Source organism: Bufo gargarizans, chromosome 1 (assembly GCF_014858855.1).
Source record: "Bufo gargarizans isolate SCDJY-AF-19 chromosome 1, ASM1485885v1, whole genome shotgun sequence".
Lineage (NCBI taxonomy): Eukaryota > Metazoa > Chordata > Amphibia > Anura > Bufonidae > Bufo > Bufo gargarizans.
Window position 1 is genome coordinate 294,901,985 of NC_058080.1, and position 116,893 is coordinate 295,018,877.

The window sequence follows — 116,893 nt, forward strand, 5'->3', positions numbered from 1 at the left end:
TGTTCCAGGATCCAAATACCCTACGGGTCGTATTTATATCTTGTCCAGCCCTGAACAAGGGATGATTTGAAGGAAAGCTTACAAAAAGGTAATATTAGACCCTCGGTGTCACCCATGGGGGCAGGATTTTTCTTAGTTGAGAAAAAAGATGGGGGTTTTAAACCTTGTATTGATTACAGAGAGTTAAACAAAATTACTATTAAAAATCAGTACTCGTTGCCGTTAATTCCAGACCTATTTAATCAGGTTCTTGTGGCTCACTGGTTCACCAAGTTAGATCTCAGGGGAGCATACAATCTTATTCGAATTAATGAGGGGGGTGAGTGTAAAATGGCCTTTAACACTCCTGAGGGTCATTTCGAGTATTTGGTCATGCTGTTTGGTTTAAGTAACGCTCCAGCAGTTTTGCAGAATTTTGTTAATGATATTTTCAGTCAATTTATTGGTAAATTTATCATTGTTTATTTGGACGATATTCTGATTTATTCACCTGACTGGGATTCTGATATCTGAATCAAATATTTGCGAAGGGTAAAAAATTTGTTTTTGGTGTGCAGGAAATTAATTTTTGGGGATATATTCTCACACCCCAGTCCTTTAAGATGGATCCAGGGAAGGTACAGGCTATTCAGGAATAGATGAGGCCCTCCTCTCAAAGCACTGTAACGCTTTTTTGGCTTCTCTATTTTTGAAAATGTATTAAAAAATTTGGTTATTGCTAAACCTCTCACCGACTTAACCAGGAAGGGGGCAGATTTAGTGAATTGGTCACCAAAGGCCATAAAGGCTTTCAAAACACTCAAGAAATGTTTTGTTAAATCCCCAATATTGGTTCAACCTGATCAAGAGAGGCCTTTCATAGTCGAGGTTGATGCTTCCGAGGATGGAGTAGGAGCAGTACTCTCCCAGAGGTCATCAAACCTCACTAATCTGAGACCCTGTGCATTCTTTTCTCATAAGTTCTCTTCCACTGAGAGAAATTACGATATTGGGAACTGGGAGTTACTAGCTATTAAATGGGCCTTTGAGGAATGGCGCCATTTTTTGGAGGGGGCCCAACATTGTGTTACTGTTCTGACTGATTATAAGAATTTATTGTTTTTAGAATCTGCTAAATGTTTGAATCCCAGACAGGCGAGGTGGGCATTGTTCTTTACACTTTTTTTTACTTTCGTATTACTTTCAGGCCAGGAAGTAAAAATGTTAACGCAGATGCTCTATCCCGAAGTTTTTGTGCTTTTCAATCTCCTGATACTCCTCCAGAACCAATATTACCAGCAGGCATCATTGTGGCTTTGGTCTCCCCTGATCTGACAACCGAAATAACTGTGGGAACACATTTGGCTCTGGTACAATCCCTGCAGATAAATTGTTTGTCTATGGGCATTTACGTCTCCGACTGTTGGGTGAGTGCCATAATTCTGTGTTAAGTGGACATCCGGGTATCAATGCCAAAGACCTTGTATCCAGATTTTATTAGTGGCCCACTCTGGCTAGAGATGTCCACTAGTATGTGTCCTCATGTGAGGTGTGTGCCTGGTCCGGCGGGTGAGTTACGTCCACTACCCATCCCTAATAGACCTTGGTTCCCTATCTCCATGGACTTTATAAGCGATTTGCTGTTTTCAGAGGGTAAGTCGGTGGTATGGGTGGTGGTTGACAAATTTAGCGAGATGGTCCATTTTATCCCTCTGTCAAAGCTGCCCAATGCTAAGACTTTGGCCTCCATATTTGTAAAGCATGTGATACGCTTACATGGGATTCCTGAAAATGTAGTTTCGGATAGAGGTGTTCAATTCGTATCTAGATTTTGGAGGGCTTTTTGGCAGATATTTAAAATTTCTCTGTCTTTTTCTAAGGCATTTCATCCGGAAACCAACGGTCAAACTGAACATTTGAACCAGTCTCTGGAGCAGTATTTGAGGTGTTATGTCTCCGACAATCAACAGCTGTGAGTGAAACATCTGCCCCTGGCTGAGTTCGCCATTAACAACCAGGAGAACTCATCTACTGGTATATCACCTTTTTACTGTAATCTTGGTTTTCATCCGCAATTTAATTCTTGCTCGCCGTCCTCTTCGTAAATTCCAGAGGCTGATGTAATGGCTAGAGAACTGTGCACAGTCTGGGCCAAGGTTCAGTCGAACCTGAGAAATACCCAGGAGAGTCGTAAAACTAATGCTGATAAAAAAACACTCTTGAGGAGTGGATTTTGGGTTGGGAGATAGAGTGTGGTTATCCACCAAGAATTTGTCTCTGAAACTACCTTCGAATAAATTTGCACTGCGGTTTAGTGGTCCTTATGAGATTATTTGTATAATTAACCCTGTGTCTTTTAAGTTACGGTTACCTAATTCCTTTTGTATCCATAATGTTTTCCATAAAGCCTAACTCAAAAAATATGTGTCTCCTGCAGTCCCTACACAGGAATCTCCACCGCCAGTGGAAGTTGCCAGTCAACTGGAATTCGAAATTTCTAGAATTATTGATGTGAGAAAGGTCCGGAATTCGTTGCAATATTTGGTTCACTGGAATGGTTTTGGTCCTGAGGAGAGGTCTTGGGTACCAGCTAGTAAGATGCATGCTAAGAGGTTGGTGAAGAAATTCCATCTAGCTCATCCGGAGAAACCCGGTTCGGTGGCCCCTCGTGGAAGGGGGGTACTGTAACGAGGTGTCGGTGACGCGTGCTTTCTTCGCAGTGCTGCCGACGCCCTACACATGGAGAGGGAGCAAGGACGCAGCCTGCGTCCTCGTCTCCATGGCAGTAGGCGAGCAGCAGGAGAGCTGAGCGCCGATAATGATGATCGGTGCTCAGCTCTGTATTGTGACACGTGATGCTGGCCAGGTCATGTGACTCACCAGCCAGGGCTATTTAAACAGGCAGCCTGATGCCACAGGTTGCCTGTGATTGGTCTTCCTTCCTTCACTAGCGTACTCTGTATTGCGCCCTTGTGTGTTTTGACCTTGACTTTGAATCCTCCCTGGTATTTATGTTACTTCCTGGCTTCTGACCTCTGCTTTGTTTGTGACCTCGACCTTGCATCCTCCTTTTTTATATTTATGTGACCTCCTGGCTACTGACCTTGGCTCGTATTTACCTTTATTTATTTTTTACCCCCCTGTGCCTGTCACTTTGTTATTTTCTCCCGTATTGTATTATTACCTTTTAATGCCCTGGACGTACTCAGTTTAGGGACTCCCCTCTAGTTGTACCCCGTCGCCTAGGGCGGAACGTGCAAGTACGCAGGGACAGAGGTGTGGGTGGAGCTTAGGGCTGCGCACACTCCATCCCACCGTGACAACTGTCCTGTGGACATGCCTTTTTCCAGGTCTGTATACTCTGCAATATTGGGTTAGTCTGATTGTACCACAGTGTGGTTTTATCTGTATATATTTACCTCTTATATTCCGCAATACTTTACGTGACAACGGTTCTGCACCTCCATGTGGTTTTGGATATCGATACCAAGTATATGGTTTTTTAACTATATGTTATTAAATAAAAATATGTTTTCTTAACCACTTTCCTACCGCCGCATGAGTTTCTACGTCACGGCAGTAGGCCTGTATCTGTAACCTGATGTATTTTCTCGTCAGGTTACAGATGAAATGGTGGCGCCATCTAGTGGCGAAACTCATTGGGGCTGCGCTGTAAGCATAAAGCAGTGGCCTCAGTGAGAATCCCAAAAACCTAAAAAAGTTTGTAGAAGTCAGCAGGGTCCCTTTCTCTGCTGTCATTTTGTTGTTCAGAGAGAGAGGGAGAGAGAGAGACGCTGCTGAAAGCTACCTCAGGGCACAGCTGATACACTGTTCCTGCTGTAACAGCCATTTAACCCCTTCCTGCCCTCACTGTTAAAAGTGTTTTTTTCATAAAATTTTTTTTTATAAATAAATATATATATATATATATATATATATATTGTACAGGACACCGGGGGTGGGTCCTGGACGGGTGCTATACGGCACCACTGTTTGGACTATTGTCCATTTAAATAGAGGTAGAAGGTTCAGGGGGTCACCCAAAAGTGGGTGACAAGTTCCAGGCAGGCGCTAATTCAGAGAGGACTGGCTCGCAGTCTTCTCTATCTTAGTAAAGGAGTTTGGGGCCTGGAATTTTGGAGGCTCCAAAGTGTTATTTGGGTGGGATTAAGCCTCCACTCCTAAACCCTGGAAGCCAGCGCACAAGGGGTTAAGATCTCACAGACAACCACCCATTAAAGCAGGAAGTGATGCTGGAGGGTGTGGGTTGGGAGAGTGCACCTGTGAGGATAAGATGGAAGTCTGCTAGCTGCTCAGAGAGGACTTTTGAGTAGTTTGGAAGGGAAGCTGTGTCTGCAGGGAAGGTCTGAAGGACCTCTACTAAAAACGTATGTGCCTTTCTTTTGGTTGTTTTCTGAAGAAAGACTGTTTCCTAATTTATGCTGGAAACAAGCAGGACTTTTGTTGTGACGGTTTGGATGCTGAAGAAAACCTTTATTTTGTTTTGTTTGGTCACCAATAAAGACCCTTTGCTTTACTGACACGGTTTTTCGCACTTGTCTTGCGGAGCTTAAAGACCCCAAAGCTTACAACTGGTGGAGGATGCGGGCAAAGTGCATTTGCAGGCGCAAAAAAAACGTTTAAAACTGACATTTAAAGAGACAGTATACTTATGGCATGTCGTGGGTAAAGTCAGCCCAGGCGTTACAAACAGCAGACAAAGGCATGGAGGAGGTCGTTAAGGCTTTGGCACAAGCCACTGTGACCCAGCAGCAAGCCACTGTGGCCCAGCAGCAAGCGTCAGCAGAGTCAAACCGTCGCCATGAGGAAGCAATGGCTCAGCAGCAGCAGGCCCTGGCACAGGCTATAGCTGCGCAGCAGGAAAATACACGGCTGCTATCCGCCCAGTTTACGGCCCAGCAGGAGTCCACTCAAGCACAGGTGGCTGCCTTGCAGGAGGCCGTACAGCAGCTGGCTCAGAGATAAGCGCAAGCGGTCGTTGCCGTTAGCAACCCAGTGTCTGTTAGAGCCAGCCATTTTTTGCAGAAACTAACACCCAGCGATGACGTGGAAGCCTTTCTTACCACCTTTGAAAGGATAGCAGAGAGAGAAGCGTGGCCCCGGGACCAATGGGCCGGCATTATATCGCCTTTTCTCACTGGTGACCCGCAAAAGGCCTATTTTGACCTCCCAGCTGAGCACATCAAAAACTATGAACGTCTAAAAGCTGAAATCCTGGCCCGCCTGGGAGTGACCACAGCTGTCCGGGCTCAGAGGGTGCATCGCTGGCGGTACAAATCAGACCAACCACCCAGGTCCCAGATGCATGAACTAATTCAGTTAGTTAAAAAATGGCTGCAGCCAGAAAAGTTGTCAGGTCCACAAATGGTGGAACGAGTGGTGATGGACCGGTACCTACGGTCCCTACAAGATGACCTACAGCGCTGGGTAAGCCATGGAAACCCTACTAATGCTGACCAGCTGATCGAGCTGGTTGAACGGTATACCGTGGTGGAGGACCTGCTTGGGCCTGCCAAGCGTCGAGAACCCACGCCAAGGACACCCAGACCAGCCACCAACCTGAGGAGAGAAGCCTTGCCAGATGTTGGCGTCCGCAGGTTTACACCATCTGCCCTAGAACCACGGAGGTCGGTTCCTGTACCAAAGATGGGAGACATACAATGTTGGCGATGTCGGTCCTGGGGGCATACCCGGGCACAATGCCCACTGCAGGAGGAGCCTATGGAGTGCGGAACCGGTCGGAGAAGCTCCTTCTATGTGCGAAGTGTGTGTACCACTCATCTTGACCTGGCTGCAGAACGGTTTGAGTGTGAAGTGTGGGTGAACCACCTTCCTGCCAGGGCCCTCCTGGACTCCGGTAGCATGGTAACATTAGTACATGCCAGGGTACTTGGGAGGCTTAGACCAGTGACTAAAACTCTTCGGGTGGTATGCATTCATGGGGATACCAAGGAGTACCCCTTGGTTCCGGTGACTGTCTCTTATGGCCGTGCCTCAGTTACACAGGAGGTCGGGGTGGTAAACAGTTTAATTCATGACATCATAGTGGGGCGGGACTGTCCACTATTTCTGGAACTATGGAACAAGGTGCAAATGGCACCACCGGGGGAACTGGGGGCACTGGGCCTGGAAGGGACAAGGTCCGAGGGGTCCGGAGCTGAAATACACCCCTCTGATATAGAAATACCTACCATTGATAATGAAGTCACAGGGAATGCTGATGTGGAGGATAATGCCCCTGACCCAGGTCTTAAACCCGGGTTGATCTCTGAGAGGGGGGAGGTCTTCCCATTACAAGTCATGCTGGGGGAGGATGACGAGGAGCTCTCCCCAGTTGAGGAGGATGAAGGGGAAACATCCTCAAGGCCAGTACATCCAGATCTAGACGTGTCCAGAGGTGCATTTGGTACCGCCCAATTACGGGACCCTGCCTTGGTCAATGCTCGAGAGCAGGTTTCGGTTGTTGATGGGGTCCCACAAATGCCAGATGCAGATCAGAGGTTCCCTCACTTTGCGTTGAAGGGGGACTTACTGTATCGAGTGGCTGAGAGCCGAGGGGAAACTATAGAGCAGTTGCTGGTTCCCCAACCGTATAGGCGGATGCTCCTCGATCTAGCCCACAACGATGCACTGGGAGGACACCTGGGGGCGGAGAAAACAGAGGCCAGGATAAACGACCGGTTTTACTGGCCAGGGTTGAAGGCCGAGGTTAAAAGATACTGTGCGTCTTGTCCCATTTGCCAGTTAACCGCCCCAGCGCCACACTATAGAAACCCTCTGGTGCCCTTGCCGATTATCAAAGTCCCGTTTGAACGGATCGCTATGGATCTGGTGGGACCCCTGGTAAAGTCGGCACGGGGCCACCAATATATAGTGGTCATCCTAGACTACGCAACTAGGTATCCAGAAGCTGTCCCTTTGAGGAAAGCCTCCTCTAAGGCCATCGCCAGGGAGTTGTTTCAAATGTTCTCACGAACTGGGTTCCCCAAAGAGATCCTGACAGACCAGGGTACCCCTTTTATGTCAAAGGTAATGGCGGACTTATGCAAATTGTTCCAAATTAAGCAGTTGCGGACGTCGGTCTACCACCCACAGACCGATGGCCTAGTCGAAAGATTCAATAAAACCCTAAAATCCATGTTGAGAAGAGTAGTCCAGAAAGATGGGAAGGATTGGGATATGTTACTCCCTGCCCTGTTATTTGCTATCCGGGAGGTCCCACAAGCATCCACAGGTTTTTCGCCATTTGAATTAGTGTATGGACGAAGGCCCCGGGGGTTACTCGATCTGGTAAAAGAGACATGGGAAAGTGAGTCCTCACCACACAAAACGGTGGTAGAACATATCTCTCAAATGCGAGAAAGGGTGGCTAAGGTGATGCCACTGGTGAAGGAGCACATGCAGAAGGCCCAGGATGCCCAAAGAAGAGTGTATAACAGGTCGGCTAAAATTAGACAGTTCCAAGTAGGAGACCGGGTGGCTGTTCTAATACCCACGGTAGAGAGCAAATTCTTGGCCAAATGGCAGGGCCCATTTGAGGTAGTAGAGAAATTCGGTGAGGTGGACTACAAGGTACACCAGCCAGGGAAAAGAAAACCATACCAGATCTATCACATCAATTTGTTGAAACCCTGGAGAGACAGAGAACAAGTGTCAGCGGTAGTAGGGGTACAGTCAGGGGACCATGCAGGGATCGACTTGGTGCAGGTTGCTTCTACCCTGACTAGACCTCAAACCCAGCAAACAAAAGAGTTTCTACAAAAAAATAGAGATATGTTTTCAGAGTTGCCCGGTCGCACCAACGTCATCGAGCATGACATTGTGACCGAGCCCAAGGTAAAAGTCAGGTTAAAGCCTTACCGTATCCCAGAAGCTCATAGGGTGGCAGTGTCCGAAGAGGTTAGAAGAATGTTCGAGCTTGGAGTCATTGAGGAGTCGCAGAGCGAATGGTCAAGTCCAATTGTGTTGGTACCCAAGCCCAACGGCGCCCTCCGCTTCTGCAACGACTTCAGAAAGCTTAATGAAGTCTCCAAGTTCGACGCATATCCCATGCCACGAGTAGATGAGCTAATTGAAAGGTTGGGGCCTGCCAGGTACATTACCACGCTAGACCTCACAAAAGGGTACTGGCAGATTCCCCTGACTAAGGAAGCCAGGGAGAAGACGGCCTTCTCTACCCCAGAAGGCCACTTCCAATATAAGAGGATGCCATTTGGTCTACACTCAGCCCCGGCCACGTTCCAAAGGGCCATGGACAAAACTCTGCGTCCACACCAACGGTACGCTTCTGTCTACCTAGATGACATAGTCATCTTCAGCACTGATTGGGAGTCCCACCTTCCCCGGGTTCAGGCAGTCGTAGACTCCTTAAGAAGAGCAGGGTTCACCATCAACCCCGAGAAGTGTGCCATTGGGATGGAGGAAGTAAAATACCTAGGGTATATTGTGGGTAGAGGGCTGGTGAAGCCCCAAATGAGTAAGGTGGAGGCCATACAGGACTGGCCCCGTCCCCTAACCAAGAAGCAGGTCAGAGCGTTTTTGGGCATAGTTGGCTATTATAGGAGGTTTGTCCCCAACTTTGCCACTGTTGCTGCACCACTGACCGACCTGACCAGAGGCAGAAAGTCAGTGATGATAAAGTGGAACGCCGAGGCCGAGACGGCTTTTCAAATGCTTAAGACAGCTTTGTGCCAAGATCCGGTGCTTGTAGCTCCAGATTTTTCAAAAGATTTTGTAGTACAGACAGATGCTTCAAGCGAAGGGTTAGGAGCGGTCCTGTCTCAGGAAATCAATGGGGAGGAGCACCCTGTGGTCTTTCTTAGTAGGAAGCTGACGGCAGCTGAAAGAAACTATGCGGTGGTAGAGCGGGAGTGTCTGGCCATCAAGTGGGCTCTAGACTCCCTGCGATATTTCCTCCTGGGCAGAAAGTTCCGCTTGGTGTCAGACCATGCTCCGCTTACCTGGATGAGACAGAATAAACACACCAATGCCAGGGTAACAAGGTGGTTCCTTTCTCTCCAGGAGTTCAATTTCATGGTAGAGCACAGACCCGGGAGACAGCATCAGAATGCCGATGCCCTCTCCCGAGTCCATTGTATGGTGTCTACTGTTGCCTCCAACACCTCCGCGTTGAGGCAGAGGGGGGGGGATATGTACAGGACACCGGGGGTGGGTCCTGGACGGGTGCTATACGGCACCACTGTTTAGACTATGGTCCATTTAAATAGAGGTAGAAGGTTCAGGGGGTCACCCAAAAGTGGGTGACAAGTTCCAGGCAAGCGCTAATTCAGAGAGGACTGGCTCGCAGTCTTCTCTATCTTAGTAAAGGAGTTTGGGGCCTGGAATTTTGGAGGCTCCAAAGTGTTATTTAGGTGGGATGAAGCCTCCACTCCTAAACCCTGGAAGCCAGCGCACAAGGGGTTAAGATCTCACAGACAACCACCCATTAAAGCAGGAAGTGATGCTGGAGGGTGTGGGTTGGGAGAGTGCACCTGTGAGGATAAGATGGAAGTCTGCTAGCTGCTCAGAGAGGACTTTTGAGTAGTTTGGAAGGGAAGCTGTGTCTGCAGGGAAGGTCTGAAGGACCTCTACTAAAAACGTATGTGCCTTTCTTTTGGTTGTTTTCTGAAGAAAGACTGTTTCCTAATTTATGCTGGAAACAAGCAGGACTTTTGTTGTGACGGTTTGGATGCTGAAGAAAAGCTTTATTTTGTTTTGTTTGGTCACCAATAAAGACCCTTTGCTTTACTGACACGGTTTTTCGCACTTGTCTCGCGGAGATTAAAGACCCCAAAGCTTACAATATATATATATATATATATATTGCAAAAAAAATATAAGGTAGCACTCCGGTCTTCCAGTGAATAGGGGGATACTTTATTACACCCAACAACAATGCAGCATTTCAGCTCTCTCAATGGAGCCTTTGTCAAGCTTGACAAAGGCTCCATTGAGAGAGCTGAAATGCTGCATTGCTGTTGGGTGTAATAAAGTATCCACCTATTCACTGGAAGACCTGAGTACTACCTTATTTTTTTTCTGCTTTATAATCATCGTTCCACATCCTAGGAACAACTGGGAATTGCACCCGGCATTATAAAGTGCTGCTGTATTTTTTTTTTGTTATATATATATATATATATATATATATATACACACTGTATATATATATATATATATATATATATATATATAGTTTTAGCTCCAGTTAGTGTAGGCGTTCTTCTGTGTGCATGCGTAAAATAGTCAAACACACACGCATTTTGTCAAAGTGCATAATTATTAGTCTTAGCGTAATTAGTATAAATCTAAAATTGTTTTGCGTGTGAAAGTTATTTTATTGGTATCATTAGTGTATAGCCCTAAGTAAATCATATTACCATCTTTCCTTTTTTTGTTTATACATTCTTTTTTATTTTTTTCATAGTAATAATTAGAAAAGCGGAGTGTTTGGCGAACAGGGGGGTGAATCTGTGCATGAAACTACCAGCGCTGAGGTTCATAGTCAGCCTCAAACACGATCTGCCCAGTCTGACATATATCTGGTATGGTCCCCCTCAAATAATAGGCCAAACATTCCACCACTTTCAGCACAAGCCGGCATTAATGTGCAAACGTGAAAATGTTTTCCCACATGGTTTTTTAAAACTTTTTATTGCTGAGGAACTTTTAGAGGAAATTGTGCATCAGACAAATGTATATGCCCGGCAATATTTGGCAGAAAATCCAAATTTCTCTTATGCAAAATCCGAATTTTGGAGGCCAACTAATGTGCTAGAAATAAAAAAAATCCTTGCCCTAACAGTCAATATGGGAATCCCCAAAAAAGCTGAGCTGACATCCTACAGGTCTGCACTAAGAAACAGGGCCCAAAAATGTCCTCAGTGCATTCATGTTTCTGGGAAAAGGGATTTCCTCCACAGCCTTCTCACATTCAGGGATAAGATGTTTCACCCCCAGGGAGATAGCAGTAATGCAACAAAACGTAAGTGGGGGTTTTTTTGTTTAGTTTTTTTGGACAGGAGTGACATGGCTGCAGTATACATACTGGGTGAGGCCCAGGCTCCCTGCGGCAGCACCACCCATGTATATTCACATGTGTGAAGGCAAACAAATACCTACTGCCTGGATGTAGTGGTGCTGAAAAGAAAACCTTTGCTGAATCAATCACAGTGGAGTGGGTTTACTTTTCTCATTTTTCTTTTTCACAAGGTACAAAATGTGTTAAAAGGGGATACAATCTCCCTTTTTTTTCAAACAAAAAGTCTCTACAAACATGGACTAGGGAGTTTTATCACTAATTGCCAACAAATGAAGTTCCTGGTCATTGAGGGCACCTGTAAGATTTACAGTGCCGTCCTCCTGATATGAGATTCTAGCATGTATTTTTGCAAGCAAGTCTGTACCCAGGAGACAACAAGAGGTGTTATCGCTGACAGCAAACTGGCAAGCACTTCTCGGTTAAGGGCAAATCTAATATGGATGGGTTCTGTTAAAAAGGGGAGTGTACTACTTTCCCATCCACTTCTACCCATAGACTGGTATCCTTGGAGATTAAGTCAGGGAGGACATGTTTGCTGTGCACAACTGTCTCGGCTGCTCCAGTATCAATCCAAAACGGGACTACTTCTGTAGTGAGGGATATCATTGGGGCTGGAATTGAAGCTGCTAAAATGCTTAAAAGCACAGCCAACACTGGATTGCCTGTTTCCTAATCTTGGTCTACCTTTTCCCCCTCATCAGTCTTCGTGTCGTCCTCATGACAAAAACATGGGTGTCTGTGGGGACGTACCGTGATCCAGTCATGGTCATCACAGAATACAATCCTCTCGTCTGGTGTGAACGAGGAGTACCACACACAACACAACTCTCTCTCTCTTCTGGGTTCTGGGTCCCGCAGACTCTGCAGGTCCATCTCCCAGGACCATTATAGGGTGGCAAACTTACTTTTTCCTCACTTCAATGAGGTGTTTGGCATTAGGGCTGAGGCAATGCCTGAGGAACACTACCGGTGGTTGGCACCACTGAACCACCAAATCTGTTTGATGTTACTCTGCATTTTGGTTTACAGAATTAGCCAGCTTTCCCTAATGTGTAATTTAATAGACTGAAACACAGGACTTCTTATCTTTCATGGGGGTGTCTTGTAACTAGGGGATGGGCACAAGGGCTGTCGTTGTCTGTGACGTCCACCCTGTCCTCTAAGTCATCTAAGTTCACCCTTTGGTTGGACGGTGTGATCCTCCCTCTCTCCATCAGTATTGCCTTGACTGTTCATGAGAACAGATCTCTGTTAGCAGAACATTTAACATATAACACATAACTACAAACATCAAAATGAGCAGATCTGACAATACAGACATGAACACATGAAGGGCCCATAAGAAACATTTCATTGACTTCAATCAAAAAAAAAAAAGTTTAGAGCTCAATCAACACTTTTGGCCCCAATAAAACCACAGAATCTTCCAAGAAAAATAAAATAAAAATCCCCAATGCGCATATTATATAAAAACAAATATCGTACTCCATACACATTCACACTTTCATTTGTGCATGTCTTGCTGCAGCCATCATTCATTTTCACAAATAGCTCATAATCAGTATGGATTGCACACACAGCTCTTCTAAGCATCCATCAGTCTTCACACATACTCGGCTCAAATACAACTTAAAGCCACACCCACTCACATTCCACTGAATCATTTATGGCTTCCATCCAAGCCACACAGTTTTCTTTGTTTCATTGTAAAACTTGCAGCACTAATAAACACAGCTTTCCTGGAAACAGATAGACAAACCACTCTGAGAATTGCTGATGATCTTTGTTGCTGTTCTGCTGTTATTTCCAACGCCTTCTGGTCTTCACCCTGTGATTACTCAAAATCTTATAACAAGACCGCATACAATTTATAATCATACAAAAATTTTTGCTAAACCCACATAATTTTATATGCCACATGGTCTTAATTGGTGTTGCACATACAGTAAGGTCCATAAAAATTGGGACATCGACACAATTCTACAATTTTTGGCTCTATAAGCCACCACAATGGATTTGAAATGAAACGAACAAGATGTGCTTTAACTGCAGACTGTCAGATTTAATTTGAGGGTATTTACATCCAAATCAGGTGAACGGTGTAGGAATTACAACAGTTTGCATATGGGCCTCCCACTTGTTAGGAACCAAAAGTAATGGGACATGATAATAATCATAAATAAAACGTTCACTTTTTAATACTTGGTTGCAAATCCTTTGCAGTCAATTACAGCCTGAAGTCTGGAACGCATAGACATCACCAGACGCTGGGTTTCATCCCTGGTGATGCTCTGTCAGGCCTCTACTGCAACTGTCTTCAGTTCCTGCTTATTCTTGGGGCATTTTCTCTTCAGTTTTGTCTTCAGCAAGTAAAATGCATGCTCAATCGGATTCAGGTCAGGTGATTGACTTGGCCATTGCATAACATTCCATTCTTTACCTTAAAAAACTCTTTGGTTGCTTTTGCAGTATGCTTTGGGTCCATGTCCATCTGCACTGTGAAGCTTTGTACAATGAGTTCTGAAGCATTTGGCTGAATATGAGCAGATAATATTGCCCGAAACACTTCAGAATTCATCCTGCTGCTTTTGTCAGCAGTCACATCATCAATAAATACAAGAGAACCAGTTCCATTGGCAGCCATACATGCCCATGCCATGACACTACCACCACCATGCTTCACTGATGAGGTGGTATGCTTAGGATCATGAGCAGTTCCTTTCCTTCTCCATACTCTTCTCTTCCCATCACTCTGGTACAAGTTGATCTTGGTCTCATCTGTCCATAGGATGTTGTTTCAGAACTGTGAAGGCTTTTTTAAATGTCGTTTGGCAAACTCTAATCTGGCCTTCCTGTTTTTGAGGCACACCAATGGTTTACATCTTGTAATGAACCCTCTGTATTCACTCTGGTGAAGTCTTCGCTTGATTGTTGACTTTGACACACATACAGACGTGGACAAAATTGTTGGTACCCTTTGGTCAATGAAAGAAAAAGTCACAATGGTCACAGAAATAACTTTAATCTGACAAAAGTAATAATAAATTAAAATTCTATAAATGTTAACCAATGAAAGTCAGACATTGTTTTTCAACCATGCTTCAACAGAATTATGTAAAAAAATAAACTCATGAAACAGGCATGGACAAAAATGATGGTACCCCTAGAAAACACAGAACATAATGTGACCAAAGGGACATGTTAATTCAAGGTGTGTCCACTAATTAGCATCACAGGTGTCTACAACCTTGTAATCAGCCATTGGGCCTATATATATGGCTCCAGGTAATCACTGTGTTGTTTGGTGATATGGTGTGTACCACACTCGACATGGACCAGAGGAAGCAAAGGAAAGAGCTGTCTCAAGAGATCAGAAAGAAAATTATAGACAAGCATGTTAAAGGTAAAGGCTATAAGACCATCTCCAAGCAACTAGATGTTCCTGTGAGTACAGTTGCACATATTATTCATAAGTTTAAGATCCATGGGACTGTAGCCAACCTCCCTGGACGTGGCCGCAGGAGGAAAATTGATGACAAATCTAAGAGACGGATAATCCGAATGGTAACAAAAGAGCCTAGAAAGACTTCTAAAGAGATTCAAGGTGAACTTCATGCTCAAGGAACATCAGTGTCAGATCGCACCATCCGTCGTTGTTTGAGCCAAAGTGGACTACATGGGAGACGACCAAGGAGGACACCATTGTTGAAAACGAATCATAAAAAAGCAAGACTGGAATATGCCAAACTACATGTTGACAAGCCACAAAGCTTCTGGGAGAATGTCCTGTGGACAGATGAGACAAAAATCGAAGTTTTTGCCAAGGCACATCAGCTGTATGTTCACAGACGAAAAAATGAAGCATATCAAGAAAAGAACACTGTCCCTACTGTGAAACATGGAGGAGGCTCTGTTATGTTCTGGGGCTGCTTTGCTGCGTCTGGCACAGGGTGTCTTGAATCTGTGCAGGGTACAATGAAATCTCAAGACTATCAAGGAATTCTAGAGAGAAATGTACTAGCCAGTGTCAGAAAGCTTGGTCTCAGTCGCAGGTCATGGGTCTTGCAACAGGACAATGACCCAAAACACACCGCTAAAAACACCCAAGAATGGCTAAGAGGAAAAAATTGGACTATTCTAAAGTGGCCTTCTATGAGCCCTGACCTCAATCCTATTGAGCATCTTTGGAAGGAGCTGAAACATGCAGTCTGGAAAAGGCACCCTTCAAACCGGACACAACTGGAGCAGTTTGCTCATGAGGAGTGGGCCAAAATACCTGCTGAGAGGTGCAGATGTCTCATTGACAGTTACAGGAAGCGTTTGATTGCAGTGATTGCCTCAAAAGGTTGCGCAACAAAATATTAAGTTAGGGGTACCATCATTTTTGTCCATGCCTGTTTCATGAGTTTATTTTTTTACATAATTCTGTTGAAGCATGGTTGAAAAACAATGTCTGACTTTCATTGGTTAACATTTATAGAATTTTAATTTATTATTACTTTTGTCAGATTAAAGTTATTTCTGTGACCATTGTGACTTTTTCTTTCATTGACCAAAGGGTACCAACAATTTTGTCCACGTCTGTACACCTACCTCCTGGAGAGTGTTCTTAATCTGGCCAACTGTTGTGAAGGGTGTTTTTATTCACTAGGGAAAGAATTCTTCGGTCATCCACCACAGTTGTTTTCTCTGGTCTTCCAGGTCTTTTGGTGTTGCTGAGCTCACCGATGCGTTCCTTCTTTTTAAGAATGTTCCAAACAGTTGTTTTGGCCATGTCTAATGTTTTTGCTATCTCTCTGATGGGTTTGTTTAGTTTTTTTAGCCTAATGAAGGCTTGCTTCACTGATAGTGACAACTCTTTGGATCTCACCTTGAGAGTTGACAGCAACAGATTCCAAATGCAAATAGCACACTTGAAATAAACTCTGGACCTTTTATCTATTTATTGTAATTGGGATAATGAGGGAATAATACACTCCTGGCCATGGAACAGCTGAGAAGCCAATTGTCCCATTACTTATGGTTCCTTAACAAGTGGGAGACACATATGCAAAATGTTGTAATTCTTACACCGTTCACCTGATTTGGATGTAAATACCCTCAAATTAAAGCTGACAGTCTGCAGTTAAAGCACATCTTGTTCGTTTCATTTCAAATCCATTGTGGTGGTGTATAGAGCCATAAATGTTACAATTGTGTCGATGTCGCAATATTTATGGACCTGACTGTATATAATAATAATTTTAAATAAAGGCTGGAGGTCAGCTGCTTGGAAAAGAAGAAAGAAAATTATTAAGCAATCTTCACCTTTCTTCGTCTTGTAAAAGGTTATTACACACATTACATTACTTTACTCTGCACAGCATATTCCCTCCCCCTTTTTTTTTCAAATCTTAACTTGCATGCATATCAAGTATAAATAGCGTCCATATATTCTGATCCTAACCATCCAAACAGTTTAGTATGTCTTAGTGAGTATGTCGGACCGATCTGAATTAATCGCTTACCCGATACTCAGTGGCGTGCGTGTGGGCTGTCTCTATCTGGCGTACTCCTCGACGTACGTTTCGCTAATGCTTCATCAGGAGGATTTCCTTTCTAATGGCTTAGGAGGTCTTTTTAAGTGGTAGGTGGCCAATGGCTAGCAGTTCCTGCGTCATGTGATCCTATTCCTGATGATTCCTATAACGGCGCATCCCGCAGTCGTCAAATATGGGCACATCTGGGACTTCCGCCCTTCCATCAGCGCGATCCAGGTGAGGGCAGAATGCGTCTGACGTCACCCCGATCACGCCCGTCGGGACGGCGAAAGTCCTCCCATTCGCGACTCGCGATGCGCACTAGGATCATCAGGTTATCCATCTTCATAATACTATGTGTGGAGGTAATTTCTTGTCTGTTACTGATGGTGATCTTCCATCTCTCCTACATATCAATTTATAAATCATACGCAGATCAGTTTGTCACGCCACTGAATATAGTCATGCCGAAACCCAGATCGCTTCCTTATCACTGAAGAGTATTTCTCTATATTACACAGATACCATACTTATCTATACAGAAAAATATACATACATAGACTAAGTGAAGGGACGCAGATGTCCAATCAATATTATTACCAATATGGTATCTACTGTTTAAATGGATATGAGCAGGACATATATATGTGTACGCATAAAATGCATATACACACATACATGTCAATACATGGTGTATCCTTATTCTTGCACAAATCCATCCAGCATCTCGACCCATATACATATTGGCACATCCATATATGTCATGCCAGAGCCATCCATACATATGCGAGATGCCCATCATAAATCCAATCGATATCTTTATCTCGCGTGCATATAAATATATCCATCTATATGACGTCAAGTATATTTATCAAAGTGCCAAGTGCATATCTATCATTCATGTGAATATAAATACATATACATATAAAATCTCATATATTTAAACCTATTTCATTATCACAAATATAAAGTGCTGTGCATATCACTTACTATCAATATCTGATGTGAAATTAATATTTCTACCTAATTACTTTCAATCCAATGATTAAAACCTATACCTACTAGAGAAGGTGGGTGAATACATCCTCCCTCAATATAAATGGTGCCTATCAATCCAATAATTAGAACCTATTTCCACTGAAAAAAGTGGGTAAATATATCCTCCCTCAATATGTATTAGTGCCTATTTATCTGTACATTCTCTATAGTGTAAAAGGGTGAATGACATTCTCTCTAAACATAGACTAATGTCTATTTATCTGTGCACCCTCTATATATGTGACTGATGCCTCTCAGGGCATTATCACCACCCAAACCTCTATTGATCTATACTCACTCATATACGTAATGATGCTTGACAGAACTGAATTGGATATCAACCCCTGCATATTTCTCTGATATCCCGTTTAGCCGGTATAATAGTGATTTCATATATTGTATTAAAATGTCCTTTACTGATGAATACATTCATTGAATATTTGATTCTTCTTTTTTCCTTCTTGTTTTTTTCCCCCTCCACAGGTTTCTCGGACACAGGAATTCAGCCATCGATCACTCGACACTATCACGTAAGTTATACAATAATCAGACAAAACAGTATTAAAATGTTATAACTCTATTTTTTACCTTAAAATTCTATCTAAAACCCCCTACAGTTTACAAGAAGGAACTGAATCCCATGGTTTCATTAAGCCCTTTAGGTGCCATGGTGCCCAATCTAAAAATCCATTTGCTCTGAATTTGAGCTAATCTTTTACTTAGGTCTCCCCCCCCCCCCCCCCCCCCCCCGTATCCCCATGTGGATCTGGTCTACAGGGAGTGCAGAATTATTAGGCAAGTTGTATTTTTGAGGATTAATTTTATTATTGAACAACAACCATGTTCTCAATGAACCCAAAAAACTCATTAATATCAAAGCTGAATATTTTTGGAAGTAGTTTTTAGTTTGTTTTTTTAGGGGGATATCTGTGTGTGCAGGTGACTATTACTGTGCATAATTATTAGGCAACTTAACAAAAAACTAATATATACCCATTTCAATTATTTATTTTTACCAGTGAAACCAATATAACATCTCAACATTCACAAATATACATTTCTGACATTCAAAAAAAAAACAAAAAAAAATCAGTGACCAATATAGCCACCTTTCTTTGCAAGGACACTCAAAAGCCTGCCATCCATGGATTCTGTCAGTGTTTTGATCTGTTCACCTCCACGCTGTGGAGTACTTGGATGCGTGTGATGGAGCATTGTCCTGCATGAAAATCATGTTTTTCTTGAAGGATGCAGACTTCATCCTGTACCACTGCTTGAAGAAGGTGTCTTCCAGAAACTGGCAGTAGGACTGGGAGTTGAGCTTGACTCCATCCTCAACCCGAAAAGGCCCCACAAGCTCATCTTTGATGAGTCGGACTGGAGCTCTCTGCCCTTTACCAATCCAGCCACGGGCCCATCCATCTGGCCCATCAAGACTCACTCTCATTTCATCAGTCCATAAAACCTTAGAAAAATCAGTCTTGAGATATTTCTTGGCCCAGTCTTGACGTTTCAGCTTGTGTGTCTTGTTCAGTGGTGGTAGTCTTTCAGCCTTTCTTACCTTGGCCATGTCTCTGAGTATTGCACACCTTGTGCTTTTGGGCACTCCAGTGATGTTGCAGCTCTGAAATATGGCCAAACTGGTGGCAAGTGGCATCTTGGCAGCTGCACGCTTGACTTTTCTCAGTTCATGGGCAATTATTTTGCGCCTTGGTTTTTCCACACGCTTCTTGCGACCCTGTTGACTATTTTGAATGAAACGCTTGATTGTTCGATGATCACGCTTCAGAAGCTTTGCAATTTTAAGAGTGCTGCATCCCTCTGCAAGATATCTCACTATTTTTGACTTTTCTGAGCCTGTCAAGTCCTTCTTTTGACCCATTTTGCCAAAGGAAAGGAAGTTGCCTAATAATTATGCACACCTGATATAGGGTGTTGATGTCATTAGACCACACCCCTTCTCATTACAGAGATGCACATCACCTAATATGCTTAATTGGTAGTAGGCTTTCGAGCCTATACAGCTTGGAGTAAGACAACATGCATAAAGAGGATGATGTGGTCAAAATACTCATTTGCCTAATAATTCTGCACTCCCTGTATTCCTGTAAATTTCAGCAACTTTTCATTGCTCTGGTGAAATAATTTAAAGTGTCTAGGTATGGTTTTGAGGTTGTTTAAGTCTTCTTCCTCTTTACTTTTCTCTATGTCACGTATGTGTTCCCTAATTCGTACCCTTAGTTCCCTGGTCGTGAGACCTATGTAGATTTTGTCACAGGGGCATCTGGCGTGATATATGACGCCTTTTGAGGAACATGAGATGTATTCTTTGATTTTATACCTTTTATCGTGATTCAGACCAGTGAATTCCGTAGTTTTTATCATGTTTTTACATGCCTTGCATGACCCACAGGGGAAGGACCCTTTTATTTTTTCATTCCCATCGTTAGTAGTTCTGCTTATAAAGTGGCTGTGAACCAGTGCATCTTTAAAATTCTTTGCCCTTTTTGCTGTTACTAAGGGCTTTTCCGAGATGCATTTTTTTAGGACCACATCTGTTTGCAATATGTTCCAATGTCTTTCCAAGATTTCCTTTATCTGCCACCATTGACTATTAGATTCAGTTAAAAATCTGGTATTATGTGCAGTGTCTTTAATTTTGATCATATTCGGGCATAACAGTTGTTCTCGTTTCTTTTTCTTTATTTTACCAACTCCTCTCTTGATCTGTCTATTGCTGTATCCCCTGGCTTTGAATCTTTCTATCATTTCTTTACTTCGCTCTTTGTACTTACTCTCATCAGAGCAGATCCTCTTTATCCTTGCGAATTGTCCAACGGGTATCCCGTCTATGGTGGATTTTAAATGGGATGATTCAGCATGCAGTAACGCATTGACCGCAGTTTCTTTCCTATGGACGTCAGTTTCCAGTGTCCCATTCTCTTTTATTTGTATCTTTAGGTCCAAAAATGTGACCTCCTTACCCATCTGGTGCTCCAAATTAAGGTACCGTCAAGGAGTTAATATCCATGCGTGGCAGAAAGACTAGACGCTGACGCAAGCTGGTCAAAGACAATCTCTTAGTTTATTACAATGAGTAAAGCTGTTTTACATCTTCAGGGGGGGGGGGGGGCGTCCCCCTCTGAGGCTCATGCCATTATTTCATTGGCTAAGAAGGCAAAAGAGATAAGAAGAAAGGAGATAACACTTGGAGTCTGCGCAGTGTGCACTTACAAACTTTGGTATATGAGCTTAATGTAAACATCTGTGCACAGATGCCATCTTATAATGGAGTCTTACTAACATTAATACTGCTTACGTCATATATGACACTTCAAGGAGGTGTTTTTTTTTTTTATAGGCAATGAATATATGTGAATCATCTAGCTAAATAATTGGCTCAAACATTCTTCTACAGTCTATACATCATTCTGTGGGAGAAGTGAGGGGCCTATTGCAGCTTCAATCCCGCTCCATTCTCGCTTCAGTGTTGGACAAATAGACAGCTTGAAGCAAAGAAGGGGGGGAGGCAGTTGAGATAAGGAACAAACAGCTTAAGGCAACTACATAAGAAAATCAATCTAGTTACATGAAAGAAAGCTATTCACATATCTCTATTACCTGCCTGATCAGCACCTGGGGATTATTCCTTGCGCTTTTTTTTTTAAAAGAAGAAATTGTAGTTAGGGCTTTATATAAATATATATAGCCAGTGTTCACTTTTTTAACACTGTAGTGAATTTTTATACTACAGTCTTTGCATGCACGCGTGTGTGCTCATCAGTAGTGTGCTCATTGACATCTGCATATTTATGAGGTTTTCATTTTACATTTTTATTTGTGTGAAAAAAGACCTGCAGTTAGTGGTAGCTAGTTATATAAATTTGAGTTAGTGTCAGTTTAGAATTTTGCATGAACGCACCATTTTGCAGAGCACTGTAGTGAATTTTTATACTACAGTTTTTGCACACATGTACGATCTGTGTGGGTGTGCTGCAGAGCACCGTTTAGTAGTGTGCTCATTTACATCTGCACATTTTTGTGTTATTTTATTTTTTACATTTTGTTTGTGTAAAAAAAGAACTGCAGTTAGTAGTAGTTATATAAATTTCAGTTAGTGTCAGTTTAGAATTTTGCATGAACGCACCATCTGCGTACGTGCATTTTGCAAACACTGAACACCGATCAGTAGTATCCATTACTGTGTGCAGAAAATACTTTTTTGTGCAAAAATAATAATATTTTTGCAGAAGACATTTTTTTTTTTGCTAATTTTTTTTCTCCTTTTTTCCCCCCTCTAAATTTAATTTCAGATTTATTACAAGCCCCTTCACGTGTGAAAACACAACATACACACCTCTCACAATAAATAAAGGTTTACACATTTCACATGTCTAACCCCAATAAAAAAAAAATGGCCCATCCACCCCAATGACTATACTCAGCTGAAGAGGCATACGCCATGCTTGCCTCCGATACTGAGTCTTCTAGTGAGGGAGAAGAGTATGCCACTTTCCTCTACTCCTCTACCCCCTCATAATCATCATCATCTGCTGATGAGGGACCCTCTAGAAGGCGCCCCAGGGTAGCAGCAGAGGCAGCCCCCCAGAGTGAACCCTTATGAACCCCACCCCCTGACAATTATCAGCCCCAAATTCTGGATTTTGAGGGCAGGTCAGGAAAACAGATAGTGAGGGCTTCACTGAATTAGATGTTTTCAAAATCTTCTTATAAACCAATTTATACGCCCAACAATTCATTGATCAGAACCCTACATCGGCATATGCTAGACCCCTAGTTTGGATCCCAGTAAGTGCAGCAGAGATGATGAGGTTTTGTGGACTCATGCTGCATATGGGCGTTGTAAAGAAGCCAAACGTCAGCCAATATTGGAGTTTGGACATTTTCTAACAGAGTCCAATTTACTGTAACACCATGACCCGGAAACGATTTGAGTCAATTAGGAAATTCCTACACTACAATGACAATGCACAGTGCCCACCCCAAAACGACCCAACATTTGACTATCTGTTCAAGGTTAGGCCTGTCATTAACCACTTTAACACCAAGTTTGCTGAGGTGTACAACCAAGGTAAAAATTTCAGTGTAGATGAGTCCCTACTTTTCAAAGGGAGGATTAGATTCCATCATGCCCATGCAGCAGCCTAGCAGATCAGCGGACAAGAACAAGGTGGAGGCAAATTTCATATGAGACAATGTGGGGGGCAAATTATTTAATGGGGGGCCATGTGGCGGACAAATTACTTAATGGGGGCAGTGTGGGGGCAAATTACTTAATGGGGGCAGTGTGGGGGCAAATTACTTAATGGGGGGCAGTGTGGCGGACAAATTACTTAATGGGGCAGTTTGGGGGGCAAATTACTTAATGGGGCAGTGTGGCGGACAAATTACTTAATGGGGCAGTGTGGGGGCAAATTACTTAATGGGGGGCAGTGTGGCGTACAAATTACTTAATGGGGGTAGTGTGGGGGATAAATTACTTAATGGGGTAAATTACTTAATGGGGGCAAATTACATAATGGGGGCACTGTAGGGGGCAGTATTACTAATGAGAGGATTCTAGAAGGGAATTACTATTGGTGGGACTATGAGGAGCACTATTACTATAGGGGCACTAATATTTCTTTAGGATAGTATTTGTGGTATAGGGGCCGCGGCACAGCGAGCAGCAGAACACTGTGGGGACTCCAGGTTTGGAGATGATGATAGAAAAGTGAGGACACTAAGATGTCTGTGTGTCACACTCTGCAGAGATGAGGCGGCTGAGAGAAATGTCCGGACCGAATGGAGAAGATGATGAAAGAGAAGATCTACAGCAGAAGAGACGTCACCTGGAGGCTCTGGATGTGACAGGTATATGCGGCTTTATAGCAAATACAGCAAAATGCGGTGTGGGTGGGGGAGGCTCGATTTAGAGAACTGGGCCAGGGCTAATGCAAAGTGTTAATTTGCACTGTGAATATAAGCCCTTTACTGTGTTACCCCTTTACTGTGATGTCACTGCATATTAAAGGGGTACTCCGGGATAGGAAAATAAATCCCTTATCCAAAGGACAGGAGATAAGTGTCTGATCGGGGGGGTCTGGCCGATGGGATCCAACCCGATCTCCTGTATGGTACTCCGGATCTCCTTGTGCCCGGAGCAGTGGTCAACACAACTCCATGAATCTATGGGAGAGCCGCAGAAACAGCACTTGTGTATCTCCGAGTCTTCCATTGAGATACATGGAGGGGGAGTGTTGACCACACCACCGCTCCGTGCGGTGGTTGAATCAGCTTACTTCTTGAGGACTGAGCCGGGGCACTGTACGGGAGATCACGAGCATCCAACGATCTTCGTGGGGGCCTCATGTTCGAGTTTCACCTAAGTACTCACAAAGTCTAGAGCCGCCTCTGTTTAATTTTATCCATGACGTACCCTGTAGTTTTACCACCTTATATCTTTGATTTCGTCTGCATAGCTAACAGATCCACTTTTCACCAACCACTACATATTCATTTCTGTGAAACACCTGTTAGGTCAAAACTACCCTTTCCCCCACTTAAAATGGTTGTATGGGGGTGCTCTTTCCAAAATGGGGTCACTTCTTGGGGTTTTTAATTTCTGGGGAACTGGTACCTAAAATCCATGTCTGCTAATTCAGGCCTGCCAGCAAAATCCATATTTAGCTGTTTGCCTGCTATGCGCATAATACAGCAGGCTACAAGCACATATGGGATGTTTCCTAAATGGGGAGAAAATGGGGAACACATATTGGTGTGTATTTTCTCCTTTAACCCCTTGTGAAAGTGAAAAATTGGGGTCTGCTAGTAATTTTTTTTTTCACAAATGTGTGCTTTGAAATCCTTTAAAAGGAATTGCCATGTACAATAAACTACATTTTTCTGTTATGCAAATGAGCCTCCAAGGTGCCCACAGGGGCCTTCTTCTCTTCTCTTGAGCCCTGTAACACCCCCCTGCAGTGCCCAGCCTGCCTTAATTTCCAGCCCAAGCACGCCTCCTCATTAAGAAATATCCTCCCACAGCTGAGGTGGACGGCGCCGCCCCCTCCGCTACTCCATCTAATACATTCCAGATATGCCCCTTGCTTCTTCCTTTCGCCTGCCGGAAATCTCGCGCAGGCGCAGTACCGCCAACTGCCTGCGCGATCATAAAGCTCCTGTAGGCAACAGCCTCAACAGTGTCACTGGGCATGCGGCGAGCCCAGTGATGTAATCTGATCAATGTTGCCTGAGGGAGCCTTGAGAGGTAGTGCACAGGAGAGGAAGCTCTATCTGCAAACAGCAGCAGCTATTTGCCAGCAGCACCAAGTAGCCATCAGCCAGAAAATTCTTGTTTTACAGTCTAAGTGTAGGAAGAAATTATGTTATGGGGTATCAAAACCCCCCACCTCTGACACACAAGAGTAAAGAATTGTACAGTAAACACCACTACAATGTTCTCATGTATGCCCAGATGTTCCCCTCATCACATCATGTACCCCCAGATGTGTCCCCCTCACAGCATGTATGCCCTGATGTGCACCCCTCAAAAGCAGTACTCCCAAATGTGCCCCATCACAGCATTTACGTCCAGATCTGTCCCCCATCACAGCATGTACCCCCTGATGTGCCCCCCTCACAGCATGTACTCCATGATGTGCCCCCCTCAAAAGCAGTACCCCCTGATGTGCCCCCATCACAGCATGTACCCTCTGATGTGCCCCCTAACAGCATGTACGCCCAGATGTGCCCCTTCATAGCATGTACGCCCAGATGTGGACCTTTTTATACGGCTAGTGAAAAAAAATAGAACTAAAGAACACCGATTTTTGCTTTATACACAGAATACCAAAACTTTTTTTAACAGACAAAATTTATTATTTATTTTTTTGGATCTTAATAATTATTCATTAGAATAAAATACAATGAATTACGGTGAAACTAATAATATCAATGAAATTTTAAAAAATTTACTAAATATATTCACTAACATAATTATTATTTCCTCTAACTAGACATATGATTCTGTTACCATAACTGAACATGAGGAGGAGGTTCTTATAATCAGTTCTGGCAATGATTGTACTATTAATCTGGATAATCCGTACTATCTAGAGGCATGTTATCTGGATGATGAGATTGTCAATCTCGAGGTACTTCATGTTTTATTTAGTTTTTCTACAAAATCCTAGTACTTATTATGATCTGGGAAAAAAAATCTTGAAAGTAAATGCAAAGTCATAAATACTTTATTCAATTTTTTTTTTTGGTATTGTCTCATTGTCTTTTAGGATTTTTTCTAGTATCCTAAAAAAATGTAACATTTCTATTTCTTTTCTACAGACTCTGTTTGAAGGACAACTGTTTGATACAGTAAATGCAGGGCTGGACTGGCCTACTGGGAAAATTCCTGTTAGGTCAGTAGCCCTGACTGCCGCACGGCCGGCCGTGCCGACAGCGAAGAGGCTCCTTGGCCGGTGTAGCTACTAGCTGACTGCCGCACAGCCGGCCGTGCTAATCACAGAGAGCAGGTCGGGGCAGCACAGGGTCGCACAGTGTGCTGTATGACGTGATGTCACACGTCATCAGCGCTGCTGCGTGAGTGGCACAGCCGACGGAGCGTAGCCACGTACCTTTAGTTCAGGTGAGAGAGTGTCACAACCAGACAGCTGAGAAGCTCTGACAGAAGCCTTTCAGAACCTCCTCCTTGAGTTTTCTTTGTAGTAGTGTTCAGTTCCTCATCTCGTTAGCCTCTCTCAGCTGTCATGTAGTTGGACTGATTGCTTCCCTTTAAATTCCTCCCCATAATGCATTACTGGGCGGCTTATACTTCTTCCTGGAGTGTGTGTGCATGCTGATCCTATTTCCCAGTCTGCTACTAAGTTAAGTGCTGTACATTTATCTGTTATTTTCTGTTTGCTGGATCCCAGGTGACCCTGACTCCCTCCGTGTCTGGTGTAGGGAGCCGGTGGTCGTATCCCCTCACTATTGTAGGGTGTTCAGGGGTTATATAGTCGAGGTACGTGGATATGCAACCATCCACCTCTGGGATCCACTCAGCCCACTAGGCACAAGGTTAGCACAGATCCCACTGCCCCAGGAACTTACAGGAAGACTATATATCTGAGTATAAATTGAATATGTACTAAGTTGGAATAACCTAGGCCTCATCTGGATATCATTATAAATGTACAGCTAACAGCTGGTATAAATTATAAATCTTTAATGGACTAATGGACCATGCTGGTATAACCTGGGTACCTCCTGTATATAATGATATATGTACAGTTGGTATAACCTGGGTATCTCCTGTATATAATTATATATGTACAGCTGGTATAAGTTATACATCTTCTTGTATACAGTGATACTGATGTGGAGCATGCTGGTATAATCTGTGCATCTCCTGTATATAATTATATATGTACAGCTGGTAAAGGTTTTACATCTTCTTGTATACAGTGATACTGATATGGCACATGCTGGTATAACCTGTGCATCTCCTTTATATAATTATATATGTAGAGCCGGTATAAGTTATACACTGTATACAAGAATAGTATTCTGATCTATTAACCAAAGATGATGGATTACACCTCGAAGAGGGTGTCCTTTTGGCATCCATAGACGTGAAGGCGCTTTACAGCAACATTCCCCATGATTTGGGTCTATGTGCTGTGAACCATTTCCTAAAAAAGACATGAATCCAATATGCAGCACATAATCGCTTTGTCCTCAGACTCACGGAATTCGTTCTGTGACATAATTATTTTCTTTTTGATTCCAAGTTCTTCCACAAGCTCAGGGGCACGGCAATGGGGAGCGCCTGTGCCCCCACATATGCTAATTTGTTCCTGGGCTGGTGGGAGGACACAGTGGTATTCACCTAGGATAGTGTTGGACATCGAGGATAGTTTTCTGGGGCCGCTACATCGAGGACATCCTGATACTGTGGAGCGGCTCCAGAAAACTTTTTTCCCAATTTCTGGCAGAACTAAAAATCAATCAGATTGGTATGCATTTTACCTCTGAGGTCAGTGACCATAATCTGGCCTTTTTGGATTTGCACATCACCTTGAATGATAGCTTCCTTAATACTAAAACCTATAGGGAGCCTACTGGAACCAATAACTTGTTAAGATGGGAAAGTCATAACCCACTTAATCCCAAACACGGTATCCCGAAGGGACAGTACCTTCGAATCCGTAGAAACTGAACCACCAAAAATGACTTTTATAATCAGGCCAGAGATTTGAAAATGAGATTTAGTTAGAGAGGGTATCCAAACCAGACCTTACAAACAGCATTTAGGTCAGCTCTAAGTATTGATAGAGCAGACCTATTGTCCGGAAGAGTGACTAAACAAGACCACACTGAAGCTAGTCCAATGCTCCGAATAGTGGGAACCTTTGACAACTGTAATAGAGAGGTGAGAGATATTCTGCAAAAATACTGGGAAATGTTACTTATAGACCCTGATGTTAAGGATATTTTCCCATCATACCCGGCAATAACATACAGAAGAGGAAAATCCCTAGGGGATCGGTTTGTCCACAGCCATTATACAACATTGAAAAAAACAGGTACTTGGTTGGACAGAAAACCTATTGGCACCTTTAGATGTGGCTCCTGTATAGCTTGCCAATATATTTGTAAAACTAAGACTTTTACCAGTCACACGACCAAAAAAACATATACCATCAGAGATTTTGCAAACTGCAAAACAACAGGAGTGTATCTATGCACATGTACGTGGGCAAAACCAAAAGGGAGCTTAGAAGAAGAATAGGGGACCACCTAGGAGACATTAGACATAAAAGAGACACAACCATCTCTAGGCATATACAGAACTTTCATGAAGGAAATTAAAAATCATTGAGGTTCTGTGTAGTTGAGGTTGTCGCCCCTCACCACGAGGAGGGGATCTAGATAGAAAAATATTACAAAAAGAGGCAGAGTGGACTCACAGACTCAAAACGGTGAGCCCATTGGGCCTTAATGAGATGTTGTCTTTTGCATGCTTTATATGAAGCATCATTTAACTATATACCTCAGGCCAATATAAAGTGTATTGTATATGGACCTGTCAGAAATGAATGTATTAGACCAAGAAAGGTCGAACACTATTTACTAAGATATAGGTGAGGAAATCCATCTAAATAGGGTGTATCTTGATTCTTTGAAACTAATATAGTAACCTTATTTGCTTTTCACTCACCTTGTCCCCCCCCCCTAAAAGTCTCTGGACTCTAATGTAATATACCCTAGTTTAACGCTATTTACCCCTAATACCCTCAGTCTAATGCAGTTTATCTTTGTTACACAACAAATCAATTACCATTCTTTCATTATAAGGGACAATTATAAAATGTATCCTTTGTTTATACAAATGGATGGGAGTATTAAATTGTAGTTTATTCTGTTGAATCAGGTAATTGATAGCCTTTATAACTGGCATCCTACTATGGCAGCTGACAGAGAGAGAGTTTCTCTGCGCCTGCGGATCGATAAAGCACACTATCCGATTCATTTGCGCAGGCCTCAAGTCCTGGCGCTGGCGCAGTGATGCTTTAATGCGTCATACCATCTGGTAGAATACTGAGGACACTTGCGTTCCACCATAGGTACGAGCGCATGCGCCGACACACTCCACAGTTGCACTTCTGTGCGCACACAATGACGTATTTGCGTTCCACTGTGGATACTAGCGCATGCGCCTGACAATTATTTCCGGCACAGCCGCACCGAGGTGGAACGCACGCCATGGAAAAGCGTAAGTAAAACATGTGTAAAATCTTTTATCTGATTAAAACGGGTAAATTAGAGAGCAGGTTCCAGATACTTATCTGGACTGCATATATCCAGCCGGTACATAACTTGCAGCTATCAAGCTCAACAGCTATTAAGCCACAATTTTATCACCTTTTATCCCCTGATGAATCTGTCTTATATTCTGACAGAGGAAACGCGTTGGGAAAAGATGGTATATCTTGAAAATATAGGCATCACCTGGGAGTATCTATATAGGGCTAGTTACTGCTAGGGTCAGCCATAGATAAGTGGGGTCGCTCCCTTGGGGGTGATTCTGCCGAATCTAGGCAGGAGATTTCTCCGCTTTTAGGTAGGGCCAAACATACCTAGTAGAGACAATTCTCCCATCCCCTACCTACATTTCCTAAAAAGGGGTTACTGATATTTTGGAAATACCTCCACATCTAATACCTTTTGGACCCTATCTATAGCAGATGATCTAGCAATCAAGTTCCACAGACAAGGTGAAAAACCCAAATGGAATCACCGCCAAAGACGCCTCTATTTTCAAGACCCAGAGCCACCACATCAGCTTGAACATAATTTTCATCATAACCGTGAGTGGCTAAAAATACAGTGTCAAGAATTACATCTGTTGCATGTTCAATGTGGTTCCTTGTATCTATATAATTTTCCAGATAACCTATGCAGTCATTTATATGAATTATCATTTTGTGGGACATATTTTAGAAGGTAATTCCAGAGATTAAAACTGTATACAAGAAGATGTATAACTTATACCAGCTCTACATATATAATTATATACAGGAGATACCCAGGTTATACCAACATGGTCCATATCACTATATACAAGAAGATGTATAACTTATTCCAGCTGTACATATATAATTATATACAGCAGATACCCAGGTTATACCAACTGTACATATATCATTATATACAGGAGGTACCAGGTTATACCAGCATGGTCCATTAAATACTCTGTCCCTCCATATAGTACAGACCCCCCTATGTGCTGTCATATAGTACAGGCTCACACTTCTGCCGCCATATAGTACAAGCTCCCCCCTCTGTGCCACCAAATAGTACAGGCTCCCCCATCTGTGCTGTCATATAGTACAGACTCCCCTTCTCTGTGTCGCCATGTATGGACAAATAGTGGGCTCTATTACTGTGTGGGGCAATACACATTGGGAGTTTGTAAAGAGGTGGGGATGGTGTTGGAATAAGAAGCCTAAAATATTTGTCTTGCAGATTCTGCGGAGGCGAGTGGTGGCCAGAAAAAGAGACTGATTGATTCCAATCAAAGAAGACGTCACGTCTGATTCGCCCTGTGAGTCAATAAATATGCACTTTTAATCTCTTATGGTTTGCAGAATCTGTGTAGTGATAGTATTTTGCACTATATGGTCATATTGGTCTTTGTTTAGTGGATTTTATTTAGTTACAGTGTGGTGTTAGTATCCAGTCACTATGCAGGGGTAATTGTAGTGGTCCCAGTGCACCGGTATACCTTGTATAATGGTATTATTAGAAATAATAGGCAGTGTACAGGTTTTGGTCAGTAACAGGATGATGGTAATATGTATGGTGATAATATTTCTTCTTGTATACTGGTATTAGTGGTAACATTGGTCTCAGTATACAGGATTTGATCAGTAACAGTATAATGGTGATATGTAAGGTTGATATATATATGTTAAAATTTGTCTTAACATACAGTACAGACCAAAAGTTTGGACACACCTTCTCATTCAAAGAGTTTTCTTTGTTTTCATGACTATGAAAATTGTAGATTTACACTGAAGGCATCAAAACTATGAATTAACACATGTGGAATTATATACATAACAAAAAAGTGTGAAACAACTGAAAATATGACATATTCTAGGTTCTTCAAAGTAGCCACCTTTTGCTTTGATTACTGCTTTGCACACTCTTGGCATTCTCTTGATGAGCTTCAAGAGGTAGTCACCTGAAATGGTTTTCACTTCACAGGTATGCCCTGTCAGGTTTAATAAGTGGGATTTCTGGCCTTATAAATGGGGTTGGGACCATCAGTTGCGTTGTAGAGAAGTCAGGTGGATACACAGCTGATAGTCCTACTGAATAGACTGTTAGAATTTGTATTATGGCAAGTAAAAAGCAGCTAAGTAAAGAAAAACGAGTGGCCATCATTACTTTAAGAAATGAAGGTCAGTCAGTCCGAAAAATTGGGAAAACTTTGAAAGTGTTTCCAAGTGCAGTCACAAAAACCATCAAGCGCTACAAAGAAACTGGCTCACATGCGGACCGCCCCAGGAAAGGAAGACCAAGAGTCACCTCTGCTGTGGAGGATAAGTTCATCCGAGTCACCAGCCTCAGAAATCGCAGGTTAACAGCAGCTCAGATTAGAGACCAGGTCAATGCCACACAGAGTTCTAGCAGCAGACATATCTCTAGAATAACTGTTAAGAGGAGACTGTGTAAATCAGGCCTTCATGGTAGAATATCTGCTAGGAAACCACTGCTAAGGACAGGCAACAAGCAGAAGAGACTTGTTTGGGCTAAAGAACACAAGGAATGGACATTAGACCAGTGGAAATCTGTGCTTTGGTCTGATGAGTCCAAATTTGAGATCTTTGTTTCCAACCACCGTGTCTTTGTGCGACGCAGAAAAGGTGAACGGATGGACTCTACATGCCTGGTTCCCACCGTGAAGCATGGAGGAGGTGTGATGGTGTGGGGGTGCTTTGTTGGTGACACTGTTGGGGATTTATTCAAAATTGAAGGCATACTGAACCAGCATGGCTACCACAGCATCTTGCAGCGACATGCTATTCCATCTGGTTTGCGTTTAGTTGGACCATCATTTATTTTTCAACAGGACAATGACCCCAAACACACCTCCAGGCTGTGTAAGGGCTATTTGACCATGAAGGAGAGTGATGGGGTGCTGCGCCAGATGACCTGGCCTCCACAGTCACCGGACCTGAACCCAATCGAGATGGGTTGGCGTGAGCTGGACCGCAGAGTGAAGGCAAAAGGGCCAACAAGTGCTAAGCATCTCTGGGAACTCCTTCAAGACTGTTAGAAGACCATTTCAGGTGACTACCTCTTAAAGGGAATCTGTCACTAGCAATTTACCATTTTTTTTTTCATGAATCCATGTTTCACAGAGTACCTTTTTTCCACCTGTCTTGTTCTTTTGATTGTGAGTCTTGTCATTTCTTCAAAAAATCGATTCTTATGATATGTCAATGACACTGTAAGGAGCCCAGAGGGGCGTTATTCTTTCTCCACGGTGCCCAGGAACGCCCCTCTGAAGTGCCGTGCCCGGCTAAATTAGAATAGTAATAACGCTTCCAAGTTCATCTAAATTGCATCCCAGAGGCGCGGCTAAGTGCTCAACACCCCCCCCCAGCGCCGCGCTCTGCGGCAAACACCCCGATCCTCCTCTCGCCGGCATCCCAAATCCCGCGCAGGCGCAGTGCCGGCGATTGCCTGCGCTATGATAAGATGACTGACGGCACTGCGCCTGCGCGGGATTTGGGATGCTGGCGAGAGGAGGATCGGGGTGTTTGCCGCAGAGCGCGGCGCTGGGGGGGGGGGGCGGGGGGGGGGGTGTTGAGCACTTAGCCGCGCCTCTGGGAGGCAATTTAGATTAACTTGGAGGCGCGGCACTTCAGAGGGGCGTTCCTGGGCACCGTGGAGAAAGAATAACGCCCCTCTGGGCTCCTTACAGCGTCATTTACATATCATAAGAATCGATTTTTTGAAGAAATGACAAGACTCACAATCAAAAGAACAAGACAGGTGGAAAAAAGGTATTCTGTTAAACATGGATTCATGAAGAAAAAAATTGGTAAATTGCTAGTGACAGATTCCCTTTAAAGCTCATCAAGAGAATGCCAAGAGTGTGCAAAGCAGTAATCAAAGCAAAAGGTGGCTACTTTGAAGAACCTAGAATGACATATTTTCAGTTGTTTCACACTTTTTTGTTATGTATATAATTTCACATGTGTTAATTCATAGTTGTGATGCCTTCAGTGTGAATCTACAATTTTCATAGTCATGAAAATAAAGAAAACTCTTTGAATGAGAATGTGTGTCCAAACTTTTGGTCTGTTCTGTAAGTTAACACTTTTAGTGCTGTTGGAGGGGTTAATCAGACACTGAAGCATGTTTACTAGTGACTCGTGACTTTTTGTAGTCTTGGTAATACTCTACTTTACTCAGTATTCCCCAACTTGTTGCTCTCTGGCTTTTTTAAAACTACAACTCTCTTTTAGGGCATGATAGGAGTTGTAGTTTTGTGATGTATTGTCATATATCGAAAAGACATTTGTAAAGGGGTTAAGTTAATAAAGATAGCCACGACCTAGAGGGGCCCCAAGAAATAATTTTGCATGACCCTAGGATCAGCCGTGTTTGGCCACTCAAAGCCAAAAACTCCTGGGCCAGGCTGCAAGCCTATAAAATTCTTGTCGGTCGGCCTGGCCATACGTGCAGTCAGTCAGTATGAGTAGAAACCTGGCATTTGAATTGCCAGTCTTCTGTAAAATAAATATGTACAGGTTGTGCCCTGAGCTCAAAGGACACAGCTGTACCATACATAACAGAAGCCTGGTAAATCAAATACCAGGCTTTTACTACACAAGCTCTTAGCACTACAGCCTGCCAGGGAAGCCTGACATTTGATTTGCCAGACTTCCGTCATGTTGCAGACTTGAGGCTGTGCCTTTGATTCAAAACTTTGAGTCAAAGGCCACAACATCAAGTTTGTAACAGTACGGAAGCCTGGTAAATGAAATGTCAGGCTTCTCTACCCCCTAGTATGATGCTGAGTTCACACACTTTTGTTTTAGCAAGAATCTCTTTTTTAGGGATTGCCATATTGCTATAGATAAGACAGGCGAAGGAAAAAGGAAACAGAAAGGAGGTGCAGAAAAAGAACTTGAAAAAAAAAATAAACTTCTAGAACAAGATGCAAGCCAATGTCAAAAAGTTAGTAGCTTGTTTAAGATAGTGGCAAAATCACAGGATCTACCTGCATCTCCACATGAAGACAGTGATGCTAGATGTAGCACAGCAATGCATTGCACTATGCAAAGCAGTGTAAGTCAAGATATTAATACTGATGAAGGTGAATATATTCACTACTGTATTGGAGCTGCTATTGTGCTAGAAACTGATGAAGAACTTGAAGAATTAATTGCTAGAAAATCATTAGGAGGGGAAGAAATTCCAGAAGTAGTGGTCAGTAAGGAGAGTGCGCCTGACACAGTTGATGTCAAAATGTGGTTTATCAGACCAAAATCTGAAAATGTGGATACCTTCTTATCGTTTCATCCATGTCAACCAGATGTACTTCCTTTTACCTAAAAAAAGTTATATCAGAGGACAGAAGCGTTACTGGTTGACATATTCACGTGGATATGGTGCTTTTTTCTGCACGGTGTGTCTTGCTTTCAGTAGAAAGACAGACAGCAGTGCTTTTATTGATGGTTGCATTGATGAAAGGCACATGTATCAGAGAATTGAAGAGCACGAAAGAAGCAACCTCCACAATAATAGTGCTGAATCTTTATTATTGAGATCAAAGAATATGGACACATCCAGTCGTTTCTTTGAGAAACAAACCACAGCCAGAAAAGAGGAAGTAAAGTGAAAACGTGCCATCCTTGAAAGAGTGATTGAAACCATCAAGCTGATTGGGAAAAGAGGCCTAAGCTATCGTGCAACAACTGAAGCAGCATATACTTTAGATGATGAAAAGTTGGACCATGGAAATTTCTTAGAGATTTTGCTACTTCTAAGCAAGCTTGATCCCTTGCTAAAAAATCATCTTGATGTAGTCAACAAAAAAAGTAAAAAGCAAAAAAGTGCAACGAGTAGCAAAGGACGTGGCGGATTTTTTACACTCATTTCGAAAACTACAGTGGACAATATCATTAGTGTCATTTGAGCACTTTGAAAAAAAAAAAAAAAGGTATCGTCCAAGAGATCAGAGATGCTGGCATGTTCTCAATATAGCTGGATACAACACAGGACATAATTGTCTCAGACCAGTGTTCAATAATAATTCGATATGTCACAAATGTGGTCCATGAACGTCTGGTCGCTGTGGTGACTTGCACATCCACTACAGGGAAGGCTTTGTGTGAAATGGTCACAAATATATTGGAATCCTTGGATATTGATATTGCTAACTGTGTTGGGAACTCAACAGATGGAGCTTTTAATATGCAGGGCCAGTACAATGGGTTCAGCACATAGCTGAGTAAGAAAGCACCTGGCCAGATTCATGTGTGGTGCTATGCACATGTACTAAATCTGGTGATGATGGATGTCACAAAGATATCTGTTCAGGCAATATCATTGTTTGGCTTGTTAAATTCATGTGCTGTCTTTCTCCGCGAATCCTACCTCAGGATGAATGTATGGCGGGAAAAGTGTCATGAAGAACGATTTCGATCGCTTTCTGTGATAGGAGAAACAAGATGGTGGTCCAGAGATGCAGTACTTAAAAAAGTGTTTGGTTCATTTAATGATCCAAGTCAAGCCTTGTATATAGATTTGATCCAGACCATGATAGAGAGATCACATTCTGATCGGTTTAATGCGGACATAAGATACAAGGCTGGAACTTACTTGGACTCCCTTAAGAAATTCAACATAGTTGTAACCGCACAGCTGTACTTATTCATTTTCAAAAATACCACTCCACTATCCCTGTACCTGCAGACACAGGGTATGGATGTACTGCAGGCATACCGGATGGTGACAGAAACTGTATATATGTTAAAAGAACATGATCGTGATTTCAAAATGATTAAAGATGCTGCAAAGAAGTTTGGGCTAACAGGTTGGATACAACTGACTGCAAAGTTGAGATTGAGGAAGACTTTCCACCACTGCGAAGGATACAACGGAAGAAAAGAATGGCTGGTGAGCTTGCAGTAGATGAACCAATCTTGTTGGCGGATGATCAGTTCAGGGTGGAGGTGTACAATGTGACCATAGACATGATTATTAATAGTTTGCAGAGCCGATTTACTACACATGGTCAGCTGTTTGCAGATTTGGCATATTTGGATCCCAAGCATTTTGAAGACATTTTAGCACACCTTCCCAACAATGCACTCGAACGACTGAGCAGCCTTGTAATTAGATTTGACTCTATGGCAACTAATGAGAAATTGCAAAGTGAGCTTCTTGATTTTGCATCAAAGTGGCACTGATTAAAAATGTCTCTTGATGAAGAGTACACAGATGCCAACAATGAAGGTCAAGATGAAGACGCCATCCATTCTCATCTTATCTTTGAAACTGTGGAACAACTATACTCAAATGTTGGTGAGAAAAGTGGAAAGTGCAAGACTTGTAAGAGCTGTATAGCCTGCTGCTACAATGTGTTACTGCATTTCAACTTATACAGTCTAGCGTATTGTTCACTTTTTAATGCATACAAATTGACCTTGACACTTTCCTCTTCCCAAGTAGCATGTGAAAGGTCGTTTTCAAAACTTAAGTTTATCTTAAACTGGCTTCGAAATTCCCTCTCCCAGCCACATTTGGAGGCCTTTATGCGGATGTCCGTGGAAAAAGATACCTTGGTTGGACTAAACAATGACACCATCATTGATGTTTTGGCTTCAAAAAGTAGCTTGCTTCAAGGGATGTTGCTTACATAACACTACAAGCATGTCAATGGACTAGTTAATAGGGATGTACCAATGCCAGTTTTTAATGACCGAGTTTCCAGATACTTGGCAATACTGATCTCTAGATGCTGGAATCTGACTGATTCTAGCGCATAAAGGGCTTTGAAATTCCCTCTCACAGCCACATTTGGAGGCCTTTATGCAGATGTCTGTGGAAAAAGATACCTTGGTTGGACTAAACAATGACACCATCATTGATGTTTTGGCTTCAAAAAGTAGCTTGCGTCAAGGGGTGTTGCTTACATAACACTACAAGCATGTCAATAGACTAGTTAATAGGGATGTACCAATGCCAGTTTTTAATGACCGAGTTTCCAGATACTTAGCAATACTGATCTCTAGATGCTGGAATCTGACTGATTCTAGCGCATACAGGGCTTATACTAAATACCTATTTACTGAGAAATTTTGTAAAAACCATCTACATGCTGGAATCACTTAGATTTCCGCATGTACTGGCTGCCTGGGCATGATAGTAGCGATTGTTTAAAGCACTAACACTTTATATCATGCCCAGGCAGCCAGTACATGCGGAAATCTAAGCGATTCCAGCATGTATATGCTGTCTGAGGCTGATAGTGATAGGAGTTAATTTTTTATTTTTTTTTGTAATGTTTATATGTTTCTTTCTAAAAGGTGTTGGGTTGCTTACCATGATACTGGTACGTCTTAAAAAAGTTTTGTTCTTTTCTAAAAAGGGGATGTTATTATGACTTCTATAGTAAGTTTTTTTGGACATTTTGTACTGTTAAAGAATTAACAGCAACATATTTGCACTTTTTTTGTCAAAAACTTTATTGGAACTGTTAAACGATATAACTGTTTAGTATAACATTTTGCACTTTTTACCTCAAAAGGTTTATTTGCAGTTTTTGTTACACTATTCATCAACTACTAGTTTTGTGTGTGTTGAGCAACTAATATAAAGTAAGAGTTTTGAAACTGTGTCTTCCATTCTTTAAAGTAAAGTTCTTACCCAATTGGTTGGGATAATGGTCTACTGTAGTGTTTCCCTACCAGGATGCCTCCAGCTGTTGCAAAACTACATCTCCCAGCATGAACTGACAGCCAAACGCTGAGAGTTGTAGTTTTGAAACAGCTGGAGGCATCCTGGTTGGGAAAAGCTGGTCTACTGTGATAATATGAACAATGGGGGTTCTACAAAAGAGCAAAGTTCATATTCGTGTTTACACATGTGTTTTAAAATGAATACTTTCCCCTTTTATAAACAAGTAAATAATGACGCAATGCTGTGGGGCTGGTGTGCAACTTTTTCCAGGGCTTGTTTTTATCCCCAGTCCGGCCCTGAGTAAATGAAGAAGCAAGTGAGGTGGTTATAATACTCAAATCAAATCAGTCCTCTTCAAATAATTCAATAGTGAATACGATTACCCAAGACAGTGTCAATGAAGTTGAGGAGAACAGTGAGGTATAAATGTCTTTATATTGAGGTAAATATTAAAATGTATATGACAAATTAATATTTATGTAGTTTCTTTGTAAGTATTTTTCTATAAAGGTGTTTGTGAAGCCCATAGCCTTTGTGCTGCCAATTGTCAAATTCATGACCCTCCCTCCAGCCAGAGATGTGACTTGATCAGCATACACTTTCTAGAACACCAGTGTCTTTTTTTGTGGCACAAGGGTCTTTGGGCCAACTCAGCCTCCTGTGCCTGGTAGCAACTGCTACAGCTGCACCCCCTTATAGCTACGCCCCTGCTTCCGGCTCAGGAATTTGTTCGGTGACGTCACCGGGTCTGATGGGCCAGCTTGGGCGCTGCCCTAGTCGTTTTACAGGCTAGGGTAGAGCTAAAGCCCGCCCATCAGTTCCGGTGATGTCATCGTGCTCACTGCTGAGTTGAAGCCTTCTCTTGGCGTCCCTCGGGAAAGCCAGGTTTGTCACCGGAACTCCTGAAAATGCCTTTGTCCTGCGCAATTTAGTGCAGGGCAAAGGAGAGCATCTGAGCATGAACTACTAAGATGCTCAAATCAGGGGGGCTGCCTGTTTGAATATGGGGATATGTCCGTGTACAGCTCTGAACCCAGACAACCCCTTTAAATTAACATACAACTTATATAGATAAAAACACAAGACCTTTGTATGTAATTTAATATTCTGAATCCTCTGCATTATTCCTGAATTTATGTAATCAAATTTACTTCTAATTGAAATAAATGTATTCTAATAATTATATTTAATATACAGATTTCAACACTTCTTTCTGAATTACGGGAAAAATACAGTCCTCAATCTAACATGGAATGCTTCCCAGACAATCCAACTCCACAACAAAAAATGAAATATATATTGAGTTTGATGAAGAGCCGGTGGATAATCGTGTTGGCAGCACTAATTGGTGCACCGGTTCAATATGTCATATTATGCCAACATATGTGGAGTCTATGTTGCCAAGAGATGCAAAATGCAGAACCTTTTATATTGGACAATGCCTGTATAACGATTCATGAGTACTTTAATTTATACTGTCAAAGAGAAGACCTTATAAATATTAATCTACGTGCCGTTGGTCAAGTTAGGACCCCACCTTTGGATAGAGATCTCAACAGGTTAGTTTTAAATTGACAATAATATAAACTTCTCTTCTATGTATGCTGTGTATGTTTTGATTCATGTCTACTGCAGCCTTCCCTGAATATCATTTAACCGACGCCTGTTTTTGTCTGCTCAGTTTGGCTAGTCAAACATGTGTATGTTAATGTGCATTCCATGAATCATGCTGGTTTATGGGTGCCATGTAGACAACTAGAGGATGTTTGACTGTTGCACTAAAGACACTAGTATACTAAATAAATGGTACTTCATATGTATGTAGCATGATAATATTCTGAGCTAAATAAAAATAATTTTATTAGAAATTACTAATATTCTTTTTATATTCTAAAATGGGCTTTCTGACCTTTTAGACATATCATTAAAAGCTAAGTTTTACTACTGCCCTTTTTCAAAAAATTTTTGTATACTGCAGTAGTCTTGTAGGACTGAACCTTGTTCTCTGAGTAGAAACAGCTCCTGTGGTGGCTGTATTTGATTGTGTTTTCTTTTTATTTTCTATAGGCAATGGGGTAAGACAGCATACAGTTTTTTCACTACTTGGGTGCATGGTTACCTTGGTGTTGGAAATAGAAAACCCATACCCTCTTTGTGTAGTTAATCTGTACTTTTCTAGACCCAGAGGTCCAGTACATGGGTTATAAACAAAGTTCAGATTACCCTGCAGAGTTTATTGCATTTGAATAAAAACCTTAAAAAATATTTATAAAGAACATGTGTGTGTGTGTGTACCACCTTGCATTGTCACATACATTTTTTCAAACATGCATTTCAGTTGAATTTTGAGAACGGCAAGTTCCTAACACTGCCCTCGACTACTGTATACACTACAAGTGCAACATTGAAGTGCTAACTCTACTTCTTTTTAGGCACAAACTAATTCTGCTGCGATGCATCGTTAAAAAATAAGCCTTATTTATGTCTTTTATGTGACGTAGAAAAATCCATCTGGGCACCTTAATTGACCCATTTATAAACAAAAAAAGATTATTTCAAAAGTTAGGCTACTTTCACACTGGCGTTTCTGGGTCCGCCTGTGAGATCCGTTTCAAGGCTCTCACAAGCGGCCCCAAACGGATCAGTTTAGCCCCAATGCATTCTGAATGGATGCGGATCCATTCAGAATGCATCAGTTTGGCTCCGTTCCGCCTCCATTCCACTCTGGAGGCGGACACCAAAACGCTGCTTGCAGCGTTTTGGTGTCCGTCTGGCGGTGCGGAGCCGAACGGATCCGTCCTGACTTACAATGTAAGTCAGGGGGGACGGATCCATTTACATTGACACAATATTGGTGCAATTGTAAACTGATCCGTCCCCCATTGACTTTCAATGTAAAGTCAGGAGTCCCTATTAATATACCATCAGAGTTTTCTCCAATCCGATGGTATATTTTAACTTAAAGCATCCCCATCACCATGGGAACGCCTCTATGTTAGAATATACCATCGGATTTGAGTTAGATCGTGAAAACTCAGATCCGACAGTATATTCTAACACAGAGGCGTTCCCATAGTGATGGGGACGCTTCAAGTTAGAATATACTAAGAACTGTGTACATAACTGCCCCCTGCTGCCTGGCACCACCCGATCTCTTACAGGGGGCTGTGATCCGCACAATTAACCCCTCATGTGCCGCACCTGAGGGGTTAATTGTGCGGATCTCAGCCCCCTGATCGGGTGCTGCCAGGCAGCAGGGGCCAGACCCCCCTCCTTCCCCAGTATTAAAAGCATTGGTCGCCAGTGCGGCCCCCCCAGTATTAAAAGCATTGGTGGCAGTGGCTACAGGCTAACAACCCCCCTCCCCCCCATCATTGGTGGCAGCATTTCCGATCGGAGTCCCAGTTTAATCGCTGGGGCTCTGATCGGTTACCATGGCAGCCAGGACGCTACTGCAGTATTACTTAGCTTATACTTACCTGCGCTGTCTGTGGCCGGCCGGCGCTCCTCCTACTGGTAAGTGACAGGTCGTTCGTGCACAATATAAGAAAAAGCACTAGCCTATATCCGCTCCCATGGTCCCGGCCATCAGAAAGGCTGATGATTTTTCCTATAGTGTTTAAGCACGACCACATCAGTGCATTGCAGGGTCATCGCAACCATGGAAACAAGCAGTGTATAATGTGATGGAAAAATCTATCCTGCCAGCGAAGAAGGCAATATGGAGAATAGCAAAACATTAGTAAGTGCCTTCTATTAACTTCCTCTTCATGATAAATGCCACTTACAGAAGTGAGACAACGCTAAGTTTACATGTATTTATACATATATTATTACAGTTGTAAAAAATATTTAAGATTACTAAGTAGAAATTAAAATTGCTACCAAGAAAAATGGTTCTTTATTTATAATTTCAAAAAAGGGACCGAACAAAACACATTTTGACAAAGCATTTGGTATTCATTTACTGAAATGTTTCAGAGTGAATAATACTATTGTGGTCGTGGCAACCAAGAGAATGCACCCCGTCCCACCTGAGACTACCCTGCCCCTAAGCGGTTAGAGTTATGCCGCAACCGCGCCGTAGTAGGGACACCTGAAAGAGGTCAAAAGACATACTGAGTAGCAGGAGTAATTATTACAGCATAGATCACAAAACCAGACTTTGGAAAGCCATTGACATCTTAGTTTTGGGGTAAGGTATATAGTGGCTAAAAACACGAGGGGCGCCAACGACCCAACTTCTGGATGGCATGCGCTGGTACCTGATTCTTGTAGGCTGTGGATGCTGCACCTATACGAATAGATGTCCTGAGATCGTAGCTGGGTCGCCGCCCAAACTGGCAACTGAGGAGCGTATGTGAGACATGAACTGGTGAGAAGCGAGCGGTACCACCCCGAATGGCAATGGTGGACTATCTGGCCTGAACCTGCAGCTGATGAAGAACTCTGACAGGGCACCATCGATTAGACATAGGGAACTAGGACGTTGGGACTGGGGGACCTGTCTGCGAGGTCTTGGATGTCCTCAGCAGCAGCACGCAACCCTCGGGACCCTGGACCAACTGGCTGACTGTGAGAAACTTGCTACTATCCCCAGGCCTCAAGAAACCATAGAAGGCTAAATAAACAGCAGATTTAAGCACCAGGCTGGGCAAAACCCCGAAAAGTTCCTATCCAGAATGTCAGATAGGTTACGAAAAGCAGTCCAGTAACAGCTTGTCTGCGTACTTGGCCTCCTGGTCCACATCTGCTCAAACCCCTCAACGTAGCTTTGACAGCATGCACAGAGAACGCCGATGCCCGTTCAGGATGACTGACAGAGAGGAAATGCTGCACCCCCGACAAGTAGGACTTCACCGTGTTGTGGGACAGCTTGAGCTCCAAGTGGCAGTAGCCAATGAAGGCAAGGATGTATTCAACAAAACTGGACTCCCTTTGAGGCCATATTCCCTAAAACCTGCAAATGCCCTCCACCCAGTGCGATACGCCCTAGTTGTATACGGCGAAAGGGGCTTGGCTAGTAAGGAGTGGGCCGTCTCTAGGTGACCATTTAAACCAGTATTAGTGACTCGTGAAGGGGGACTGGTAGCGCCCATAACATCCGCCTATGGCGTGACCTGCGAAAAGGGAGAAATTAGCCCTCGATAAAGCTGCCACATTTTGAGAACCTGGCACATGCGTACTACTAACACAAAAATGATGTCGCAAGGAGAGTTGAACTAGACGTCTCAAGAGACATATGACATAAGACGACTTAGACAACCCATTGGTTAAGATATCTACCACCTCAGCGTTGTCGGTTACAAACAAAACAGTGCGATTTACCCAGCTGCTGCCCCAAACACGGGCGGCCACCACAATGGGGTACAGCTCGAAAAGTGATGAGGTTTGCAGGAAACCTGGGATTTGTCTCACCTCAGCAGGCCACTCGCCTGCGACCAAGTGGGTGCCAAAATAGCAGCAAAACCTGAGCTAGCAGGTCTCTTGGGGGAGACCGGGACACCTAACTGGGAAAACAGCTCAACAATCTCCCCAGCCCTAAGGGGGCTGTCCCTGGCCTCTAGATCAGCAGGAAGTAATGAATAACAAATTCAGAGCATACCTTATATTCTAAAACCCAATGGAGGCCTGAGCCAACTGATCAAAGAGCCACGGGCTGCTCCTAGAACAGAAAGTGAGTTTGGTGGAAAAGTAGTATCGGACCTTCCACTTATCAATAGAAGAATACCTCATGCCCACTTCCTCTGAAGGAATGAGGGAGTTAAGACTAGGGACGTGGTAACCATGTGGGGCTGACAGGTCGATGATAAGTCTCTCCTTCTTGCTAAACTTACCTGTGACCACCCCATCGGGACTAACTCTCCACCGCTGAAAGGGGGGCACTTCAAAAAGACCGATCAAAACCCTTCTCCAACTCGAACAGACACCCAGAAAGTAACACCCAGAGGGTGACCATGCACTTACTTGCTCAGAATACCTACAGACTGACAACCGCAAAACGGTAGTAACACAGCATGACCTGGACGTGAGACAGTGCATGAGACACAAACCAAGCTTCCTCCCCCCTCCCCGACGTTTACCCCTACTACCTTGCCGATAAGCCAAATTTCAGGATGTAACTTGAGACAAGGTTTGGACCTAGAAATAAAACAATTAAGGCATCAACACTGGATTGTGCACATGTCGTGAGGAAACCCTGCGAATGTGTAAAACGTAAATGATGGAACAAGAGCAGCATTTTTATTTATTTTTTTACAAATTAACCCTTTACAAATTAAAATTTACTTAACCTGGAAACCTAGGGAGGGTAAAATACCAGGGCAAGCCGCATCTACTAAGCCCCCGTACTGGCTTAACACTAATACCAGCAAACCTAGGCCCCTGACCTGCAGCCTCCGCTAGGATTGCTCACAGCGGACCAGGCCTGTAGACCGTGCGGTACTCTGTAACCCGCTATTCCCCGGAGACCTTGCTTCGCCAACTATGAATTCCCTTTTCTTTTTTTTTCTTTAAAACCCGTCTCTACTAAACCAGACCCAACACACCCGTCTAAGATCCCTGGTAATCACCTGCATGGATTCAATAACACCCTGTAGCTAAATAACCCCATGGGAAACCTTATGTACGGGCAGCAGAAGGAAGCCAGGGTCGTGCCAGACTTTGTTGAAGACAAGGAGCGGGGACATGCTGTCCCCTGTACTTTTACGCAATTGCCGCACGGGGAGCTCGCGCTGCTCCATGGCAGAATGCAAGACAGCATTATTATCTTTTTTTTTTTTTTTTTTTTTTTTTTAAATGAAATCAACCCTTTGCAAATTAAAATAAATCACTTGCATGGACTCATAACACCCTGTATCTAAATAACCCCCTGGGAAACCTTATGTACGGCTGGCAGAAGGAAGGCAGCCACCATCTATAACGTGCTCACCCTAACCAAGCTTAGTTCTCCCACCCCTGAAACCTGCCTAACTAACGGCATGGCGGCCCGTGCCAGACTTTATTAAAAACCAAGCTTGTGACTTCTCTCCTCCCCCCCCCCCCCTCTCGACATGTACCCCTTGTACCTTGCTGTTTTTTTTTCCTTTAAGTAATTTTTTTTTTTCGATTTTTCTTTTTTTTTTTCTTTTTTTTCTTTCTTTCTTTTTTCAAATTTTTTTTTTACTATTAACCCTTGCCAATAAGAATTGCCTAACCTGGGGGGAAAGCTACCACCGCAAGCTGCGCCTACTAAGCCCCTGTACTGGCTCGACACTGAGACGAGTGAACCTCGGCTCCTGACCAGCAATCCCAGCTAGGATTTACTACAGTGGACCAGGTCTGTAGACCGTGCAGTACTCTGTAACACACCCCTCCCCGGAGACCTAGTACTCACCTGTATGGACTAATTAATCCCCCGTGCCTAAATGACCCTCTTGGCAACCTTGTGTGCAGCCGGCAGAAGGAAGCTAGCCACCGGCTATGACCTGCTCCCCCTGAACGGCCTGGTTCTCTCATCTCTGATCCCTGCCTCACTAACGGCACGGCGGCCCATGCCAGACTTTAACGAAGATAAGGAGCGGGGCCACGGTGTCCCCTGTGTCCCTACATGATAACCGCGTGGGGAGCCGCGCAGCTCCCTGGCAGAGTGCACCAGTGCGGGGGAACCCCCATCAGCCAGGGGCCGACCCACCGCCGGCTGGACACCCGTACCGCGTGGGGAGCCGCGCAACTCCCTGGCACCATGAACCGGGCCAGGGGGAGCCCTTCATACACCGTGGCCCCCGCCCCCCATCAGCAAAATTCGTGTGCCGCGTGGGGAGCTCATGCTGCTCCCTGGCAGAGTGCACCAGTGCGGGGGTGACCCCCATCAGCCAGGGGCCAACCCACCGCCGGCTGGTCACTTCTGCCGCGTGGGGAGCAGTGCAGCTCCCTGGCATTATGAACCGGGGCAGGGGGAGCCCTACTTCCATCAGGGGCTCAGCCCCCCACCGGTTTTGAAGTCGATGCCGCGTGGGGAGCCACGAAGCTCCCTGGCAGAGTGCACCAGTGCGGGGGTGCCCCCCATCAGCCAGGGGCCGACCCACCGCCGGCTGGTCACTCCTGCCGCGTGGGGAGCAGCGCAGCTCCCTGGCATTGTGAACCCTGGCATTTTGAAGTCGATGCCGCGTGGGGAGCCACGAAGCTCCCTGGCAGAGTGCACCAGTGCGGGGGTGCCCCCCCATCAGCCAGGGGCCGACCCACCGCCGGCTGGTCACTCCTGCCGCGTGGGGAGCAGCGCAGCTCCCTGGCATTATGAACCCTGGCATTTTGAAGTCGATGCCGCGTGGGGAGCCACGAAGCTCCCTGGCAGAGTGCCCCATCAGTCAGGGGCCGACCCACCGCCAGCTGGACACCCGTACCGAGTGGGGAGCCGCGCAACTCCCTGGCATTATGCTCCGGTGCGGGGGAGCCCCCCCTCACCTAGGGGAACGAGCCCCCCGCCGGCCGGACCCTAACACTGTGCGCTGCAGAGAAGCAGCTTCTCACCCTCACCGACGTCAGGTGTGGCTCATCAAACACTGTAACGACGTACAGAGTGAGAGGGACGCTGGCTGCTGAAGTAGGCAGCCATGCCCCTCCCACAAATACAGGCCAATAAATCGGCCTTACACTTGTCAGATATAATGGTTGTAACAACTATTAATCAAGGGAGAAGCAGCAGCTGCGTTGCGTGTACCAGGAGCGCTGCATGGAGCTAGGTAAGTATATTGCATAGAATTTTAAAAGCAATTCTTAAAATTTTTAAGAAAATTGCCAAAACCCACTTTTTAAGGACCAGTTCAGGTCTGAAGTCACTTTGTGGGGCTTACATAGTGGATACCCCCATAAATGACCCCATTGTAGAAACGACACCACTCAAGTTACTTAAAACTGATTTTACAAACTGTGTTAACCCTTTAGGTGTTCCACAAGAATTAAAGGAAAATGAAGATTGCATTTTTTAATTTCACTTTTTTTGGCAGATTTTCGATTTTAATAAAAAAAATTTCTTTAACACATTGAGGGTTAACAGCCAAACACAACTCAATATTTATTACCCTGATTCTGCGGTTTACAGAAACACACTACATGTGGTCGTAAACTGATGTAAGGGCACATGGCAAGGCGCAGAAGAAAAGGAACGGCATATGGTTTCTGGAAGGCAGATTTTGCTGAACTGGTTTTTAGATACCATGTCCCAATTGAAGCCACCCTGATACACCCTTACAGTAGAAACTCCCAAAAAGTGACCCCATTTTGGAAACTAGGGGATAAGGTGCCAGTTTTATTGGTACTATTTTGGGGTACATATGATTTTTAATTGCTCTATATTACTTTTTTTGTGAGGCAAGGTTTTGGCACTGTTTTAATTTTTTATAACATTGATTTGACAGGGTAGATCACGTGCTATTTTTAAAGAGCAGGTTGTTACGGACGCAATGATATCAAATATGTCTACTTTCTTTGTTTGTTTCAGTTTTACATAATAAAGCACTTTTGAAAAGAAAATTATGTTTTTGTGTCTCCATTTTCTGAACGCCATTTTTTTTTATTTTTCTGCCGATCGTCTTGTGCAGGGGCTCGTTTTTTGCAGGAAGAGTTGATGTTTCTAGTTGTACCATTTTTGGGTACATATGATTTTTTTATCATTCATTATAACACTTTATGGGGCAAGGTGACCAAAAAATTGGTTGTTTTGGCAGTTTTTATTTATTTTTACAGCGTTCACCTGAGGGGTTAGGTCATGTGACATTTTTATAGAGCAGATCGTTACAGACGTGGCGATACCTAATATGTATACTTTGTCTTATTTATTTAAGTTTTACACAATGATAGCATTTTTTAAACCAAAAAGTTTTAGTGTCTCCATAGTCTGAGAGCCATAGTTTTTTATTTTTTGACCGATTGTCTTAGTTAGGATCTCATTTTTTGCCGGATAAGGTGACAGTTTGGTTGGTACTATTTTGGGGGGCATACGCCTTTTTGATTGCTTGGTGTTGCACGTTATGTGATATTAGGTGACCAAAAAATTGCTTTTTTGACCTTTTTTTTACGGTGTTCACCCAAGGGGTTAGGTCATGTGATATTTTTAGAGAGCTGTTATGGACCCGGCAATACCTAATATATATACTTGAAATGATGTTTTAACATGTCCATGTTCTGAGAGCTATAGTTTTGTTTGTTTTTTTAGCGATTTTCTTATGTAGGCAATTTTTTTGCGGGATGAGGTGACTGTTTTATTGATACCATTTTGTGGCACATACGCCTTTTGATCACTTGGTGTTGCATTTTTTGTGATGTAAGGTGACAAAAATGGATTTTTTTTACAGTTTTTTTTGTTGTTTATCGGACTGGGTGGATCATGTGATATATTTTTAGAGCCGACCGTCACGGATGCAGCAATACCAAATACAGATGTTGCAGGGGTAACACACACACTCTTAACTCAAATTTCCAGGACGTCCTCCATGACAGCACTACATGGAGGATGTCTCCCCCGCCCACTATTGGGACAGGAAACAGAGAGGTTAAAAGCTCCCCCCCCCCACCCACCATCACCAGTGTTTTTTCCTGTCCCAATAATGGACAGGGCAGAAAGGGGTCTCTCTTGTAGACCTGTAAAAAAAAATTATATTTCTTTCCTATTTTCGCCGGGCTAAAACCCCTAAGCTGGGGTCCCTTAGCCTCCCAGCCCTCTCCAGGGGGTCATTCGGCTCTCGGCTGGAAGCATGTATACCGGGGGCTGGGAAACGGTAGCTGCAACCCCGTTGGGGCTCTGGGCTGCAGGACGCTCCTCCAGGAGGGATCGCGGCGGGAGCCGGAGCATCTTTTTTCTCACTTCCGGTTTCGGCCCTGAGCCGGAAGTGACGTCTATGCACCGGCGAAGGAGTGCGCATGTGCGTGACCTCCGACGCCGGATCCAGTATGGCGGCACCCTGCGATCGGTCCCCTCGCGTCCATCCGGAGTCCATGGGAGGAGCATCCACGTCAGGAGGGGTAAGTGCCAGTGGCATTTAAAGTCTGGTTGGGCTAGGTGTCAGTCCCTCAGTCATGGACTCGTCCGGTATAAGAGAGCAGTCCCCAGACCCTCCTGCCCAGGGACATGTGAGTAACCCAGCACTATATGGTAGAAAATAGTGATAGGCTCAGAAGGATTATAGCCTGTTTTTCTATCATCATGTCTCCTAGGGAGAGAAAGATCCTACCCTAAAGGTGGACATTAAAAAGAAGCCCAAAAGATGCGCTATTTGCAGCAAAAGGCTTCAGGAGTCATATACAAAGAAGCTTTGTGCCGATTGTATTAACAAGATGATGAAAGAGGAACAGTCGTCCCTTTTAACAGACCTTAGAGCCATCATTAAAGAAGAGGTTAAAGCGTCAGTTTCCTCCTTAATAACGCCTAAGGTGGCTGAACAGACCACCGGGATTAAGAGACCTAGGGAAAACTTGGAGTCAGACCCAGAAGTCATAGAGGTGGAATATTCAGGAGAGGAGGAAGAAGAGGAGTCTTTACCTTCCTCATCCCATGAGGAGAAACGCAAGTACTGTTTCTCAACTGAGGATATGGATTCCCTCCTGACTGCAGTTAGACAGACTATGGATATCTCAGACGAACCAACTAAGAGGTCCATTCAGGAGGAGATGTTTGCTGGCCTAATTACAAAACAGAGGAAAGTGTTCCCCTTAAATTCTAGCCTAAAACAGATGATCCTGGATGAGTGGGAGGATGTAGAGAAAAGGCTATATATTCCCAGAGAATTTAAAAGTCGTTTATCCTTTGACAAAGAGGACACTAAACTCTGGGAAGAAATCCCCAAGATCGACGCCCCGGTCGCCAGGGTAGCTAAAAAAACAGCGATCCCATTCGAGGACTCCTCCCAGCTGAAGGACCACATGGACCGCAAGGCCGATGGTCTCCTGAGGAAATCTTGGGAGGCTTCTGCGGCCTTAATTTCTACTAACGTTGCAGCCACTTCAGTGGCTAGGTCCCTATTATTGTGGTTATCTCAGCTGGAGAATCATTTGTCAATGGGAACTTCCAGGGAGGACATTTTGGAGACTATCCCGCTCCTAAAGATGGCAACAGCTTTTACAGCGGACGCTTCAGCTGAGTCAATCAGGTTCGCAGCTAAAAGCGGGGCCCTTCTGAACACCGCAAGAAGGGCTTTGTGGCTGAAGAATTGGTCTGGTGATCTCACTTCAAAAAATAAGTTATGTGCAATTCCTTTTTCAGGATCATACGTGTTTGGCCCTAGTCTGGACAAAATTCTTGAGAAAGCCTCAGATAAAAAGATAGGGTTTCCTGAAACAAAAACTAGGAAGACACATTTTTTTCGGAAAAAATTCCAGCCAAAAAACCAAACGTATAAGGGAAAGTCGGGGAGATGGTCCTATCCTAAAGGGGGTAAGGGCAGAGGATTTCTGCTTAACCCCAACACTTCCCAAGACAAACAATGATGCCAGACCAGTCGAGGGGAGATTAAGATCCTTTCTCCCAGCATGGAGCCAAATAACTCTGAACCCTTGGGTGCTCCAAATTATTCAAGAAGGATACAAGATAGAATTTATATCTGTTCCGCAACACAAATTTGTGCTGACAGGGTACACCACAGGAAAATCTTTTAAAAGACGTCACAAAATTAAAGAATCTAGGCGCAGTGACTCGCGTCCCTGCGGGTCAGGAAGGCAGGGGCTTCTATTCAAGGTTATTCCTGGTCAAAAAGCCAGACGGTTAATTCAGAACTATAATCAACCTAAAACCCCTAAACGTCTTCATAAAGTACCGTCGTTTCAAGATGGAATCGATAAGATCGACAACACCCCTCATTTCTCAGGGAGCGGTAATGTGCACCTTGGACTTAAAAGATGCTTATTACCATGTACCAATACATCCGGACCACCAAAAATTCCTAAGATTCGCGGTAAGGGAAGCAGGGAAAGTAAACCATTATCCGTTTCAGTGCCTGCCCTTTGGGATATCAACAGCCCCCCGGGTGTTTACAAAGTTGGTAATAGAGATAGTGGCCTTCCTCAGACTGAAGGGAATAAAGATTGTACCTTATCTAGACGATCTTCTCCTAACCGCAGACTCTGCACCAGTTCTAGCGGCACAAACACAGACAACAATATCCCTCTTACAAGATCTCGGCTGGATCATAAATTGGGAAAAGTCGGATCTAGTACCAGAGACCAGAAAGATCTTCCTGGGAACGCTGCTAGATTCGAACCTACAGAGGTCTTTCCTTCCACCTCAAAAACAGCAGAACCTTGTCAAGAAATTGAAAGCGTTTCAAGAAAGATCATTGTGCACCATCAGAAACGCCATGAGCATTCTGGGCCTGATGACATCTTGCATATTCACGGTACCGTGGAGTCAACATCACACGAGAATCCTACAGAAGATGATTCTATCGGTCTGGGACGAAGACCACCGATCCATAGACCGGAAAATCCTTATAAAGGAGAATGCTCGGAGATCCCTGGATTGGTGGCAGACATCAAGCAACCTATCAAAAGGCGTCTCCTGGAATCTAAATCCGTACGTCGTAGTAACTACAGATGCCAGCCAACAAGGTTGGGGTGCAAAGGTTGGAATCTACTACTTCCAAGGAACCTGGAGCCAGACCATAAAAAACAGGTCTTCAAACTTCAGAGAACTTCAGGCCGTTTGGGAGACTCTCAAACAGAGTCAGGATCTTCTGAGCGGACAGAACATACGAATCCTATCAGACAACATGACAGCGGTTTCTTTCCTCAAACATCAGGGAGGAAAAAGATACCCTCTCCTCCAGAATCTAACAAACACATTTTTTTCCTGGGCAGAAGAGAATGTGCTGTCAATCTCAGCGATACACCTACAGGGTTCAAGAAACCAGTCGGCAGATTTCCTCAGCAGACATTTTATAGATCCAAACGAATGGACTCTGAACAGACAGGTGTTTCTAGAGTTGACAGCTTCATGGGGATACCCAAACATCGACCTCTTTGCTTCAAGGGAGAATGCTCAAACAACCTCCTTCTTCTCCCGGAACCCTGCCGATCACCCCACAGCAGTAGATGCTTTATCCCAGTCCTGGAACATGAAGCTAGCGTATGCGTTTCCTCCTTTCCCTCTGATTTCAGCAGGGAATCGTCCAAAGTGATCTTCATAGCTCCTTTTTGGCCGAAACAAGCCTGGTTCCCGGTCCTGTCCTCTCTGAGTCAAGAAGAACCGATTCCCCTCCCTCTCAGGCCAGACCTGTTGCATCAGGGTCCAATCTGGAATCCGGAAATAAACAAGCTGAAGTTAACAGCGTGGCTTCTGAAAGGGACTTGTTAAAATTACAGGGGTTCTCAGACGAAGTAATAGCCACTATTCAGAGAGGCCATAAACAGGTGACATCAGCGATTTATAATAAAATCTGGAAAAAATTCTGCTCCTGGATGGCGCTGAGAGGGAAGAATCCTCTACTCCCGAGTCTGGGAGATATTCTTGATTTCCTCCAGGAAGGGTTTAACATGGGTCTTAGGCCCAGTACCCTTAAGGTTCAAACTGCAGCCTTAAGTTGGTTTCTAAATTATTCCCGGTCAGAAAATCGATGGGTAAGCAGGTTCTTAAAGGCAACCACGTGGATTAGACCAACACTAAGGTCCCCGGTCCCACCCTGGGATCTGTCTCTAGTTCTCAATGCCTTAACAAAACCACCTTTTGAACCCCTACACGAGAGTAGCTTAAGAAACCTAACCTTAAAAATGATGTTTTTAGTAGATATCACATCAGCCCGTAGGCTAGGAGAGATCCAGGCCCTCACCGTCCGTGAGCCGTACCTTACAATCTGTGAAGATAGAGTCATATTAAGGCTAGACCCGTCCTTTATACCTAAGGTAGTTTCTTCCTTTCATCGTAACCAAGAAATAGTACTACCAACTTTCTACACAGATCCAAAGACCGAAAGGGAGAAGGAGTTCCATCTTCTAGACGTTCTCTCTTTTCCTACCTAGACGTTACCAGTACCTTTTAGATTGGACTCAAATCTGTTTATTCAATTTTCAGGCCGCAATAAAGGCAAGAAAGCTTCTAAAGCAACATTAGCAAGATGGATTAAAATAGTCATTAAAGAGGCCTATCAGAGCCAGGAGCTCCCCTGTCCCCAGGAGATTAGGGCTCATTCAACGAGAGCAGTCTCGGCTTCATGGGCCGAACATGCGAATGCTTCTATCAACCAGATATGTAAGGCAGCCACCTGGGCAAGCTCCCAAACCTTTTGTAAGCATTACAGATTAAATGTGTCAGGGAATATTGACCAGTCTTTTGGACGTAAAGTTCTTCAGGCTGCGGTCCCTCCCTAGTTATTGGATTAATTTGGTATTCCTACTCCATGTAGTGCTGTCATGGAGGACGTCCTGGAAAGTAAGAATTAGTCTTACTGGTAATGATGTTTCCAGGAGTCCGACATGACAGCACTGGTAGTTCCCTTCCTAATGATTAGAGTACTCATTTTTTTTTGTACTATGATACCCATTATTGTGTGATAATCTATAAAACACTGGTGGTGGTGGTGGGGGGGGAGCTTTTAACCTCTCTGTTTCCTGTCCCAATAGTGGGCGGGGGAGACAACCTCCATGTAGTGCTGTCATGTCGGACTCCTGGAAACATCATTACCGGTAAGACTAATTCTTACTTTCTTAACTCATCGCATTATCTTGAAACAAAAGCCATTGAAAAGCAATTGCTTAATGCATTTAGTTTAGATAACATGTCTCATAAAGCATTTGTGTTAACCCTGCTACATTCGTATGTCTATTTTATAAAAAAAATTCTATTTAAATTCTTTTATTTTTTTGCATGTGAAACTTTTTTTCCCCCCACTATTGATTTCTCCTGTAACTGGGGCTGAAATAGTAGCCCCAGTTACAGGGGAAATACACCCCTATAAAGGGGGAATATTAATCACCAATATTTATGCAAATATCGACAATTAGTATTCATAAATAGGAGGAACCGTCTATTGATGACCCCGCCTATTTATACCTTTATATTAATAATACAATGCTTTCACTATACTTTGCCTTACGCTAATCACTAAACTACACTACGTGTGACTATTGCTGCGGCGCCTTACTACTACAAAAGACTACACACTGTGCTTAAATAAAAGGTATTTTTTAACACACTATACGTAACAGTCTAATATTTGCTTATAATTATATACATCTATATCAATGGAATAGATATATATATTTATAGCAGCACACAGCAATATAAGTAAACACACTATAACAACACACTAATACGGTTCTAACTAGACTGACACAGTCCCAATTCCTCCCTAGAATCTAACTACAATTACAATAATACACTTACATACACACCAATATCAGTAACCCACCCGACTGGCTACTCACTGTCCCTACGGGTTACAAGGGGTTTAATCACACAATTGTGGCACTGCAGGGGTTAATACATGCAGGCCAAGGAACACTGGGTAGTAACTATGCAGGGGTAACTGGGACTGCCTCAAGGATACAGGCTCATCAGGGAATAATGCTGCAGGAGTTCAGCAGCCGGAGTTAGGGGATGGTCGGTGGAATAGGGGTAAATCAGGGCAGGAGGATTAGGGGTATGGAGGGAAAGGGTTACTCAGCCATCTCCAGGGGCATGTGGCCTCTCTTTCTTCAGGGAGTTGTTCCCATGTGTCTCTGATTGTAGTATGGTTCCAAGAGCCCGCCCCTTTGTCCTGCTTGGGCTAATATAGCCCAAAAGCAGCCCCCCCCTACAGCAGGATGGTGATGACATCATCGTGGGCGTGTGACGGAATGCTTTAACTGAAACAAAGGACTTCCTGCCCAAGCTGTAACTGAGAGCATCCTCCCCAGCTGCTAAACATCACAAGATCACACACTCCCACGTCATAACAGGACCAGGCTGATCAATATATATATATATATATATATATATATGTACACATATACACACTACACAACCTGGGGATCAAATCAGTATATACATATATATCCACCCAACCTAGGGGCACTTAGGTATACATGTATATACATACACACAATATAATTCTGGGGCATAAATGGGCAGTAATAAGCCCACCTGCCTATGGATATATTATACATAGAGATGTATGCTAAAAAGGGGGCATATATACATCTCCATGTATACACCCATACCACCTGGACCGGCCCATGCAAAAGGGCCAATATACATGCATATATGTAAGGGCATATATACATATATATTTAAATCCAACACTTCCCTCAACAACCCCCCAGAGAGGCTGTACAGCACCATACAATGCTGTACAGCCTCAGTGCAGGGCTGATCGAGGTCTGTAGAAGACCCAACAGCTCCTGCACTCTCCCGGACTTGGCGGTCACATGACCGCTGGGCCGGGACAGGAAGTGCATAGCGCTTCCTGATCTGTATACACAGCGCTCCTGGGTATACCCGCAGTATTGGTAGAAGTATGGAGATGACTGTATATGCTCCAGGATATTTCTGTAATCCAAGTATTTAATATCATATACCCGTGATGGCGAACCTATGGCACGCGTGCCAGAGAGGGCACGCAGAGCCTTCTCTGTCGGCACGCGCGCCCTAGCCTATATCTGTAAAGAGGAGGATCGCGGTACCGGACTTCAGCTGACTTACATTCATGTGCGCCGAACACAGAGGTGAGGGAATGGCATCAGCGCTACGACGACAGAGGGGAGTGAGAGGGGAGGGACTCACATCACTGCGCGCCTCCTGCAATCAGGAAGCAGAGAGGGCGCAACATGTGATATGGGAGGGGCGGAGGCAGAACCAGAGGACTGAACGGAACATTGCAGGGGAGCTCATTACCATTCAGTATTCTGTCAGTGACTGCTTGTGGGTTTCAGGTAAAAGCATAATGCTCGTTGGTTGAGCTTCTGCCAATCAGCGTTATGCTTCTTCCTCTGCTGTGTCAGTCCAACATCATCTTGCTCTGAGTGGTGCAGCCTGGACCCATGAGCTGTTCCTGGGAGCAGAACAAGCAGTGAGAGAATCACATCTGCTCTGGTATAATAATTTTTTTATGTAAAAGTTCACACTGACTGAGGGGACTCAGGGAGCACCCCTGTTCCCCACTCACCCTGTTCCCCATTCATGCACCTCCAGACTCCAGCCCAGTGTATGGGAGGTGGTAGAGGGGTCCTCCTCCCTAAGGGCCCATGCACACGACCAGTCTAAGGCTAGTTTCACGCTAGCGTCAGGACGGATCCGACAGCCTGTTGGATCCGTCCTGCCCGCTAGTTCACGTATGGCCCCAAACTGCTGCTCATCCCCATTGACTATAATGGGGGCGGAGTTCCGGCAGCAGCGCTCGGCGAGAGGCCCTTGGACTAAAACTATGACATGTCCGACATTTAGTACGGCGGCCTCTCACCAAGTGCTGCCGCCCGAACTCTGCCCCCATTATAGTCAATGGGGATGAGCAGCAGTCCGGGGCCACGCGTGAACTAGCGGCAGGACGGATCCAACAGGGATCCATCCTGTCACTAGTGTGAAACTAGCCTGAGTGGGCCATATGTCCCGGACTGGTATTAATCATGTGCAGGGGAGCACACAACATCATAAGATCTTATGATTGTGGGACATTAGTCCCGCCGGCAGCCCAACATGCACAGCATCACAGTAACCTATGATGTTGTGTGCTCCCCTGTACACAATCAATGCCAGTCCGGGATATCTGGTCCGCTCACGTTATTTTAATGAAAAAAACTGATCTCCACCGGTCCCCAATTATAGCGAACAGGGCCAGGTGAACTTCCGGCAGTGCATGTGGTAGTTACGGATCCGGCAGGCTGTTCCCCCACCGGAAAAGCCTGCCGGAGAAGGCTGCCGCTAGTGTGAAAGTAGCCTAAGTTGAGAAGTGTTCAAGTTACCATTATTTTACCATTCTGAATAAAGAAAAAAAAATAATAATGAATCCTGTAAAAAAAAAAATCCTGTGCATCAGTTGCACATTTAGCATTTAATAAATATGAGGTAATGTCGCACTCGAATGGGGTGGAGATCCAACAGAGGTGCTCCCACTAACAGACAACACCCAGTCTGAAAATGTGGAAATAATATAAAAATAGAAGTGGGGCACTCTCTTAAGTAGAGGGATCTTTATTACAGGTAAATTACAATAAATTGACAATATAGAATAAATATTAAATTCAACAATATTTAAAACAGCAGAGAATATAAAGGGGTAACAATCCAACAATAAAAATAAATTAAATTGAATTACAATCAGCATAAATATAGATCCCAATTTATGATAAAAAAGATATTTGAATATTCAAAAATAGTCGGATGAATATTCGTAAAAATCTTATCATTCACTGGTATTCGCTTGGCGTGTTTGTTCACATACGAGATATTAAGGAGATAAATAATCGGATGGAAGATTGTTTTGGATTATGACCAGTCTCTTGTATACATCAATCGATGGCTAGTACAAAGTTTTCATACTGTGAATGATCGCGAACTGTCGAATAGTCAGCTTACGAAATTGTATCAAAGCACATGCGTATAATAATAACCAAAGTTCCAAGCATGTATGACTTTCGATGATTCAAGCAGGCAATATAGTAACTTCTAATAAGCACAGCAATTAAAAAATGGACACATAGCCAGAAAATGGATGCACACACTGATGCAAAATGGCCATCAAAAACTGACAGTGTGTCCGTTTTTAATGGACGTTTTTTTTTTTTTCCCTGTCATGTGCATGTAGCCTTAGGCTACTTACACACATGCGCTTTGCATTCTGGCAGGCTGTTCCCTCTGAGAACAGCCTGCCAGGATGAACTTGATTCAGCGCAGCCGGATGAAAATGCAATATCTTCCACCCCGGTTGAAGTATAATGGGGTGCAGATAACATTGCATTTACAATATGTTTCGCCCTATAAGAGACACCAGCCCATAAGCCGCACCTAGGTTTTAAAGGAGGACAATAAGAAAAAAATATTTTTCATTAGACCTCAGATCAGACCACCAATCAAACCTCCAATTTTAATAAGAACCTGAGAAATCACTGGAGTATTAAACCTACTTTAAAACGTAACTTTTATATAACGATATTAGTAAAATAATTCCCACAAAAACAAATGTTATTTTAGATAGCTGCAAATAAATCTAGCGAAGTATAGATAGGGTATACAGTAATCCGGACACATAGATACTACACGTTAGGTCATATGTGGCCACTCGTGATTCATGAATAATACATATTAGGTCATGTCCGACCACTCACGATTCAGACGTTCGATGTTTGTTGATGGACATTCGCAAGGTTCCCAGATTCCCGGTCGTCTGATGTCTGGATCGTGCTGGGGATGTGGTCCTTCCGGCTGTAGGTATTCCAGGGTTCAGAAGAAGGGATATATTAGGGCGCAAAGAATGAGAGATCTAGCCCTGCACAATTAGCTATCCCTGCCTAAAAGTGGAGATGGCCCCTGCCTAAATGCAGAAGTATCACTCCCTATTGGAGCGACCCCACTTATCGACGGCTGTACTCTGGATACTAACCCTAAAAAAAATACTCCCAATTGGCAGTCCTAAATCCCGACGCGTTTCCTCTCTCACAATAGTGTGACAGGTTCATCAGGGGATGAAAACGATGTATGATGGCTTAATAGCCTAGCTAGATGCTGCTGCTGGTCATGCTAGATAAAGCAGACAGTCCAGAATGATACTGGATACTGCTGCCCTTAAATACCCCATCGTTGGTTAAAAATTTCTTACCGGTGTGTATAATTGTTGCGCACATCGCGGCGTGCGTTCCACATGGCGCCGGTTTTCTCATGGGTAAATGAGACGCATCAGCGTCATTGGATAGTATACAGGAAGTGTTTCGCCAACTGGCGACGTCACTTCCTGTATGTGAGCCGCATCGTGGAACGCATCTTCTATGGCAATTAAAAGTACCGGAAGTGACGATGCTTCCTGTGTATGAGACGCACATGGAACGCATTTCCGTCTATTTGGATCCACAAGATGCTGCACTTCCTATATTTAATACATATATAGAGCGCACTTTTGATTTATATATATATAAAAGGAACGCTATCAGGCACAGTGAAGCATTGTCTCTGGGTATATAATTTAATATGGAACGCCGCAATTAGAGATATAAACAACTTATTTAGAGACATATTTAGTAGATCTCAATAAGTATATTGGTATTTAATTATAACACATATACCATTTAACCAACTATCGTCATTCCTGGGGATCAATATAGCAAGGATGACAATATCTAAAATTACAGGCGGGCAAGGTGATTCAAGGAAATGATGTCTGCGTATTCATTTGGCAGTCATCATTCAAAGATACCCTATATCACCCTATAATGGATTGTGTTAGACCTCTTGCGGTCAGATATCACTTATTTTCTAACGGAAAAGTTTTCATATACACAGAGGTCTTACAAGTCTCTTTTTATGACAGGCCATAACAGTATATAGTATATATAGTCAAATGAAACATCCAAAGGAGAGGATCTCGTTGAGGCCCAGTGGGCTCACAGTTTTTAGTCTGTGGGTCCACTCCGCCTCCTTTTGTAGGATCCTCCTATCCAGGTCTCCACCTCGAGGGGAAGGGCGTACCACCTCCACCACGCAAAAGTTGATAACCTTGTCTACATTGTCATGAAAATTTCTGACGTGTCTGGCAATGGCTGTGTCTTTTTTGTTCCTAATGTCCCCCAAATGGTCAGGTAAACCAGTCCTGAGGTTTTGCAGTTTGCGAAGTCCCTATTTGTATACATCTTGTTGGTGATGTTACTTTTAATGTTTTTTGTTTGATGTATAAATGGACAAGCTACGCATGTACCGCAACGAAATGTGCCAAGAGGTCTTCTGTCCAGCCAGGTACCTGGTTTAGGGATAGGAGTATAGTGGCTGTGAATGAATCTATCCCCGAGAGATCTTCCTTTTCTATATGTAATGGCTGGGTAACAAGGGAGCATGTCTCTTATGTCAGTATCCAAACAAAGCATTTCCCAGTACGAAAAAACGATTCTGTCTCTTTTCCTTTCTGACCTTTCCTGGGATTAAGTAAATCTATTCTAGTGGCCTTCTCCGCTGACCTGAAAGCTTTATGTAATGGTTCATCTGGGTAACCTCTTTCATTGAATCTGGTTTTTAGATCCTTAGCTTAATGGTAAAAGTAATTTTTGGAACTACAGTTCCTCCGGATCCTCAAATATTGACCTTTTGGTATACCACACTTTAAGTTGTAAGGGTGGTGGCTCTCCCATCTTAGTAAACTATTTGTGGCCGTGGGTTTTCTATAAGTTTTTGTACTGATATTGCCATTGTCCAGTGAGATGTACAGATCCAGGAAGGCGAGACCCTTCTCATTTATCTCCGATGTGAAATGCATACCGATCTGATTTTTATTCAGATCGGTTACAAAATCCGAGAATAGCCCTCTGGGGCCGCTCCACAAAACGAGGATGTCATCAATATAGCGGCCCCAGAAGGCTATCCTGGGTGTCCAAACGCTCCCTTCGGTGAATACCACCGTATCCTCCCACCAGCCCAGGAACAAATTAGCATAAGTGGGGGCGCAGGCGCTCCCCATAGCTGTGCCCCTGAGCTGGTGGAAGAACTTCGAATCAAATAAAAAATAATTATGTCGTAGGACAAAAGTCATAAGATCAAGTATGAACCGATTGTGCGCTTTATAATGAGTGCCCCTACTTTTTAGGAAGTGCTCTACAGCTATCAAACCCAATTCATGGGGTATGTTGCTGTACAAAGCCTCGACATCGATAGATGCTAGCAGGATATCCTCTTCCAGATGTAAACCATCTATTTTTGCCAAAAGGTCAGATGTGTCTCTTATATAGGAAGGGAGGGATGTGACAAAGGGCCTTAAAATGTGATCGATGTATGTACCTACATTTTGTGTAAGGGAATTTATGCCGGCCACTATCGGGCGGCCTTTTAGGGGAACCAAGCCCTTGTGAACTTTTGGTATAGTGTAAAAGGTGGGGATTTGTGGGTGTAATTTAACCCCTTAAGGACCGGGCTCATTTTCACCTTAAGGACCAGGCCATTTTTTGCAAATCTGACCAGTGTCACTTTAAGTGCTGATAACTTTAAAACGCTTTGACTTATCCAGGCCATTCTGAGATTGTTTTTTCGTCACATATTGTACTTCATGACACTGGTAAAATAAAGTAAAAAAAATTAATTTTTTTGCATAATAAAATACCTAATTTACCAAAAATTTTGAAAAATTAGCAAATTTCAAAGTTTCAGTTTCTCTACTTCTGTAATACATAGTAATACCCCCAAAAATTGTGATGACTTAACATTCCCCATATGTCTACTTCATGTTTGAATTATTTTGGGAATGATATTTTATTTTTTGGGGATGTTACAAGGCTTAGAAGTTTAGAAGCAAATCTTGAAATTTTTCAGAAATTTACAAAAACCCAATTTTTAGGGACCACTACAGCTCTGAAGTCACTTTGCGAGGCTTACATAATAGAAACCGCCCAAAAATGACCCCATTCTATAAACTACACCCCTCAAGGTATTCAAAACTGATTTTACAAACTCCGTTAACCCTTTAGGTGTTGCACAAGAGTTATTGGCAAATTGGGATGAAATTTGAGAATTTCATTTTTTTGCCTAATTTTCCATTTTAACCCATTTTTTCCACTAACAAAGCAAGGGTTAACAGCCAAACAAGACTGTATCTTTATTGCCCTGACTCTGCTGTTTACAGAAACACCCAATATGTGTCCGTAAACTACTGTACGGCCACACAGCGGGGCGTAGAGTGAAAGGTGCGCCGTATGGTTTTTGGAAGCCAGATTTTGCTGGACAGTTTTTTTGACACCATGTCCCATTTGAAGCCCCCTGATGCACCCCTAGAGTAGAAACTCCATAAAGTGACCCCATCTAAGAAACTATACCCCTCAAGGTATTCAAAACTGATTTTACAAACTTCGTTAACCCTTTAGGTGTTGCACAAGAGTTATTGGCAAATTGGGATGAAATTTGAGAATTTCATTTTTTTGCCTAATTTTCCATTTTAACCCATTTTTTCCACTAACAAAGCAAGGGTTAACAGCCAAACAAGACTGTATCTTTATTGCCCTGACTCTGCTGTTTACAGAAACACCCCAAATGTGGCCGTAAACTACTGTACGGCCACACAGCGGGGCGTAGAGTGAAAGGTGCGCCGTATGGTTTTTGGAAGCCAGATTTTGCTGGACAGTTTTTTTGACACCATGTCCCATTTGAAGCCCCCCTGATGCACCCCTAGAGTAGAAACTCCAAAAAAGTGACCCCATCTAAGAAACTACACCCCTCAAGGTATTCAAAACTGATTTTACAAACTTTGTCAACCCTTTAGGTGTTGCACAAGATTTAATGGAAAATAGAGATACAATTTCAAAATTTCACTTTTTTGGCAGATTTTCCATTTTAATATTTTTTTTCCAGTTACAAAGCAAGGGTTAACAGCCAAACAAAACTCATTATTTATGGCCCTGATTCTGTAGTTTACAGAAACACCCCATATGTGGTCGTAAATTGCTGTACGGGCACACAGTAGGGCGCAGAAGGAAAGGAATGCCATACGGTTTTTGGAAGGCAGATTTTGCTGGACAGTTTTTTTGACACCATGTCCCATTTGAAGCCCCCCTGATGCACCCCTAGAGTAGAAACTCCAAAAAAGTGACCCCATCTAAGAAACTACACCCCTCAAGGTATTCAAAACTGATTTTACAAACTTTGTCAACCCTTTAGGTGTTGCACAAGATTTAATGGAAAATAGAGATACAATTTCAAAATTTCACTTTTTTGGCAGATTTTCCATTTTAATATTTTTTTTCCAGTTACAAAGCAAGGGTTAACAGCCAAACAAAACATTATTTATGGCCCTGATTCTGTAGTTTACAGAAACACCCCATATGTGGTCGTAAACTGCTGTACGGGCACACGGCAGGGCACAGAAGGAAAGGAATGCCATACGGTTTTTGGAAGGCAGATTTTGCTGGACAGTTTTTTTGACACCATGTCCCATTTGAAGCCCCCCTGATGCACCCCTAGAGTAGAAACTCCAAAAAAGTGACCCCATTTTAGAAAGTACGGAATAGGGTGGCAGTATTGTTGGTACTAGTTTAGGGTACATATGATTTTTGGTTGCTCTATATTACACTTTTTGTGCGGCAAGGTGACAAGAAATAGCTTTTTTGGCACGTTTTTTTTTTTGTTATTTACAACATTCATCTGACAGGTTAGATCATGTGGTAATTTTATAGAGCAGGTTGTCACGGACGCGGCGATACCTAATATGTATACAATTTTTTTTATTTATGTAAGTTTTATACAATAACTTCATTTTTAAAACCAAAAAATTGTTTAGTGTCTCCATAGTCTAAGAGCCATAGTTTTTACAGTTTTTCGGCGATTATCTTGAGTAGGGTCTAATTTTTTGCGGGATGAGATGACGGTTTGATTGGCACTATTTTGGGGTGCATATGACTTTTTGATCGCTTGCTATTACACTTTTTGTGACGTAAGATGGCAAAAAATTGCTTTTTTTACACTTTTTTTTTCTTTTTTTTTTACGGTGCTCACCTGAGGGGTTAGGTCATGTGATAATTTTATAGAGCCGGTCGATACGGACGCGGCGATACCTAATATGTATACTTTATTTTTATTTATAAAAGTTTTACACAATTATTTTATTTTTGAAACAAAAAAAATCATGTTTTAGTGTTTCCATAGTCTAAGAGCCATAGTTTTTTCAGTTTTTGGGCGATTATCTTGAGTAGGGTCTCATTTTTTGCGGGATGAGATGACGGTTTTATTGGTACTATTTTGGCGTACATGCGACTTTTTTGATCACTTTTATTACCTTTTTTGGGAAGTAAGGTGGGCAAAATTTCAATTTTCTCATAGTTTTTATTTTTTTATTTTTATGGCGTTCACCGTGCGGGGAAAGTAACATGACCGTTTTATAGATCAGGTCGTTACGGACGCGGCGATACCTAACATGTGTAGTGTATTTTTTTATTTTTATTTTTATTCAGTGATAAATGTTTTTTTATTTTATCTTAACTTTTTTCACTTTTTTTAAAAAAAATTGGACCCAGACCCACTTGGTTCTTGAAGATCCAGTGGGTCTGATGTCTGTAAAATACAGTACAGAAACTATATAGGTTTCTGCACTGTATTTTACTTACACTGAACAGATCTATGCTTTCAGCACAGATCTGTTCAGCACCATGGACAGCAGGACGCCTGAGCAGGCGTCCTGTTGCCATGGGAACCTTCCCCGTCTGTCACAACTTCGCAGACGGGGAAGGGTGAGGACGGGGCTTCGGGGGGCTCTCTCCCTCTCCCATCGGGGGGCTGCAAAGGCACAGCAGCCCCCCGATCGGAGAGGGAGGGAGCTCCTTGCGCTGTTAACCTTTTCCATACAGCGGTCCGTACGGACCGCTGCATGGAAAGGGTTAAACGGCTGACATCGCATCACCGATGTCAGCCGTTTATACCAGGGTGCCAGCAATGTGCTGGCACCCTGGTATAACCCACTAGACGCCAACGATTATGCAATGGGAGGCGGGCGGGGGATCGCGATCCCGCCTGCCGCACCGCCCGCCTCCCGCAACGCCCCCACTGCCTGCGACACCCCCCCTGCACCACCCGCCGCCATCAAATCATGCAGGGGTGCAGGGGGGGGTGCGCAATATTGATTTTAGGCACTCTGAAGTTTCTGATCCCCGCGGTCAGGGACCGCGGGGATCAGAAACTGCAAAAAGCGCAGCAAACCGCAGGTCTGAATTGACCTGCGGTTTGCTGCGATCGCCGACACGGGGGGGTCAAATGACCCCCCCCTGCATTGTTACGGGATGCCGGCTGAATGATTTCAGCCGGCGTCCCGTTCCGATTAACCCCCGCGGCGCCGGAATGCAGATTTTAAGTCAGGACGTACCGGTACGTCCTCGGTCCTTAAGGACTCGGGAAATAGGGCGTACCGGTACGTCCTCGGTCCTTAAGGGGTTAAGCATAAATTTCATCTCATCATTAGATATTAATTTGGCTTCCAGGGCCTCCAGGAGTAATAGTTCCAGATCGGTAGAGAAATTCATTGTGGGATCGGTTTTCAATATGTTATAACCTTTTTTGTCATTAAGAATTGCATAGCACATATGTGTATATTCGTGATGTTCCATTATAACCAAGTTACCCCCTTTTTCGGAGGACTTGATTATAATTTCCTTGTCCCTCTCAATTTTAAGCATTGCCTCTATTTCCTTGCGCTCCAGGTTGGATATATGAGTATTTTTCTCTTGTCTTTCTTCCAGTTTATCCAATTCCTGGGTAACGATATTTTGAAACAGATCAATGCTGTTTGTTTCCATTGGTGGCGGGAGTCTTGTGCTCTTTAATTTTAAATTTGTATGGGGGCCTTCTCCTGGTTTTCTATCACTCTCCCTCAGGAGTTCCGTCATCGTCCTCGCCAGGGGGACGTCCTCCACATTGATACCCAACCTCCGACTTTCTCCCTCGTCGCTACATTTAAAGTATTTTTTCCATTTTAGTTTACGACAAAAAAGATTAATATCTTTGATCCAAGAGAAGGAATTGTATCTAATGGTGGGTATGAAGGACTCCCCCCTGGCAAGAACGGACAGCTCTATATTAGTCAGATGTTTTTTAGTCAGGTTAATAATCTGGCTATCATTGCTCCTATTGGTATTACCATCTATTTTGCTTGTTTGGGGCGGTCCCTCAGATGGTATGGGATTCCCCCTGGTTCTAAAAAATTGGAGGACAAAGCAGAAGATCCAGAGGGAAGTGATTCCTCTGTACTTTGTCGGTCGTTTCTGTTTTGGTTTCCCCATCTTCTACCCCTGGGGCCTTTCTGTCCTCTATTTCCCCTGAATCTAGGCCTTCCTCTGTAAGAGAAGTCAGTAGATCTATCAGTATCAGAGGTTTCAACTTCTGATGAAGATACTTCTATTGTATTGAGTTTATTTTTGTCCCCTACACGGTTATAGGCACGTTTTTCTTTTAATTCTAAGATATCTTTTTTTATATTGCTTGTGTTTCCTTTCTTTAATGGAGATATGGTAATTCTCTATTGATGTTTGGAGATTGCTCTCTTTCCGGGGGAAATCAGGATCGTTTTGAAATTTTAATGTTTGTTCTATTAATTCGTTCAATTTAAGTGAAGTGCATTCTAAAGTGACCTTCTCCTCAGCCAATAACAGTCTCATCAGATTCAATGAGCTTTCGGTGAGTGTCTGCTCCCGGTGTAATAAAAATCTGCAGTCCCTTGGGAACTATCTCTGCCTTGATATAGTTCTCCAGGGACTGGGTTTCCCACCAGGATTTAATATTTTCTCTATAACAAGTGTTGAGATCCCACCTCAGTGACCATATATACCCGGCTATTTAGTGTTTTGTCATTACCCCTTGAAAAAGCTGACGGCGAAACGCGCGTCGGGGCACGGACTGTAGGTGTTGTGGTAGATACGTGGGTCAGTATGCTTAGTTCTTTGCTTCTCATATTATGATTGAATGTAGCAGAGTGTGAGATAATGTCTATATAGTCCAGGGTCTATAATTGGACTTTGTGATAATATATTGTGGACTAGACAATACTTTTGATAGGCACTGACTGTATCTTATTTCGTATATATGTATGCACTTGCACTTTACTAATATGTACTGTAATTGCCACACATCTGTAGTCTGAGTGACATTTTAAGTGTTCTTAATGTCTGTGAGGCCAGTAATGGTTGCAACTCTGTAAGTACTAATAAAACTATTGATTTTGTATAAGTCATGTTGTTGGAGTTGTAATTTGTTATTTATATTTGATCCATATATCTATTATTGGTTGCAAAAAAGGTGATATTGGGTCGCTTACATAGTAAGTAAACGGGAAACAAGTGTTGGTTGTTTATCTATAAATTTATTTTTTTAGGATTTCCCTAATATAATGGATTTTCGTGCTAAAGAAAGTGATTGGTTATCACAGGTCACCACAATATTCAGGGATGGTGCTGCATCAACAAGTAACGCTGCCCAACCAGATGTGTTTGAGACACATAAATTATTGAAATATCTATATAAAATTTGCACCAAGACATGGTGGAATAAAGTCGCATTGGAGCAATATCTTATTAAGGACCTAACTCCACGGGGTCTTCGTGTACAGGTATACCCCTCATTTCCATTGGAAGTTGAAACATTAAAGCTAAGATGGGAAGACGCGTGTAGAGTATGCTCCCGGACATTTATAGAGCTCCTAATAGGATATGAGAAAACATCTGGACGAAATTGAAAAATCTATTAATCCTTTACAGGAGAAATTACGTAGCCTCATAGACCCTGAGACATTGAACCGTTTTGAACAAGAACTAAATTCTGATCATGGACGCTGGGACAAGGAAATCCAGGATATGAAGACCAAGAAATTTCAACGGGATGTTGCGGACCACCAGTAAAGTAAGGTGTTTCGTTGGCAATATAAACGTAGGCTGACAGCCTCCGGAAACAGCTCTTCAGTATCTGTAAATAGTGGCATATCTCAACAATCCCAACGATCCCAAACACGATTTCAGGATGGACAAAGATTGGATGTCCCATCCCAGGATGTGTCGAGGCAGTATCATACACGAACACCTGTGAAACGCAAATACAACTCTGAGGATAATCATGGTGGGGAATTAAAGGTAATTAATTTATCTGACATACCACTTACTGCGACACAGGTTGAGGTGTTATTACTCGGATTGACTTTCAGTCCGGTTTCCACCTATGATAATTTTGCTGCAATTAAGGATACTTTCCTTTTTGCACGCAAACTAATTTACAAAAAACATTTTTCTAAAAATGATCATGATGTCTTTTCAGCCCCGGAGGAATTGGAGGCGCTTTGAGCGCTAGAGTCATTACTTCTGGAACAAGAGGTAGGCACACCCAAATTTCCGCCTTTTACCCGTGGTCGGTCGACCACATTTCCACACTTGTCCTGTAATTCCGCCATCGAAACATTTGTTAAGATGGTGGTGCAGGAGTTGTATAGACTGCCTGTTAAGAGGCCGTATGACAATGTCTCTAGAAGTCAACGACTAGCTATACAGGAACTGAATAAGATGAAAAATGTGGTAATTAAACCAGCTGATAAGGGTGGAAATGTGGTTGTCTGGCCGACGGAAATGTATGAAACTGAAGTTTTTAGACAATTACGTGATAGGAGTTGTTACGAACGGTTGCCTAATAATCCAACAATTGGGTTTAAATCCCAGTTGGAGGACATCCTGTTAAGGGCGGTGGAAGATGGCATCATCACAAAATCGGTGTATCAGAGTCTTGTAATAAAATTTCCGGTTACTCCAACATTATACATACTACCGAAAGTTCATAAATCCGCCACAAAACCTCCCGGGAGACCCATTCGACGGACGTTTTGAAACGTCTGGAGAACATCAAAATGGAAGATAACATGTTTTTAATAACATATGATGTCGAATCATTATATACTTGCATCTCACATGATAAGGGCCTGCAGTACTCTTGTTTTTTTCTGCACACTAGAAATCTTCCATCGGATCTGATTGACCTTCTGATGAGGCTTCTGGATTATATACTGAAGCACAATTATTTTTTGATTTAAAGATCAACATTATTTACAACCGCGAGGAGTGGCGATGGGTGCGAAGTGCGCACCCTCGTACGCTAATTTATTTTTAGGCAATTGGGAACGACAGTGTGTGCAGGCATCCATGGATGAAGTTGAGAGGGAGGTAATATCATGGATGCGATTCATAGATGATGTTTTGTTTATGTGGCAGGGGTCACGGGAGTCTTTGGATTTATTTTTGGAGAAATTGAATGTGAACAAATGGAATATCGCTCTAACTAAAATGGTGAGTCAAAAGGAAATTGATTTTTTGGATATAAACATCAAAATAACAACAAATGGTGACTTGGAAACTTCGATCCATAGGAAATCCACTGCTGTCAACTCTCTGCTTCATGCGACCTCATTTCATCCCAAACATCAGAAAAATTCAATACCTATTGGCCAATTTTTAAGGGCGAAGCGCATCTGTACATCAAGAGGCGACTTTGAAAGGGAATCGGATATCTTGAAAAACCGATTCAAACAACGAGGCTACAATCAATGCGATATACAGCGTGGCTATATGCGTGCCACTAATGCATCAAGGGAGTCTCTGCTGTCCCCAAAGGCTCGGGATGACTCATTGGCGTTATCTACAATACGCATGATAACCAATTATAACACACAATGGTACAATATGAGAGGGATCTTCAAGAAATTTTGGCCAATTTTAAAATCGGATGTGGATTTGGGCAAAATATTAACATCTACCCCTATGTTTGTCGCCAAACGCAGTAAGAACCTTAGGGATATCCTAGTGAGGAGCCATTATATACCACCAAAATCCGGATTCATTTTTGAATCCAAGGGTCCCAAATGGGGATGTGTCCCCTGTGGGCATTGTACAACATGTAGAGCCATTGTAAAGACCAATTTGAAGACTCCTCGGGCAAGGTGAGCTACAATATTGTCCATTTATCAACTGTAGTGTTACAGGAGTCATATATCATGCCATATGTCCATGTGGCTTGATATACATTGGTATGACGACCCGTGAATTTTGGGTTCGCATACAGGAACATCAAAAAGATATCCGGTGTCACCACCAGACATCTGAGAAGCTCTGACAGATGCCTTTCAGAACCTCCTCCTTGAGCTTCCTTTGTTTTGCTTTCCGTTCCTTATCTCGTTAGCCTCTCTCAGCTGTCATGTAGTTGTACTGATTGCATCCCTTTAAATTCCTCCCCATAGTGCATCAGTGTGCGGTTTATATTTCTTCCTGGAGTGTGTGTACATGCTGATCCTACTTCCCAGTCTTCTACAAGATAAGTGTTGTGCATTCATTTGTGTTTTACTGTTTGCTGGATCCCAGGTGACCCTGACTCCCTCCGTATCTAGTGTAGGGAGCCGGTGGTCGTGTCCCCTCACTATTATAGGGTGTTCAGGTGTTATACAGTCGAGGTACGAGGATATGCGATCATATACCATTGGGATTTTCGCATAGGCTGAGCAGTCAGGGAGAGTGCCAGGTCTGATGCAGGGGTCTCCCTTTTTGTTCCTTAGTTTTGGATCCAGTGAGTCGTATATTCATTTTGTGTTGTCTTGTTTCCTGTACACCTTCCGTGACATCCGGGCGGCTGCCAAAATTGGTGATGGAGATAGGGACAAGCTTGTAAAGCTAAAACCGATTGCAAAACATTTCCGCCATAAACACAATAATTGTTGGCAAGATTTAAAATTTAGGGGGATAGATAGGGTCTCCCTGGGTGCCCGAGGTGGTGACTTGTTCAAACGGCTGGAGCAGGTTGAAAGCAAGTGGATTGTAAAACTGAATACTCAGGTGCCATATGGTTTGAATGATAAGATTCAATTTGCTTCTTTCTTGTAGGGTGCAGCATCATCCCTGATGTGTGGTGTTTTAGGTAATTAGGATGTCTATGTTTTTAGGTCCCTCTAGCCAGGATTTTGTGGTCGTGGTGTATGATATCTACTAATATGTTTCTTCTCTATCTATAGATGTAGGATATGTGTGTATTTTGGCCGAGGAATATGAACATCGGGAATCTACCTCCTTCATGTTGATGTAACCTTATGCATTTGTCCTATGCACAATTTCTACAGACAAATAGGCTAAATCTTTTGATTGTGGTCAATCACATATGTGTAATTATGTTATGAATTCTATTTATTACCCATGCTATGTAGGTGTTTGATGTATATGTTATATGGGAGCATAGCTTAGGACTATATATGTGGAGGGATGAGGGGACCTTTTTTTCATGTCTGTACTATGGGCACTATGCACAGTAGACTTGAAGAATTGGGGCCTTCTCTGCTACTCTGTATTTACAGTCACTGGTGTTATGAATGTGTGCAGGCATGGTATATTCATGCAATAGCCTCTCACTCCTTATTACTTCACGGCTTTAGTCATTTTTTAGTTGTTTTGTATCTTGGACCTCATGTCCTTTTCTCCTCCTTTCCTCCCCTTTCCTTTCTTCACTCTACTTTTGTTACCACCCCTTTATTCTTTCTTTATTTTGTTGGGTTTTATTTTTGTGACTAATCATGTTATATTTGATTGAGAATTTAACAATAATTATGTGCTACACTTGTAATTGTAATTTTAATCAACTGGCACTTATAAATAACTCCTTTTCGATTATTCAATATGTGTGTAAGGATATATTGTATATTGAGGATTGTGACACACAAACACAATGAATTATGTTTATATTGTTATGTCAATTAATTGGTAGAATATCACTATAGGTAAATCTACATGTCTATTGGGAGCTCCCATATAGAAACTGATGGGGTTTTTATGTATTGTTCACTGTTATTATTGATAAAGTCTGTAGTGATGTGCAGCTTTTAGAACAGTCTGGTGATATTAGGTAATGTTATGTACATTCATGGAGGAATGTATCGTGCCTATACACATGTGGATGTAATGCTTAGGATAATGGACACAGTGATGGGGTGAAGGGCTGTGACAGCCACTTTCCCTCACCCAATATGGAGCTCGTAGTGCGCGCGTCCTTCTGCGCAGCCGCGGACGTGCTGACGCGGGCGTGCTGACGCGGTCCTGGCTCTGACGTGGGACGCCCTGTGCTCTGGTGAGCGCGGCCGTCCTACGTCATCGCTGCGACCGCGTACGCAGGCACCGGCGGTGTGCGGTGGTTCGTGCGCCACAGTATACGATGCAAGTGATCTTGTGATTATACAGGTGAGGTGTTTTGGTACCCTGCCCTCTTATCAACGTGTCCATTGTCCATTGGTTAGATGTAGATAATTCCGCCCACCTCAGTGACCATATATACCCGGCTATTTAGTGTTTTCTCATTACCCCTTGAAAAAGCTGATGGCTAAACGCGTGTCGGGGCACGGACTGTAGATGTTGTGGTAGATACGTGGGTCAGTATGCTTAGTTCTTTGCTTCTCATATTATGATTGAATGTAGCAGAGTGTGAGATAATGTCTATATAGTCCAGGGTCTATAATTGGACTTTGTGATAATATATTGTGGACTAGACAATACTTTTGATAGGCACTGACTGTATCTTATTTCGTATATATGTATGCACTTGCACTTTACTAATATGTACTCTAATTGCCACACATCTGTAGTCTGAGTGACATTTTAAGTGTTCTTAATGTCTGTGAGGCCAGTAATGGTTGCAACTCTGTAAGTACTAATAAAACTATTGATTTTGTATAAGTCATGTTGTTGGAGTTGTAATTTGTGATTTATATTTGATCCATATATCTATTATTGGTTGCAAAAAAGGTGATATTGGGTCACTTACATAGTAAGTAAAAGGGAAACAAGTGTTGGTTGTTTACCAAATGTGAATGTGCCCCAATCAGACCTCAGTTAAGAATTGCCTCTCATCAGCCCCCATGTGTCTCATCAGTCCCCATGCGTCTCAGGTCATCCCCCATGCCTCTCATTAGCACCAAGACACAGAGCATATAAAATAAAATAAAACACCTCTCCTGCTCTGGATGCCACTGCCATTTTCCTCCCACTTTTGGTGGAAAAAAATGTGTCTTATGGGGTGAAAAATACAGTACATCTGGCTGACCCCTGAAGGATGGACAAAAACAGCAGAATGCTGCAATTTTTTGTCTGGATGATCTTCCACTTGCCTGTTGGAACATACTACCAGACATCTGCTAATGCACTAATGCAGATGTGAAGGTAGCCTTGTCCTGCATGCAGGATTTTTTTTTTCCACCTGAAAAACATATCTGAGATAGAACTAAACATGCATAACTGATGCACACAATAGTTTATTTTTATTTTTTGCAGGATCCATTTCCATAGCTTTCTTGGGTGCTTCATTTTTTTTTTAATGCTGTTTATTTGTAGACTCCAAGTCTTGAACACCCAAAAATGAGGGCAGCAAAAAAAGCAAAAACAGATAGTGGAAGATCATTCCAAGAGGCCTGGACAGAGTCATTTGGAGTGATTGAATGCAATGGGAAAGCGTTATGTATTCTGTGTAATGAAACTGTTGTGTGTCGCACATCAAGTGTCAGACGGCATTTGGACACCAACCACAAAAGTGTTGCCGCACTTGGTGAAACTGAAAGAAAAGAGTTTCTTGAAGGGAAATTAAGAAGCGATCATTCCCAGTACCGTAGTTTTTCCAACTACCTTTCTAAAACAAATCTGACAAATGCCAGTTTTCAAATTTCACTAATGGGGATATTAAAAAAATGGCCGTGCTGTCTGGGAGTAATTCACTTTTCCATGATTTCCCAAACAAGGATAAAATTTAATAAAATCTCTGAGATGCCACTTTGCAGAAATACTGTTAAAGATCGAGTCCAGCGCATGGCCAGTGATGTTAGCCAGCAGCTCAACAATGACTTACAAAAGGCAGCCTGTTACTCCATGTGCTTGGACGAAAGCACAGATATAAATAATCATGCAAGGCTAGCAGTAATTTTGTGTTATGCTGCTGGTGACATCAAGAGAGAAGAGCTGGTCAAACTAGTGTCTCTGCCTAAAAGAACACAAGGGATAGATATCTACAATGCTGTGATGGAGTTTTTTTTGTCACAAGACATAAGAACAGAAAAAGTGGTTTCAATTACTAGTGAAGGGGCGCCTTCTATGGTTGGGGCAACATCTGATTTCATACAGTTCTATGTTAAAGAAACGAAACATGAAGTCATTCAGTTCCATTGTATTATACACCAAGAAGCTCTTTGGGCCAGGGAAAGCAGCAAAAAATTTGACGATGTCCTCCAAGATGTCACAAAAATGGTCAATTACATCATGGCTCGCGCTCTGAATTCTCGACAGTTTCAAGCACCTCTTGAGGAGGTTCAGGCCCAGTATAATTGTTTACTTATGTACAATAATGTATAATTGTTTACTTATGTACAATAATGTACGAGTCCTGGAGAGATTTGTAGCCTGTTTGGATGAAATTAGGCTCTTTATGAATGAAAAAGAGCAGGAATATCCACAGCTCACTGATATGGCCTGGCTTACCAACCTCATGTTTTTTTTTTTACAGATTTTACACTGCACTTCAATGTACTGAACAAACAACTGCAAGGTGGAGGGAAAACAGCAGAAAGAATGTTTTGCAATATCAAAACATTTGAGAGAAAACTACAGGTTTTTGAAAGCGACCTTGAAAGTGGGCAGCTAAAATATTTTCCAAATCTAAAAAAGCATTTAGAAAATGCTACAGCATTTGCAGACAATCCTACCAGCCACCAGGAACTCTACAAGGAATGTTCTAGCATCCTAGCAGCTGCAAAGGTGAATTTTAGTAAAAGATTTTTACAATTCCGTAAATTGGAGACAACCCTGTGTTTTCTCACTTCTCCAGATAAAGCCAAATTTGAAGAACTTGATCTTTCTTGCTTAGACTGGTTAGATTTAGGAAGTCTGGAAATGGAGCTATTGGAATTTCAAGAAAGCTCTATCTGGAAAAATAAATTCTCTGACCTGCGTGAAACACTTGAGAAGATGGAAGGGATGACAAAGGACAGCACAGTTAGTTCTGAAAATGAGATCCTTAAAGTGTGGAATTCCCTGCCAAATAACTTACATCTATTAAAGCACTTGCGATTGCTTTACTTACTTTGTTTGGATCATCTTATGCTTGTGAGCAGCTGTTTTCAGCTTTGAATTATATCAAATCTGACATCAGAAACAGACTAACAGACGACCCCAGTGCTGCATGTGTTGCTCTCAAACTTACAAAGTATGAGCCAAGGTTTGACAAATTGTCAGCAAAAATCACATTAATTGCAATCTTTTACCTTTTTACTTTTCAATGAAAAGTTGTTTGTATCATTGAAAGGTCTGTTATTGTATTTTTCTTTTAAAGCAAAAGATGTGAATGTATGAGTTTTTCTACAATAAAACCTTAACATTAAGGTTAAATTGCCATTGGCACTTTGTGATAAGTAAGTGGGTTTTGGGTTGCGATTTGGGCACTCGGTCTTTAAAAGGTTCGCCATCACTGCCATATACCAATACAATTGGGTGATAAAGGCAACATCATATCGTTTCTCCAGATAGGATAAGATGTAGCAGTATATATGAATATATATTGGTTGGTGCGAGTTCCTTAGGCTGGATAATGAATGCGTTACTCACAGTTAGTTGTCTCAGGTAATTTAGTCCTGGTAAGTGTACAGCCCGGCAGTATCGCAGGAGATGGGAGGTTTCCCTCTATGTTGTAAGTATATGTCGTGGTCTATGCTGTGAGCATCGTGCTGCTTGATGGCAAAATCTGGAGGCTCTCCTTTATGCTGTGACCGTGGGCAACACGCTGATGGTATTAGAGTCTGTGGCCGCTGCGTCCCACGTGCCTACAGAGATCATGGTGCCCGCGCCTCCCGGCGTCTCCTCTCAATCTGGAGTGGCTGCAGGGTCCAGGTGCTAGTTTGTTTCACGTAGTTGCGGTTAGTGTCAGATACCGCATGAGGGAAATATTAGAGCGCTTTTAAGAACATGGGGATCCGATAGTGGTTGTAAATGACGTCTGGCTGGGGGTCCTCTCTCACCATACGCGTTTTGGAGATCTCAGTCTCCTTCCTCAGTGGTTAGGAGACCCCTAGGTATAATAGAATTTTTATAGTCTTATTGGATCAGTCCCTTTGATCGGGTGAAAGATCTGGTGTGCAATCACTCGTCCACTAAAATTGGTGTCGCTATATCTGGAGTATATCGAATCAATACATGCGGCTTAGCAAAACCCATTGCGTTGTTTATGCGTTTTTTTATAAAATATGGTAAATACAAATAAAATAAAAATAAATATAGATATAAAATGACAGTTCAGCAGCCAAAAAGAATACATGTAATCGCGGTTTGAACATAGGACTTATATAGTAAAAATAAAAAAAATATGAAAAAATAAATAAAAATAAGGATAATAAGGTGTTGAGTATAGAATGGAGTGAATGTGTATATTTTGTATTTGTATCTAATATAGAGTAATTTTGTCATATCTGAGAGGAAAATTATACAGTTAAAATGATTTTTTTTAGAATTTTTCAGCAAAAAGAAGGAGTATATGGTACGTATATTAGGGGACCAATTAACATTGATAGAAGAATCTGTAAATGGTTGATAGACGTATGGATGTGGTCGCTAGATGTCGAGGGGACATAGCAGTGCTGGTAAAAACAGCCTGACTCCTATTTCCCATCAACAAGGAGCGTACCGCTTCGATGACTAATTCATAAGAAGCCAAAGATTTCTAGCTCAGCATTGAGACCATTGGGGAGGAGGGTGCCCAGTTCATAAATTCTTTTTGATTCGAGTCTGGACATTCAGAGGATGTGGTTACCTCCTCTCCAATGTACAGTACAGACCAAAAGTTTGGACACACCTTCTCATTCAAAGAGTTTTCTTTATTTTCATGACTATGAAAATTGTAGATTCACACCGAAGGCATCAAAACTATGAATTAACACATGTGGAATTATATACATAACAAAAAAGTGTGAAACAACTGAAAATATGTGATATTCTAGGTTCTTCAAAGTAGCCACCTTTTGCTTTGATTACTGCTTTGCACACTCTTGGCATTCTCTTGATGAGCTTCAAGAGGTAGTCACCTGAAATGGTCTTCCAACAGTCTTGAAGGAGTTCCCAGAGATGCTTAGTCACGAGCCTCAGAAATCCCAGGTTAATAGCAGCTCAGATTAGAGACCAGGTCAATGCCACACAGAGTTCTAGCAGCAGACACATCTCTAGAACAACTGTTAAGAGGAGACTGTGTGAATCAGGCCTTCATGGTAGAATATCTGCTAGGAAACCACTGCTAAGGACAGGCAACAAGCAGAAGAGACTTGTTTGGGCTAAAGAACACAAGGAATGGACATTAGACTAGTGGAAATCTGTGCTTTGGTCTGATGAGTCCAAATTTGAGATCTTTGGTTCCAACCACCGTGTCTTTGTGCGACGCAGAAAAGGTGAACGGATAGACTCTACATGCCTGGTTCCCACCGTGAAGCATGGAGGAGGAGGAGGAGGTGTGATGGTGTGGGGGGGGCTTTGCTGGTGACACTGTTGGGGATTTATTCAAAATTGAAGGCATACTGAACCAGCATGGCTACCACAGCATCTTACAGCGCCATGCTATTCCATCCGATTTGCGTTTAGTTGGACCATCATTTATTTTACAACAGGACAATGACCCCAAACACACCTCCAGGCTGTGTAAGGGCTATTTCACCATGAAGGAGAGTGATGGGGTGCTGTGCCAGATGACCTGGCCTCCACAGTTACCGGACCTGAACCCAATCAAGATGGTTTGGGGTGAGCTGGACCGCAGAGTGAAGGCAAAAGGGCCACCAAGGGCTAAGCATCTCTAGGAACTCCTTCAAGACTGTTGGAAGACCATTTCAGGTGACTACCTCTTGAAGCTCATCAAGAGAATGCCAAGAGTGTGCAAAGCAGTAATCAAAGCAAAAGGTGGCTACTTTGAAGAACCTAGAATATCACATACAGACGTGGACAAAATTGTTGGTACCCTTTGGTCAATGAAAGAAAAAGTCACAATGGTCACAGAAATAACTTTAATCTGACAAAAGTAATAATAAATTAAAATTCTATAAATGTTAACCAATGAAAGTCAGACATTGTTTTTCAACCATGCTTCAACAGAATTATGTAAAAAAATAAACTCATGAAACAGGCATGGACAAAAATGATGGTACCCCTAACTTAATATTTTGTTGCGCAACCTTTTGAGGCAATCACTGCAATCAAACGCTTCCTGTAACTGTCAATGAGACATCTGCACCTCTCAGCAGGTATTTTGGCCCACTCCTCATGAGCAAACTGCTCCAGTTGTGTCCGGTTTGAAGGGTGCCTTTTCCAGACTGCATGTTTCAGCTCCTTCCAAAGATGCTCAATAGGATTGAGGTCAGGGCTCATAGAAGGCCACTTTAGAATAGTCCAATTTTTTCCTCTTAGCCATTCTTGGGTGTTTTTAGCGGTGTGTTTTGGGTCATTGTCCTGTTGCAAGACCCATGACCTGCGACTGAGACCAAGCTTTCTGACACTGGCTAGTACATTTCTCTCTAGAATTCCTTGATAGTCTTGAGATTTCATTGTACCCTGCACAGATTCAAGACACCCTGTGCCAGACGCAGCAAAGCAGCCCCAGAACATAACAGAGCCTCCTCCATGTTTCACAGTAGGGACAGTGTTCTTTTCTTGATATGCTTCATTTTTTCGTCTGTGAACATACAGCTGATGTGCCTTGGCAAAAACTTCGATTTTTGTCTCATCTGTCCACAGGACATTCTCCCAGAAGCTTTGTGGCTTGTCAACATGTAGTTTGGCATATTCCAGTCTTGCTTTTTTATGATTCGTTTTCAACAATGGTGTCCTCCTTGGTCGTCTCCCATGTAGTCCACTTTGGCTCAAACAACGACGGATGGTGCGATCTGACACTGATGTTCCTTGAGCATGAAGTTCACCTTGAATCTCTTTAGAAGTCTTTCTAGGCTCTTTTGTTACCATTCGGATTATCCGTCTCTTAGATTTGTCATCAATTTTCCTCCTGCGGCCACGTCCAGGGAGGTTGGCTACAGTCCCATGGATCTTAAACTTATGAATAATATGTGCAACTGTACTCACAGGAACATCTAGTTGCTTGGAGATGGTCTTATAGCCTTTACCTTTAACATGCTTGTCTATAATTTTCTTTCTGATCTCTTGAGACAGCTCTTTCCTTTGCTTCCTCTGGTCCATGTCGAGTGTGGTACACACCATATCACCAAACAACACAGTGATTACCTGGAGCCATATATATAGGCCCAATGGCTGATTACAAGGTTGTAGACACCTGTGATGCTAATTAGTGGACACACCTTGAATTAACATGTCCCTTTGGTCACATTATGTTCTGTGTTTTCTAGGGGTACCATCATTTTTGTCCATGCCTGTTTCATGAGTTTATTTTTTTACATAATTCTGTTGAAGCATGGTTGAAAAACAATGTCTGACTTTCATTGGTTAACATTTATAGAATTTTAATTTATTATTACTTTTGTCAGATTAAAGTTATTTCTGTGACCATTGTGACTTTTTCTTTCATTGACCAAAGGGTACCAACAATTTTGTCCACGTCTGTATTTTCAGTTGTTTCACACTTTTTTGTTATGTATATAATTCCACATGTGTTAATTCATAGTTTTGATGCCTTCAGTGTGAATCTACAATTTTCATAGTCATGAAAATAAAGAAAACTCTTTGAATGAGAAGGTGTGTCCAAACTTTTGGTCTGTACTGTATAGGGACCTTTTCAAGCGTAGCAAATATTGAGCCTGTAGGATCTTGGTTATGAGATGTTTTGTAGTGTTTAGATAGAGAATGATTGTCGTACCCCTTTTTAATGTTATTAATGTGTTCTGCGATACGTTTCTTAAGGGGCCTTTTAGTCCTTCCCACGTATTGCATTTTGCACGGGCATTGAAACATGTATATCACACTACTTGTGTCGCATGTTATAAAGTCTTTTATTTTATGTACATGGCTATTGGTAGAAGATGAGATAGAATGGGTGGTCTTTGGAAACTTAGTCAGACGGCACCCCATACATCTGCCGCACCGGTAAAAACCTGAAAGGCCCATCCATCTAGTTAGGGTGGGTGTCCTTGTGTTTATAGTACTTTTTATTTTAACCGTGGGGGCTACCAATAAATTTAAATTGGGAGCTTTAGTAAATGTAATATTTGGTATATCAGGTATCAATTGTCCTATCACTTTATCGACCTGGATAAAATGCCAATGTTTTTGGATGATGGATTTTATTTTTTTGTATTGGGGATTGAATGGCAGGATCAATCTAATGATATTATCATCAGTGTCAATTCGAGGTTTATTTGTTTTGTCTTCAAAGAAGGACTGGCGCTCTAACTTGCGAGTTTTTTCTACTGATTTGTCTAATAGTAATGGCGGATATTTTTTCTTCTGAAATTTATCTTTCATTATCTTTGCTTCTATTTCAAAGGTCTCAATGTGAGTACAGTTTCTCCTAATGCGCCTGAATTGACCTTGCGGGATATTCAGTAACAATTGGGGTAAGTGGAAGCTATCAAAAAGTATATAATTGTTTTATTCTTCATACCAATACACTATATGAGACTTTCTTAATAAGGTGTGATTAACCCCTTGTATACAATTTGTGATGGGGGAATATCAGGGCGTTCATGCTGTGATGGGGGCACATCTGGGGGTACTGCTTTTGAGAGGGGCACATCAGGGCATACATGCTGTGATGGGGCACATCTGGGGGTACATGCTGTAATGAGGACAGATCTGGGGGTACATGTTGTGATGGGGACAGATCTGGGGGTACATGCTGAGATGGGGCACATCTGGGGTACTGCTTTTGAGAGGGGCACATCAGGGCACACATGCTGTGATGGGGCACATCTGGGGGTACATGCTGTAATGAGGACAGATCTGGGGGTACATGTTGTGATGGGGACAGATCTGGGGGTACATGCTGTGATGGGGCACATCTGGGGTACTGCTTTTGAGGGGCGCACATGCTGTGATGGGGGCACATCTGGGGGTACTGCTTTTGAGGGTTGCACATCAGGGCGTACATGCTGTGATGGGGGCACATCTGGGGGTGCATGCTGTGATGGGGACAGATATGGACGTAAATGCTGTAATGTGGGCACATCTGTTGTTACATGCTGTGAGGGGGGCACATCTGGGGGTACATGCTGTGATGGGGGCACATCTGGGCGTAAATGCTGTGATGGGGCACATGCTGTGATGGGGCACATCTGGGGGTACTGCTTTTGAGGGGTGCACATCAGGGTGTACATGCTGTGATGAGGGCACATCTGGGGGTACATGCTGTGATGGGGACAGATCTAGACGTAAATGCTGTAATGTGGGCACATCTGGTGTTACATGCTGTGAGGAGGGCACATCTGGGCGTAAATGATGTGATAAGGGCACATCTGGGGGTACTGCTTTTGAGGGGTGCACATCAGGGCGTACATGCTGTGATGGGGGCACATCTGGGGGTACTGCTTTTGAGAGGGGCACATAAGGGTGTACATGCTGTGATGGGGCACATCTGGGGGTACATGCTGTAATGGGGACAGATCTGGGGGTACATGTTGTGATGGGGACAGATCTGGGGGTACATGCTGTGATGGGGGCACATCTGGGGTACTGCTTTTGAGGGGCGCACATCAGGGCGTACATGCTGTGATGGGGGCACATCTGGGGGTACTGCTTTTGAGGGTTGCACATCAGGGCGTACATGCTGTGAAGGGGGCACATCTGGGGGTACTGCTTTTGAGGGTTGCACATCAGGGCGTACATGCTGTGATGGGGCACATCTGGGGGTGCATGCTGTGATGGGGACAGATCTGGACGTAAATGCTGTAATGTGGGCACATCTGGTGTTACATGCTGTGAGGGGGCACATCTGGGGGTACATGCTGTGAGGGGGGCACATCTGGTGGAACATACTGTGAGGGGGGCACATCTAGGGGTACATGCTGTGATGGGGACATATCAGGGCGTACATGCTGTGAAGGGGGCACATCTGGGGGTAGAGCTTTTGAGAGGGGCGCATCAGGGCGTACATGCTGTGATGGGGCACATCTGGGGGTACATGCTGTAATGGGGACAGATCTGGGGGTACATGTTGTGATGGGGGCACATCTGGGGTACTGCTTTTGAGGGGTGCACATCAGGGCATACATATGGTGATGGGGGTACATCTGGGGGTACTGCTTTTGAGGGGCGCACATCAGGGCATACATGCTGTGAAGGGGGCACATATGGGGGTATTGCTTTTGAGGGGTGCACATCAGGGCGTACATGCTGTGATGGGGCACATCTGGGGGTACATGCTGTGATGGGGACAGATGTTGACGTAAAAGCTGCAATGTGGACACATCTGGTGTTACATGCTGTGAGGTGGGCACATCTGGGGGTACATGCTGTGATGGGGGCACATCTGAGTGTACATGCTGTGATGGGGGCACATCTGGGGGTACATGCTGTGATGGGGCACATCTGGGGGTACTGCTTTTGAGGGGTGCACATAAGGGCGTACATGCTGTGAGAGGGGCACATATAGCAGTCCACAAGCACATATGGGGTGTTTCCTGAATGGGGAGAAAAATGGGGAACACGTACTGGTGTGCATTTTCTCCTTTAACTCCTTGTGAAAGTGAAAAATTGGGGTCTGCTAGTAATTTTTCATTTTCACAAATGTGTGCTTTGAAATCCTTTAACAAGAGTTTCTACCTTCTGTGAGACACCTGTTTGTTGGAAAGAACCCTTTCCACCACATAAAATGTTCGTACGGGGGTGCTCTTTCCAAACTGGGGTCACTTTTTTTATGCAACATGGCACCTAAAATCCATGTCTGCCAGCAAAATCCATATTTTGCTGTTAACCCATACAACAGGCCATAAGCACATATATGGTGTTTTCTGAATGGGGAGATAATGGGGAACACATACTGGGGTGCATTTTCTCCTTAAATCCCCTGTGAAAGTGAAAAATGTGGGGTCTGCTAGTAATTTTTCATTTTCACAAATGTGTGCTTTGAAATCCTTTAACAAGTGTTTCTGCCTTCTGTGAGACACCTGTTTGTCCCCTTAACACCACTTAAAATGTTCGTACAGGGGTGCTCTTTCCAAAATGGGGTCACTTTTTTTATTTTTTTATTTCTGGGGACCTCAGGAATCTTTTAAATGCGACATCGCACCTAAAATCAACGTCTGCCAATTCAGGTCAGCAAAATTCATATTTTGCTGTTTGACTCTAGAGCCCTGCTGTGCGCCCATACATCATTTTTTGAGCACATATGGAGTGTTAATGTATTCCGGGGGAAATGGGAAACAAAATGTTAGGTGCATTTTCTCCTGTCACTCTTTGGGAAATTGAAAAAATGTGGATGTAAAGCAACTTTTTTTGTGAAAAAAAAATGCAATTTTTCATTTTCACTGCCAAGTGTTTTCTAATTCTAGGAAACACTTTTGAGGTCAAGTGCTCACTACACACCTTGAAAGATTCCTTAAGGGATGTAGTTTCCAAAATGGGGTCACTTTTTGGGGGTTTCCACTGTAGGGCCACTTCAGGGTGTCTTCATATGCTACATAGCTCCCAATTACCATTCCAGCTAAATCCGGTCTTCAAAGTCCACATGGTGGCTTCTTCCACTCTGAAGCCTGCTGTGCGCCCATACATCAGTTTTTGGGCACATATGGGGTGTTTCTGTAAACTCAAGATTCAGGGTAATAGATTTTGAGTTTTGTTTTGCTGTTAACCCTTGATGTGTTGTGTTTCATTTCCATTTTCCTTTAATTCTTGTGGGGCACCTAAAGGGTTAACAACGTTTGTAAAATCAGTTTTTAATAGCTTGAGGATTGTTTCTAAAAATTGTGATTTATGGGTGGTTTCTTATATGTAAACCCCACAAAGTGACTTCATAACTGAACTGGTCCTTAAAAAATTGGGTTTTGGAAATTTTAAGATTTGCTTTTAAACCTCTAAGCGTTCTAACGTCCCAAAAAAAGAAAATGTCATTTTCAAAATGATCCAGACATGAAGTAGACATATGGAGAATGTAAAGTAATAACTATTTTTGGAATTATTACTATTTATTATAAAAGTAGAGAAATTGAAATTTTAACATTACTTTTCCCAAATTTTTTGTAAATTTGGTATTTTTTTTATAAATAAAAATGAAATATTTTAACTCAATTTTACCACTGTAATGAAGTATACAATATGTGACAAGAAAACAATCTCAGAATGGCCTGGATAAGTAAAAGCGTTTTAAAGTTATTTAAAGTTATTACCAAATAAATTGACACGTCAGATTTGCTAAAAATTGCCTGGTCCTTAACCACCTACGGACCGCCTAACGCAGATGTGCGGTCCGGAGGTGGCAGCGCTGCGCAGAGTCACGCATATACGCGTCATCTCACTACTTTTATAGTATCTGGAAGTGATCAAAACTGATCACGGTCAGATCTATAATAGTACTAGTGTCACTTTAGTTCTCCCTCCACCCAAAACGCAGTGTTTGCCCGATCAGGCCTGATCGCTCGCCCACACGTGCGTTCGCCCACACCCGCCCCACCGCAGTGACCAAAAAAAAATTTTTGGGGGATCGCTGCACATTCACTTTACACGCACTGCGGCGATAAAAAAATCAGTTTTGATATTTTTTTATCAACCGCAGCGGCCTCCGGTACTTCACTAGCCTCCCCTTTGTAAGACAGGCTTGCTTTTTTTTCTTGGGTAGTCTCAGGGAATACCCCTAAATTTAGTTGCCCACATGTCTAACAGGGGGTATTCCTCTGAAGAGGCCTACAGGCTTCTGACCCAGTCGGATGAGGAGTGGGAACCCTCATCTGATGAATCCAGCGGGTCAGAATACGAACCTGTAGAAAGCAGTGGCTCTCTGACCCAAAGTTCGGACGAGGAGGCTGAGGTCCCTGATAGCACCAGGCGTACCCGGCCCCGTGTCGCTAGACCGCAGGTTGCGCAGGATCCGCTTCAAGAGCAGCAGAGTGGGGCTGGTGCTGTCGGATTACGTGGTGAGGCATACACCAGCAGCCCAGCCCTTCCTGGACCTAGTACCAGCACTGCCGTACAACCTGGTGAAGTAGCGAGCACCAGAAGGGCAGTTGAAGCTGGTACGGTGGCACGTGCAGTAGTGACCCCGTCGCAGCCACCGCAAAGACGTGCCCGTAGAGCCCCTAGAGTCCCTGAGGTGCTGGCAAACCCTGATTGGCAGTCCCCAACTTCAGCCGCACCTGTAGTTTTCCCTTTCACCGCCCAGTCTGGAGTTCGGGTTGAGACAGCTCAGATCGGTTCGGCCCTGGGATTTTTTGAGCTGTTCTTGACTGCGGAGCTCTTAGACTTAGTTGTGGCAGAGACAAACCGGTATGCCACACAATTTATAACCGCTAACCCGGGAAGCTATTATGCCCAGCCTTTCCGGTGGAAACCAGTCCAAGTTTCCGAAATTAAAACTTTTCTGGGCCTCCTCCTCAACATGGGTCTAACAAAAAAGCATGAATTGCGGTCATATTGGTCCACGAACCCGATTCATCACATGCCCATGTTCTCTGCTGCTATGTCCAGGACACGATTTGAGACCATCCTGCGTTTCCTGCACTTTAGTGACAACACAGCCTCCCGTCCCAGAGGCCACCCTGCTTTTGACCGGCTCCACAAAATTCGGCCCCTCATAGACCATTTCAACCTGAAATTTGCAGATTTGTATACCCCAGAGCAAAACATCTGCATAGACGAGTCCCTGATACATTTTACCGGGTGCCTTGGCTTCAAACAATACATCCCAAGCAAGCGCGCCCGGTATGGGGTCAAATTGTATAAGCTCTGTGAAAGGGCCACAGGCTATACCCACAAATTTCGGATCTATGGGGGAAAAGATCAGACCCTGGAGCCGGTCGGTTGCCCTGACTACCTGGGGAGCAGTGGGAAGACAGTTTGGGACTTGGTGTCACCCTTATTCGGCAAGGGGTACCATCTTTATGTGGACAATTTTTACACAAGTGTGGCCCTCTTTAGGCATTTGTTTCTAGAACGGATTGGCGCCTGTGTTACAGCGCGAACTAGTCGCGCGGGCTTCCCCCAACGGCTCGTTACCACCCGTCTTGCAAGGGGGCAGAGGGCCGCACTGTGTAACGAAGAACTGCTCGCGGTGAAATGGAGAGACAAGCGTGACGTTTACATGCTCTCCTCCATTCACGCAGACACGACAATCCAAATTGAGCGAGCAACCCGTGTCATTGAAAAGCCCCTCTCAGTCCACGACTATAACCTTCACATGGGAGGGGTGGACTTCAATGACCAGATGTTGTCTCCGTATTTAGTTTCCCGCAGAACCAGACGCTGGTATAAGAAGGTGTCTGTATATTTAATTCAATTGGCTCTGTACAATAGTTTTGTTCTCTACAGTAAGGCTGGGAGAACTGGATCCTTCCTCAAATTTCAGGAAGAGATCATCGAGAACCTCCTGTACCCAGGAGGTTCCGTGGCCCCATCCACCAGTGTAGTTAGCCGTCTACACGAGCGACATTTCCCCAATGTCGTTCCTGGTACCTCAACCCAACCGTCACCCCGAAAAAGATGTCGTGTCTGTAGCAGGAGTGGAATAAGGCGTGACACCCGCTATTTCTGTTCTGACTGTCCTGACCACCCTGCCCTATGCTTTGGAGAGTGTTTCCGGAAGTACCACTCACAGGTACACTATTAGCATAGGGATCATCTCACCAGGATAGGCACACAGGGCTATTAGGGCCCATTCACTCACACAGCTGCTGCAAACGTCTCCTTTCACCTGGGACAAAGTGCATAACGCACTTCGCCACATCTTTGGGCGATTTGCGCTTTTCACATTGACCCATGGGGAAGGAGAGGTTTGTTCTATAAAGGTAAAAAAAAAACAAAAAAAAAACAAAAAAAGAAAAACAGAAAGCAAAAAAGTTAATGTTCGGTTAAAAAAGTTAAAGTTTATATGTTCTGTTGCAAAGTTAATAAAATTATTGCGTTGCGGCCTGGTTTTTTCTTTATTTAGTTTTTTTACCTTCCAGGTGGACCAACCGATCGATTAGCTGCAGCACTGATGTGCATTCTGACAGAAGCATTGCGCTGCTGTCAGATTACACGCAAGTCAGTGTATGCGGCGCTGCAAGACGAGATTTCTACTCTGCAGTAACAGATACGTTTGCCGATGCATACGAGCTGAGGAGGAGGCGGCGTTCCTATGCTTTGGCAAACACTTTGTATATATATATGTAAAAAATAAATAAAAATCCCGGCAATGATTTATTCATCCACATCGATTGATGTGAATGGAGAAATCTGGTTTGCCAGGGCATACGAGCTAAGTGGGTATGGATGTAGGGCGGAGCTCCTATGACCTGGCAGACGCCTTTCCCCTCCATTTTTTTTTTTTGGCAGAGATTTTTTCATCCACATTCATTGATTGGTGCGAATGAAGAAATCTGTGCCGTTCATTTTTTTCTTTCAGCCCAGAGGCTGAACGGAAAAAAAAAATCTCAAAAGCTCAATATAAGGAGAATAGCAGAAACTCCTAATGCTGGCCATACATGTAATGATTGCGGAGACCCTCAAATGCCAGGGCAGTACAAACGCCCCACAACTGACCCCATTTTTGAAAGAAGACACCCCAAGGTATTTGCTGAGGGGCATATTGAGTCCATGAAAGATTTAAATTTTTGTCCTAAGTTAGCGGAAAGTGAGACTTTGTGAGAAAAAATAAAATAAAAATCAATTTCCGCTAACTTATGCGGAAAAAAAAAAATTCGATGAACTTGCCAGGCCCCTCATTGGATACCTTGGGGTGTCTTCTTTCCAAAGTGGGGTCACATGTGGGGTATTTATACTGCACTGGCTTTTTAGGGGCCCTAAAGCGTGAGAAGAAGTCTGGGATCCAAATGTCTAAAAATGCCCTCCTAAAAGGAATTTGGGCACTTTTGCAGCCTAGATGCGCAAAAGTGTCACACATCTGGTATCGCCGTACTCAGGAGAAGCTGGGGAATGTGTTTTGGGGTGTCATTTTACATATACCCATGCTGGGTGAGATAAATATCTTGATCAAATGCCAACTTTGTGTAAAAAAAATTGGAAAAGTTGTCTTTTGCCAGGATATTTCTCTCACCCAGCATGGGTATATGTAAAATGACACCCCAAAACACATTCCCCAACTTCTCCTGAGTACGGCGATACCAGATGTGTGACACTTTTTTGCAGCCAAGGTGGGCAAAGGGGTACATATTCCAAAGTGCACCTTTCGGATTTCGCAGGCCATTTTTTACACATTTTGATTGCAAAGTACTTCTCACACATTTGGGCCCCTAAATTGCCAGGGCAGTATAACTACGCCACAAGTGACCCCATTTTGGAAAGAAGACACCCCAAGGTATTCCGTGAGGGGCATGGCGAGTTCCTAGAATTTTTTATTTTTTGTCGCAAGTTAGTGGAATATGAGACTTTGTAAGGAAAAAAGAGAAAAAAAAAATCATCATTTTCCGCTAACTTGTGACAAAAAGAAATAAATTCTAGGAACTCGCAGTGCCCCTCACGGAATACCTTGGGGTGTCTTCTTTCCAAAATGGGGTCACTTGTGGCGTAGTTATACTGCCCTGGCAATTTAGGGGCCCAAATGTGTGAGAAGTACCTTGCAATCAAAATGTGTAAAAAATGCCCTGCAAAATCCGAAAGGTGCACTTTGGAATATGTGCCCCTTTGCCCACCTTGGCAGCAAAAAAGTGTGACACATCTGGTATCGCCGTACTCAGGAGAAGTTGGGGAATGTGTTTTGGGGTGTCATTTTACATATACCCATGCTGGGTGAGAAAAATATCTTGGTCAAATGCCAACTTTGTATAAAAAAATGGGCAAAGTTGTCTTTTGCCAAGATATTTCTCTCACCCAGCATGGGTATATGTAAAATGACACCCCAAAACACATTCCCCAACTTCTCCTGAGTACGGCGATACCAGATGTGTGAGACTTTTTTGCTGCCAAGGTGGGCAAAGGGGCACATATTCCACCGGTCATTTTTTACACATTTTGATTGCAAAGTTCTTCTCACACATTTGGGCCCCTAAATTGCCAGGGCAGTATAACTACCCCACAAGTGACCCCATTTTGGAAAGAAGACACCCCAAGGTATTCTGTGAGGGGCATGGTGAGTTCCTAGAATTTTTTATTTTTTGTCGCAAGTTAGTGGAATATGAGACTTTGTAAGAAAAAATTAAAAAATTAAAATCATCATCATTTTCCGCTAACTTGTGACAAAAAATAAAAAGTTCTATGAACTCACTATGCCCATCAGCGAATACCTTAGGGTGTCTACTTTCCGAAATGGGGTCATTTGTGGGGTTATTCTACTGTTTGGGCATTGTAGAACCTCAGGAATCATGACAGGTGCTCAGAAAATCAGAGCCGTTTCAAAAAGCGGAAATTCACATTTTTGTACCATAGTGTGTAAATGCTATAACTTTTACTCAAACAATTTTTTTTTTTTTGCCCAAACATTTTTTTTTTATCAAAGACATGTAGAACAATAAATTTGGCGAAAAATGTATATATGGATGTCGTTTTTTTTGCAAAATTTTACAGCTGAAAGTGAAAAATGTCATTTTTTTGCAAAAAAATCGTTACATTTTGATTAATAACAAAAAAAGTAAAAATGTCAGCAGCAATAAAATACCACCAAATGAAAGCTCTATTAGTGAGAAGAAAAGGAGGCAAAATTCATTTGGGTGGTAAGTTGCATGACCGAGCGATAAATGGTGAAAGGAGTGTAGTGCCGAAGTGTAAAAAGTGCTCTGGTCATGAAGGGGGTTTCAGCTAGCAGGGCTGAAGTGGTTAAAGGTGCTGTCAGTTATTTTTTTGTTCTTTCTATGTTCCTAACTGGGCAAATGTAACAGCTTTCCAATTAAAAGAAAAGGTGTAGTATCAGCGCAGGAATAAAAGACATGGGGCAGAGTCAAATAATAAGTACCTGTTCAGTCGGGTGTGGGTATCTTAGTATAGGATTCAATCTTCACGGCACTAGACGGTGCAAGGTGTATAGCGAATCTTCCTGCTCAACTTCAAAAAACGCGCGTGGCGATCCGGCCGTTAGCTGGCGCGCGCACGAAGGAGCGTGATGGTAACGGAATCCAAAAGAATAGCGTGTGACGTCACAGCTGTAGTACGGATCCTACCAAGGACCAAAAGGCCAATCTTACGCGTTTCGAAGTCAGCGGACTTCTTCGTCAGGGATGGTTGTTACAATCAGTCCTATGGATTAAATAGGATTCCGGTTCCCATGGAAACTGCTAACCATTCCAGTACTATTGTTCTCGACCAATATATCAAGAGAAGGTAAGAGGTGTGTTCCGATAATTCGGGGGGTTCCTTTTCTTTGTCTGTGAGAGGTGTGATTTTAGGATTATTTAATTAAAGTTGATTATTGTTAGAAAGCAAACAGTTCCATTTCTTGGTTCAAGCCCCTTGGGGCTAGACTGTTCAGTCTGAAGATCCACTTGCTCTTACAACGTGACATGTGTTGTATAAAGTCTCCACCTCTTATATTAGGTTTAACCCTTTCGATGCCCCAAAATATGGAGCCAGAAAAGGTGCCCCCATGATATTCGGTGTAGTGGCGGGACAGGGGGTGGCCATCATATTTTTTATTTATATTATTTAGATGTTCACCCAGTCTGGTTTTAAGTTCCCGTTTAGTTCTCCCTATATAAAGTTTCTGGCAGGGACATTTAATAAAATATACTACTCCCCTGGTGGTGCAGGAGATATATTGGTTAATTTTGTAGTTATGATAGGTGTCACCTATCTCTGTTATAGGATATTTGATTAGACCAGGTTTTATCTTTTTGCAATTCTTGCATAGTTTAATGGAAAGAAACCCTTCTGTCCTATTTGGCTAGTTTTAATATTTTTCAGATGGATAGATGATTTACATGAAGGTGCTATCATATTAGCTAGGTTAGATCCCTTCTTAAAGATAAATGTTAGATGTGTCGGAATTTTCTCCCCTATCATTTTGTCCTGGCGTAGCATTTCCCAGTGCTTTTTGACGATCTTTTTCAGGATTGATGATCCTTCACTATATGTTGAAATGATAGGAATTTTAATGAGGGTATTGGTAGGATCAGTTCCCTCACTAGTTTGTTTTTTCTCTTTTTTCTCTCTAGCGTCCTGTAGGAATACATTGCAGTCAGTTTCTCTAATCTGATCTACAATTGTTTCTAGGGCTTTGCTATTGTATCCTTTTTCCATGAGTTTGTTATTTAGTTCCCTAGTCTCTTCTTCAAAGTGAGTGATCTTGGAGCAATTTCTGCGTATCCTAATATATTGACTCTGGGGGATGTTTATAAGCCAGATGGGCAGATGGCAGCTATTCAGTGGGATGAAGCTATTACAGTCAGTAGGTTTATGATATGTTTTAGTTTGAATGGTAATGGTAATAAATATTGTCAAGTCCAAAAAATTAACTTGTTCCCTACTGTGGTGCGGCGTAAAATTTAAGTGAAATTCATTTTTACCAAATAATGTGAGGATAGGCGCTAAAACAAAATAACAATTGCTTTATTATATATTCTGTTTAAAAATAGAGGGTGTCCACCTGTCAGTGCCACAGTCAGCAACTGACTAATACTACATTTGTGAGAACAACCTACGTCTGCAACCAGGACAACCGCCTGGAGCACGCGTCAGTCTCACAAACTAAACCCACCAACACATAAGGGGGCTCAAATCACCACAGGGTGCAAGGTGTGCAACCCGGGTGAAAAATACTATCTAGGAGGATTCCTGGTGCTGTGAAACCCACCAAGTACCACTCCTAACAGTGATTGTCAGCGCGCATACACTCACTGCACAAAGATAGTAACGGTGCAGGACTATGGCAAAGCATGAACCGTCACTCCAATTGTGGAATATGGAGCAAGGGTTGCCCTGACACATTCCTTTATGGTACGAGCTTATACCATAGGAACGAGGCAGGTCCGTAATGAAGTCCATGGACAGATGTGTCCAAGGACGGGAAGGAATGGGTAAGGGAAGGAGAGGACCTGATGGCCGTGAATGAGGAACTTTGGCACGAGCGCAGGTCTCGCAGGCTGCCACAAAACCCTCAACCGACTTACGAAGCGCCGGCCACCAGAATCTCCGAGCGATGAGATCCACTGTGGCTCTTGCCCCCGGGTGCCCAGCAAGGACAGAATCGTGGTGTTCCTTAAAAATCTTGTGTCTTAAAGCGAGAGGCACAAACAACCTCCCAGGAGGACAAAGATCAGGAGCCTCTGACTGGGCTACCTGAACCTCTGCCTCCAATTCAGGATAAAGAGCAGAGACCACCACACCTTCAGCCAAAATGGGACCCGGGTCTTCAAAATTCCCACCTCCCGGAAAACAACGTGACAGGGAATCCGCCTTCCCATTCTTAACCCCAGGGCGGAACGTGACAACAAAATTAAACCTGGACAAGAACAAAGACCATCGGGCCTGTCTCGGGTTCAGACGCTTGGCTGACTCCAAGTAGGCCAGATTCTTATGGTCAGTAAACACGGTAATAGGGTGTCTGGCTCCCTCTAGCCAATGGCGCCATTCCTCAAAAGCCAACTTGATGGCCAACAACTCCCTATCTCTCACATCGTAATTTCTCTCTGCGGAGGAGAGTTTCTTCGAGAAAAAGGCACACGGTCGCCATTTGGCAGGAGAGGGACCCTGAGACAAGACCGCACCCACACCCACCTCAGAAGCATCAACCTCAACTATGAAGGGTAGAGAAATATCAGGTTGTACCAAGATGGGAGCGGAAGCAAAACTCTCCTTGATATTAGAAAAGGCCTTACGCGCCTCTACCGACCAGGAGGAAAAATCTACCCCCTTTCTAGTCATATCAGTGAGTGGTTTAACAACAGAGGAATAATTCAAAATAAACTTCCTGTAATAATTGGCAAAAGCCAAAAAACGCATCAGCGCCTTCTGATTCTCAGGAAGCTCCCACTTAAGCACAGCGCGGACCTTCTCGGGGTCCATGCGAAAACCAGAAGCGGAGAGAAGAAACCCCAGAAATTGAATTTCTGGAACCACAAACACACATTTTTCCAGTTTAGCGTACAATTTATTCTCCCACAGGATGAGCAAGACCTGATGTAAGTGTTCCTTATGAGTTTTGAAATCAGGAGAAAAAATCAAAATGTCATCTAGATACACTAATACAAATTTCCCCATTAAATGATAAAAAATGCTGTTCACAAAATGCTGAAAGACGGCTGGAGCATTCATCAAACCAAAAGGCATAACCAAATTCTCAAAATGGCCCTCAGGGGTATTGAAGGCCGTCTTCCATTCGTCTCCTTCTCTGACCCTGACCAGGTTGTATGCCCCTCTTAGATCCAACTTGGAAAAAACTTTAGCCCCAACAATCTGGTTAAACAGGTCCGGGATCAGAGGAAGCGGATAAGGGTCACAAATTGTGATACTGTTCAGCTCCCTGAAATCCAGACATGGTCTTAAAGAACCATCTTTTTTCTTAACAAAGAAAAAAAACAGCGGCAACAGGTGACTTCGAGGGTCGTATGTGTCCCTTTCTCAGACTCTCAGAGATATAAGCACGCATAGCGACCCTTTCAGGTTGGGAGAGATTGTATAAACGAGATTTAGGCAGCTTGGCGCCTGGGGTGAGATTAATAGGGCAATCGTACTACCTGTGAGGGGGCAAGTCCTGAACACCACTCTCAGAAAACACATCTGAAAATTCAGAGAGAAAAGATGGTACAGTCTTAGTAGAAACCTCTGAAACAGATGTCGTGAGGCAATTCTATCTGCAAAAGTCACTCCAACCAGTTATTTGCCTCGCTTGCCATTCAATGGTGGGGTTATGTTTAGTGAGCCAGGGTAGCCCCAACACTAGAGGAGTAGGCAACCCGCTTAGGACGAAACATGACACATCCTCAACATGAGTATCACTCACAATCAAATGGATATTGTGAACTATGCCCTTTAATGATTTCTGAGAAAGTGGAACGGAATCAATAGCAAAAACAGGTATATCCTTTCCCAAAGTGCATACCTGGAAACCATGAGTTATAGCAAATTGATTATCAATGAGATTGACAGCTGCTCCACTATCTACAAAAATCTCACAAAAAATGTTCTTGCTCTCTAGCGCCACCCTGGCAGGTAGGACAAAATGGGAACTACAAGCAAACGGAAATCCTTCAATTTCCGCATTAACCTTGCCAATAGTAACAGATGGAACGTTTCTAGAGGATTTTTTTCTTTTTGTTTCTTTATTACTCTCAAAAAACTGCCTGAATCTCCTAGAGGGACAAACATTTGCCAAATGATTTATACCTCCACAACAGAAACAAACCTTCCTATGAGAGCTGAATCTTCTACTGTCAGAGGCAAGCAAACCCAGCTGCATGGGCTCCTTCTCAGAAGGGATTGAGAGCGACTGAGATCCCTGTGCACTGAATGAGACCGCCGCACTGTCCTTGGACTGAGTATGACAGGAAGGACTGATCTCTCCTCTCTCTCTAAGACGCCTGTCAATACGAACGGCCCGAGACATGGCAAGGAGGTAGGTCTCTCATGAAAGGCAAATGCATCTTTCAATCCCTCTGAAAGACCATGGCAAAATTGACTTCGAAGTGCAGCATCATTCCAACCAGTATCAGCTGCTCATCTCCGAAATTCTGAACAGTATATCTCTGCGGACTGTTTACCCTGGCATAAAAGACGTAGTCTAGACTCAGCCAGAGCAATACGATCTGGATCATCATATATCTGACCCAGGGCTAAAAAAAAATTCATCCACTGAACAGAGGGGCCGTGCCCCCACCAGCAGCGAAAAGGCCCAGGACTTAGCGTTATCCCTGAGTAGCGAGATGATGATCCCCACCCTCTGCTCCTCATCACCAGAGGAATGGGGAAGTAGGCGAAAATGGAGTTTGCAAGCCTCTCTAAAACGAACAAAATTCTCACTACCCCCGGAGAACGTATCTGGGAGCGAGATCTTAGGCTCAGAACAAACTCCATGAAATCAAGCTGAACCGGTCACCTGAAACTGAGAAACAGTTTTACGGAGATCTGCTACCTCCAATGAAAGACCCTGCATGTGTTCAGTCAAAAGTGAAACCGGATCCATGCTTGAGACGGTTTATAATGTCACGGAAGGTATACAGAAACTAGAAGATCCGACTGACTGGATCCAAAACTAAGGAACCAGAAGGTAAGCCCTGTAACAGACCTGGCTCTCTCCGTTACTGCTCAGCCTATGCAAAAATCTCTATGGTAGATGATTGCATATCCTCGACTGTATGACACCTGAACACCCTATAATAGTGAGGGGACACGACCACCGGCTCCCTACACTTAATATGGAGGGAGCCAGGGTCACCTAGGATCCAGCAAACAGGAAACCACAAATGAATGAACAAACTTATCTGCAGAAGACTCAGTAGTAGCATCCAGCATGCACACACTCCAGGAAGTTATATAAACCGCAAAGTGATGCAGTATGGGAAGGGATTTAAAGGGATGCAATCAGTGCAACTACATGACAGCTGAGAGAGGCTAACGAGATGAGAAAACAAAAGCAAAACAAAAGAAACCTCGAACAGGAGGTTCTGAAGAACGTCTATCAGAGCTTCTCAGATGTCTGGTGGTTACAGCCGCTTCCATGTGCTCATGGACGATCAGCAACACGACCCCTATTCGGTCCTGCATTTTTCCTATGTGCTCTATCACACTTTTATGAGGCTGTTGGTCCCATGCCTCCTTACCGATATCCAGTAGTCCACGGGGATGTCGCCCATATAACAACTCAAAGGGTGAGAACCCCGTGGACACCTGGGGCACTTCCCGTACCGCAAACAAAACATAGGGCAACAGTAAGTCCCAATCTCTCCCGTCCTTAGCCACGACTCTTTTTAGCATGGACTTTAGGGTCTTATTAAACCGTTCTACTAACCCATCGGTTTGGGGATGGTAGACGGACGTGTGCAGGTGTTTAGGTGTTTAATATTTAATAGCTTATACAATTCCTTTGTTATTTTGGACATAAAGGGTGTCCCCTGGTCCGTCAGAATCTCCTTTGGTATACCCACCCGGGCGAACATACTCATGAACTCTTTAGCTCTTACCTTGGCCGACGTATCGCGCAATGGGACCGCCTCCGGATAGCGAGTGGCATAGTCTAACACTACCAGTATGTGTTGGTGACCTCGGGCTGACTTAATAATGGGGCCTACCAGATCCATGGCGATCCTTTCGAAGGGCACCTCTATAATGGGCATAGGTACCAGTGGACTGCGATACTGAGGTTGGGGGCTAGTCACCTGACACACTGGACAGGACTGACAGAACCTCCGGACTTCCTCATATATCCCAGGCCAATAGAACCGTTGTAGAATTCGCTCCAGCGTTTTCTTAACCCCAGATGACTACCCAACACATGCGCATGCGCTAAATCCAAGACCATTCGCCGGTAAGGCTGGGGCACCACCAGTTGTTCCACCACCTCCTGCCTCACCTTGTCTAGCCTATATAACAGGTCCTGGTTATAGGCCAGATGACGCTGGGCAACGCCATTAATCACAGACACACCTTCTCTAGCCCGCAATAACGTTGAATCCTGGAGCTGTGCGGTCCCGAAGGTTTCTCGGGGTACCTCCAGATCCAGGATAGACAAACTTTCTACTGTCTCACCCGCCAATACTTCTAGGGGAAACCGGTCAGGGTTACACTCTGCCTCCCCTACGGTGACCCCTACAGCTCGGGCTCGGGCCCCGGACATTTTTCTCCCCCACAGGTAGGCAACCTGTTCCTCCACAAAGTCCAGAACAGGGGAAAGTCCCTCCCCAATATTGCGGCATAAGGGAGCCGTCTCCCCACTCCTCCTTCCCACACACCGCCAGGGTAACCTTAGTGGTGCGATACTCCCGGCGATCCCCATGTATACCGGTAAGGATTCGCCTTTCTGGGAGTTTTTCCATTACCAGCGATTCATGGACCAGAGTTACCAGGCTCCCAGAGTCCAGCAGGGCCTGCACGGAGTGTCCATTAACAACGACATCACACACTGGAGGGGTGTCCGCAGCCAGCAGGGGGTCAGCTATATACACCGGTTGGGCATAAAAAGAGGACCGGCGAGCGAACCCGCAGTCCATGGGTTCGGATGCCCTAGGGCAGTTGGCTGCCACATGTCCCCAGTCCTGACAATGCCAACATCTGATCCTCGCAGCCTCCCTCCTCCCCAGGGTATTCCTCCCACGGACTGGAGATCCACTCCCCTCCTTATGAGGTGGGATCCCTTTTTCAGGATCCCAGGTCGGCAGCGGGGGCTGACGTGACTTCGGTAGTACCGCTGAGTCCCGCACCAAACCCTGAGTGGCCATATACCTCTCCACCAGGCTAACCAGTTGTTCCAGGTTGCCTGGATCGCCTTGTCCCACCCAGCGCTGTATGGCTCTCGGGAGGGTACGCACGAACCTGTCAACCACGACCCTTTCAACCATCTGAGAAGGGCTCAATATTTCAGGCTGAAACAATTTTTTTTACTAGGTTAAGTAAGTCATAGGCTTGTGACCGGGCGGGTCAGGACTCGGCAAACACCCACTGATACACCCTGTGCGCTCGCACATAGGTGTTTACCCCCAACCTGGCCAACACCTCACCTTTTAGCCTCTCATAGTCCTTGGCCTCATCGCGGCTGAGGTCAAAATAGGCCTTTTGTGCGTCCCCCACCAGAAAAGGTGCCACCACCTCGGCCCACTGCTCCAATGGCAGCCTTTCTTGCTCCGCAGTTCTTTCGAACACCGTCAGGAACGCCTCTATATCATTTTCCGGACCCATTTTTCTCAGGGCGGATCGGACTTTGTCCCTGGCAGTAGACACAGTCAGGGTTGTTGCGGTTGAAACTCCTTGCAGGGATGTTCGCACCGACTCTTGCATGGCTACCAGCTGCTGCATTAGGAGATTGTTTGTTTGCTGCTATGCACACATAGCCTCCTCATGTCTTTTTGCTGTAGCTCATTACTTTCCCTCTGAGCCTGCAATGCCTGTTGCTGCTGTAAATTACTCTGAATCAGGTGCTTAATGGCCTCCTCCATCTTGTCAGGAACCATAAAACTTGCAGGCCTGATAGATGACATGCAGTCCAACACAACTTTTGCCTCAGGCCTGCCTCACTGCAGGAATGCCCGCTCCAAGCCACCAATTGTGGGGATGTGCTCGTGGTAGGCTACGGTAGCGGCGGCAGTATTGAGGCAATCACAGACAATCTTTGTGATACACCGTGACTTTATTTACACCAAAGGCATAACAGGCAATGTGCAGACCACACAGGTGCATATCCACATAGTGCATAAAACAAAAGTCCTTCCATAGAAAATAAACAGCAGGTTTGAGTCACCTTGTTTTGGACAGACCGCAGCAGTTCTGCAGGCTTGTAAGCTACCTGCCTTTGTCTCCCTCAGGCTCGTAGCACCACAGGTCCCAGGGCTATCCTTCAATGTGTGCTGCGCCCAGACTCTCCTTCACCAGCACTGACTCTGTCTGTGGAAATCTCCAGCACAGCAAGACACACCCCACCCGCATCATCAGCAGGCTAGGTTCTTTAAAGGCCCAGCTCCACCAAAAACCTGGGCTGGCCGTGGGGGAATAGGCACCCCCCCAGCTCTTTACCTGTTCCCAGTAAGAACTGGCCCGGACACGCTGCGCCAGCAGCATTCGCCGCTGTAACCGCAATGATCCGGTTCTTACTCCACCGAGGCCAGGACCTCTGGTGGCACGTATCGTCCATCCATTATTATTCCAGGGACTCTCCTACATTACATAATAACGGCTTGGACATGCTGGGAGTTGTATTCCCATCCTCTTATACGTCCCCCTGTAATGTGTTCTGATATTAAATAATAATGGCTTAGAAATGCTGGGAGTTATAGTCCGCTTCTGCTATACCTCCTGCAGTAATGTGCTCTGAATTAGGGCTGGGACGATGCATAGGGGACGGTAGTCATCCGCCTAGGGCGCCACTTTGCTACCCATAAAGGGGGGCGCACTCATGGCGGTCCAACTTCACAAGCCTCAGACCGCTAGACGTCAAGCCTGTGAAGCGTTAGAACAGAGCAAGAGGCCGCAATGATATCATTGCAACCTCCTGCTCTGGGTCTCGCATGATGACATCATCACGTGAGTCCCGGAGAAGGAGTGGTGATGTCATTGGGAATGCATGCATCAGGACGCAGCAACACAAGCCACAGCAGGGGGCGGGAGGGAAGCAGTTTTATATATATATATATATATATAAAACATTATGATTATATTATTACTACTAGAGTACTGTAGGAGCGTTATTATTTGACGCAATATGGAGGGAATTGCTACTAATGGGGAGTATTATGACTATTGGGGGCACCATTACTAATGAGGGCAGTCTGGGTGTATAGTATAGTGTTTATGGACATGGGGAGGGAGCAGAACTGGCACAGTATTGGGGGTAGCTTCAAGAGTTCCTCTGGGTTTTTACATATTGATGACCTATCCTTAGGATAGATCAATATTAGATTGGCGGGGGTCTGACTCCCGGCACTCCCGCCGATCAGTTGTTTGAGGAGATGGCGTGCACTGTGCGCACGTGCCAGATCCCTTCTCTCTTCCTGCCCTGCTGCTGTATGTCTATGGGACAGCGGCAGTGAATAGCACGCGCCGTCTCCTTAAAACAGCTGATCGGCGGGGGTGTTGGACTGTGTTTTTAGCACATTATTACAAGATGTGGGCTCTCTCTTTTGATTTTGCACAGGGTGACATTTTGTCTAAAACCAGCTCTGCCTCTCCTGCATGATGTACCTGTCATCATTACAGTTGTAGCAGCAGCAGAGTGGCCCCGGCAGGGTTAGCAGCGCTTTACTGCTCTGACCTTCTCACCACGGTCACCTGCAGAGCCCGGCCAGAAAGGTATCTCCAGCATCCCACAGACAGTCCGCACATGTGCTGCAGGGTGGAAGAGAGGGGTACACAGCCAGTTTACACTGGGTTATTGTGTGTATGTATACAGTATATACTAATGTGTGTGTGTGTGTATCTATATATATATAGATAGATATACACACACAACACTATTCACTGTTTACCACACAGCTACCCCCCATAGACATATGCTTTAAATTCTGAAGGGGGGGGGGGGGGGTTCAGTCCCTGCCCTTCATTGCCTAATTACTAATAGCCTATTTCTAAGAAGGAAATGGGAGGTAGGTGTTACTGAACCCCCTCAGAATTTGAAGCATATATCTTTGTAATATTATGTGTGTGTGTATATAACAGATATATATACACACACACAAACATACATTATGTATTGTAAGACCTCTTCTTGCTCTGCTACATAGATGTGTAGTGCAGCGATGGCACAGGCTCAAACGTTGAGCCTGTGCCATCAGCTGTTGGTGTCGGCTATACATTGCTGAATCTAGCAGGACTGGAGTTAGCACCAGTTCTGCCATCTTAAAAGGGTTGTCCGAGTTCAGAGCTTCCGCCCGGCAGTGGGTTCGGTGACTTCACCGGCTCTGATGGGCGGGCTTTAGCTCTGCCCTAGCGGTTTTACAGGCTAGGGCAGCGCTAAGGCCCGCCCATCAGTGCCGATGATGTCACCGGGCTTCCTGGCAACCCCATGGAGAGCCTGGTTTGTCACCGAATCTCCCAAAAATTCCTTTGCCCTGCGCGATTTAGCGCAAGGCAGAAGAGCATTGGAGCATGAACTGCTCCGATGCCTTTGTCAGGGGGGCTGCCTGGGTGAAAATGGAGGTATGTCCGGGTTCAGCTCTGAACCCGGACAACCCCTTTAACCCGTTAGATGCTTCATGTGAACATAAACACAATGCACATAATATGTACCCATATTGTTTTTACAAGGGCTCATGCACATAGCCGTTTTTGCAGTCAGCAAAACATGGACACTGTCTGCATTCCGCATCCGACCCGCAAACAATGTGGATTGGATGCGGACAAAAAGACAATCGTGCAGATGAGCCTGTAGGTTAGTGCAATAATTAATAATAATACATTTTTTTAGGGGGGGCTCAATTCTGAGTTTTGCTATGGGGCCCCATGATTTCTATGTACGCCCCTGATAATCAATATCTCATCGGTGGGGGTTTATCTAAAGAGTACCTGTCACCTCTAGTATGACAGTCCTCTGTTTTAGTAATTTCTGTTTTTACTAAACTACTTCCATCCTTTGGCTGCACAGTGCGCTTCAATACAATTCTTTTCATATAGCTTATCTTGTCTACTCTTTACTTTATTATTCCTGCTAGAAGTTTACTAATAAAGGTACAAATACATTACACCTGGGTGCTACCAGTCCCATCCTATTTGTACAGTCTTACACTGGCGGCAGCATAGGGTTATAGACAGTGCCAGTCAAAGTGGGAGTTTTGGGAGGGACACACGCTCAACTCATAACACCAAGCTCCAATACAAACTTCTAGTTGGTTGAGTTTGTTAAAGATAGAATAGATGCTCAGGAATGATTTGCCTAAACAGAAGACGGGGGCGGAAGAGGTCAAAATAAATATCGAACTCTTATATTTGGTGCAGGTTTTTCTGTTTACTTCAATAAACATTTTACAGGCTTTTTGGTGTTTTTATTTTATTTTCGCGTAGTATCAAGTATCGCAATACTTTTTTATGGTATCAAAAATACAGAACTGCCCTACACTTAGTGAATGGTACACTGACAAGCCCATACTACTTGAGGTCACATCATTAGGGAACGGCTGCTGGAGACTAGGGTACCTCTAATGGAGTGGCCTGTATTTTCTCCAGACCTGAATCCCATTGAAAACCTATGGGATCAGATGAGTCGCCACGTAGAGGCTCAAAACTCTGTACCCCAAAACCTCAATGATCCGAGGGCCGCTCTTCAAGAAGAGTGGGATGCCATGCCTTAGCAGACAATACATTTTTTTGTAGCAATAAAGGGCCGGCACTCACTTCCAGATGTTCTCAATAATTGTGTTATTGTCACATATATGCCTTGTGGTGTCTTAAATAACCCAACCCCCAAACACGTTCGAGGGATCACATGATTGCGGTGTCTTGAGACACGCCCCCCAACTTGACAAAAGGAAAGAAAAAAAGAAAATAAAGCCATACATAAAACGAATAGGCATAGTCCTCACAATTGTCAATCTTGGTATGCGGTGGAATCTCACGCTATTTCAACTTTGAAAAAACGCATATATACATATAAGAATACCGCCCATATTTATATGTACAAAAAAATATAACATTTTTTAATTTAAAACATAAATCACAGAAAATTGTTGAGTTCATAGTCACGGTTTAAACCCTTCGGCTCCAAAGTTTGGAGCCGATGGATCCAATAAGCCTCTTTTCTCCTCAATAACTAATTCCTGTCTCCTACTAATTTTGGCTGCGCTACACCTTCAATGATTTGGAATAGCAATTGTGATATATTGTGTCTCTGTTGATGGAAATTATGCGGAACTGATAACCACAAATTCTCTTTCCTAATAGTGGATTTGTGTTTACTAAACCTGTCTTTCATTTGTGTGGATGTTTCTCCTACATATAGAAGTCCACATGGGCACTTCAAAACGTATATGACATAGTTGCTGTCACAAGTGAAAAAAACCAGTATGGGAATATGTTCCCCAGATCGTGGGTGAGTCAGGAAAGAGCCCTTAATGACGCTAGAGCAATGTATACATCCAAGGCAGGGAAAAGTTCCCTGTCTCATGGTAGCGAGAACATTTTGTTTCAATTCTCTCTTGTCACTACCTATGTCAGCTTTAACGATCTTATCACGGATATTCTGCCCTCTCTTATAACATACCATAGGTCAACTTTGGAACTCATTGATTGTGGGTAAGAATCACTTACAATGTGACAATGTTTATTTATTACCGCTCTGATTTTATGTACCCACGGGTAGTACTTTCCATAGTACTAAAAGTACATGGCTTCTTTTTAGGTTTTTTTTCAGCTGTATGTGGGTTCCTGTAACAGATGTGGGGGATATCCCCTTTCTCTAAATTTAACAGACATTTAATTTAATCTGATTTCGCACTGTTCTGGATCACCCACAATACATCTCACCCGCTGGTATTAAGAATATGGTAACGACCATTTTGTGTTGGTGGGGTGGTTGCTGGTATAAAAAACTATGCTATTGTGGTCGGTATCCTTGATGTATAGATCAGTGTCAACCTTATTGCCTTCACCCCTGATCACCCACGTGTCAAAAAAGGAGATCCGATCCATATCAAAATGCAAAGTAAACTGTAGCTCTGGCCACACTGAGTTAATGAAGTTGGTAAATTGCAATAGGGTTCGAACATCGCACCGTCACACGCAGAATACATAGTCAATAAAAAGGCGCCAAAAGATGCAATATTGTATGTATAGTGGATTGGAGTAGATAAAATCCTGTTCGAACTGTGCAATATATCAGTTTGCATATCGCGGTGTGGCCTTCAAATCCATCGCAGTTCCACATTGCTGTTGGTAGAAAGTGTCCTGAAATAAAAAATAATTATGTTACAGCACAATAGTTAAAAGGGAGAGAAAGGGGGGGCGTGGCCTGCAGCTGGATGGTGTAGACGTGATCCACCACTGCTCCTGCGGATGGGATCTAATCCTCCCTTATCCACCGCCACAGTGCCCCAGTTTCTGCACCATTGTGCTCCACGCACCACCCAACCTTGTTTGAGCCAAGTGGGAAGCTTTTATGACCTGGGTGGCCCAAGATACATTCGCGGCCTAGTCGTTCAGACGGATCCCCGGCCTCGATTTTCAGCCGCAGTGCGGCCAGAGTGCAGGCGCTTCGTCTCAGAGGCCCTCGGACCCCAGCGAAGCCTGGAGGGGATCGAGCGGAGACCAAGCTCCAACAGGTCAGCGCTCTCCCCTCTGCCTCCCCTCACTCACCAACTTAGAAGAGGGACAGGAGGGGGCGCCATCTTGGAGGCGGCGCTCTCCTTCTTCAGCATCCTCCTGTACAGGAGAAGGGATCCTCTGTGCCTGACGTCCACCGGATTCATAGGGGTGCCCTTTCCTGGGAGGGAGAGGGCCACACAAGATCTCTGTTTATCTGATTGAAGGCGCAGCCTTGCTGGGGAGCGTGTCCGGTTGCCGACGGTGATGACTGCTTGAAGGAGCCGCTCTCGCTACACATCCTTTTATGATCATATGGGAAAGAAAATGGCATCGAAAAAGACCCCTAATCCTCCCCGATCCCCCTCGCCTGCTAGGACCCTGGACCAGTGCTGGATTCGCACATCAAGTCCGGCGCTTCCACCTCGCAGCAACAAGGTGCAGAGGGCAGCCCGCCATTCCTCCCTCCCCCCGCTGTATTCCCACGCCTTGACCAGGGAGAAGGACTCAGTGCCACTCACCCCTGCTGGACCTCTTCCAGGATCCGGGCCGCTGTCCACAGTGTCTGTACGTGGTTCACCTGACCTGGGGCTTTCGCCGTCCGCCCTGGACTTTCGGCCTGCCGCTGCTGGAAGAATGGATCCCGCCATGATGGCTCCTGGATCCTTCCCCAAGAGGACGACTGCAATTAAAGGTACTGCGACCACCAGGGGACGGGATATTATCCCAGGGGACCCTACATCCAAACTCCCTGGGACCCCCCACATGAGCCCCGGAAAAACGTGCAGTCCCCAGCCCCTCCATTGCTGGACCAGGGGGACAGCAGCTCTCCTCTCCCTTCTGACATCTGGGCCAGATCCCCAAACCCTCCATCACTTGTTGTTGCGGACCCTTCACCCCTGTCTGAACCTCTGCAGCCCTGGGCGAGCTATTTTAGTCGCTTCCCTACAAAAGATGACTTTCGGGTTCTTATTTCTGAAGTTGCGGAAGCCTGCAGAGCTGAAATTGCGGCAGTCCGCACCGATATTAAACATGTGGTGGACCGGGTTGACTGCCTAGAGATGCCCATGATGATACCAGGCAGTATATTTCCACGCTTCATGAATCCATTTCTGCCCAAACAGCTGTGCTCAGGGGTATGGGGCGGCATTTAGAGGACTTGGATAACAGAGGGCGCTGGAACAATATCCGAGTTCGGGGTCTTCCTGAGGCCACCGGTGACGAAGATCTCTTTGCTACACTGGAAGCCATCATCGCACAAGATCAAGCTGGACAGAGCTCACAGAGCACTCAAACCTAAGCGATCTGCGGCACGTCCTAGGGACGTAATTTGTTGTGTACACGATTTTGCCCTTAAAGAATCTATCATGGCTAAGGCAAGAACTCTACGCAACTTTGACTTTGATGGCGCCCCAGTTCAATTGTTTCCGGACCTATCATGGTTCACACTCCAGAAAAGGAGACACCTACAGCCTCTCCTCATGTTACTTAGAGACCGCCAGATTGCATATTGCTGGGGATTCCATTTCACGATGACGGTTCGTCATCAAGGAAGAACAGAGACTCTCCGTTCCTTTTCGGATCTTCAACCTTTCTGCGAGGCACTTGGAATCCCTATTCCTGACATGTCGGACTGGGAGTTTGAGTCTCCGGCATTTGGTCTTCTGTAACCAGAAAAAGAAGACCTGGTCCAAGTGTGTCCTCTTCCCCGCGGTCTCCTCTACCATCAGGACATCGCCCATCTGCTTGACCACCAATGGCTGAGGGGAATTGGTTTTCCAGAACTAGTCCTTAACCCCTTTCATCCTCAGGGTTGAGGGTCCCGGAAGGGTCCCCATTTTTGATCGCTTATTCCTCCTGTTTAGCCAATCATTGTTTTCTTGTTGCTACACTACGGTGCAGGCCCTTAGAAAGCTCCACCTAGGTGTATCCTGTTTTAGTTTCTCTCAAATAATTGTAGTTGGCATTCTGGTTAGCCTTCACCTGTAGGCTTCTGACACTTACACCCCCGAAAGGGCTTTTTTTTTTTTTGCCCTAGCAGGGATTACATCCCTGGAAAAAGCGGCTTATTGCTATCTGTTTGTCTGTCTTTGTGTTGTCCCGTCCTGTCTTTTCCCCCCTCCCCCTTGTGTTCTCTCTCTTGTTGCAGATATCTGAACTTCCTTGCCTGTGGAGAGCGTGTACTTCAACTCTGCCTTTGACCCGTTGTCCGACTAGTGGGAATCTCCTGATATATACGGACCTCCTTGGTGAGCTGTACCCTACATACATTGTGCACCATTTCATTCCCACACGATGAGGTGTATAACCTTTAATGTCAAGGGGCTTAACTCCAACGCCAAGAGGAAACTCTTGCTTTTGGAATTGAAATCCCTTAAGGCGGACATTGTGTTTTTACAAGAAACACACTTTGATGGCGGCTCCTCCTTCTGGTTTGCTTCTCACCTTTATCCTACTGTTTACTCGGCTACTCACAGCCGTCGGAGGGCAGGTGTTGGTATCTTGGTGTCTGCACAGTGTCCCCTCAGGATTGAATCTTCAATATTAGATCCACAGGGCCGTTACATTATACTCAGATTATTGGAAGGAGCGGACATGGGCCAAATCACCTGGTCAGATCATGCTCCTGTACTAGTAGACATTAGTAGTGGGTCGGGTCATATACGCCATTGCCACTGGAGACTTAATGACTCCTTCCTGAAACAACCTACCATTAGGGAGGAACTACGTGATCATCTGAAGACGTATTTTGAACTCAATGAGGGATTGGTAGGGGATATCCGCCCTTTGTGGGAAGCGCATAAAGCGGTCATGAGGGGCCATGCAATTTGTTCGAAATTAAAGAAGGATTCGACTGCTTTAGTCAAGACCCTTAAGTCCCGCCTTCAAACACTAGAAGGCAAGATGGCTGCTCACCCCTCACGCTGCACACTGAGACAAATAGTTGATACTAGGACCCAATTGAAGACCCTGGCCTTAGGTCGCGTCAGTAAGTTGTTACTTTACACTCGACAGCGCTATTATGCCTGGGGGAACAAACCCCACACTTTGCTGGCCAGACAACTTAGGGATCACAGGTCCCAAGTGGGGCCGAATGCCATTAGGGGATCTGATGGAACAATCCACTATGACCCCAGGGTGATTGCGGAGCAGTTCTCAGCCTATTATTTCTCCCTATATAACTTGCCCTCCGACCTTCCCAAGGATGAAGGACTGAGAGATAGTATACTCCGGTCTTATTTGGCATCCTGTCACCTTCCTACCCTATCGGCTTCAGACCTTGCTGCCCTTAATAGTCCGATCGTATCGGAAGAGATTGAGGAGGTAGTGGAACATCTTCCTGAGGGTAAATCCCCAGGGCCTGATGGCTTTTCCTACAAATATTATAAGACCTTTAAGGCTGAGCTACTCCCTCACTTAGTTACCCTATTTAATCATTTCCTAGGGGGCAATGCTGTCCCTGCCTCAATGTCTCACTCGTATCTCACAATGATCCCGAAGCCTGGGAAGGATCCGCACGAATGTCCTAACTATAGGCCCATTGCCCTACTTAACTCAGAGCTTAAGATTTTCACCAAAACCCTGGCTACCCGACTAAACGTCTTTCTCCCCTCCCTGATTCATAAAGATCAGGTGGGATTTGTCCCGGGCCGTCAGGGGGCCGACAACACACGAAGAAACATTGACCTGATAGATGTCATATCTCGCTCGGGGGAGGAGGAATTGCTTCTTAGTTTGGATGCAGAAAAGGCATTCGACCGTTTAGGTTGGCCATTCCTCTTTGCTACCCTCCAGGCTTACGGTCTTTCTGGCCCATTTGTTAAAGCCATCCATAGTCTATACTCCTCGCCCACAGCGACGATCAGACTTCCTCATGCTCAATCTCGACCCATAAACATTGCTAATGGTACGAGGCAGGGTTGCCCCCTATCTCCTCTGCTTTTTGCCATGTGTATCGAACCCCTGGCGGCCAAGATCAGGGCTTGCCCAGATATTAGAGGTGTTATGGTCAAGGATAGGGAGTTTAAGCTATCGCTATATGCTGACGACATTCTCCTTACCCTTACCAAGCTTCACATTTCCTTACCGAATCTCCACTCCATCCTACAGGAGTTTGGTCGTCTTTCGGGGTATAAGGTCAACATTCATAAAATGGAGGCCCTCCCTCTTAATCTTTCTCTGGCGGCCCTGAGCTCTCTCAAAGTGAACTTTCCCTTCCATTGGAAGATGGACTCACTGCGATATTTGGGGGTTGACCTCACTCCCCGATATGGTGAGCTTTACAGAGCTAATTTCCCATGCATATACACAGAGATCAGGGATCTTCTAGATAGATGGCACCCTCTCCCACTCTCTCTCATAGGGCGTATTGCTGCGACTAAAATGACGATTCTACCCAAGCTTTTGTACCTTTTTGAGACCTTACCGATTAAAGTCCCTCTTAAAGACCTGAGATCCACTCATTCCCACCTCCTCAGATTCATATGAGCAGGCGGGCGACACAGAATTCCGAGGTCGGTTCTTCTATCTAGTAGGCATCAGGGCGGTCTGGGGGTTCCGGACCTAATTAAATATTACTGGGCGGCCCAGCTACGCTCTGTTACGTCTTGGGCTTCCTTGCACCCTTATTCTGTCTGGATGCAGGTAGAAAGACTCTGGCTAGCTCCAGTACACCCTAACTCCATGTTATGGGCTGGGCCTGACTGGACTCGGCCAGACAAGGATCTTCTAGGGCCCATGGCGTGTACCAGACGCATCTGGCAGCAGTGTAGTAGTAAATTCCCTCTAGAGTCCACCCATTCAGCCATGACCTCCTTCCTATATCACCCCGCGCTTCCTGCTAGTCTTGTCACGTCTACAACGAGACCGTGGTTTCAACTGGGGGTGTTTCGGTTCGCTGATATTGTGGACCCCTTCACTAGGGTCCTCCTACCATTCACTACCCTGCAGGCCAAATATGATCTCCCACCTTCTTCCAACTTTTTCTATATCCAGATTAGGCACTTTGCCCAGTCCATCTTTTCGGGGGTTACGGTTTCCCTTCCGACTCCCTTTAAGCGCATATACAGGGAAGGGGTACATGCGAAAGGTTTAATTTCTGAGATTTACTCTATATTGCTGACTCCCTTCCTTGATCAGGCTCAAAGGCATTCCTACATGGTGAGGTGGGAGGAGTATTTAGGGAGGGCCTTGCCGGACGCACCTTATATGGAGGAGGGCAGCGAAATCATCTATGTCGGTACTTCATAAGGAGAACCAATATAAAATCTTAATGTACTGGTATCACACGCCTGACCTCCTCCATAGAATGAATCCTGTAGTTCTGGGTGATTGTTGGAGATGTGGCTTACATAGGGGTACATTGCCTCACATTTTCTGGGATTGTCCCAAGATAGGCCCTTACTGGACTGAAGTAGGCGCTCTCCTGACAGACGTTTTTGGAACTGAAATCCGACCGGACCCTCTGTCCTTCCTGCTTAATGTGGTCCCCAAACAAGTCAAAAAGCATGCACTCAAGCTGCTGCTATTGATACTAACAGCAGCTCGTTGTCTAGTCTCCCGATCGTGGAAATTCTATTATTGATTTTAGCGCTAATTACATACACCTCTGCCTTTACTTATACCTGAAGACATCAGACGCACATTACTGTTACGAATAAGAACCTTTCGAAACGTCGAGTCCTGTATTGTCTATGCACTATTGCTCAATAAAGATGGAGAAATTGACACTTCAAAAAATGAGTGCTGGAGCCTGAAATTTCTAATTTTGTCGCTATACCTGAACAAGGAGGTTGAAAAAACCAAGGCACCGAGCACGCGGATACATCTTCACCGCAGAAATAGTGAGCCGGTATCTTCACTTTACATGTTTCTACCTTGCTCAAAGGTTTATTTTTCACCGTGACTCACCGATCCGCAACAGAAGCAAGTCCTCTCCTCAAAGAAATTGAGCTGAATCTAGCCGACATTAAGGACTCCTCTCTTTAAACCATACAAGGTGAGGCTGACTTGTGTGAACTCTGCTATGGCTTTCTGCTTATCACCGGAATGAAGATCTAAAGCAGATCAGGTATTCTCGGATACTGATAAATATGTACCACAAGAAACATCTAATGCTACTGATATGTATGAACTGGAAAGAGTCCTCAATCAGGAAACAAGGCTCTGGTGGGACCATACAACTTTGGTCAACTATCTAGAAAAAAATATGATCCCAAGAGGATTACGCATAAAGAAAATTCCAACTACCATCTTCTCGGAGCAATTTGTGCTCGAATGGAATCAAATACTCACGGACTGCTCAACTAAATTAATGACACTCATTGTCAGATATGAGGGGGAAAAACTACAAGATCTACAAACGGATATTAATATATTAAAATCAAAACTAAACAGACCTGAAAATATACAGGAATACGAAATGTTACAAAAAAACATGAGCGCTAACATAAAGGAAATGGAAGAACACATTATTGAAACAAAGCATAGAAAATTCCAAAGAGACTTATTTGACTATAAACACGACCAGCTATACGAATGGGGTAGCAGGGAGAACCCCTTCTCCACCCCGAAATTCATCCTCAAAAAAGAAGAAAAATATGAATAAAAAAGGCAAAGTACAAGGATATTCACCAAAAGGGAACTTTTCTTCGGAACTGGATACCATGGAACTCAGTGATTTATCTCAAGATTCAACACAAGAGCTTCCTCAAGAAAAATCAAGAGAAAGATCTAAAACAACATACTAAAAAAAGAATAAACCAACAAAAAATTACCATCCAGCAAAAAACGAATCCGCAGAGCGGGACGCAAACATAGAAAAGGGACATTCAATGGCAACCCGACAGAAGAGGAGGTAACTAATGTATGTATAATTGGAGACAAAAGTATTAACAACGATGTGATCAACTTCTCCAAAGAGACTTTAACCCAAGATCAAATGTATGTTTTAAGATTAGGCTTGAACTTTGTTCCATGTGTTAATTTTGATTTGTTTATGACGCTATTAGATATAAACAGGTTTATCAGACAATTAACAGTTTCTTTGATATCCATCCCCCTGAATGCCCTACCAACGCGTCGGATACTCCAACCATACACAACCAATTTGTTGGTATGGAATTTCAGGAGCAATTATCTTTGACATGCAATTATCTTTGACATGCATGCCAGGGGGAGAGTGAACAAGCAATTAACTACCCTACTATGCAAAATTTCAAAACGCCTAACCCCCATTTCTATCCATTGATGTCCCGCACTCCAAACATGGATGTGTTTCAGGAACTGGTCGAGAATGAATTAAAACAGGTGCATGATACTCTCAAGGACGCCAGCATATCCCACAATATCTCCAAAAAACAAAAAACAAGCTCTTAAGGAGCTATCAGATAACAAAAAAATAATTATAAAAATGGCAGATAAAGGGGGATCTGTTGTCGTCCTTGACAGATAAGTATATCATGATCAAATGATGAATATTTTGGGAGATCCAGACACCTATATTAAACTCCCTTCAAATCCTATTGCAAAATATCAAATAGAATATAGACAAATTCTAGCAATAGGTTTAAACCATGCCTTCATAACACAAAAACAATATGATTACATGATGTAGATTATCCAATTACCCCGATCATGCATGCAGTCCCTAAAACCCATAAAAATCTAAATCCACCACCCTTGCGCCCTATAGTTAGTGGCATTGGGTCTCTAACTGAAAGACTTGGTAATTGGCTCGATTGTATTATCCAACCTATGGTCAAGAGGACACTGGGTTACATCAGGGACACATCAGAAATCCTTAGGTCATTTTACAATAAAAAATGGAAATCACAATACAGATGGCTTACGGTAGATGTAGTAGCGTTATATCCCTCAATCCCACACTCCATTGCATTAGAAGCTCTGGAGTTTCATCTCCACAAGTATAGTGGATATGGGGATGATTTTATAGATTATGTCCTTGATGTAACCCGCTTCCTCATGTCTTATAATTATTTTTCATTTGACAATATGTTTTTCCTCCAAACACAGGGAGTCTCAATGGGGGCCAAATATTCCCCAGCCCTGGCGAATCTGACTATGATCTACTGGGAGCAAAAATATATATACAGCACTGACAATCACTTTTCTCATAGTCTGAACTGGTACGGCAGGTACATCGATGATTTGCTCATAATATGGAGCGACAATGTACCTGCCGTACAACAGTTCATTCAGTACCTACAAAACAATCCTTATAATCTCAAATTTACATATAGTCAGGATTCTAGTGAGATAAATTTTCTGGACTTAAAACTTACAGGTATTCCAGATCAAATTATCCAAACAGAAACATACAGAAAGGAGATTGCGGGCAAAACTATTTTAAGGGCAAATAAAACCAGAGAATTCCTCCTGTTCAACAATAACAAAAGATATAAAAGGATAAAGGAGGACATAATGAAGGACAAGAATAAGACAGTACAACCAACTTTGGTACTAACCTACAGCCGACAATATAATATAATCCAAGATATAATTAAAAAATACCTTCCGGTGTTGTATGAAGACAATATATTGAATATAGTACTGAAAGAAGGCTGCAGGATAGTATCAAAGAGACCCCCAACAATAGGCAATTCCCTGTCCCCTTCCATGTTTGTACGAGAAAATAATCTGCAAACTGACACATGGTTGACATACAAAGGGTTCACACGCTGCGGTAGTCAGCGATGTCGCACATGCAATTATGTGCAAAACACAAAGACGTTTTCCAACACAGATCACACACAGACTTATAACATCAAGTCTTACATCAACTGCAATACGAGAGCAGCAGTTTATGCGATCAGGTGTGAACAATGCGATAAAATGTATATAGGGTGTACTATAAGAAAATTCAAAAATAGAATTCTGGAACATTTTAATTATATAGACAATCCCTCCTACACTAATATATCAAATGTGGCAAGACATTTTATTGAAAAACATAACCGCAGCCCCAAGTATTTTAAAACATATGCCATTGAACATGTAAAAACCTCTACTAGAGGAGGGGACATAAAACATCAGGTAAATTTAAGAGAGGCCTTTTGGATATTTAAACTAGAAACTAAATATCCAAAGGGTCTAAATATGAGAAAGGAAATTATGCACTTTTATTAGGGTTATTTTTCCTACTGTTGGTATATACATACAGATGCCTGCAGACACAAGAGCCTCAGTATGTATGGTTTATTACCAAGTCTAATACAATATCGAATAGTTATATGCTCAAAGCCAAATTTGAAACTAACGCAACTTCCATGTGAACAAGTACTTATCATATGCAGTGAACTTGAAAGCAGAGTTTTCTTGATTTTTTGTCCCTATTGTTTTATCTGCCTGCTATTTAACTTTTAATGTTAGAAAAACATTTTGTATGTATAGAATTATGTTTTTAAAGTAACATTAAACAAATCTCTGGAAGCCAGATATTCAATTGGAAAGAATCTGATGTTTCAGGTGATAGGTATTAGAGACAAATGCTGCGCAAAGGGGAAGATACACATCTACTTTTTCTACTCCCCTCCCCCACGCCTCACACGGTGAGAAGTGGGAGTGATTTTAGCGCTAATTACATACACCTCTGCCTTTACTTTTACCTGAAGACATCAGACGCACATTACTGTTACGAATAAGAACCTTTCGAAACGCGTCAACAGCATACACCAGAGAGAATGTGAGTCCTGCATTGTCTATGCACTATTGCTCAATAAAGATGGAGAAATTGACACTTCAGAAAGTGAGTGCAGGAGCATGAAATTTCTAATTTTGTCGCTCAAAATCTATTACCCTGAATCTGCAGTTTACAGAAACACCCCATGTGTGCTCAAAAACGGATGTATGGCAGCACAGCAGGCTTCAGAGTTGAAGGTGCACCATATGGCTTTTGGAGAGCGGCTTTAGCTGGAATGGTAATTGGGAGCTATGTCTCATATGAAGACACCCTGAGGTGGCTCTAGAGTGGAAACACCCAAAAAGTGACCCCATTCCGGAAACTACACCCCACAATATTTCAAGGTGTGTAGTGAGCACTTTTATCCATCAGGCGTTTCACAGAATTGGAAACGCTTGGCTGTGAAAATGAAAAATATACATTTTTTACAGAAAAAGTTGCCTTACACCCACATTTTTCACTTTCACAAGGAGTAACAGGACAAAATGCACCCCACATTTTGTTCCCCATTTCCCCTTGAATGCACCAACACCCCATATGTGCTCAAAAAATGATGTATGGGCGCATGGCAGGGTTCAAAAGGGAAGTAGCGACATGACATAGGGGGCTTTTGGAGGACATATTTTGCAGGATTGGCTTTTGGGAGCTATGTCGACACCCTGAAAAATCACTATTTTTTCCAGATAAATTTACTTTAGGCCTAAATTTTTAACTTTCACAAGGGGTAAGTGGAGAAAATGCACCCCCTATTTTATTGCCCATTTTCTCCTGATTACAGCAATACCACATATTATGTGCTTGTATACTGCTATATGGACGTACCACAGGGGTCAGAAGGAAAGGAGCACCAAATGGCTTCTGGAAGGCAGATTTCTCCAGATTAATTAAACACACCCCGAGGTGGCCCTAGACTGGAAACCCCCAAAAAGTCACCCAATTCCGGAAACTACACCCCTCAAGAAATATTTCAAGGTGTGTAGTGAGTATTTTGACCCATCAGGTGCTTCACAGAATTAGGAAACACTTGGCTGTGAAAATAAAAAATGACAATTTTTTCCAGAAAAAGTTGCTTTACACCCACATTTTACTCTTTCACAAGGGAAAACAAGACAAAATGCACCCCACATTTTGTTCCCCATTTCCCCCCGAATACTCCAACACCCGATATGTGCTAAAAAAATGATGTATGGGTGCATGGCAGAGTTCCAAAGGGAAGTAGCGCCATAGGGCTTTTGAAGGAATGATTTTGCAGGATTGGCTTTTGGGAGCTATTTTGCATATGAAGACACCCTGAGGTACCCCTAGAGTGAAAACCCCCCAAAAGCGACCCCATTATGGAAACTACACCCCTCAAGGAACATTTCAAGATGTATAGTGAGAACTTTGTCCTCAAAGGTGATTCATAGAATTGGCTGTAAAAATGATAAAATTAAAATAATTTCCAGAAAAAGTTGCTTTACACACACATATTTCACTTTCACAAGGGGTCACAGGACAAATGCAACCCACATTTTGTTACCCATTTCCGCCCGAATACGCCAACACCACAAATGTGCTAAAAATATGATGTATGGCCGCACAGCAGGCTTCAGAGTGGAAGGAGCTCCATATGGGGGTTAGGAGAGAGGATTTAGCTGGAATGGTAATTGGGAGCTATGTCACATATTAAGACACCCTAAGGTGACCCTAGAGTGGAAACCCCCAAAAAGTAACCCCATTCAGGAAACTACACCCCTCAAGGAATATTTCAAGGTGTGTAGTGAGCACTTTGACCCATCAGGCGTTTCAAAGAATTAGGAAACGTTTGGCTGTGAAAATGAAAAAATTTTTTTTTTTACAGAAAACGTTGCCTTAAACCCCACATGTTTCACATTCACAAGGGGTAACAGGACAAAGTGCACCCCACATTTCAAAATGTGTTCTGAGAACTTTGTCTTCAAAGGTGATTCATGGAATTGGCTGTGAAGATGAAAAATTACTATTTTTTCCCCAAAAATTGATTTTAGGCCCACATTTTTCACTTTCACAAGGGGTAACTGAAGAAAATGCACACCCTAATACCAATACCACATATGTGCTTGTATACTGCTTTATGGGCATACCTCAGGGGTCAGAAGGAAAGGAGCACCAAATGGCTTCTGGAAGGCAGATTTCTCCTGAATAATTGACAGGCGCCATCTTGCAATTGAATACACCCTGAGGTGGCTCTAGAGTGGAAACCCCCAAAAAGCCACCCCATTCCGGAAACTACACCCCTCAAGGAATATTTCAAGGTGTGTAGTGAGCACTTTGACCTATCAGGCTTTCACAGAATTAGGAAACGCTTGGCTGTGAAAAGGAAAAATTTTAATTTTTTCCAGAAAAAGTTGTTTTACACTCATATTTTACACTTTCTCAATGGAAAACAGGACAAAATGCACCCCACATTTTGTTCACCATTTCCACCCGAATATGCCAACATCCGATATGTGCTCAAAAAATGATATATGGGCGCTTGGCAGGGTTCCAAAGGGAAGAAGCGCCATAGGGCTTTTGGAGGACAGATTTTGCAGGATTGGCTTTTGGGAGCTATGTTGCATATGAATACACTCTGAGGTAGCCCTAGAGTGAAAACCCCCCAAAAGTGACCCCATTCTGGAAATTACACCCCTCAAGGAACATTTCAAGATGTGTAGTGAGAACTTTGTTCTCAAAGATGATTCATGGAATTGGCTGTGAAAATGAAAAAATTAAAAATTTTCCTGAAAAAGTTGCTTTACACCCACATTTTTCACTTTCACAAGTGCTAACAGTTCATTTCCCCCCCAATATGCCAACACCACATATGTGCTCAAGAAATGATTTATGGGCGCAATGCAGGGCTCTAGATTCAAACAGCTAAATAAAGAATTAGATAACCTGAATTGGCAGACATGGATTTTAGGTGCCATGCCGCATTAAATAAATTCCTGAGGTCCTCAGAAAAAAAAAAAAGAAAAAAAAAAGAATTTACCCCATTTCGGAAAGAGCACCCCTGTGTGAACATTTTAAGTGGTGGAAAGGGTACTTTTTTTTTTAACAAACAGGCATCTCAGATGGCAGAATTACTTGAGAGAAGCATTTCAAAGCACGCATTTATAAAAAATTACTAACAGACCCCAATTTTTCACTTTCACAAGGGGTTAAAGGAGAAAATGCACCCCATTATATGTTCCCCATTTTGCAAACACCCCATATGTGCTTGTAGCCTGCTGTATGGGCGCACAGAAGGGCTCTAGAGGTAAAGTGCAAAATATGTTGTTTGCAGGCCCGAATTGGCAGACATGGATTTTAGCTGCCATGTCGCATTTAAAAATGTTCCTGAGATCTCCAGAAATGACAGACCCCAAGAAGTGATCCCATTTCGGAAAGAGCACTCCCGTACGAACATTTTAAGTAGTGGAAAGGGTACTTTTTAGCAAACAGGTGTCTCACAGAAGGCAGAATTACTTGAGAGAAGCATTTCAAAGCACATATTTGTAAAAATAAAACATTACAAGCAGACCAAAA

The 116,893-nt window shown here is 43.7% G+C and overlaps 2 long non-coding RNA genes across 3 annotated transcripts; both read left to right on the forward strand.

The window, feature by feature from the left end:
* The first annotated feature begins 23,413 nt into the window (after nucleotides 1–23,413).
* Nucleotides 23,414–74,557, forward strand: LOC122945514. Of its 2 annotated transcripts, none has more exons than XR_006391121.1 (5): nucleotides 23,414–23,472; nucleotides 29,844–29,969; nucleotides 30,628–30,706; nucleotides 39,286–39,647; nucleotides 74,237–74,557. It is a non-coding gene; the product is annotated as an uncharacterized LOC122945514 (long non-coding RNA). The 2 variants fall into 2 exon arrangements; XR_006391122.1 differs by lacking the exon at nucleotides 74,237–74,557 and adding an exon at nucleotides 40,156–40,280.
* On the forward strand, nucleotides 68,001–69,223 carry LOC122945523. Its single transcript, XR_006391123.1, has 3 exons — nucleotides 68,001–68,046; nucleotides 68,932–69,006; nucleotides 69,087–69,223. It is a non-coding gene; the product is annotated as an uncharacterized LOC122945523 (long non-coding RNA).
* Nucleotides 74,558–116,893: the final 42,336 nt, after the last annotated feature.